We start from the raw sequence: 134,510 nt of genomic DNA, 5'->3' as shown, positions 1-134,510 counted from the left end.
TTGTGCAATAATAATAATATACTACATAAAAGACACGATTCCAATACAGAACTTGATGTTTATTTGCATGAAATGCACTTAACCACAAGCTACAACCACACTCTATGCTGTAGATACAAGGTCTACATTCACTAAAGATTACTGCTGTTACTTCAGGGGTCATAAGACTTAATTTCAATGTGTGGTCTGTGATGTGGTCTTGCTTGCTTCAAATGGATTTAAAAGGCTTGAAAACCGCGCAAGAGTCCAGACTTTGTCTCAAAGTGCAATCTGGCTGCTAAAAAAATAACACAAGTAGAAAGTGTCTCTTACAAATCAGCTGAACTCAGATGTTGTGTGTTTGTGTGTAAATGATTATCAAAGCCTCTACTACCTGGAAAGCAGCTGGACAGTCACATTACTTCCACGTCAAGATATTCTCACGTACAGCATAATTACTGAGCCTAAAGACTTTGTCATGTAAACTAGAAAGGCCTTGAGTTATGCAGCAACCAAGTGTTGTTTTCCACAATAGCTCCTCTTGGAATTTAGTAACGGGTTCAGTAAAGTGTGCATTGAAGACTGCAGAGTAGAAGAGTACCGTAGAGCTTAAGGGAAGTAATTTTCTTAATGAGAGTCACTAAAGTCAACCACAGCAAGCAGAACACTAAGCAAAGCGATGATTGATGTTAAGTGGACTCGAAGAAATAATCTGTTTATTATTTCCCTACTGGCAGAAGCTCAGAGAGCGGCCGACATGTTAACAAGGCTGTCTGGGAAAGCAGACAGGAGGATGTGGGAGGAGGGGGAGCAGAGGCAGGGGATGGGGCTTGGTGGTCGGGGGATACAAAGTTTATAAAGCCCTTACCTTCTATGAACCAAGCAAAACAATTGTTTTTTTACCTGGCTCGTTATGAAAGAGAGAGGTGCATGAAGCTGTTTGGCTTCCCATCTCATAATTTGTGAAACCTGGAACTTGTTCCAGATGCACAACCTGTAGCTGGTTCTGGTGCAGCAGCTGAAACAGGGTATTGTCACAAATACAGATTTGAGAGTAAGAAAGAAGGAGCCGTGGAATAGAGAGTGGATTAAAAAAGAGAGAGAGATTAGAGATACAATAAGACTATGCTGAATGGACCATCAGGTTGATTCAGGTGTTTTTTTGGTTGATGGCTTGAGATGGAAGTACGATCTATGGCTAAAGCGACAGGTTTGGGGTATGCTTCAAAAGCTCAATACACCTGATGTTTGACCAAATCAGTTTTCATCAATGATCCCATTGAGCCACACAGGAGTCATGCAGGTGATAAAGATGCAACCTCTCAAAGATCAAGAAACAGAGGTTTTTATAATGGATGCTGGATATTCCACCCAAAGACTTCAGAGAAAATTAAGAGGTGAAGGACCTACTAAAAAAAGTGACACTGACAAAGCAGATTTGTGTGCATGTCTAATTAAAACGAGTGAAAGCGGACTGATAAAACGGCCTTGGACGCTGAAGACAACAGGGTGTACCCTGCAGTCTGTGAGCAGGGCTGCAGGAGGAGGTAATGACAGTGGAGGGTTTTGAGGAAGCGCTCCAAGCTCCGGCTGCAGCCCAGATGTCGGAAAAGAGATGGCAAAACACATGGGCCCGTCTAATAAATACAATATAGGCACGTATAATATACGGTGCTGTGGTATGAGAGTTATCAACTGGTGAACAGAGTGCAGCATTTAGGAACTGAAGAGACAGATATTTCACTCCAAAACAGAGCACAGTAAATAAAACACCAGACTATTGGACTTAGCTGCAATTATCAGGTGGCCATACAGAAATGGCAAATAATGCTGCTAGTGTCTGCTGGATGTGTAAATAAGCAACCGTTTGCGAACAAGCTCACATCCTATATCTTTACTGCCAAACAATTAACTCCTTTTTTTAGAGCATACAAAATCTAGTTAGCTGTCCACTTGCTATATTTTAGCTGGCTAACAGTTAGCTGGTTTCTTGGATGTTCAACCACTAGCAAAACATTAGCCTCAGATTGCTAGCTAGTACAACTAATGGGTAACTAGCTAGCTGGTTTGCAGCAAAATGAAACAGCAGTAATGAAAGGAGTACTTACAGAGTGATGCTCCAACAAAAGTCTTTGGAGAGTATGTGAAAGATGCTTATGTCCTATAATTTAGCTAGCTAACAGTTTGCTAGTTTCATCACTAGATGTTGTACCACTAGCACAACATTAGCATCGGACAGCTAGCTAGTACAACTAACAGTAATGGTTAACTAGCTAACTGGTTAGCAGTAAACTGAAACTATATTCTGCTGAATCACATGTCAACAATCACAAAACAGCTGTAAAAGCAAGAGTAGGCCTACTAAATGTGCTAGTGAGGGAGTAAATAAAAGATGCTTGTCAATATTGCTTGGTTACAGATCTGACAAAATGGTGAATTTAACAATGTCAGTTAAACTGCTGTGGAGCAGTGTTGGTTGCTGTTAAGTTAAGTGTTGCGTGTTCAAGTGAAACCAGCCACTGGTGGCAGAATACGAACTGCATTCATGAGTGTTACTATCAGCTTTCACTAAATGACAGTTTACATGGCCACCGACCCCACTGTAACATGCAAACAGAAGTTCTACCAGGCCTGTAACTATCTATGATTTCTCAGCCTTTGGTCTGTTAACTTCTCAGAGCATGTGGCATTTCCCTTTTGAGAAAATCAGTGTGAATTTGGCCCCCCAGCTATGACATCCTGCACAGCGTGTAATTACACATCTAAATGGTTAAGCATATTGGGGGGTTAAAAGAGGCTGCATTCTTCCTTGGCACGTTGGGACATGGTACAGAGACAGAAGGGAAAACAAGACTTCAAGGATAATATACAGCCCTGATGAAAAAAGAGTAATATCATTGGCAGGCGGCAACAAAATAGATGCTTAGTCTTACCACTTTTACTGCTTAAAGGCAGAGTGGCAGTGATGAGTGAGGATTGGCTGATGATTATCTATTGACAATCAGACTTTATTTGCTTTGTATGTAAATCAGAAGGAAAACAGACTTTGTCACAGTCACTTTTTTCTGCATGTCGGCTGGTTTTCTGCTGCACTTATGCTCCTTCCCCAAGAGGACTGAAATCTGTTTTCAGCTGGAAGGAGTTAAATAGTTTATTATAGTACTTAAATTGTTCAAAAACAATAGTGTTTTCTATTAGTGCAATAATTAAATGCAGACTGACAAACTAGTATTGCGCTAGTTGGGATTGTAAGCAAAATGTATTAAAGGTAAAAGTACTCATTGTGCACCAATGCTCCAGTATTTATTTTAATGCTGCTGGTGGTGGAGAAAATTCAAACAACCTCATAGACTGTTGGCCATTTTCAGCGATAACAATGCATCACTTTTAAACCTGATTTTACATATTGTACGTCAAATCTGAATCTGCAAAGTAGCTAGTGACTATAGTTGTCAGGTGAATTAAAAAGTACAATATTTCCCTCTGGTTTTCATGTCACACTAATGGCAGTATGCGGTAGCTTACTTATGCCAGAGAAGGTGGGATGACAGTGAGGTGAGACAGATTCAAACTGAGAAACATAGATAGGAGAGACATGGTAGCTAGAAGAAGGATGTAGAGAGACAGAGTGACCAAATGACTGAAATGACCTGAGGCTGGCTTCTCCAAACTCTGGAGGAGTGTCACTGCAGGACCCCAGACCTGCCCTCGTACTTTGTCTGATAATTGCACAGTGAACTGACGGAGTGTGGAGAAACCCTATAAATTATGACAAGAAACGTGGCGAAATGGCATGCAATTACACACACACACACACACACACACACATACACACACACTGGTGGATGCTACAGGGTGTGCCAGTGGGCAGCGTCAGTAAATTCATGGCAGAGTGACATTCACAGACTTGTAAATCCAACAACCTGGCAAGACTTCACACAGACAGCTGAGAGACAGACAGACAGAACCGGGCGCACAGACAGAAAGATATTAGAGGTGGAAATGCAGGTCAGGGCACTGAAATGAAGGGAGGGGGAGGTGGTGGTGCCTTTTGAAGGATGGAGTTAGACAGTAATCCCCTCACCTGGCCGGAGGCTCAGCAACCAACTGTTTGTTTCAGATTCTGTCTGGGAGAGTGACCTGTAAAGTCTGGTCAAAACTCAAAGAGAAAGAAAAGCATTAGAGGCGATAGTGGAAAAGACGCTTAAACAGCAAAAGGCTGATAAATCAGGACTTTAACAAAGCTGATTGTTGGACTATATTCACAGCAGAAGCTGTGAAATGTGTGGAATTGCTCGACGGTTCCCACTGCACAGATGGTAGAGCTATCAACTCTGCAAGGTTTTCCAAAATACAGCAAAACTGTCATGTGATGGCTATATTTGCTGGTCATGTGAGGCCCTCTGTGTGATGGAGCATGATCAAGCACAACAAAAAAAGACCACATTTTAAAGAGGAAGATCCCCATTTCTTCTTCTTCTTATGATTAATAAAACTTTAAAACAAAAAAATTCACTAACCCCCTGTTACACCCAAACAAAGTACACAATTCACATTAACACTCAAACACTCAATAAATCTGTCTAAATCTCTGCACTGCTGTGGGTGAAATGTTCTCAAGGTTGGTTTTCCATTTCCCCTCACGACTGTTTTTTTCTTCCTTACCAGCACTTCGCTCTGGCATCTCCGAGAGCCTGTCAGGGCTCATTTAGCCGAGGCGTGTCCCTCCACTGCACATTGCACTTTTCAAAGACAAATTAGAGCTGTATTAATGGAGCAGTTTCTCCCACTCAAAACAATCCCCACCCCTTTTTTAATTTTCCACCTACTTTGTCTCAGTTTAGTGACCAAGATAATGTTGAGATCGCCCAAAAACAAACGTGTGCAATAGCTTGAGCTTGAAAGTGGGTCGCTTAAAAAGCCCTGGAAGTGGTTAATTTACAGTTAAAAGAAAAGGTCCGCTTTTGTAACGACCAGACAACTTGCAAAGCCTATGGCCACACTGTTATCGTCAAGTGTCTTTGAGGCTGATGTATTTTCTTGTATTCTATGAAGAAAATACATATTCTATGTATTTTCTTCTTCACTGAATTAACAAGGTGGCTGAAAATTGTCAAACCCTCTGTGAAAAGAATGCAAATTGCTCACAGACGGCGTGGCCCCGTACCGGAAACAGGTCAGCTGTCTGCCAGCCGCTCAGCTGGTAACACAGATTAAATAACTGGTGGTTTAATTTGCACATTTTTCTTTTTGCTTTTACCACTGCAGTGACCGACTGGATCGGTGACAGCTGGTGTATAAAAAGAAAGGCTTTGTGGCACACATTTGGAGCAGAAAGTGCATTGGTCGTGATTTATGATTTGTGTGTGTGTGTGTGTGTGTGTGTGTGTGTGTGTACGACAGAGTTGCATAATGTTTGGAGGTTGTGGTTTCTCTGGCAAAGTCTTTGCAGGAGTGTTATTATCAGTAAAATGTGATCATCTTCTCTGAGTCTACTGACCACAAACTTGACCTTGGAGAGCATACAAGTATGTTTTCTTAATGAGGCGTCTTATGTGCAGGTTGTATATATAGCCTTTTGATTTACACCAATAAAAACTACAGTTGTCGCAAACTCTTCCTTTTCCTGAAACTGCACGCTCCTTAAAAATGATTGAGGACTCTCTCAACATCAGCTGATGTCTGGCATCTGGTGTGAAAGCAAGTGATCAGGGTGGGAGGAGTTCACAAGATGAAAATAAGGACGGTGAGAGATGATTGGGCCGGGAGCGGGGGAAAAACGGGGAAAAAAACGTGGAGTGTCAAGAGTGAGGGGGCGGGAAGAGGAATAAAAAAACAAACTAGGTGACAGGGAGGAGGTAACAGTGAAAAGAGAAAATTCCTTCACTGATGGGGTTTCCTCCCTCCTCTAAACACAGAATGTACCATGTCACTTGCAGTGTATTGTGGATGTGTGTACCTTCTTATATGTTTTACGACACCTGGCGTTTCTACATTTTTAGAAAAGCCAATTGTTCCATTCCGCCGTCGTCTCCGTCCTCATCTTTCCCTCCGCCTGCCAGAGCGTCTCGTCGTGAGAGGAGAGTTCACGTATGCCAAGAGGAAATAGTTCTAGCAGTCGTGCATCCAAATCTACGAAGAGCTGCCACAGCGAGGCTCACTTTTTACAAAAAGAAAAGCTGAGATTGACCGTGCAGGAGGTGGTGTTATGCTAAATGGCTGTAACACTGTGGTGTTTCAGTTCTCACTGTTGACTTTCATTTGTTGGGAGCGTGTGGCTCCCAACACGCTTCCCCTGTGACCCCTTAAACGATAAGTCTGATTCTGGTCTACAGTTTTTAGCCACAGACAGGGTAGGGAAGTCAGACAGTATTTAAATCAATACATTTTATGAATAGAGAATAAAGTTGTAGTGTAGAAAACATAGAATGGCACCAGGCTTCTCTTTATCTGTATCTTTTTTTAAAAAGTTATATCTTGGGAGGCCTGCAAATCACAAGGAGTGACTTTCTTCCTTCTTTTCATGAGCAATTTTAAGACTATCTATTTATTCACAAAGCAAATATTAGCAGCCCCAGGTATGGAGCCACTGTATTATACCACCATCAGCTTATAGAGACTGGTCAGTGTCTCACAAAAACTTGTCTTTACCTCCACGTGCGCTCTCTCTCTGTCAGCACCTGTAGGTGGCGCACTCTTCCTGGCAGTAGCCATGGCTGAGCGGTGAGGCTCAGTAAGGAGACCTGTGGCTCTGGCTCGCTGTCTGCTGTCTATGAGGCCATTGTATCAATGAGGTAAAGATAGCATCTCTCAGTAGACATCACCTCCACAGACACAGAGTGCCCAGTGTTCACATCCAACCGCCCATGAATGAGAGCTCAGCGGCTGGCTGAAAACTCTGCTCTGCTCCCCCTGACAGGTCTCTTTCTTCTATTTCTGTTTTTTCTTCTCCCTCCCCCCGACCCCCTTCTCTCTCCCTGTCTCTGTCCTAATTACACCGAACACTGACCTCAGCACACTTATAGCCTCATCATCTCTCAGCTCCCCTGTAATGTGCTCACATAACCTATTGTTGAAACAACTACAGACTCTAAATAATGTAAAATAAACTCACAAAGAGAGGCCGTCCAAGTATCTCAACTCACATAAATGCTATAAAGGTGATACGATCACATATGAGTGGAGGGTTTGTTCGGTTGGAAATACCTCCCTTAATCTCAAACAATGATTAAATCAAGTGTTTGGTCTTCTGCCAGTGCCTTATGAACAGCTGACATGGATGTCCACCTGTTTCCACGGCAACTCCCTCCCCTGACATTCGACAGGGCGGCTAGCGAGCTGAAGGTCAGGCCAGGTGTGTATTAACCTGTCATCACACGAGGATGATCAGCTGATGAGGCTGCTGCGGGAGGGAGCTGACGACCGACAAGGTAATTGCGTCTGTCAGACGGGGAGATCTACTCCTCTGCCTCTCGGGTCCCCGCAGTGACGCCCAGTGAAGCACATTAAGCAGGTAGTTATCCAAATGAGCACCGCCCCATGCAGTGTGTAATTAGCAGAAAACGTAAGCTGTCACATTTAAAATTACATCTTTGTGAGATCAGCGTATATTTTCTGCAGAGCTTGGGGTCACTTTTAAGTCTATGGTGCAAAACATTTTTTAAAAAAGGAGGACTGATAAGACTATGTCTACCTACTCAAGGGTCCTTTTCTTGCCTCCTTCAAGTGAAAGTCTGAGGCTCAGGTAAGCTTTAAATGTAAAAGACCACATTTACGCAGCATATAGTCCTAATTTGAACGACAAAAATGTTCTGAAAGACAGATAATGATGTTTCTCACACCAAACGTATCTGTTAACGTTGATTAACACGTATTATCCTAATATCTGCTTGGAGCAACTACAGCTTAATTCATGTTTCTGTGGTCACGTTTAGACACTCAAAGCACTTGGTTAATATGCGAGAAAGATTGTGGCTCTTGGATAACTAATTTAAAAAGTTATCTCTGACTAGAAACACAAGTCATGATGTGTTTAGTTGTCACATATTTAGAGAAAAAATCAAGTGTTTTGGCCACCTCCCTATGACCTCTGCATGGTACTGTCCAACAACGCAGTACTTCTTTTACTGAAAAAAACGATACTGAATTTTTTTTGCACAGTTTATCTTTTCTCATCCTAGAAATTTCAGTCAGTGTCCCTAAAACCACTAAAACATGGCCTGTTGCAGTGTGCAGAATGACCTCTGTCAGCACTGGAGTGTACAACTATGTTCTGTCATTCCTCAGGTAATTCCTGGGACCCAGCCCAGCTGCACTTTCCCCCTCCTTCCCCACCACCACCAACTCAAATTACCACATTCCTTTCTCCCTAACCTGCTCTTGGGAGTCTAAAAGTGAAGGGAAAGGATGCCCAAGGAGACACAGTGCACACACTTTACACAGAAAATACCTGTGCAGAGGGGAGAGAGAGTGTTTCAGAGGAGGTTCAATGAAGTTCAAAGCTGACACAGACAATAAAGGACTGGTGATTAATTTGGTTCATGAGGTCACATCATTGTGCTGTGGACAGAGAGAGAGACAGTTTCAGAGTCAAAATGAAATAACTGCTTTACTTCATCAGATTATATAACTGCCATTTCATCAGCCTTTCTGTCAGGATGTAATGTGGCTGACTCTTATGTTGGTTAGCTTCCACTTCTGTAAGCTTTTATTGATAATTTGTAAGTTAAGGTTTTGATGAGTCCTGGGCTTTTTGTTGTTTAAAGGGCAAGTCTGTTTTTTTTTCTGCAAGTTGTGTCTTATTTTGGTCACTTTGACTGGTATCCTTGTCGTCATTGTACTCACAACGTAAAAACCTGCATTGATTTTCTGGCCACTTGGGGGTAGTGCAACAAGCTGTAAACGCAATGTTGACATATTTGCTTTCAAGCTCGTTGAAGTGAATGTGATAGCAAATGGTGGTTCATTTACACATCCAGTCAGACTTGGATTGGCAATCTGGCAATTCTGCCAAATGTCAGATGGGCCAACCCAGCTAGTCGGCCACATGGCCACCACCAGCAATGTGGGGAGAAAAAGAAATTGACCTGCCGGCCACAGTTAACTTTATGGCCTTCATCATGTCCCCCGACTCCTTCAGGTTTATCCATCCATCCATGTAATATCTGAGGTCAAGTTTGAAATAATCACATATCAAATCCAGTCAGAAAGAGCAGAGTTTGAATCAAAAATACAAATAAAATAGATAATGTACCAAAAAGTGAAAAGGTGGAGTGGAAAGGGGGAGAGGGGAAAAAGAAAAAAAAATGTGACTGATGCTGCAAAATGCTTTAACACATTAATTATTAAAAAATAATGTCAATGATTTCAGTGCCATGCAAAATCCTGCTAACTGCAGTAATATCTTTAATAGTGTGCCGATGCTAAAATGAATAGGAGGAGGAGCAGGAGGAGGAGGAGGAGGACAGGAGCCTGGACAGATGAGCAGCAGGTTGATAGGGCCTGATAAGAAGCGGAGGATGAGGATGAGCAACATGTCAACCTCCCACCAGGTGATGCTGCTAGTGTTAGATCAAGTGTCAGTGTTAACACTCTCCGTGATGATCCTCTCTACTGCCAACTTCATATCTGTTGCTTAGTCGATATGTTAGAAATAGCCTGATATTGCTGATAGTGCCTTCAGCAACTACATGCTCCACTATGTAAAACACCAGCTAGTTGCAAACTTTGTCGTTCACAGCATACATAGTTGTTTCATCCCCTGTCCACATAAAAAGATAGATAATAGCAGCTCTCATTGCTGACATATTGGAAAGCAGCAACAAACAAGCATTAAAGAGAAGCCAAAGATGGCAAGAAACACAAGTGTTCAAATGATCATACAGGTTTAAAAAAAAAACACACCGGCCAGACTTCTCCAGGAGAGAAAACTAGCACAAACTGTGGAATTATCACTGCACTTTCAACTTTATTTGTCCCCAAAGGGGAATTGTTTCTTCAGCAAGACACAGATACAGATACACCTCATAGGTGTCATCAAAGAAGGGCTGCACTGAACGTTGCAGACTCAGTCCCAGGTTGACCGTCCCAACCTTAGAATTGAAAAATAAAGTGCATCAACTGCAAGATCAACATCACCAATATGAATAAATAAATCACTAATATAGACACAATGTGCATATGAAAGTACAATTGAACCTTATGTGAACAGCATAGCTGACAATGTTGCATTGTGCATGTTGCATTCACTATTACGTTGTGCTGACTAACGCTTATCGCTGCCAGGATTATGTTCACAGTCAGTGTTTGTTTGAGTGAATGAAACACTGCATTTAAGTGCAGGACCATGACACCAGCATCCAGGGTTGGTGTTCAGCCTTTGGTCACGTTTAGGCAACAAAAGCAGTTTGGTTAAGGTTAGGGAAAGATCCTGATTGCTGCTGACTTTTTCTGCATTAAAATAGACCGTGATCTTTCCCCAAGTGCTGTTGGTGCAGGAACATAACCATAATAAACTGAATAATGCTGCACTCATGAGTGGATAGTGCAGTGCAAGACTGCCAGTTTTGGTGGAAAACAAATGAAATACATCAGTTAACATCTGTCAACATTTTTGCAAGTTGCCAGGTATGTCAATTAACAACATTTCCTCATTATATTGTAATACGTAATTCAGTAGGCATTATGTGTCCTTCAAAACATATCTGCCATTGCTAATTAGTCATATATAAACATAACTTCTAGGGCTCAAAAAGTTCAAATGAATTATCTCATTGTCTTTATAAGCACAAATTTCATATATTTACCTAATTAGTTCCTCTGGGCTGACATCTTTGATCTCGCATCCAATTCCAACACACACACTTTTTGTTAATGAAAACATCAACAGTCGTGGCCTTCAAGTTTCTCCAGCGCTGTAGGCAGCAGCCCAGGACAGACAAGGAAAGAGAGAAACATCTTCCCCTCAGGAAACAGGATGTCCCGACTCATTCCAGTGCCCGCAGCAGACTCAGATCCCCAAACAAAATAAAGTTCTTCCAAAACACAATATGGGGCAATTGGAAGCTGAGAGGCCACCCAAAGCTGTTTCAACCTTTTGATCATCCCTTCATCTGCGTCTTTATATCTTTTCAGAAGCAGAGCCGGCTCCAAGTTAAACAGGCTTTCTGCAAACTCATTCAGATGATGAAGAGGGGGATTGTGCTTTGATAAGAAATAATATGTAAATTTTAAACATCCTGCAATCAGTCTGCCGATCAGACTCGGCCGGCACCTCCTTCTTGCTCTTTCTTTTTATGTACTAATAGGAATGGAATCTTTATCCTGCGATTGTGGCAGAATATATATTAAAGTTCAATACTTCACATTAGACACACACACACACATTTGTGTCTCCCTCTATGACGTGTTTATGTGCTGCTTACAAAGGCTAATACGCAGTGTGTCTGATTCCCTCCCACCTTGTCCTCTGGACTGTGCGACCTTATTGCTTGGTGTTACCTCAAATAAAAGACTTAATTTCAAACGTACACTAAATTTAAAGGTGGATGAAATAAAGCAGTTATGCGAGCTTTACCCAGCAGCAGGCCGAGCAGGCCCACGATCCAGAACGGGTCCCACTGGCGTCCAACGCCATATGATCCCTCTGCCCACGGAGGAATAAGATCGGGCCTTTCATTTCCTCCCGGCTCTGCACTCTGTGGTGCAGATGCCTGGTTCCTTTCGCCCGTGTGGAGATCTGAGCGATCGTGGCTCACAGCACGCAGATCCCACTCCACAGCGGCGGGGACCTCTCCTCGTCTGTTGTCTTTGCAGATTTGCCCTTTGCTCTGTTTTCAGCATCAGGGGGGGAAACGTTTTCCATGACTGGGGAAAGGACATGAATGGTAGCTTTGTTGGTTGGTCTTCATGTTGGTTTGGTCAGCTCGATGAGTCCTCCCCCATGACCACCACCACCAGCACCACCACTGCACACACCCAAAACCCACTACCACAGTAACTATCCCTTTCTTACCATGTTGTCTTCATGTGTTCTCTTGATACCATAGATGTGTGAAGAGTTATATCTATTTCTCTGTTTCTCAACCCACCGCTCTCTGTCTGTCCCTCTTTGTCGATCACAGGAAGTAAGAAATACAGGGCAGGCCTGGTGGAGCTTTGATCCAGATGGGGCCGTTTGAGAGCGTGAGTAAGACCCGAGAGCCAGGGCTCAACAAAGGATGCTCAGTGCTGCAGGCCTGACCAACTTTATTTGATGAAGAGAAGGAAAGAGTCTCTGCTTTCATCTTCCATATTTCAACTTCAGCGCATTCTTAACTTTAGAAACTCATTTGATTTCACGGAGCTCGAGCTGATCTAATCACATTTTTGCAGGGATTAAACTTAAATGCAGAGTCTTTAAACAATCTCCTAAATTATCCCGAACCTCTCAGTGGCCGAAGCCTTTTCTATAGGTGTCAGCTAAATGTGCCTTATCTAATTTTTAGCCACATCGCCACTTTGGTCTAGATTGAAATATCTCAACAGCTGTTTGATGGATTGCCATTAAGTTTTCTACAGACATTCATGGTCCACAGAGGATGCATCCTATTGACTTTGGTGGCTTAGTGGTTTCTGCTAGCACCACCATGAGGTTCGCATGTGGTTTTGAGTGAAATGTCTAAACAACTGAATTGAATCGACATGAACTTTGGCGCAGTAATTCATGTCCTCGTCATTATAAATAAATAAACTTTGGGGATCATCTGGTTTTTCTACCTCCGTCATCAGGTCAAATTCCACTTTGTCCACTTTGGTTTATGACCAAATACCTGAAAACTAAGACAATGACACGATGGTGTAATTAAGTCATTTCTCCATAATGGCAAGGCAACAAGTTGGGATATTGATATTAAATCTAAACTTATTTACCCTAAAAGAGCTGTGATTGTTGTGAGAGCACAAATGGCAAATGTGCTGCCGCGCATACGGTTTCATTTTGCTCTGAGGGAGCAGGTGGAGTTCTGTCTCTTTGCAACACAACCCTTCGCAACAAAATAATGTTTGAGAGAAACTGATCAAAAAATAACATAATACAGATGGTAATATGGTAAATTGTTTTGTGAGCCTTGATGTTTCACTAACTTAGCGGTTCAGAGATTGTTGTTTCCTCGCCATTAATTTGTTTGCGTACGTATACATTTCCGTCTGCTGATTGCAACAGAAAGAAATGTCTGTCATACAATTACGATCTATCTTATCATCATTAGATTTTACAATTTTCTGTAGCACAGTATTTGAAAAACACAGAATTCAGCAATATTCTGTCTGACTTTTCTACTTTGAAGAGCAGGAATATACTGTATACTGTATAACTTGCCAACTTGCTACATAAATCAAGCAGGGGAGAAAAAATGTGAAAGACCTGGAAGGTGCTGTGGATCAAACCATATGTGCATATTACTGCACTTCTTCTGTACCATATCAGCTCGATGTGTTGTATACCTGCAACTTACTGTCTTAATTTTCCCATGTATTACCATTTATGAAGTTAGTACCATGCTGACAGACTAGCACACAGACCAGCAAACAAAACCCGTCTGACAAATTTGTTTAAACTTGCATTCATGATTATCATTATGAACCATGCCGCTAGAGAAAAAAAACAATGACTCTTCCAGTGCATCATTTAGTACTAATTAGTAATTGTTAGTAAATGTTAGCATGCTAACACACTAAGACTAAACATTATTAACATCAGCATCTTAGCAGTGGCATTATGAGCATATAAGCATGCTGATGTTGGATAGAGCTAGGCTCACAGTTTCCCCTGTTTCCAGTCTTTATGCTAAGATATGCTAAGTGGCTGCTTGCGTAGCTTCATATTTACCATACAAACATGACAGTGGTATAAGTCTTCTCACCTAACACCTGTCTAGAAAGCAAATTAACTTATTTTCCAAAATGTCAAACCATTCCTTTCAGTAGGAGAGATGAATCAGTTCCCTGTTAAAGAACAAAAAGAAAAAAAAAGCATACTGGGGGACAAAGCTTGAACTTTTTCATAAAAAGAAAAGATTGCGAGTAGCCATTGCTCTGATGCTATTGGACAAAAAAAAAGAAAAAAAAAGAAACAGATGTCTAGCAAATCATTCAATACCAGCTACACCTAAGCGGCTTTGTAACGACATCAGTGGTCAGAGAGGTCACTGAGGCCGACCTCTGTTAGTGGGAGGGCCGCTGGTATCCAGGGATATTGCTTGGAGAAGCCCGACGGATGCAGAGAGAGGTTAGAGGGAGACAAACAGAGCCGATGGTCAGTTTGTTTGGGATTCTTGAGAGGAGATAGCAGTTCACAAAGCCTTTCTAATGGGAACCAGCTGACCGCTAATAAAGCTATAGCCAGGCTAGGGCTATTTGCTTTTGTTGTGGACCTTTAGAGGGGGGCTTCTGTTTATTGTGCTTTATTCTCCCAAGCCCCTCAAACGGAGGCAAGAGAAATTTATACAGGGTTAAGTTTACTTTGAGTCCACCGGACTTTATCGAGCTACTCTATGAGTTTTCCCAGAGTGAGAGATTTGCTGATACACCATAAAGTTAAAGCAGACAGATCCTTTTGATTTGCTGACCTTGCTTTACGCTTTGAGTTTTGATTTTCTTTGGATGATTTGTTTGGGGAATGACTTTCAGGAAGTGCTTCTACAGCATATTGAATTTTTTAGTGCTGTAACTTTTGCATAGCATTTGGTCAGATAGTTTTGAAGCTGCCTTGAAGCGACAAGAGCTTAATGACCAGGCGTACAGTATGAGGAATGCATACAGACCTACAGAAATGTGGAAACTGGAGGTAGTATTTCTTGCAGGACTGTTCTATTACAATAACTTTAGCCAGGTGTACCTAGTAAAGTGGCAAATTAATGTAGGTATTTTGCCCACATCTTCGATAAAATCTGTGACAGTCAATCAAAAATAGCATTTTAGAGTATAATGAGCTATAGATGTCCATATTAGCTTTCTGATTAATGTATAAAGACTAGAGTTTATATGTTGACTTTAGCAGGACAGCTCATTGAAACTATGAGGAAATGCTATCACCCCTCGCTTGATCATGTGTAATATTCAACTGTGCACTCAGGCAAATCAGTGCTTAAGCTAAATACAAACATTTGTCAGGGTGTGTGTACTGCCCATTGTTCAGAAACCCAAATTTTTGATTGGCTAGTGTTGGTTGCTTGGTTAGGGTAAGGGGCAGGTGGTTCGTTCGATGGTTAAGGTTAGAAAAAAGGTCAGACCCAATCAGGGGCAGAGTAGGGGAGGGTCTTTGAAGAATACCCGTCAGATCGAGGGTATGGCACCCAGCATGCTAACACGTTCACAGTGACAATGTTAACATGCTATTGTTTAGCAGCTATAATGTTTTCCATGTTCACCATCTTAGTTAGCATGCTAACATTTGCTAATTAGCACTAAACACAAAACACAGTCAGTTGAGGTGGACTGACGTGAAACGACGTGAAGTGTTGCTCACATTAAAACTGAAAAGTCAGGTAAAAGTCAATAAAGTTATTGAAAAGCTTATAGAGGGATGAATGTCCAGTCTGGACCAAATGATGCACTGACCAGCACCCTGACCGGCATTACCATCTGTAGAGCCATGCTGCTAGCGTGGCTAATAAAAATAAATAGAACACTGTGAAAGTACTTAGTCCTGATTTCTGCTGTTTGCATCACAAGAAATATGAACCGAGGGTTTCTGGACTAACTGATACTGTAATAGTGGGTAGGAGAGAATATGATTATATTCGCTCCCTGTCGGCTGTGTCCCCCTCTCTGAATTATGGGATATGTCTGGTTTCCTGTGTAAGAACTGTTCTGCTGCTCATCCAGAATCAACACGGAGAGTGTGCTCAGTTTAGGCGGAGAGGCACCAGATAAAGGAGAATTTGTTTCCTCTCTCAAAGCTCCATGTCTTTCATTTTTCCTCCAAAGAGAAACAAGAGTGTTTTGTTTTGGCTGAGCTTCTGTTGTGTTGTAAAGTATGTCGCTACTCCTTTCACGACATGCTTAATTAAGCTTTGGAACTGATCCAAGATGCTGTGGGGTGTTGAACTCTAAATAAAACATATCATATGGAAAACTTTGTAAAGGCCTCTAATCACTGTCCACACAATATCACACAGATTCAAACAGACATGATTAACTTATCAACCTTCAGTTTCCCCAAAGAACAACACAGTCGAATCACAAATGATGAAGAAAAGCAACATAATACAGGTGGTAATACGGTAAATCGGTTCCACTGTTCAAATGTTTTTTTAAGTAAGTAAAAAGCCTTGATGCCATTCAGAGATTATTTTTTCTTCCCCATTCGACTGTTTGCATTCAACTGTTTGCGTAAATGTTCATTTCCGTCTGCTGATTGCAACTGCACTCAGTAATATAATGTTTATTACTCCCTCGCCCATAAGAAATGTCTCCATACAATGAGCTTTTTTTCTCATCACGGGTGGACTGGATTAGATTTTACATTTTTCTGTGGTACTCTATGTGAAAAACACAGTTAGGCAATATTCTGTTGACTTTTCTATTGTGAAGAGCAGAAATATATTGTGTAACTTGCTAGTTTGCCATATAAATCAATCAGGAGAGAAAAAAGTAAAGACCTGAAAGGTTCTCTGGTTCAAAGCATTTTACTGCACTTCTTCTTTTAAACCATATCAACTTGATATGTTCATTATTGTCCATCTTGCAACATTTTTTCTTCATCTTCTTCTTTAGTCGCTTACTATTAAAACAATAGCAGACACAGCATAAAGACCAGCAAAGAAAACTTTAATTATGAATTGATGATTCTGGGAGCCGTGCCACCGCAGTTAAGCCTCACTGAAATCAATCTAACAATAAGCTGTGACAGCAGCGTCAGGCTGTGCCATTCCTTTACATCACATATGTGACTTGAATAGAACATGTCTCGAATTGGAAAGTAGTGTAACAATTGCTTTGATTTATGAAAGAATAGTGTTGATTGCAAAAGGATGAGGCACATAAAAACAAAGAAAGAAACCAATGAAAATGAGGCCCAGATATAAGTTAATCAGGAGAGTTTTTAGTCTCATGTGCAAAGGGACAGCATGAGAAAACTGAAACGATGAGCAGAGAACATTTAAACTTTTTTTTCCCTACAAAGTGTCCATATTTATTATTATAAATTTTACCTGAGGGGTTTACTATCAGGATACTTACTGCTTTTTGTTGCATTGATACTTGCAGTGAGAGTATTTACTATATCTATACTGCCTGTGAATATTCTCATTCATCCAGGTCATTGTAAGCTTTAGGGCATTCAATCGTTCGCAACTGGACCTCGTCAGTTTGTCTTAAAAGACGTTTCGCTTCTCATCCGAGCAGGCTTCATCAGTTCGTACGCAACCAGACTAGATAGGACAGCTCTAGTCCCATCACATAGGACTAGAGGATAGGACTAGAGCTGTCCTATCTAGTCTGGTTGCGTACGAACTGATGAAGCCTGCTCGGATGAGAAGCGAAACGTCTTTTAAGACAAACTGACGAGGTCCAGTTGCGAACGATTGAATGCCCTAAAGCTATATCTATACTCTTTGTGCAATCTTGGAGAACAGGACCAACTGCTACTGTTCTGGATGTGGACTGAGAGAGTTTGCACGTGGGCTGAATACTCGCCAGCTGCCAGGAAACTTGATCTTACCCATGCCACTCTCAAACAATTTACAGATGGGCCACAAAACGCTGGCCTCCAATCAGACAATAGCTTAGAGGGAAACACTGAAGGCCAAACTGAATGCTTCTAACTGAATTTCTCCTAAATCTTTCTGTGCTTCAAAGTTCAGCCTATCTGGGGGTTACTCTTTGGCAGGCTGATAATTAAATTGATGAGCCAAGAAATGGGGGACGAAAAAAGAAAACAAAGTTTGGAATTAAACAAGCAAATTCATTTAATCGTTTCAGCAAATGTGTGGAGAGATTTGTGGATGAATGTTGTATTGTTGCACTGTGGTGGCAGCACAAAGAGCCACTCACTACAGTATACTGCACAAGCTGGGATCTCTCCTTCTCCCTCTCCTTTGGGAGCTTTTCAAAGCCGCTCTCCTCAGCGCTGGAAAATAAAAACAGAGTCATTGCTTCACATACTTTGGCCTGATTGATGTTGCAGTTATCATAAAGGGAGAAACAGACCCTTACTATTTATTATACCTGAGCTCTGATCTGCAACCCTCCTTCATTCCCGTTTGCATTTAACACCTAAGGAAATTTTGTGCAGTAACCGGCTTCTCTTTCGTTTCACTGTAAGTCATTCTTGGAAAAGTAGGCATTTCAGACTAATTCTAGTGCGTCAGACCCTTGGATAAATCAGGACCTTGTCTCACCCAGTATTGACACAGGCCTGTTCTCTGCTGCTTGAAAAGCTTTCACTGTCTGTACGAGGTGAACACTTCACAATCCAGACTTTTACCTGCCTGGGCACTGCGTAGTTCAACCTCGACGACCAAAGGATTCCACGTGCAGCACGTATAGAGGGCTCTCTGTAGAGAGGGGCAGAAAAATGTGCATGAAGTTGTTTACATAACGAAGGATTTATATTAAACATTGGATAAGCCAAACCCATTAGATATAGGGTCTAAGGTCTAAAAACCAAGTACGAAGATCAAACATTCAAAAAACAGGTAAAAGCTTCACTCGAAACATGCTGTGAAATCAAATCTAAAAAAATAAAAGATACCTGATTGCTGACCTTTACACATGACCAGAGCTATTTCAGACTTTTCAGGCTGAGCTCCCTTTAAAATTTGTAATTATGAAACACCACAATCTAGACAGCAGAAACTAATTGTCCAGACATGGAGGGTACAGAGGGCCACAGAGAGCCAAAGTCTAATTGGTATAACAACCCTCTGCCAGCTTGAGACCCAATCCAAGAAATAATGCTGTTTTCATTCTGAGCAGGCCACAAAACTAATTGATGTATTTTTGTGATTGCCTGGCAGTCACATTATGAGTATGATTAAGACAATGCTCCCAGAGCTGCATATTGCACATTTGTTAAGTGTTTAAGTGCTGCACAGCTGTCAGGCACAACTTTAGCTGTAATCTGTGTAAAATTCCTGCGCAAACCGTTTCACCTCACCTCAAATAATCAGACGTAGAGAAAGTCACTGGCTGGGGACACAGTCTATAAGACAAAGAAAATGAAACAAAACAACATTATGAGACAGATGCATACATGGGGCTGTAATAAGAGCAAGCACTATCTTTTTTTAGCCCTTCACAAACAAAATTGCAAGCAAAATACCTGCTTGAATGTAAGATCCAAGTGTTAGCATGTCCAGCTATCTTACTAGCTAGGTAACTCTGCTGACTCTTGTTAAGTATTACTTTACTCATGAGTGAACTACACTGTTTTATGGGATACACTTAAAAGCAATTAAACAGTAGAGCATAAATCTAGCCTCCTACCACTCCATGTATGCAAGCAAAGCATCCAAGCAGGGTTATGTCAATTTACATTTTTCCTCAGTAGTGCTAACAGTGCTGTTTAGGATACATGTCTTCAGGTTTGTTCGTGAGCAGGTGTGGATGCTGAAGATGTAAATTTAGCCTCATTTGGCACAAGCTCATATAGGTAGCCATCAAACACACATTTAAGACCTTTTTAATGGGTTCTTTTAAACCACATATGTCAAAGTCAAGGCCCGCGGGCCGGATGCGGCCCGCAAATGATTTATATGCGGCCCCCCGGGTGATATTTGATTAGTATTAGAACTGGCCGCAGCCGCCCGCTGGTGTTTTGCACGCACCAATACTCCATTCCCCACAATGCAACGGTAGCCCGTGAACTCACTGCAGCGCGGCAAACGGGCCTCGGCTTTATTATTCATCAGCAGCCAGAACAGATGTTAACTTTCAGTTACCCACTCCCCAAAAAGGAAAGTATTGTTTTGTCTGTGTCCTATAGATTTTTGTATTTAAATTTATTTTATTTATTTAGATTTATTTTTCAGTTGAACTCAACTTGCCTGTTGAAAATGTTTTCCCTTAATTACTGACAGAGCCATAAGAAAATATTGCTTTATTCATTTAATGCACAGGACTTTTTTTCTTTGAAGGAAGTTCGTTTTTGTGCCTGTTGAAAAATGTTTACACTTGAAATTACTGACAGAGCCATAAAAGAATATTGGATTGTTCATTTAATCATTAAATAAAATACATTGTGTTAGATCTTAGTTTAATAGGCTATGTGCAATCATTAAAATATGTTTTAATAAACATTGAACCACTCCGGCCCTCGGCTTGTAGCAAATCTGTTTCTTTGGCCCTCTGTGTATTTTGACTTTGACATCCCTGTTTTAAACTGAATAAACTATGGATGGCATTTTCAAATAACTCATGGAGCTAATGTTAGCTAAATTTTAGCCAGCTAGCTTACTTGCAGATGATAAAATGTGCTAGCATCGGTTGTCATTTCAGCTAACAAAATCTACGGTCGTAAGATAGCGATGAGAACTGATGTCAACTGAGTAACATTCACACAAAATATTGTATATTCTATTGTATATCATGAACATTTCAGCAGTTGTATATAAAACTACTCAGCAAATGCAGTATTTCTGTTTCTTTGCTTTGGCAGAATTTCCTTTATTGTGCAGCCTGTTAATTCAAATGTCAAGTAAACAGGGTCTAATGGTCTTGCTAATGGAGCAAATCTCATAAAAATGTTGTACATTTATGTGAGAGAAAGCATTGTGACTGCGGCTAAGCAGGGTTTATTTCCCTGGCTGGGGCAGAGGCTCTCATCAAACATTTGCTGTACTGAACTCATCTGTTTGGTGGAGCAAACGGAGCAACTAGGGCAAGCCACATTCAATCCCAGCCATCAGGGTTTGTGCAGTGTCAGAAAATACCTCTGCTCCAGAGCGGAGTTTACCTGCGGAAACATCATAAACAGAGGCACTTTTTAAATCCTGAAATCCTGGCCCGCTCAAAGAAAATAGAGCTGCCAGAGAGGGAATTTGACTTTCTACTCCCACAATAAACCTGCAGTTGGATAGAGTTTCCAAACTGGGGGGTAGAATCATCACAACTGGCACCCTAACAAACTTCATCAGCTTCTTTACTTTCCCTCACTGTTTGGAACCAAAACATGCAGAGGATATGTATGTCATCCCTCCACTCAAACATTCCCACCCCAATGACCCAATTGAAACCAAATACGAGTTCAGCAACACCTTCTGAGATGATAATTGTACATTTTTATTAGAAAAGCATCTGGAAAATGTCTGGAACAGCTCAAATGTCAACATCTGAAGTGGATAGAACCATACACATCCATCAACCAGGTGTTGTGATCAATCACTCGGACAAAAATTCTAATTAGTCTGCTAATCAGCAATTCATACGGCCACCCAATAAGTCAGTTAGGCAGCTACAGGAAAAGAAAACCAGTTATTTGTTCTCCAGTCTCTGGAAAAGTCAACCACTCTACCAGACACCCAGCTGCTGAGTCAGTGCTGCAGGCAACCGAGCTGAAAGATAATCAGCCAAGTTACTCGCACTGTGATTGGCTGGGCTGGTCAGCTTTCGCTGTCCACTTAGTCAACCAGGCAGTCTGTGAAATCTGTATAAGGACCAACATGTGCAGGAAGCAGTGCCCACTCCGGATCTGTTTCCTCTCGTGACAGACTGAGTGATTTATTCATTTTCCCACATTAGATCTTAGAAAGAGTCCCACAGTGAGAAAAAGATATGTGCTAAATATTCAACAATTTCATGAATCAGACATCACCGACAATCTAAACATCAAGATAGATTCCTTAATGGTTTGTTCCAGTCCATGAGTCTGTAAACTGTGAGATAACACAGGGGAAAAGATAAATGAGCAGTCTAGATCAGAGCCTTTCGCATTGCCTCATTTTGTTTTATATCCTGCTTTTCTCTTTCATTGTGAAGCATTTAGAAAAATGCCTCATATAACTAAACTTTACTTACTTGTTAAGCTTGTACAGCACTGTCTTTTGAGTATTTCATAATATTTTCACGTAACACGGCTTTGTGTAAATGAAACATCAGTGACAAAACACCTCCACCACCTCTTTCTCTCCCAGGATTACTGCCTTTTTGAGGGATTAGATAAATTCTTTCTGGCCTCTGCTTCTTAACTCCGGTGTCGTGTCAAAACTCAGCCCCCTTCCTCTAATCACTGGATGCTCTTCTCTCTGATCTCCTCAGCCTGTTTTCATGTGAGTTACTGGAAAAGGCCCCATCTGGCTGACCACAGGTGAACAGAGCAGCCATTCAACTCACTGCTAAAGTTATGTACTGGACCTCTGCCACCGGCCGATTAGAGATTGCTGGTCTACCAAGATAATCCACTGAGGGGGGTCCATGCTGGAGCTTAGAAACATACACACAAAGTGCTAAATAGATGTGGTTGTGTTGCTGCATTTTGAAGTGCATTGATGGCAGATTGACAGTGGACAGATTGACAGTTACAAGTTTTTCTCTGACCTGCTGATTAAAAACTGTCCAGGATTTTGAAATAAAGTGAATAAATGTGGTGGGACATGAAAATGCCAAGTACTGGTTTGCGCTGTTCCCTTTCTTGACATTTCTTAAGGTGTATTTTGACCACAGCTGTGCCTTCGCACTAAAGCACTGTCCATCAGACACATTACTTCAGCTCACTGAAGAAAACGAAGAAACTAAAAACAGCAGATCTCTCCATCAAGACTTAAATTCCCTTATGTGTGACTAAGTCCATTATTCTGGAATAAGCCCATTAAAAACAGATAATAATGCCAGCAGTGCCATTCTAGATACCCCTGAGTTGTTTGGCAGGAATGTTTAATTCCTGATTCATTTTGTTTAATGGTGCACTATAATCAGCTTAGAGGATTGTTGCTCTTTTGCTGAAAAGGCTGACATGCATTTCTTCCACAAGGGGGCCTTTTAATCTGAGGTTTTGCAAGGTTACACTGTACAGTACACTGAATATTGGTCCTATTTATGAATGCATGTTCCCGGGTTGAACACAAACATGCAACGTTCACCACGGTGCACATAGTTTAGGTGCCAATGAATTGCTGTCTTACACATACATACACACACAGCATAGTCATTCCCTACAGTATACCAAAATATAACAGCACGTTTCACTATTTCCAGCCCTCACACACACCTCTCTGTGTAAGAGATTCATATCCACACACATCATGAATAACTCCAACCACAGGACAAATATGCCAACATTTATTTGCTTTTCTTTTTATCGATTTAAGAGTTATCACCGCCATACGTGCAGCATATTAACTCTGGCCCATCCAGAACACTGTTCTTTTGTCCGCCCATGCAGGTAGTCCCTCTCTGTTGGCCCAGTGACCTGCTTCCTGCCTTCCCAAGCAGCCCTGATCATGGCCTAAAGTGTTTCTCCCCTCAGCTGGAGGCGGACTGGATTACAGATACCTGCAGAGCTCTGTTAAGGTGACTGTCAATCTTTGCTTGTGGCAGGAGGAACAAATACTTTGTTATCAGTATGGACTAATTCAGTATGTCGAGAGTGAGAAAACCCATAGGATGGAGGAAGGGAATGAGAAAGTCATATAGTCTGTCTGCACATCAAAGGTAACCTTTTTGTTAAAGGAAAAGCATTTGATCACTAGTAGCATAAGCAAGCAATGTTTTATAAGCAGGTTGTTTGTGTTGTGCATACGGGCGAGCAACATGACACATTCCTGCTGCCAGGGTTCACACTATTCTGTTGATTGACAGTTAGTGGCAGCAATAATGTGTCAACAAAGATAAGGAAGACATAGACTGCTAGCTAGCAAACATCAATTTATGCAATGCACAATTTAGATTTTTTTTAAGTATTTAAAGTGGGGAAAAAAATTAATTCAGCAGATTATTCAGACCTCAAGGCTATATGCATTTGTGAGAGGCACTGAACATATTTGTTTATTTAAAAAAAAAACTCCATAGGGCACCTTAAACTTCTTATAGCTTTATGAAATGATTTTCAACCACTAGGTGGCAGAAATACTCCGAAATGAAGTCACTCTTAAACTCTCTTATGACTTATGTGTTAAAAAATAAATTGGCTACTGACATGGGAGCACAACATTAGTGTGTTTTTCTGGCTGGTAATCACTGACCTTACAGTTCTTACTACATGCTTGGTGCTTTGTTCACAAGCTACTCATTTACTTTGGCTTGCCGTCGTCGCTTTAACGTGCACAGGTATGCCTGCCAGGGTTGGTGAGAGCTGGGAGACGTAACCACACAGCAAATGAGCCAAATCGCTGAGTGAAAAGAGACTAAAAGCTGCACAGAGCCACAGAGTTGGGTGTCAGTTTTCAATGGGCTCGACACAGTGAGCAAACCTTTCACATTTGATTCAAGGTTACTATCAAAATTATGGTTTGATGGAGCTTTAAGTGACAGTTTGTGTTGGCGCTCATGTGGGTATTCATTTGCACTCATTTCTGTCTATTCTTTTCTCTAATGCCATGAGAATAACTGGTTTGAGTTAGTTAATTAAGACGTTTTTCAAGGAGAAACATGAATGGGGTGGAGGAGTGATGCATCATATCTCTCTTATTGGATCTATTTAATGAAAGCAAGACCCTTGAATACATGACTGAGAACATATTATGTGGTCTGTTCCTGCTTGTCTGTCTTTTAAGCTATGCAGAAAAGGAAATATACATCACAAAAACCAAATGTGACCCACACCGCAGCCTGAAATAAAATCTGCTCCCACTTTGGTTTCAGCGTTCAGAGTTTGCCCTCATCCAATTACTTCATATTTGATCAATAAATGAAGCCAGCAGTCCACTTACACCTGTGCCTCATGCAATAAGACGCACTGTGCAGCCCTGCAGCAGTGTCGTCTGATGAACATGTGGTGGAAGCGAAGTCTCTAATCTCAACTGTTGTCAAATGTCAGAAGGACTGTAAATCCAACCCCAAAAGTAAAGATAAGGCAGTGAACATATGAAAATAAAGAGACAACCAAAACACTATTACAAATCAGTCACTGTATGATGAGTGAATTAGGATTATAAAAAATGGAAGACATTTCAAATGACTTGTATTTACATTACCTATGAGACCCTTTTGAATAGCCTTTATTTCGTGACATGTATTTCATGTAGTTACAGAATATTCCAGTATTTCCTTGTGTAAACTGGATAACATCTAAAACTAAAAACTACCCCCGAATATCAGAATTATATTTAATGTGGCTTTAATTTGTTTCTCTGTTCTAAGTCACATTTTCATCTAAACTTGCCACACAGTCAGAGTGGGTGATTTAGTCAAAATGCTCCTCTATCTGAACCATCAAAAAACACCTAAAAACTGCCCTCAGCAGGTCAGCCAACAGCAGAGTCCCGGTCTCCTTTTAGACCCCTGGAGCCTGCTCAGTGTGGGGGAGTCTGTAAACAAATCTGCCATCACCTCTCTCTGTCTCTCTCCCTCACTGTCTGTCTCTCTCTCTGTCTCTCTCTCCGCCATCACATACATGCCCTTCCTTTTCCTCCTTTTCTTCATCCTTCCTTCGCCCGTTACTTGCCCTTATCCATATTTCCTCCTTTGCTTATCACCCTCACTTTCTCCTGTTGCGCACATCATATGTTATGCACTGTTTCTTCATTTTAGCCTGCTTCTTCCTCGTTTGTCCTCTTCATCCAGCTCTTATCCATTTGTCACCATGTCTTTGCTAAATAGCTCTTCTTACATGTTTTGCATAAGGTATTCAAACAATAAGTATACATCAATGTCACAATCTAAAAATATACCAATATTAGTGAAAGCTCTGTATTTAAAGGGTTTTTGTGTGAATGAAGTGTGTTAGTTTTACCAGCAAACTGTGTTTTAAGTGTACCAGTAAAATTAGTCATTAGCCAGCAGAATGGCCCTTGTCGTTAGCTTTCCAACCAAATGTAGCACAAATTTTGACCAGATTTTGAGTAAATCTGCAAAAGAAACTGCAAAGTAATCCACATTAACTACCATTATGTGATTATTAGGAGTTGATTCATTGAAATAAACCACTGGTGGCACTAATTCTCTGGTGGGGTGCCATTAAACCACGACAAAAGAAGAGGGCACAACAAGATGATGTAATTAAATGAGCACCACTCAAACCTCAAACACTGAAAAACTGTAGAAAACATGACATTTATGTTAGTGTCATCTATAATGAGGAAGATTGCCGTCTCGTCATCACTCAACGCAGATCTGATGTTTCTGTCTGCCGCTTTTTTCCTCTCTTCAGTGGACATTAACGCCACATGCTTCATTTACATCATTTTCTATTCACTGTCTGTTTTCATTGCACCTTGTTGCATTTTGCTTTTATCCAACTTTTCCATCTAAGCCAAGCCAAGTGCATGTAAACCCACTTACTGTTAAATTATGATGCATTCTGTTGTTATAGTATTCCTACAGATGCATTACTGAGTAAGCAGATTTTTTAATAATGTGGCTAATTTAAATAGGGCTAATACTAACCCCTTTATACTGTTGGGTAGATTAATTTATCACACTGCATTCTATGTTGTCAGACAAAAGAAGAAGAGCTTCCAAGGCATTTTATGTTGATTACAGTGTATGTTTCATAAAATTTCATATGCTAAGTAGTTACTATAGCTTTCAAATAAATGCGCTGGAGTTAAAGGTGATGTACAAGTACCTTAAAACTCTACTTCTGTACAGTAAATAAATGTTCTTAATTCTGCTTCTTGTTACCTCTGTTCCTCTTCTTTCTGTCTCTCCTCCTCCTCCATTTCTAACCCTGTCACTCACCACCCCCCGCTTGACCAACCCCATCCCTGACTTTCCCTTTCTGCACTTCTGTCCTCAACCCCCTCCTCTGCCCCAGTCCTCCTTTTCTTCTTATCCTCCTAGATCTCATACCACACTCTCCACCACTTTCTGTCTCTCTCTATCCTATTTCTCTTTACTTTAGACCTCAGGCTACAAGTCTGCCTGAAACTGCTTCCTGCCCTAACCTAAACCAACCTCCATCTGCCCCCTATATCTGTTGTACTTTCCGTTACAACAACACAACTGTCTTTGTAAACAGTTCAATGAATAGAACTCATGGTACAAATAACCTTAAAAAAATAATACATCAGAGAGCAACAAAGAACAGGTTGGTTATTTGTTCATTTGTGCCAGTGAAGAGCAGATTATGGGGAACTACATCACAGTCCTGGATGGTCACATAAGAAAGTTTTGGGGAAGTGGCCGCCTTTTAAAGGATGTAACCAGCCGTGAAACCAAGACTTAGTCTCCATCTTTTCTTATATAAAACCAAAAAACTGTTTGAAAACACTTCACATCAAGCATAAATCTCACTTTTTCATCCTGCTTGATAAGATGACAGTTTGATGAATCATTCATTAGGTAATTAGATTTCAGATGTTTTCACCAGACAGGAAATATAATGTGCAGGGATGTTTCCTAATAGATGTGAATGTTGCTTTAAGTAAAAAAAAACTTTTATTTGACTGCCAGAAAGTGTTTGTGTGTTAGGGGGAAGCAAACATTTCATATTTCAGCCTCCCTCTGTGACTCTTCTTCTTCTTCTTCCTCTTTTTTTTTTTGGCCCTCAAAAGGAAAGTCAAGGTTTGCAAACACTAAAACACTTGATTCAAACACAAAAAAAACACCTAAAACTCAAAATAGTGTAGAGATTACGAGAAAGAGACACAAAGACACAAGACACAAAGGCTACAGTGGCACATGATGTTCTTCTCCTTCTTCATTGTCATGTCTCTATATTCCATATCCATTACCCATACCAAAGCCTCCCTCCCTCTCTCCCCAAACACCCCTCTTCCCCTCTCTTCTCCAAAGCCCTGCCATCTCTCAGCATTCCTCAGGTCCGCCACACAGAGTCCCATTGTGTCAGTGGGTTAGGGAGGGAGCTCACAGTCCAGCCTCTCACCATGTGCTGCCGCTGGACTCACCTTAGGAGACCAAAAACTACTGTACAGCCTTTTCACACACACACACACACACACACACACACACACACACACACACACACACACACACACTCACACACACCTTGCCTCTTTCTGTCTCCATTTCCTCCCCCGTTCCATCACCCTCCTCCATCTCCTGTTCCACCGTTCATTCCCTTTTCTTCCGCTCACACTTCCACTGCTTTTGGAACTGGTCCACCATCAACAGGCTTCACCCTCCTTTTTTAAACCAGTGTTTATAACCAAACAGCCCTGCTCAAAAAGGCTATTGATGAGACTCTGAGGTTTCAAAGCAAGACAGCAAGCAGACCCAGAGGAGGAGGAGGAGGGATGGAAGGAAGGGGGTGGTATAATTTGAGAGGGCCATGTTCTCCTGTATAAAATACCTGAGGTCCCAGAGTGAAGCCCTCCACCCCACCCTGCCACTCAATCTGGGTTGGTGGTTCTTTAAACAGCACAGAAGTGAAAACAGCCAAGTGAAGGAGGTTGAACCAGTTAAAGGCTGCATTGTAGAGAACCACAGAGACCCAGCCTGCTGCTAATCAACAGGGTTTGCATTGAGTAACTTTGATGTGAATGTTGTGAAAATAGCAGAGGCTCTATTGTCATTTGTATACCTTTGAAATAACACATCTAATCCCAGCTTCTGACACAGTTTAGCTTGGACTAAAAGCCATCTGTGGGCCTGTCAACGTCACTGTGTAAAGCAAGTCTATTCAGGCGTCACAAACTGACGGTGAAGAGCAGCTTCACCTTGAATCTTGATTAATGGTGGCACATTTTTTGTATTGAATCACTGAACCTGTCTTTACTCAAGCAAAACACTAACATGTCATCGCCTTTTAAAGTTGATAAGGTGAACATATTAGCAAGCAGCAGCTTGCTTATACATCGAGCAAAGACTGAGTAACATTAACTCTCATCTGGAGTCATTTTTCTGGCCACCCGCTAAAGTCGAATAGTCACAGTTTTTAGCTCTGTGTTGGTCTCCACCAACCCCTGAGAAAAATATCTGTTTTGATGCTAAATGCTCAACTGTGTTCACCAGCTAGTCGTTAATTTTGTCTGTCTGCTGTTCCGTGCTGAGCAGCGAGCATACAAATGACTTTTAGAGGGTTTTTTTAGCTGAAAGCAGCTGCCTGCTGTGACTGGAACCGAACAGTGAAGTTGCCTTAAAACCAAAACACTGAGCTGAAAGAGGCTGTAAAGGCCCGTAGAGCTGCAGGGAACAGCAGACTCGGGTTATAATCCTCTGTAGTTCATCAATATGAACTTCCATTTACAGGAAATAAAAATATTGATTACAGCTGCTTTAAGTACAGTACTTAAGTAAATGTACTTAGTTTATTGTCAAATATTGTCATTTCATCTAAATAACACACTTAATCCTAACCTTCAAAAAAGAACACAGATGAGCAGATTTACTAAATGTTTTGATGATGGCTGATACAATAATCATCAAGACAGTATTTACAGTATAAAGATGGCGTTACTAGAACTACGTAAACCCAAAATGTTGAGACAGGATGAAGAGGAAGCCAAACAGAGGCTAAAATGCAAAGAAAAATGGAATCAAAAAGGTGGGTTGTAATGAAATGTGCAATACAGGGTGGCTGTATTTGTGCAAGCATGAATTTCTTCTCCTTGTCTAATTTTATTTAAAGAAATATCACGCACATTCAAATCCCTTTAGGGTGACTACAAGGGAAAGCCTGTGCAAACTTTTTGTGGTGCAAGAACTGACCCATTTCACCAGCCTCCAGGTTAATGAGTTCAATTGGACCCATTTGCGAGATTATCACGTGTGAGTCCGAAGCATAATTCTGTAAGACTCTGAGGGTCCAGAAGGGTCGGCAGTCTGAACAACAATGTTGTTTTCTTGCTACTAAAAAGCTTTATATGTTATATACTCAGAGGTTTCTGTGTTGATTAAAAGAGCATTGCAGAGTCAGGCCGATATCATCGTGCTATTTCAATGAAAAGGGGCAATAATCTGCGAGATACTGTATGAAATCATAATGATGGTTCATGACCATCATATACACGCAGACAAATGCCACTGACACACACACAAGCTGAGGCACAACGTCTCACTCCGCACACATGCACACTTTGCACACTCGGTCCGAGTCTGAGAGTTCAGCATTCCTGAGAGGCTTAGATGCCGGCTGAAAAGAATGAGCAGCCACACAGAGGGATCTCCTCACGAGATAGAGAGCCATGTGGCCCGCTTTCAGCCAGATTATAGAGTCGGCCAGAGCACTCACCATGACCTGAGGAATGGAAGCAGAGAGAGAAATACACCAGTATCACCTTTCAAAACAGGCAGATTAGCGCGTGCCGTTACAGTTTGCTGTTATGATCGTTTACTTCTGCAGCGTAATGCTGTCTGTGTTTTGCGTTTGAGGATAACCTCAAGGTGATTTTATTTGATTTATTTTAGCAACATTACTAAATATCCAAACTAAAACATACAAGAAAAGGTGTTCCAGTAACACCTTTGCTTCATTTTTTTTTTTATAGAACACTTGCATAGTATTTTACTCACTGAGTTTCTTCTGTCCAAAACAATCGTCAGTTGGAGTTCTCCAAAGAAAATACAATAACTATGAACGCTTCTCATAACAGACAGGGAGCTCCAGGTTTGTTTGAAATTCTCTGGCCCTGAAGTTAAAACCTGCTCTCTGAGGACTCGTTCACAATGAACCGCAGGTTGTTTTTGTATCTAAAGACATAAGTATCAGCGTAGAAGGCATTTTGGTATTTGGATAAAGTGTAATAACTCAAACAAGTATTGTGCCATTGATTTGGAGGTGGCTTTGTTGCATGAATGACATTATAAATTCATTTATCCACTGAAATAGAACTGATACCCAACACATGTTTTCTTTAACATAAAACAAGATAAATAACAAATACAATGCATTTCTTCATAGCTGCTGACCGAATAGAAGGCAGGGCCATAAAAACGTGTCCTGTGTCCCTAAAATGCATCACAGGAATCTAAATCTGCATTAAAATGATGAAATTGTCGTTAAAATGTAAATTATGCTTTGTTTGTCCATTGCTTTCAACTTCAAATTGTGCCATATTCTATGAATATAAGCAAACAACTGTTCCATGTTGCATGCTCTATATATGACTCCAGCTAAAATGCATGCACAAAGCATTAAGTATTTGTTTGGCTTGCTGCGTCCTGCACAATTTTGCAGCCTTCATTTTAATCGCATTTTAACAGGGAAAGCAGAAAAGAAGAAATACTGTTTCCATAAATTAGGAATGATTTCACTGTTAGCAGGCAAAGACAAAGTAACAATAACCTGCTGGTGATCCCAGAGTGCAAACTCTGTCACTTAGCTACGTTTGCTCTGTTGACACGTAATAAAACTTTAGTAGCAGGAAATATGCCAAAATGTGTGCATATATGTGAGACCATGACCTCTTTCATTGTTTCTACGTACAAATATCTGTCTTTGCATTCATATGTACACTTCTGTCAGTGTCACAGCACAAAGTTTACCACTTGACCCTGTGGTGACTCTATTTTTATAGCCTCCTCCTCTGTTAGGGTCTGACTGATGACTATTGGTCGCCTGTCATTGCAAGCAATTAGTAACCATAGACGACGTGATGCAACGAGTGATACAACAACCTTAATCAACTGATGCAGCAGTGAGGGATCCTTCTGATTTAAGCAAATATTCAAAATATTAGTTGAATGTTTCAGGTGTTTATAAAATCTCTAATACACCTGTTAAAGTTATTTAAAAATCAGAGTTAGAAATCTAGTGTACAGTCCTGTCTACCTGTAAAACCTGGAAGGTGCTGGAGTCAAACATCCATCAGTAGGGTTGACAACATGATGTCAGCACTCCTCTCTGCAGAAACATAAAGTGTATAAGAGAACTGCACGGCTGGACTCACGTAACAAGAGTCCTTGTTCAAGAGGGCACGAAGCCGAGGAAAGAGCGGAGGATCTCATTCGAGTGTGAGGAATGTGCATATTTGGGAATGGTCTGGTGTCTTGTAAGTGTGAGTGTGTGTCTTTGTCTGTGTGCCACTGCCTTCCTGTATGACTAAGCGTATGTTTGTGCATGTGTGTGTGTGTGAATGTGCACGTGGATGCGTGTGAGTGGGTGGGGGTCAGCGGTGCACCATTGTGACAGTGCTGGCTTTTATTGATTCAGCTGGGCCGAGAGAGTTGCAAATGTCAGAACTGCAACAGGCAACAGCGTCCAAAGGGCCTCCACCACAAAACTTAGTGCACTACGCCATCCTGCTCAAACACCCTCTGTGACGGAGGCTTTTTGGTGAGAAATATTCATACAGTAGATTTGAACAATATCACGCTCCACTGTGAACCTGGGTGAGATGAGGATAAACAGGATTTCCTCGAGGTTGCTGTGTCTCTGTCTGTTGTCTTGTATTGGCACAGTAATGCAAGCGGCTTCATTAGAATGGCATAGATGAGTATTAAGAACAACAGTGAATTTACACACAGGTATGTACTTTTTCGGCAGAGGTGAACATCAAGCTGTTGCAAATAAAAAAAAAATAAAGCTTTTTTCTGTCCACGTCAAACATTTTGATTTTTAAACCTGAAAGTCGATTTTCTTGTGGGATCGTTTGAGGTCAAGCCTGAACCGATCTGCAAACCCGAATCAGTTGGGCAACTTTTTGCCTCTTTTTTTTTCTACCCTTTTCTGCTCTTTCTTGGTCATTTCTCTTCGGACCTGCAGGGGCACAACAGCTGTGCTGACAACAGAGCGCTTGAGCCGGAGTTTTCTCAGAGAGTGATTCCAGATGGGAGACAGGATGAGCTGAGATGGGGAGATCCTTCACAGCTTTTCAAAGGGCATGGCGGCTCAGACGTGGAGAGCTGCGAAGCTCTGACTGTCTGTCAGTTCTGCTGGGTGTGTAGAAAGTGTACAAGAAGGGAGGACAGAAACAAACAGGCAGACAAGCAGAGACGAATACTGAAAGAAAAAAGTGCCTGGGGATTGAACTTTTGTTTTGTGATCACAAAACCCTTTCAGCCAATCCAGTGCAGCAATGGTGAAGATGTCCCACAAAAGCACCACGGTAACCCACAACTCTTCTGTTTTTCATTAACACTCAAAGTTACCTTCTCTCTGTCTCTCCTACTCAGTCCAGCTCGAGGCACCGGGAATCAGTTCATCTTTCCAGCACACAGGCACAGCGCTCAATGTGTCTTTGTTTTCCAGAGGAGCGCTGTCCTCCTTTTCTTGAAATGGGGGTCTGTTTCTTTTGGACAAACTCCCGATCAAATCCACCTCAGATTCAAAGCTGGATGTAACTGTGCCAAGAGTTCATCTATTTTCCACAACAACTTAAACAGGGAGGAGAAATATCTACTAATTATTCCTTCCCACCTCTTTCCTTTCTCGCTCCCTCTCTTTCCTCCTGGATGTATGTCAAACCCGTCATTCATGGTGTTTGGCCAGGGGCTGCAGTTATATGTGGAACATTCCACTTACAGCAGCAGACGCTATTTACCCTGTGATTATGCAACCTTATTGTAGTCCACAACACAGCTGAGGGTTAAAATAATCTATATCCGCAATGCATATCAATTTGTAATGTTGCAGAGAATCACCAGCAAATAAATTCCTTTATTTGGAGATATTTTTCCCAGTATACTGTGGATAGACTTTTCATCAACTGTCTTTAAGGAATTGTTAGCTGTTTGGGAAATACACTTATCATCTTTTGCCAAGAGTTAGATGAAAGTATTGATACCACTTTCATGTCTGTGCAGTAAATATGAAGGTACAGCCAGAAGCTGGTTAACCTGGCATGAAGACCAGGAACAGCTTGCCTGGTTCTCTCCAAAGGTAATGAAATCCAACCTAGCAGCACCTCTAAAGCTCACTAATTCACACATTGCTGTCACTGAGAGGTTGGCACAGGCTCCAGAAAGTTACTGCCCCGGGACACATAACTCCTGTTGAACCGCAGCTTGTTTTTACGCTCAGGTTTCTGCAAGGATTAAACAAAACTAGATGTGATGTGTTGAGCTTCATTCCCAGCTGATTTCGAGCCTTTGTGCTAAGCTAAGCTAAGATAACTGGCTGCTGCTGGTAGCTTCATATTATCATTGTCATGCAATCAGTCTTCTCATCTAACGCTCTGTGAGAAAGCAAGTAAGTGTTTATCCCAACCATTCCTTTGAAGTCTCTTAGCTTTTTTTTACTTGACTCAGATTATTTTGGAATTCCTTTTCCTGCCAGAACTGAGTTTTTCATGTAAAATTAGCATGTACACGCTCACACCACGAGCCAGAGCCGCCACCATCCCATTTAACAGGGCACTGAATGACTGGCATCGCCTGAATGCACACCCCCCGAAACGTAAATTCAAGGATAAAAAACAGGCGCTCTTTGACTTAATGGCATGTTTTTGGTCAAATGTCTGTCATCTGAAGGGCTGGCGCGCTTTAACCCCACTATTACCCCACTAAAAAGGAGACTCTGTGATTGGTGGATTACCCGACCTACTGTAGGCTCTGCCGCATGACCCTATTATCAAAATATACAAGAATACTTGCCTCATTCAAAGCTGGTATACCAGCGGCTGTGGGGCTTTTTATAGGTCCCCTGTTCAAATAAAGTTTGGTGAACACAGAAAATAAGTATTTATATGTATACAGTACATGTGAATGAGGCAGAGACAGAAAGACAGAAGAAGAGAGAGGGCGGGAGGACTGTCTGAATCTGTGTGTACGCTTGTATACTGTATGTTCACTGCAACTTGACAGCAATTAATCTGACTGACGGCCTTATAATTATTACCAAATGTAGGTGTGGTGAGTTAAAGCCCGGGTCGCTGCGACTTCCTGTCATTTGATGGATAATTTTATGGTTAAAGAGGTGGTGGCCTGACTTTGATATTTTTCTTTTTCATCACCATAATTGATAGTTTCAGAAAGACGCACAGCACTGATATTTATCGTCTGGGGGTAAAATATGATGCAGTATCAGTACAGCAGATTGCTCCAAGAGGAGAGACACAGAGAAATCTGTCTTCAGCTCTCATGCTTCACTGTTGTACCCACGTGTTTCCTTTTTCTGGAGCTTCTTTCAGTGGCCTCGTCAAAAGTTTATCACTGCAACCTGTCAGAGTTGTGGAGGTCCACCATCGGTCAGGGGAGCCCAGCTTGCTCAGGTCCGCTTATGCAGCTGTCGCTCTGAGAATCAGGGGAGGGACCAGGCCTGGTTCTTCCGGGGGTTCCTGAGGACAAGAATGTGGTCTGGAGAAAGGGAGCACGATCATAGTGCTGAGTTCAGCGCGAGGCTGCAGCTGCTGTCTTTGATGCTTCTACCTGGACACTGAACTTCAGACAGTAACAACAAAGGCCCCATGATTCTTAAAATGAAGTGCTGAAAGCATCTGAACCCCCCTCTACACTTCATGCAGGATTTGAACACATTGAACTTCTCTCTCAAGGTCTCCGTTCTCAGTCTTCACACAACTACTGTTGCTTTTCATGTGTACAACTGAGTGCAACACCCCGAATCAGAGACTGTCAGGAAGTCACAGTAAAACAGAAGCTAAAGCGACATTTGTCTTTTTTGATTGCATGTTTTACAGAGTGAAACAGAATATACGACGGGGTGTAATTCCAAGAGGGCATTAAATGACATCCTTCAGATTCGGTTGGATCACTCAAAAAAGCGAATACAGCACAATACAGAGCTGTAGCGAGATACAGAGCTGGAGAGACCTCCACCCACACCACGCTGTTAGACCAGCAGAGGAAGAAATTAATGAATTAAAGCACAACCACAAAAAAAATTTTGAAAATATTTAACGTGTGTTGCTGTCTGCTATTGTCTGTGTTTTTTGTCTGAAACCCAAAGTCAACATTGTTCAAATGCTGCTCATCGAGGCTTTTTAAATTTGTTAGTTTCACTGAATCTCTTGACATGATAACCATAATCAACATTACCCTTAAAAATCTGTTCAATCAGCCACACAATCTCGCTTCTCACCACCTTTGAGATTTCACCACCTGCTTTCATCCACAGGACCACTCCGCTCCCATAAATAGGGCTATTCATGTGCCTAACTTGGACTGATCTCCTGCAGGAAATGAGCTCCATACGTAAAGTGCAAGGCGACCCCACAATACAGTACCCCCTCACAAATATGGCCTCCAGTGTTTTGACTGTGTCACAGCCATCAATTATAAGATGCATATCAAGCAGGACATGTTTTTGATGTGTTAAACGGTGTTTCTTGTTAGACTGCCATGGTGAAATATCATCTGAACAATGCATAATAGAGGTAGAAGGCTGGACTCTCTTGAACATGCTCTTTTCTTTAATTTATGTTGCCCTAACGTGCGTTTTTCAGGGTTTCTCAGAGAGCAACATTCATGAATGTATTTGAGCCTTAGTGTTGTATGGTGACAAAACTGTCTGGATGACACTTAAGGAAAATTTGCATCCAAATCCTAGAAAGGGCTCGTGTTGAGACAGCGGCAGTTTTTAAAGGCAGCGAATAAAGTCTTCCTCATTGGAGGGTGAGAAGTATTTGTCCCCCCGAGGAAAAACATCCATGAGGACAATAAACACACAGCCAGCATCTCTTTAAATCAGAGCAAGCGAATCAATCCCAGATGGAACGGCATAGTTCGCGAGGCAGTTTGTCACTCGCTCCTCCTCGCCGTCTCTGCTCTGATTGTTTGTTTGGCCTTTTACAATGGGAATTACACATCTTGCCACAGCAGTCATTGATTAGTCTACAAACGTATATGTTCATGCCCTCAGAGCTCCAATGAGAGGTGACATTTCCAGGACTCGACAAAAAGCTTTCTACATGAAGGTAGATTGTAGCTTTTTTTCACATGCAGCGGGTGTTCCTTTACAGGGCGTGAAAGAAATGAACACTTGAGGAAGAAAATCATCTTTGCAAGCACAGGTGGATTATGTTAGCTTGGGTAGCATGCCATCTGGTTGCATGACTATTTATTTATTTATTTATCCGATATTTATTTTTCTAGTGTTTCACCTTAAATGTGGGCACCAGTATGATCTGTAAGTGTCGATTGTCAGCCCTCTTTAAATTCCTAATAAATACTGATAAATGGAATTCAAGCAAATATGACCAAACTTCGTAGTGTTTATAACCGCGACTAATGTTTGTAGTTTAAGCCCTTTCCAGTAGGTGTTAACATTACTTTAGCTTTGTAAACCAGCTTTACTTAATAAGTCAAGTTTCCATCCGCATGTTGTGCAAATTTTAACTGAATTCTGAGAGGATCTGGAAAAGAAAATGCTAATCAACACACGTTCCAATGCACTTGCAAGGCAGCCAGATTCACAAGATCACGTGACTGAGGAATCCATCTTGCCAGGCTTCAATTTATGTCCTTTTGGCCATAAAACAGTAGTTCAGACCAATCAGCGTCCTGTGAGGACCTGTGACAGCTACAGGCAGGTGTGGTTTAGGTGTGTCGGCAGTGAGAAAAGCTGCTCTTCATTGGTTCAAAGAAGAGCAAAGAACGGCACTGAAGGCTTTTCTTGATGGAAAAGATGTTTTCGCTCTTCTCCAAACTGGCTTCAGCAAAAGTCCTGCGACATCATACGGTTGGCTGGTTGAAGTTAGCTTGTGATGGATGGTTAGAGACAGATGGTTCATCCAATCACCTGCCAAGTAGTCTCACCTGCCCTATTCCTAACAGCTTCCAAGGAAGACTTCCCTCATGGTTCTGTGTGACAAACCATTTGCCACATCAGGGTAGAAGGTGGCACATCTAATGCAGAAACTGAAGCTGTATATAAAACAGGTGGACAGACAATTACCTTTAAAAGTTTGATCAGCTGCATTTAAAGGATAAAGGACAAGCAGAAAGAGAAATGGAGCGGGCAGCAGGCAGTTTACAGTTCAGCTGAATGCCAGCTCCTCAGGTGGAAGTTGTTGGAAATCTCAAGAGGCCGTGGAGAGCAGATGTGAGGGGTCGTGCACGTGTGAGACCCTGGGTCTTCATGGACAGTTTCACTGTCAAGTAGTCTTTCAGTGAGTAGCTTTAATACTGTTCTCCACGATGGTTTCTCTCCACTAAAGGGAGTAATTGCAATTTTGTTGCTGTAGCCTTCATTATTTTCAGTGCAATACCCAAAATAAACCATTAGATATCATTCAGGTGCAAACGTTGAAAATCTGAGAATTTTACTAAGTTTTTCATTTCGTCAGTTCCCTTTGGCCTATGGTATCAATGTTGCGACAGGATACAATGTTCAGAGAGCTCGTAGATGAAAAATAGTGGACTTTTTTGGATGTGTTTGAGGTATTGAAAACAGCGAGCAGGAAACCTGACGTCCTGCAGAAAGAAAAACCTCCCCAAATCCCAAAGCTGGACCCGTTTGAGAGGTGGGAACGCTGATCACACTGATAGACAAACCAGACACATTTGAAGAATGGGAGCAAGAGAGCAAAAGGGAAAGAAAAATGAGCGGATCTGAAGAGAAAGACACTCAGAGAAGGGGAAAAAAAATCATCAAAGCTTCATGTTTCTGTCTCTGTTGAAAGTGTATTTTTCTCATACCTGAGGTGTTTCCAGCGTCTGTCAGCCTTTGCTGTCTACCAGTTACACACATCCAGACATAAGTGACACTGCAGGTGCTTTTCTTTATGAGAACTCTCCTCATTGCTCTTGGGGTCATTATTTATCCGGATATCCTACTCTTTAATGCCTCAGAAAATATTCTCTTTTCGAGGTATGTGAAGCAGTTCAATAATGTGTACGTCAGCATTCACAAATGCTCATGAAGTTTCCACTTCTTCCCCCCACCCTTCTCTCTCATCATCATCGCTCCTCTCTCTCTCTCTCTCTCTCAAAAACACATGCCCGGACCACTGAAACCAAGCTCTTCCAGAGATTTGGACTACTTCAGAGCGCTCCCCACCCCCGACTCCTTGAAGAGATTTCCACAGATGCTGCCACATTCTGCTGCTTTCCTCTTTTTTCCTCTCATTTTCTGACTCCGTCTTTCTAACTCATCCACACTGATCATATGGTCAATATCTGAAATCTGTCTCTTCTTCTTCGTCATCTCACCGTTGTGTCCTACCAAAGCTTAAACCTTTAATTAACTAACATGAAGTTATCTCTTGGTTGTCATTTCTCCATTTTTTTAAACTAGGGCTCACACTCTGGTGTCAACTGCTGCTAATTCAAATAGTGAGGGCTTTGTGCGAGACGGTCATTGACTTCTGCAAACATAAATTGGGCTGTGTTGTTGACTGATGCGCTCCAAGCCAGACAGAGGGGTGTCTCAGTCTGAATCATCAGGTACACAGAGGTGGCCACTCAAACACACACACACACGTCTGCATTCAGCCTCAGTCACACACACACACACATGCAATGCCATGAAACAGCAATAAAAGTCTAACTTCTTGCCGTCAACTCTCCAGTGGACAATTTAGTCTTTCTGAGCGCAACCCAGAGGGCATATTGTGGCCAGAATTTGCAACTTGCAACTTGCAATTCTCAATCTAAGGAAAATATTACATCCTCGGCTACATGCTAATATCCATATCAAAGCAGTGGAAGGATTTTAGCATCCCGTGCAAAACAGGAAAACACTGAGAACACAGAGCAAAACCATTGCTGCTTACAAACATAATTAACCCATTTGCTTTTAAGTCCATAACTGTGTTTGTTTAGTGGATGCAGTTTATTTAGCCAAGCTGGAACAGCATAAGACTGTTAGTTCCCAGCCTTTTTTTCTATGCTCCATCAATAAATATCTAAGTTCATGTGACAAGGCTGCAGATTTTACTGCAGCTGATTAAGGGTTGCTGGATGATTTAGACATGATGTAATTTGTGGTGCAAAAAACTAAGGGCATCAGTAGTCATTTTAAGTCCAAAATGAGTTAAAGTATAAGGGAAGAAATCCCATAAAAAAACAACAACAACAAGTGCACCATTTGCTACCAGCTGCATGATTTGATTTATAAAAATAAATCTAGCAGGTATTTTTATTATCAGTTAATGCTTTGGAGTATAAATGTTGGAAAATAGTAAAAGAAATATGCCACAATGTCCCAAGTGTCCAAGGTGATGCCTGCAAATTGTCCAATAAACAGTCCAAAGCACAAAGAAATGCAATTAAGTATGGAAACCTGGCTGGAAACAGTGAAATTTACTCATTTTTGCAGATTCCTTTTCAATCAACAAGCCAATTTCAGAATTAAACTACATATTTGTGACCTGCTTTTGAAGATTTATGCCTTCAGTATGACTGAGTGGGTTTGGGACTGAGCGCTATAGACAAGTCATGGACGTTTGAAGGTATATAGATTTGTTGACAGTAACAAGAAAAAATATTCCCAGGCTCAATGTTTAACAGGAGCAGCATGTTGGATGACTGAATGAAATTTGGTTCAGTTTATGGCAGAGCTAAACAATGTGAGCAGCGTGGGCTGTAAATTCTGGTTATACCCGTTTGGCCCCGTGTTGAAACCAGGCTACTGGAAGTAATGTTATTGTGGCTATAGGTTAGTCCGGCAGCGCCTTCTTTCTCATCCAGCCCAGCTGGTGATGTCATGGCTTTTTGGTTATTTCCGTGGCGATCTCACATGGCCTCACTTAAAGCCCTCCATACTGTGTGCACCTCTCTCGCTCCCTCCTCATCATCAATCTCCTTCCTGCTCCCAGCGTCCCACCCTCTCCTCCTCTTTCAGCTGTCCCCTCCCTCACTCCTGCATTCCATCTTTCCCACCCACCTTACCTCTCACACTCTCCCTCATTTTCTATTTTTCTGCAGCTCCCTTCTCCCCCCCAGCCCACCCCTCTCTTTCTCTCTCTCTCTCTTCTTTTTTCCCATACTCTCTGATTATCTTTCCAGACAGACTTCATTCCTTAACAACTACAGACCTATATTCACAGACTCTTCCCATAATTTTCTGCCTCTTTAAAGCTCAGGTCTTCAGTGTGAACTGTAAGAGGCACAGCCGATTGAACTTCCTGCAGCTGTAATTTGTCACCACCACCACCACCCAATTCACAGAAAAACATGTCACTTACAAATTATTGGCAGGCGATCAAAGTTTATTAAAAGAAAACTACATTTTAAACCTTCAAATGTATTCGGAAGTTGTTAAAAACAGTTAAATGATTATTTTTCCTGTCCTCATGTTGGCAGGAATAGTTCCTAATCTCTGAGACTCGGGTGCTTGGATGACATACATATGATACCTCAAGTGCCAGTGTTTATTTTCTCATCTTTTCTGAAGCATCGGGGACTCTGTCACCCTTAACCCCTCACCCTGTTGGAGGGGGACACGTCCGTCAGTTCAGCACAGACACACTTTGAGGAATCAGATTCCAGCCACAGGATGCTGCTGTCCATCTCTTTTCCAGACATAATTGAGGTTTGCAGGTCTGAAACAAAGCAAAGTCTTGTCTCGACTCATTGAAACTGAACCTTAATATTTGAACCGTCCGTGCACTCTCACAGACGTGGGCATGAGGAGCATGAAACAGCTAAAGTTTGAAGGCACAGGGTGTCATTTCCCTCTTCAAAGAGTTCTCTTCAAAGGTTTTGTGGTCTGTTTGCTGAAAGAGATCTACAGACATACAGCACAACATCTCTGCTCAACACACGCCTCACAATTGCTCCACAGACCCTGAAGCAGCACAGGCACTTCTGTCGAGCAATACTATTTCATTGGTTTCACATTACTGTTGACACATTTTCAGTCCACTGGCTGGTGTAGCCAGACTGCCACTTACTACCAGCAACAAGAAGCTATGGCTGATTTTAGGTCTGCAGCCTATGAATAGATAATTGGTGGTTAAGTGATCCAAAGTCTTTGATCCCCGGGTTGCGCAGGGTTTATGGGCCTGCCACAAGATCACAAAAGGAAAACAATTATAATTTGCTTGGAACATTGCTATACATAGTCGGACATACACTTTTCGTACATAAAATGTCTGAAACTATGCAAAATTACAAATTGCACAATTTTCATGTAAGCCTGTGGAGTAGGCATTACATGAAAAAGCAAATGTTTGAGGGACAATAATGCAAAACAAACACATTTACATGGTTTTTATAAGTTAGTGAAGAGTAAAAGGCCAAATATGACTCAGCTTCTGACCACATACGGCCCAAAGAGTTGAACTACTAGCGTATTTACGTCAAATTGCTTTAGGCCAAAAGAAAATCTGTGTTGTCCTACTGAAACTTGCAGGTTTCAGTGATTAGCATGCTTGCAGGTGTTTACAACTAGACTGATCAGCGGTCAGTCGTTACTCCACTTGAACCTGGACTCAATAAATGACCCTCACAAACAAACTAACATGCAGCACGGTTCTTTGACCCGCTGGACAACCGCAGCCCAGCGACAGAGAATAGCACAAATGCTGCACACTCAGGATGCAGCAGCTGCTCCTGTGTCCATTAAAGTGTGAGGGGTCAGAGGTCAAAGCTCACAGGTCACAACCTGCAGAGGGGTGAGAGCCCTGCATAAATGATGCAACCAAACTGTCCTTTGCCATTTATATATAGCTACAGTTGTACAAGTGGCTCTTCAAGGCATCCCCCACTCAGTTACTCGCTGTGATTTGTGACCTCAGCTACATGTGACAGGGTTAGACAGGGGACAAGAGTGTCATTCCTGCACAAACTATGGGCTCAGTCCAGAGGTCTGATGGAGGAAGATCAAGGCTGTTTGGCTTGGCCACGTGTTCCCTCTCTGAACAGGAGAGGTAGAAAATTTAGAAAAGGGTGTTGCTGCTGCAGTCACTGCATCTTAAATTTAGAGGAAGGGTTGTTTTAACAAGGTGAATAATGAGCAGTGGTGGAAAATAAAATGAATTTACCTTTGGTACTGTAAATCTGTAGTAACTGTTTTTTTTGGCCACTCAGGGCCAGTAGAAAGAAGTAGTGAACACAACATTCATATATCGCCTTGTTCAGCTTGCAAACTTGTTGATGAGCAGCTAATTTTTTGAACATCCAGCATTTATGAAGCAACACTATCATTCATGTGGAGCACCTGATGAATGTGAGTTCAATATTCACTCTCTTTTAGCTCTCTTTGGCCATGTTTGTCAGTACAATATTTAGTTTAGCTTCACCAGCGTCATAAAATCTTACCACATCTGTAATATATGAATATGAATATATGAATACGAATAATATGGAAACATATATTAATTCAACAATGACTTTGAAAGAAGATACTTTAATATATATATATATATATATATATATATATATAATGTATATATATACACACACACGAAGTGTCCTGAAGCCATCACTGTCAGTTCATTAGAAAGTTTTGTAGTTTCAAACTTACTTGTGTCCTGCTGGTCTGCAGCTGTAGTCCCTTAAAATGCACATGGCAGTATTTGAAATGACAATTTAACTAAATAAAGTCCTTCTAATAAAACTCCCTCCACCTAGTTTTACACAGTACCAATGAAACGTTGGGGCTTTTACTCCAATAAGTGTATCACACTGGATAATAAACACACCCAATAATAATAAACTGCATAACTGAGTCCTCTTTTAGTGCTTGTTTGTCCTTGGTGACCGGATTATATGATGCAGTTATTGAACTTCACCTTAAATGAGAGAACAGTTCATTTAACATGTTTTACGTGAGTGTTTTAAGCATATTATTTACCACCCATTATCATCCAGTCAGCTACAGCTACAAGGAGCAGGTTAAACATCACTGGGAGTCATTTATCTGATCGAAAATGACAGCAGAGCCATTACATAACCTGGTTGCCATAGTGACAGATGAAATACAGACTATAGGACATGCAGGTAGCATCTCTTCAAAGCAGTTTTGTCCTGAAAGTGAGATGATACTGAGAGAAAACTGGCAGTTCTAGGTGCATTCAGGACTCTCTATATCAGGGTCACCTCAACACCATGATACCACCGTATGATCACCTGATCAGTGCTGTGACAGTCTGCACGCTGCAGGCCCTCAACCTCAGCCAGAGTCATCCTTTCTCTTCCCACAGTCCTCTAAGGAAAGCCATTGCACCCACCATCAGGTCAAAGTTCTGCCCTTCACATTTAAGAGAGTGACAACACGGTGGACAAACCAGGTGGGACACCTGGCCTCGCCTTCTTTAGCATGAATCACTGCACTTCTTCAGTTTACAAGCCAGTGAAATCAGGAAGGAGAAAATAAATAAAGTCCTGTTTCAAGAAACTTAGGAGTCATACATTTTTGGCTGAAGGGTGCAGGTGTTACACAGCTGACGGAGAAAACAGTCCTCTATGAGCTTGTGCTGCAAATACAGAGTGAATATCACGCTGCTTTAATGCATTTATCCTCACAAACAACTCCTTTAGGCTGCAACTAACAAATATCTTCATTATCAACATAACTGCAGATTGTTTTTTTGATTGAACAATGAATCATTTAGTCTTTAAAACATCAAAAATGTCCAATTTCCCAGAGTCCAAAGTGACCGTTGTTCCTTGTTTTGTCCAACCATCAGTCAATATTAGATATTTTATTGACTAGCAAATACTTAATAGACACAATAGACAAGTTGGAACCAGCAAAACGCTTTCTTGAAAAATAAAAATATTAAATTGATTATCAAAGTAGGTGCAGGTTCATTTTCTTCAGTTAAATGACGAGTTGCTGCATCTCTGCACTCCATCCTGTAGGATGTCACAAACCCTTGAGGCTCATGGCTCAGTATGAGTGGATGAACTGATGTTTGCTTAGAAATGAACTGCTTGTTTATTGAGACTTTGATCACAGGTGCAGGAACCATCTCTTACAGCTTTTTTGACAGCTCGAGCACACATTAATAAATATGTAACTTAGAGTAACTTTTAGAAATTGATGGACTGTTGAGTGTGTATTGATCGCATGACTAATAATGTCCTCAGCATGAATCCCTGCTGGCTTATGGGGCTTAAAAACACATTTTACATTATAGAATGAGTTGTGCATTACTTGTGTATTACAGTGTTTGAACACTGATTTTATATTCTTATCATGCTATAAGCCACATGAATATTTTAACATCATAGGGACTGTTTGTGTCTGTAATATCGGATGGGTTTAAAGAGGTTTTCTTTTACTTTTATTTACTACCCACAGAAGTTAGAATATAGTTCTCGTCTATTTATTGCACACAGGTCACAGACTTAGATGGAAAAATGAAGAAACTCCTTCAATTAGCGTAACGAAGTGATTCCGACATCGCCATGCTTTCGATGAATAAGGGGGAGGTTGAAAGGGGGAGGGCACCAAGGCCAGGAGGGGAGAAGTTTCAGTTTTTTTGGGTTCTGTGGCAGCACGTGCAGAAAGGAGTGGTTTAAGGCTGGAATAATGGAACCTGGGAGACAGACTGGGAGGGAAGCGAAGCTCAGATTTCAGCCTGACGGGGGGCAAGGGGCCGGACTGATATTTGGGAATATACGAAGATTCATTGAAGGCAACGGGGACATAAAACTGTAGCGTCTGGCCTGAAGCGGTCGGTGCTGAGTTTCTGCTGCAGGTCCGGGTCCTGCCGCTGGATTCCCCCATCGGTTTTTGGGAAGGGTGAATTTCGAATGGTTCGACTTTTGTAACCGGGGACGCACACACTAAATACTGAGAGAAGCCTCCGCTCCCTGCGCACCCTTCTTTCTCCCTTGAGGGCCGTGCATGTCTAATATTTAGACATGTTGAGCTTTATGGATTCCAGGACTGTACTGCTACTTGTAGCAACCCAAGTCTGTCTATTAGCCATTGTGAAATGTCAGGAGGACGACCGTAAGTGACAGTTTTATTTCTCTCAGAGCTGTAATGACGAAAAACTAAAGCTGTGAAAAGGTCTATGTAGAGAGCAGGTGTTCTTCCAAGTTAGATGACTCTGAAATTATTTTATCTTTACGCACAGAGCCTTGAACTATGAAGCGTTTGCTTTGGTGCTTGGAGTGATTTGGCTCTTCCCTCGCACCTTTTACGCACACAAAGTTCATGGTTGTTTGGAGACTCCGTTGCATGAAAAGTTATCTGACTGATGATAGTTGTGGACCTTCTGTCTACCAAGAGTGCTGATCTTTGTGTGTCTGTGAGGTGTGAGGAAACTCAGTATATATCAGAGTTGTGGACGTGCGTAAAAGTGAAGCAGTGGATGGAGAGATGAGGCAAGTTTACGCAAAATAACGCGCACGGAGCAGGAGCTGTTGGCTTTTTTGCTTCTGTGGAGTTATTTGTTACTTACTCATTTTATTTTTTAGTATTTATTCATTCTTGTTGAAGTTTTACTTCTCTGTTTAGTTCGGAAAGTGAAAATCAAACAGTAAGATTCAGATTTTGATCCCCAGCAGTGGAGCCCATGCCTCCCCCTTCCCTCCTAAGTTAAGCTGCGGGACACCTGTGGGTGCTTTAGGGGCCTTGACAGGCCCTCCTTTTAACTGCAGATTCACTTAATATAGAGGGGGAGGGGGCTAGGGGATGGTCAAAAAGTGAAAGGTGGTCAGGCTCAAGGGCCTTTAGTGAAAAAGTGCTCACATTCCATTGCTGTCAGAGGGCATCCAGGCAGATCCTGGCTTGTTGAGGCATAAAAGTGCACCAATAACCAACATTTCCATTAAAACTTTAGGTGATTATTTTAAAATGCACTCTATTAAGGCTCACACTGGCCTCATATTATTCTTCATACCTGCAGACTTTCTACTGTCTCTGCAGTTTTGGGGGGGTTTTTTGAAAAAAAAGAAAATTTGAGCGGGATTATTCATCATCATTATTGATTTTAGTATCCACAAGAGACATTTGAGAGTAAAGGTACGCCAGCAGATTGGGGCCAGAAATAATGTTCCATATGATTGCAGGGTTTCCATCTGCTTAAAAGATTACCCATAAGCTGTGACAGTCAGCCCAGAGAGGGACAGAGCCAAGGTGCAAGAGAGAGGTGATTGGAAAAATATAAGACGGGCGGACTTTATTATTGTAATTCCGAGAGTCTTCTCGGTATACAATAAGTCAAGCTTACCAAGCTTTTAAAGCAAAGGTGTATTTTCCAAGAAGAAAGAGAAAAAAGGGGCATACTCACGCCAAAGTAATTTCAAGTCTCAGGTTACCTTTTCAGAGAAATAGGCCCCTGGATATAATGCAAGCCCTTCTTTCTCCAGCATTTTCTGGGACGCTGAAGTGGCAAAGAGGTCTGACTGTGACCCCAGCACAGCAGGCTCAGTGGCCCTGAGTCTCTATCGGGGGACAGGAGTCATTTCTTTAACTCTCCGTTTTAAGGCCCCTGACTGTTCATGTGGGCAAGGGGGCCATGAAGCTGATCAGACAGATAGAAGTGGGCTGCAGGCTTAAAGGTTACTAAATCCAGCGAAAACAGAGTTGACTCGACTGTCCTCCAAGTGCACCTGGGTTCACTTTGCAATTTTCATTGTTCACTTTTCTCCCCTGGAAAACAGCATGGCTGCCAACACATGGGAGAGGAGACATACAAATTATCCTCAGTGATGAAAAGCCAGCTTTCTATCAGCTCTCCAGTATACAGAAGAGCCCTTGTCCCAGAATATCTCTTGTCAGGAGAATCTCTCATATTTGAGCCAGTGAAAGGACAGGTGTAGTCTTTTGATGGCGCATCAGGGCCTGTAAAACTAAATGTAAAAAAAAAAAAAACCCACCAGGTATGTGCGTGAAAGCTGACCATTTTCTTTTCTCTGATGTGTTTGAATTGGCATCTGACACATCTATGGCTTCCAGATGGGGTTTAAAATGCGCCCCATGTTTATACAAGGCAATAGTTTGTGAATTGCCCACTCTGTCCCTTTCCAGAAAGACCTCATTCATTGGTGCTGAGGTCCGTTTGGTTACCTTGACTTAAGCAGCGCTCAGTGGTAAATATAACTACTGTACTTGCAGCTTCTCCTCTCACACTCTCAGTCCGTACCCTGAGGCCTTTCTTCTGCTGTGTCAACCACTTTCACCCCTGATCCAGGTTCAGTGGCTCCAATCAGAGCATGTCTTTGATCAACTGCTTGGCCTTCTGTCGACTTTTTTCGTAAGCTGCCAGGCTGGAAAATGAACAGGAATATGGTTAATTACTAAGGTCATTGTTATGTTTTCTTAAATCGCATAAGTACAGTACCTGCATTGAAACATGCCCCACCTCTATCAGGTTCAGCTGTGCACTCTTTGCCAAGCTGCGGTCTGAAAAAAGAGTCCAAGCATTTTTCATTTGCTGAATGCAAACTCTGTCTCCTTTGCAGTAAATTAGGGTGTCTCCCCCAATGTAAACTCGCCCTATATTTAACTTGTCGAGGAATTTAGGCACATGGTCTCCAGCTCCTGTGAAGTTATTGGAGGTTTCCTGCAGGTGTTGCTCCGCTTCCCTGTGATTCTGTGATGCTACAGAGCCCCCCTGTGGCTACTTGAGAGGTTGCATGTTGTTGTATTAATTCAATAACTGGTTCAGTTTTGATTATTGAAAAATGGAATGATGTCACAAGATGTTTTTGTGTGTTAGCATTACTTTTGGGGCAGTTTAGCCTTCATTTGATGGTGTAAAGTTGAGAGGCAGACAGAAAATGTGAGGGAAGAGAGGTGGTGATGTACGGCAGAGGTGCAACAGCTGGATTCAAACCAGAGAATTTGTGGTCAGTGCAGACTAGAGCTGCAACAATTACTCGATTAGTGGATTAGTCAGTTGGCACAAAGTTAATCCGCAGCTATTTTAGAAATCAGAACATTATTTCAGTAATTTTTCGAGCAAACCCAGCAAACATTTGCTGGGTACAACCTTTCAAATGTGAGGATTTGATGCTTTTCTCTGACATGTACAGTATGATGGTAAACTGAATGTTTTTGGGGTTTTGACTGTTAAACATGCAACCTGAATACGTCACCTTGGCCTGTGGGATGTTTTTTCTCTCTCTTATTTTCTAGACAAAATGATTGATCAGTTATTCAAGACAACAGTTGGCAGAATAATCAGCCATGAAAATTATCGTTGGTTGAAGCTGTAAGTTCGTGAGCATAGTTCGAGTTCCCGTGTTGCCATCTGTGCTGCTGAAGTGCCGCTGAACAAAGTTAATCCAAAGCAGCTCAATGAAATATCACATTAAATTCCTATTAAGAAGAGGATGTTTTGGGGTTTAAGTTTAAGCTTTCCAACATGTTTTTTCTGTACGCGCCCCATATGCCTTACTTTATAACTCAAAGCCATGTTATGATCATGATGACACAACAGCTGATGTTTATGAGTAACACATTTCATACCTGATGCATAATCTCCTTTTTCCTCCCACCACCCACCTACCACCTGGGCCTCTGTGTGTCCCTTACTATGACCACACACACAGAGGAGGATGTTTTTAGCTGTATACAAGATGGACAGCGCTATAGCGACAAGGACGTATGGAAACCAGAGCCTTGTCGCATCTGTGTGTGCGACACTGGAACCGTCCTGTGCGATGAAATTGTCTGCGAGGAGCTAAAAGACTGTCCCAAACCTGAAATCCCATTCGGAGAGTGTTGCCCCATCTGCGCAGCTGACCAGTCTCCACCCATTGGTCGTAATTTATTTATCTCACATCTTTCATAAATAAATTACTCTATGAGATCATGTTGTTTATTTTGGGGAGAAAATGACACTGTGGTATCAATCAAAGGTTGGCCAGGTGCGGTTTTTAACCTCTTTCACTTTAATGTGTTAAATCAGGCTTTTACTAAATGTCAGCCTTCGATTTGAATACAGTTTTCCGTCCCCAAAGTAAACAAATGATGAGAATTAAGCGGCAACAGTGACACCTCTGACCAGATTTCAGAGAAATGCTACCTCAACGTCTTTTTTCCATAGCTGGCTCACCTTGGCCCCATCTTGTTTGAATACTCTGTCCTTCCCTGAGTATCATGAGAACATGTGGGAGTCATTAAGGAAATACCTCAGTCAAGCAGACAAGGCCTCACATTTCTACTGTGTCCTCTCTGTGGATTTCTGCTGATCTGATGGCAGGAAAAACTGTGACGCTCCACCGAGGCTTTTCGAAGGAGCCCTTCAGCACATTTAAATCTGCTGTCGCCTCCTGATAAACAGGGAGCTTGTCGGTGAGCTTCGGAAACTCAAAGTCAGCTGAGGAGCATGAGTGAAATCAGAAGTGTCACTGTTTGCGGTGCATGCTTGTGTATTAAAATGCTTTTTAAAATGCTTATCTTCCATTCAAGGCTAAACAAGTGCTTAGTAAGAAGTGTGCAACATGTTCAGCATCATTTTAAGCTCTCAACCACCTACAAAGAGGGCTGGCTGTCGAACCACAACACTTTTTTTATACTGACTGAAATCTGACTGAACTGTCGAACACTGTCAAGTACTGAGAATTGACATTGATCTTGCCCAATTATTTTTTAATCAGTTCCAAATTCCAATCTGAAATTTGCAGATTTTAGTTTATTTTACTTTATGGAGGCAAATGCCTTGTACAGCTACTTGTATTCAGTAACTTCTCATCGATACCCAGCCCTACCTAAAAACATATGCAAACTCATAATGCATCAACATTGCTACTTACCAATGCCGATTATAATGCTCTGAAATATAAAAGTGACCTACATCACATTTAGTGTTCCTAACGAATCTTTTGCTTTCTATCATTCCCTTTTATCTGCAGCTGCTTTGCTTCTGCTTTGAACTCTTAAGATGGTGATTCAACCAACACTTTTTCAATCCTGATGGGCTCTTTGGGTACCACAAACCTGATTTGGTGGTGGTCTTCAGAGTAGTTTAGTTTAGGAAAGTGCAATTTGCACAAGGCACTGTCTGAGTTTATAGGGAGTACTGTATAACCCTCATGGATTCTTTGTGTTGCCCGCTCGCTAACTGTGGTCTGTTTCTCCCCTCTAATCGGCTTGACCACATAACAGGAGTACCTGGAGCTAAGGTGAGACGCTGTAGGATATTAAGACTCTGTGTGTGTCTGTGTGTGTGTGAAATAAAGCTCCCAAACACCTGCAATTAAATTATGCAGCTATCCAGACTGATATCAGTGCTGCAGGACCTGTACTTTATGGATTTAGATGAGACCTTGATATGAAAGACTTTTGCCAGATGGATGATCGTTATTTCCTCCTGCATGCTGTGTGCCATGTGTCCAGTGATACTGTGTCGGACACTTAATTTCAACATTTTGCTGCAAACTGGTTTCCTCAGGATTGCTAATTTTCCATCTGATGTGCTTCTGAGGTGTTTCTAAAGACAGATAACTGTAAAAATATCTGAAAATATGTCTGTCGTTTTAATCCTAATTGGTGTTTTTATGCTTTCTCTTTTCAACATCAGGGTCAGAAAGGTGAACCCGGAGACATTACCGATGTAAGTTGACACCATTGTGTCTGTGTCTGCCCTCTGATGGTATTTTCTCACTGTGCTGTGTTCTGGATGTTTCTGGGCGTCAACCTTTGGGCAGGGGGTGTGTAGCCCCCAGCCAATAACAGCGTGCATGGTGTGAGGGTGGGACTGTATAAAAAGGTAGCGACCAGGTGCCAGACCATAAACACCATCCGGGGGAAGCCGCTATATTGTTGAGCCAGGGAGAAGGGGCCAACTTTGAATGTTTACAAACCCACAAATTGTACTTATTCTGCCTTTAAGTAAAAAAAAAAAAAGAAAGAAAGAAAGAAAGAAAGAAAAAAGCAATGCATAATTACTACAATTAATAAAAAGTCCTGCTTTGAAAATGGATGTATGGGAGTGTTATCGGCAAAATGTACTTTAAAGTATGCTTAAAGCATGAAAATAGTAGGAAAATGGACCTTGTGAGTGTCATTCTATTGGATATTATACTATTACATTATTATTACTGTATCAAGTAGTCAAGTAGCATGAAATGGAAATACTCAGGTCAGTAAAAGTACTCCAAATCTGCTCTGAAGTACATTACTTGAGTAAATGTGTTTAGTTACAGTCCACCACTGTTGTTAGCATCTTACCGCTGGCTGACGTGTGTAAGAATAGTTTTTAGTAGAGTAATAACTAGAGAAATAATAATACATAATTTGAGAAATGCCAAGAATAACCTAGTATTAGTCAGTCTAAGAAGGAAAGGGGTGAGTCAGAGAGAGAGGAGGCAGGTCTGTTAGCCCAGTCATCACAACACAACCGCCATACAATCCTCCATAAAGACTCTTATAGGCCAGTGAAGAATGAGAGAGAGAGCAAACTCTCTGCTGCTGCTGCTGCTGCTGCAGAGCTGCACCTGGAAATGCTTTACCCCTCTGAGTCCGTGGCAGGAAATAAGAAGGCATTGTTTATTGTATGTTTCTTGTAATGCGTCGCCCGAAGAGATTAGCCATTAACAAGTCCGCTCTGATGGGAGAAAGATAATGTTTCCTGATTGCGAGCAGAGCTGAGCCTCAACTGCAACTACATCTGGTAGATATGAGCTGTAGTGGTGGGCCTGAATTTAAAAAGCATTCAGTTTGTGCACTTCAACATGCCTTCATTATCATGACCTTATAGATGACATTTTCTAAGAGATAACTGACATCTTCTCTGTATTTTCCCTTCTTTGCTTGAACAGGTTGTAGGACCAAGAGGACCATCTGGCCCAATGGTATGCACCAAGTTCTGTGTTTGTACATTTTTCCTTAGTAACTGCTGTTTGAAAGCTTTTACAGTTTGCTTTATGCATTGAGAACTGGACATAGAAAGAGCCTGCACCCTGATAGCATTACATTAAGTTGCCAGGCGCCGTTACAGGAAGTGGAAACTGATCTGACATAACAGTAGCAGAGTTCACGAGCTGCAGCTGTTTCTCCTGAGAAAACACCTGAAGTTACTGACTCCTTCGCTGTCTCCTGTTCACCAGGGCCCATCAGGAGAGCAAGGACCCCGCGGACCCAGAGGAGACAAGGGAGAGAAGGTCAGTTTATAACAACAATTAAACATAAATAGTCGTTTTCGTACCAAAAGCTGGACCAACACTGTGCACGGTCACAGCATGTCTTATTGAATCTGATAGCTTTATGTCTCTGAGGGGGTGAGGTGGAGGCGTGGGTGGGGTAATCTGCCATAGCATGCAGGTCTGCAGAATGCTGGCTTTCATTGAGCAGTCTAACTAGTCATGTGTCATTTCCATTAGGCTGTGTGGTCTGGGTTGTTTAACAGATGTGGGACTGTCAGAAACTCATAATGTAAACCTCCGCTTCCCTCCATGTCTCAGTCAGTCAGTCAGTCAGTCAGTGTGGGAAATCATGTGTCGCAGCATTCGCCCGCCTTTGATCACTGTCTTAATGTACCAACAGTTGGATGTGATAATGGCCGCAGGCGACGAGTTTATGTCGTGTAGTCGTCTTGTTTATGCAAATTGAAGCACACAGTGGGCTTTGGCTAGCAGAGGAGAGGCAGCCTCTTAGGTGTTCAGCACATTCTTCGCTCAGGATCCCCTTGCAGGGTAATTTGTCACTACATGCACAGGAGCATGGGAGTCTCACTTGCTCTGATAAATCATCAACGCACTTTACAACCTCAAAGGAAAAAATCTGCATTGTTTTGAATTGTATAGTTGGCCGTGGTCTGAATATTAAAGGTCTTTTTGACGTTTTTTTTACCTTTAAATGTCGAGTTTGGCACAGTTCAAAAAGATAAACTTCAGTCCTGATGGATGACTGGTAGCCACTCAGGTGTTGTAATGTCCTCTCATGTAGTCCGCAGAACAGTTTGGAGACAGTTCAACTGAGCATTAGGCTTCTGTCAACAGTATCTGACAAATGTAGTCCAGTGGTGCATCGTCTGCCAGCGGCTGTGTAATGATTTATCCAAAGTACAACTCGGCTCAAATATTGGCACAAAGGCCTGGAATTAATCAATAGTGACTTGTAGCGATTATTATTCAACGCTTTCCTGCACTCATGTATGCTTAGAAGGTCTGTGGTGTTCGGCTTAGCGCGTCTATAGTTAATGCACCCTTACAACAAAAAGATGATTTTTATTCAAGGACGTATAGTTTGCATTCGCATTACATAGAACACTGGTAAGCTTAGATGTCAAAAAGCACATTGCAGACAGAAAATATAAATATAAGCTGCATATTTGAGTATACTCACAAATCTGAATATTTTTTCGCTGTTTTCTCTTTATAAAATATATATTATGTTTTGGCTTTGAACTGCTGTTTGGACAACACAAGCCTTTTGGACATGACAACTTGGGCTTTGGGAAATTGTAAATGGCTTCTTTTTTCTTCTTTTTTTTAATTATTTTCTTACATGTTATGGACCAAGTCATACACAGATTTGAGTTATTCTTAAGATGCTGCTTCATTTGGTCATTTCAGTTTACAAGAATCAGATTGATCTAATGACAGGTACTCCTTTGATCAGGTCGTACTCTTGTACTTTCGATAGATGTAATAGAAGTTTTCATTCACTGTAATATTAATCATCGTTTTCAGGGAAGCCCTGGTCCCCGCGGCAGAGATGGTGAGCCTGGCACCCCCGGAAACCCCGGCCCCCCTGGACCTCCAGGACCTAATGGACCCCCTGGCCTTGGTGGAGTAAGTATCCCATGACAAGTAGGGGGTTCGCATTCACTGCAGACACAGGAGCTGACAGGTTGAACACTGATGCAAAGCCAAGAATGGCCTCACTTTGACTGGGTGGAATAAGCAGAGAGAAACTGGAGCAAGGAAAAGAATCCAAGAGCACAAAAGATGTGGGAAACTGCTGGCGTTGGGAGGAGGCAGAGAGACAACAGCGAGTGGATGCAGAGAGAGAGAATAGATCGAATGCCTCTCATTCTTTGCAGGAGAAAAGGAGGGAGGGGGTAGACTGAGGGGAGGGGAGGTGGAAGGGCAGGAGGTAGTATGATAGACTTGGGGAGGGGAAGGGAAGGAGCTTTTTTGCAGGGGGGGACAAGGAGACTCTTTGTGAAGGCAAGAGAGATGAAAACCGTTCACATGCCCTCCGTCTCTCCTCTGTCTGCATCAGGATTCACATAATTAGCTCTGCTGCTGATAGTCTGTTAAAAGCTGATCCTCTCCCCTACCAGAGCACCACAGCATCCTCCAAACTCTGCAAATCACTGACAACACATCTGGCCTCCAAGATCATCCTTAAATTTTACATCAGGAAACAGCCAACGCTCACTTTTAATGTGGAAGCATTTCCTCTTAGATTCTTGACCCTGCACTAAATGAGACTTTACTTTACTCTTTACTTTAAAAGCTTCATATCGCTGAGATTTTATAAAAAGGGACCTAAACTATGTTTGTGCATCCTGAATGATGCTTTCCTTTTTTCACCTTTTGCAGAACTTTGCTGCTCAGATGGCCGGCGGTTTCGACGAGAAGGCTGGTGGCGCACAGATGGGTGTGATGCAAGGACCAATGGTGAGCGAGCGATGATGAGATCTGCTGCCACTTTTTTTTTGTTTTTTGTTTTTTTTTTTACAGTTGGCTGCTTGTCAATCTGCTTGGATGCTGTCGTCTCAGAGAGATCAAGAGCTAGAAGGCATGATTAGATCTTCCCATCTGAAGACCCGGGTTAAAGACCTGTGCTGGCCCTTCCAATCCAGTTCCAGTGTTTGTGGCTCATCCTGCACCTTCACCTTTCTGGAGGGGCAAAGACTTCTTTACATGAAGAGCAGCTTCAAAACTGCAAGATGGACACAAATCGCTCATCACCAAGAGAGGAGATGATACCCATTTAGGATTTTAAATCATCAAGGATGAAAGGGAATAAGGAAGAATACCATTTCAAGATGAATCCCTGCAATATGTAGCATCACATCTGGGTTTTTTTACCCTCCTTTGTTGTTGGTTTTTGGAGAAATTTTAGACATAAAAAAGTCAGCCCCCCCTGTGGTGAAGAAAAGAAACTACAAAGTTCTGCTTCCTGATGGAAAATGAGCACCTCACATGGAGTACAGAGGGGTAATTTTATAAACTGAGGAAACAGCCATTGATCGTTATTACATCTCAGGCCTGTGAAGTCGGCTCGCTGGCATGGCAGCCTGCCTGAGATGGAGTGAGGAGCACACTGGGAGCTATTTTGGTTTAGAGAGCTTCAGAGCAGCTTGGCAGCGCCTCAGCCCAGCAGAGGTTTGAGACGCCAGGAGAGGGGGGTGGAGGAGGAGGGAGGCGGCTGGAGTCGATCAGATCCCCACAGTTAGCAGCAGTCTGTGTGGCTTCGCTCCTACTGACTGTCCTTCCACAGTTCTGCCTGAGACCTATACCAGTTCCTTTCTGAAGCCAGCAGCTTGCTGTGGCTTCTGGGGGAGAGAGCAGACTGGTCTGATGTCAAATCACAAGTCAAGCTTATAACCTCTTATACATCTACTCAGAACGCACATATACCAAACAGTCAAACAACGGCCTCACTCAAATGCATGCACACACACATGCATGTACCTGAAACACACATTCAAAGCTGAAGATATAGAGCCCCATTGATCCCCGCTGTGGTAAAGGCTTCCCTCACACACTGAAAGGGGACTTTCATTCGCATCTGAGGACCACTGTGTCGCGCTGCGATGTTTGCTTTGGCCGCTGTCCCTGATTTTTTTTTAAAGCACTAAAATGTGGGTTCATAAAAGCAGGTCTGCTGAAAGGAATATGTTTTTATGCAAGAGGAAAGCTGTCACAAGTGATCTGAATTTCACTCAAGACGTTTATTGACACCAGCTCGTACAGTCGCATCCTTGTGCAGCTGGAGCTCCTCTGCATGTGTGTGTGTGTGTGTGTGTGTGAGAGAGAGAGATAGAGAGGCAGACAGAGAGGAAAAGCGGGGGGATTTGGCTCATCACCTCCACAGAATGTGATTTTCTCCTCTTGAGCGGCGATGCATGAAGTAGAAATCACTTTGGCGTGTGACTCCAACCAGAAGCTCTCGCAGAGCAGATTAAGGTTCAGTCAGAGAGAATTTAGCTGAACAAATCTCGCCTCCCGCTCTGATGCCCGAAACGTTTAGGGATGAAACATTTCGACAAAACCAAACAGTCGGGTATTATGTTGTTGTTCATTCCGTGTCAAGGTGTAAGCAGTCACCTAGAGTTCAAACATGTAAGAGAACAGCACTACCGCTGGTGACCTTTGAACTACAGAAGCACACAGCGGCTGGGAAAAAGAGCTGAGAGAAGGAGAAGAAGAAGAAAAAGAAGAAGAAGAAGAAGAGGGGTTGGAGGTGAAAAGACAAGGATAGAGACAAGAGAAAGTCGAAATGCCACTGAGGAATTTATGGATTTATGGATTTGACAAGTACAGCTGTTGAGTTTTGTGTAGCTTCAGGGCAAAGCAGGTGATATTTTTCTTATAGCTTCTGCAGAATTCAAGTGGACCAGAACTCGCCCACTCCCCTGAACTCCTACACTCAAACCAATTGTGCATTTGTCTGTTTTATTTGTTTATGTTGTTTAAACTGTGTGCATTGGTAAAAAAAAATTTTGTCGTTAGCCTGACGTTGTGTCTCCTGTCTCTACCCCTCAGGGCCCTATGGGTCCCAGAGGACCACCTGGCCCCACCGGATCACCTGTAAGTACCTCCAGACAGCACACAAACCGGGTGCACCTGTAGACGAGATCCTGTGCTCAGTCACAGCCTGTGGGCTAAATCTCATAATTGCAATGAGCTCGATGTCGTGTGCACATACGCCGCATAGTCTGCTTCCTCCCAGTCTTTTTGATAACAGTAATGACCCCAAAAAGACCAGTGACCCTGGCAACAAGGCGGGGATGCCGCAGGCGGATAGATATCAACATTTACACACGGCTCTATTTTAACTGCGAGCTGCTTTCTGGAGGAAGGTGAAAATACTTTGGTCTCACAGCTGCGGGCTCCGGGGCTTTTTCCTATGCCACAGCCCGGACGTGCTGCAGAACACCTGTCAATTTACCGTTCACAGAGCCTATGGGCTTAGACCTCTGCAAACACGCCCCGCCCTTTTCTGCTGCTGCCCGCATCCGAGCTCCACCTGTAGCCCTTTTAGGCCTCCCAGCCTCCTGAGCAAAGCAATTAAGTTGTAGGCAATGCCAGCTGACTTGCCTCAACTTGATGGTTTTACTCACCGTGAGCCCACATTTGGAGAGATGTGTATTTTACTTTAGAGGGGATTCAAACAGGGAAGTGGAGTCATTTTGCGTTGCTGCAGTTTGAAACGTAGAATAATGTGTTACAAAGAAGTAGTTTTTAAATTGTTAGTGTAGTTTTACTCAAAACTGTTGCAACTGCTATGTGTTTTGCTAAAGTTATATATTCAACTAACTTCATAGATTAAGACCATTTAATTATCTACAGGTTACACAGATTTATTACATGACCAAGGTGTAATATAGCCAACTGTTTATGACTGCAGCAAACTCATTTATTTCCATTGTCAGTTGCTCTGATGGTTATTTTTTCAGTTGTTTGATTATTTATTGATTGTTTGGTCTATAAAATATCAGAGATTAGTAAAGGAAAAAATTCCCATCGTGAAGCCCATGCTGGCACTTTCAGATCCCTGACCAACAGTACACAATCCAAAACTTTCAATTTACTATCACAGAAGATGATGAAAAACGGCAAAAAATCTCATGTGAGAGGCTGGAACCTGTGATATTTTTTGGCATTTTTGCTTTTAAAAAATAACAGTAAAAGTAATTTGATTGTCAAAATAGTTGGAGATTAATTTTGTGATCACAGAAAGTTGCTTTTTTTGTATAAAAGACGTTTCACTCTCATCTAACGACCTCTCTCTCCTTTCTACATCCCAGGGCCCACAAGGTTTCCAAGGCAACCCAGGAGAGGCTGGAGAGCCCGGACAATCTGTAAGTATCCCACCGGGTCGCGCTGTAGTCCTTCCCTCAGTTCACACTGCAGGGTTTTTAGAAAAACCTGCTCTATTGCCCGTAAACCTCCTCTCATTTTTATTACCTTCTTTTCCTTTTCAACAGGGTACTGTCTGTTTTCAGCCACTGTACCACATTCCTGTCTAACCTTTCTTTGCTCACCACCTAACTTCTGTATCCCGGTCTCTTCGACCAGCCACCTCCTTCTGTTACGACATTTACAACCCTCTTCAGTCAGCACTTACAGTGTCTCAAACCCAGTGTACTCTCACTTTGTGGGGAGCAGAATTGCAGTTTTCACATGATTTTCTTCTCCTTTCGTCAGACAGTGTCTCACAGACAGCTTCCGAACATTCTCCTTAGATAATTCCCTGCCAGGTAGAAGACCCTACTTTTAGTTTTCTCCCTCCTTGCGGCCCCAGCTCTACCCCCTCTCCACCCTTACATACCCCTCCTGTAGTTTCCACCCTGACCTACGTCCAAGGAGGCTTCCAGAAATCTGCCAGCCCTCCCTCCCCTGTCCTTCCCGTTCCCTCAGCAGGTAGACAGGGCAGGGTCTCCCCTCTGCTGTGTTAATCTGCTCCTGTGGAGCTCAGATGTGCAGCCCCCGAGGTGCCCTCTCTTTCAAAGGTGTTCCAGTGCATCATTATGTGCGATTAAAATCAAGCCTCCTTCCAGAGAATAACTTGACAGTTGCAGAAAGGTCACGCTGTTGGCCAAGTGTTTGTGAAGGCCGGAGATCATTTTAGCCTTTGAAACCATGAGTCAAAGACGGCGTTTTTTTGCATCTGAGCATAAAATTACCAACAAGATGCCTTTAATTAGCTATTAAGATAAGGAAAAATAAAAAAAGCATTCTTGGTGTAACATCTCTTTTATTGTAGTCAGTCAGTGTTTTATTCACAGTGTCTTTTGTCTCTTGTTCTGCCAGTTTAGACAAGAGACAGACTAACACGGAGTAAAAGGGAGAGCGGCCATTTAGATGGAAACAGTGACAGAACCAATAGATATATTAACACACATGGAGAGAGAAAGCTGAAAAAGAAGCTGGCAGAGGAGAAGAAAAAAAGATGGAAACACTGAACTTTGTACAAAGGATTTTGGACGACGATGCTGAAGTATTTGTTCCATCTTTTTGGCCTCATCCTGCCCATAAATCCTGCTAAGTCTGATCTCTTCAAAACACGTGCTTCAATACAAATAGATTTACATTACTTAGAAAGCGAAGTTCACTTATAGAGCTGAGATAATGATGAAAGTCTCGTGCTGTCATGTGTCAGATCTGGCAGCTGGTTGTAAAGTGACAGAGAGTAGCAGTTAAACTGCATAACATCGCCCTCTGTTGGCTGTGAATGGGAACTGTGTCTCACCTTTGCTGGTTTTCTTTTTCATTAATAGGGCCCCATGGGTCCCCGTGGCCCCCCTGGACCCTCTGGAAAACCCGGAGACGATGTAAGTGTGTCTGTCAAAACTAAATAAAACCGTGAGCACATTTCTAATGAGCAGGAACTCTGACAAGGCTGATACATAATGAAGCTTAATTACCGTCCTCATATCAAGTATCCTGGGTGTATTCTGTAAAATATCAACATCTGTGCTGAGTGTCCTTTAAATGTCATTTATTAATATCCCATTCCAGGCCTTTCGACAAGTAATGGTTACATAAAAACACATTTTTATTTATTTGTTATTTGTTTAAGGATTCTATTATTACTATAAATCACATTGTCCCCATTATAAATTGATTTAGCTGCTATTTTTAACCTCTTGTTATCTACAGCTTGCAATATGTTTGTTTGGTATTATTACTGTTATGCTACCATAAAGAATGCAGGATATCAGTGTCATTTTACTGTCTGTACTGTTTCGATCAGTCCACAGACTTTGCTGCTCTGTGCTAAGCTAACACAGCAACTTCGACAGTGCTATGAGACATATCTTGTATTACTTCCATACGCTTATGCTTTTACAGTATTCAATAAATTCTGTACTGCCTTGTCTATTGCTTATTGTGATCAAACACAGCACTCGTGATGCACAACTGGATGAATCTTTAACATCTGTCGTGGACATTAATGTCTCTCTTTCATTCAGCATTATGCATAACGTGAATAAAATATTTCATGTTGCTTTCTTCAGCAACCTAAGTGTAATTCCTACTTTTAGCCACATGGTGGCAGCAGACATGACATATCACAGATGTCCACAAGGAGTGCTCTCTCTCTCCCACACATCACTACATTAAATTTCAGTACCGCATTTAAAAAGTAATTAAATGGAAGTCGTGGATTTAGACATTTTTAATAACATTTTGTCTCCGGCTCTCTGTTTGTGTTTTAGGGTGAAGCTGGCAAGCCTGGAAAATCAGGCGAGCGTGGACCTGCTGGACCCCAGGTGAGATTTCTGTGGCTGTTGATTCAGTTTTTGAGCTCTGAGACTCTTTTGATATGCTGTAAGGTTTTATTTTGTTTGTGCCTCCGATGGTCAGCAGCCAGCCTGGTAATAAGTTGTGAGAAATGAGTTTCTAATAGCAGCTGACACACTGAGGCAGATTCTTTGGCTGGAAGTAATCTGATTTGGGGTAACTTTGTCTAAACTTTTATGTAATGGACTTCACATTCAGTTACAGTGATGCTGTCACTTCAGAATAATCAACTCAATTTGTCATTAAACAATAGAGCAGCTTCCACCATAACTGACAGTAATGATGGATGACTGTACAGACTGAGCGCCTAAAGATTTTGATTAGAATGTTCAAATGTAAATTACTTGAGCTAAAATGATGTTCAGATGAAGTCATTTATCATGTCAAGCCAAGAATTAGAGCTTCTTTTGTTTGGTCTGAAGATCCCATGTGATCAATACTTGAGCCAAAATTGGTTTTAAGTTTTGGTTTCAATAGCTTGTTCCAACCTAATGGAAATAACTGCTTCAAATCTCATTTTAAACCTTTTAATGTCCTGATGTTACCTTTCCCACATCTGTCCCAACCTTGACAGCAACATTATTTTAGCATCTGTTTAGCATCATCTTCCTTCGCTCTACTGTATTTTAATCTCCTGCACTGTTGCATGGCAGGGAGCTCGTGGATTCCCGGGAACACCTGGCCTGCCTGGCATCAAGGGACACAGAGTGAGTGTGGTTGCTGTCCATTAATGGTTTCCAGGGAAGTTAGATTATTGGTTGCGTTCTCATGATCGGCCTCCTCACTGTGCGCAATCTCTCTTTGTAGGGTTATTCAGGTCTTGATGGTGCAAAGGGAGAGACTGGAGCTGTTGGGGCTAAGGTAAGTTTTACTCTGTGCGTGTTCAGAAGAGTAGATAATGGACTAACTTGCCTCGCCTTACTCACAGATACATATCCTGTCCTCTTCTTTAGGGTGAGGCTGGTGCTCCCGGAGAGAACGGCGCACCCGGACCGATGGTGTGTAACACCAGACATCACACCAGCAACACGTGAAAACAAAAATAGAAGTACAAACCCGCTTATAATGGCAAACTGATCATTAAGGTTTCCTCTCATCTCCCTCACCCACACAGGGACCTCGTGGTTTGCCTGGCGAGAGAGGCCGTTCTGGACCCAGTGGAGCTGCTGTGAGTGTCTTCCTGCTTTCTGAAACTCTCCACCAGTAGTTGTGTCTCATTGTTAAGGGACCAAAGGTTTTGACCCCATGTGCTGATAATATATTGTTCATTCAGGGAGCACGTGGAAACGATGGCTTGCCCGGTCCTGCTGGTCCCCCAGTAAGTTTTTTTTGTCTCATTTAATTCATTTTCATCATTCGCTTGAGTAAGAAATACATACATATGAGATTTTCATGGTACAATAGCTGTCTCAGAAAATGTCTTGGTATGATCACGCTATCGCACATTTTATTATCGTTGTTATTTTTATAATCAGTTAAAATGACCCTTAAAGAAATGAAGACAGAGGGTTTTTCTGGTTAAACAAACTCTTCATTATAATGTCACACATATTATGTCCTCACTAATTCAATAACACCATTGATGGTGTTATTGATGGTAGAATTCAGTATCGTAAACGAGTAATGTTGTGATAGCCATCAGTATGTATCATGAACCAGTCCACCACACACAGCCCGGCCTGCAGCCTGATGGGCGTCTCTGCACCTGCATGTGTCGGTGATGCTGAGCTAACAGACAGTCTTTTCCTCTCTGTAGGGCCCCGTCGGTCCTTCTGGAGCTCCAGGCTTCCCTGGCTCTCCTGGTGCAAAGGTAAGTCACAAGTTACCAAACTCGTACCCCCACTTCCTCTTCACCTTCACCTTTGTGGGTTTATTCTGTGAATAAGCGACTCTGTCTGGTGTCTGTCCCGTCTTTTCTGTGAGAAAACTAGTTGAACTTCTGTCCTACTCACTGTGGGCTTTCACTCTAAAAAAACAAGTTGTGTGTACAGCAGGTGCAAAGACGTGGGTTTTGTCACTTCTGTGTAGTTAGAATAAGACTTTCTTGAATCCAATAAAAAAGTGAATATGTAAGAAAATGGCGGCGCTCAGCTCAGGGAGGATTTTGTGAGGACAAGTTGAAATGCTTTAGTGAAATCGGAGAAGGGTGCTCTGCATTGAAAAGTGCTTTAAGCCTCCATCTGTGTGGAAAATTAGGGAGGAGGGTTTTTTTTAAAGTGTTATTCTCCCTCTCTCACTGTCTTCTTGCCTCTCTCTGCTTTACATCTGATTTATTCCTCCTGCATGGCAGACAGGCTCTGCTCTGTGCTCGAGGGCCCAGACCTGGTGGTTTGCTTTCTTCTTTGAGCCCCTTGGTAGTTTGGGAAAATCTTTTAGGAATTGCAAGTGGAGTATCTCTTTACAAAATCCAGGAGTTTCCCTTGAAGTAATCAAAGCGCACTCGGCTCAAGATGGGAAAATGTGCGTCTGTGTGTGTGTGTGTGTGTGTGTGTGTGTGTGCGTCAAATCAACATACATCAATTTACACTTTGTTTGTCTGCAGGAGAGTCTGTGGTCCTGTGTGTGAGCGTGTGTTTTTGTGTGACTTTATAATATTCCCTGAAGCGTCCCATGGTGAGGAACGTTAAAAGTCTCATATTACGTTATTGTGCTGTAGCCTGCCTGAGAGCTCATGAAATGCAGCCTCGTCTTCCTTGCTGAGCCTTATGAGCAAGGCTTTGCAGTTAAAAAGGACCCAAGACTAACACAATAAAAAAAGCTAGCTAGACAAAAACAACACAGTTATCTGAACCTCAGCTGAATAAACCGTGCTCCCGAACTGAAAAGACCTAACAGAGACAACTTCCACCCGGCTCCAACCGAGCCTCGGCGGTGTATTTTTCAGCACCAGCCAAGCTTTCGCCTCTAAAATGCTGAGAATTTTTTCCACAACTTAAAAAAAAAAAAAGAGCAGATGTTCCTCCCTTTGCCCCACTTTTCATCTTTGTTTCAGAGCCAGTGAAATACTGGCTCTGACAGCACCGGCTGAGGGAAAAGAAAAATTCAGTGCACTACATCACCATTTTTCACAAACACTTACAATCTCTATTATGTCATACTATTGAGTCTGCAAAGTCTACAAAGCTGCAGCAACAGCAGAGGAATTCCATTCACCAGCATGCTGAAAAAGCTGCATACCACCAGTGTGGTAAAATCTCTGGCTGGTGTCTGCAGTTCCTCTGAACGGTGGCCCAAGACCTATTTTTATACCAAACCACACGGCCTGCAAAACTATGCACCTGGCTTTGGAGAAAACACTTTGTAACTGCGGTCGAGATTATTTTTTTTATTTAAAGTGCAACTGCTTTATAAGCATGGAACTCTAATTGTCTTGACATTGAAATGTCTTTCTGTGCGATGGTTTGTGTTCTGTTTTTTCTCAAATTAAGACCGACAGTATGATCGCAGATTTTTTAACTCAGCTTTTCACCTGGTATTCTTATTCTCAGATAATTTAATCACTATGTAAAGTAACAGCATGACAGCTTCACAATGCGATCACCCAGCAGCAGCCAAAAGAGAAATGAGCTCAGCGACCACAAGGAGCAGATCAAATGTGATTAAATGCGAGGCTGTATAAAACACGTGCATGGTCTCCATGACGTCATGGTCTCCATGTCGTGATAGGTTTCTAAAGAGCCGTTGAAGCTCAGCGACAGTGGCTGTGGCCGACACCATCTCGGCAGCGCCTGACTCTGTTGGGTGGATCTGTGTTGGGGGCCAAATTAGCCCTGGTCGTTGAAACATAGCGGCTAGCTGTCACTCAAAGAAGCCATGCCCATAATTATGCATAATTTTAAGCCTTAATATAATTAAAATAAATAAGTTATATAAAAATTCGCCCCTGTACAGTTGAAGAAGGAAATTAGCTCCAGAGACCAGAGCTGTTTTTCGCACCAGGCTGTAAACATTCTGCTTTGAAGTTGGGTATGTTAATATGAGGGTCTATGGGGATCAACTCGCTTTTGGAGGCAGCCTCGAGTGGCCATTTGAAGAACTGCAGTTTATGCTGCTTCATTTTCCAGCCCTGGAGGATGCTGGTGGATTAGCATCTACTGTCCCTCTCACTCCCCGGTCTCCCCTCCCCTTCCCCTGAGCTGACGTAGAGCAGTAATACCAGCAGCAGCATCTGCAGCCATAAGCACACAGTTGATGAACTGCACATGTCAGCAGAAACGGTGAATACTTGAATACGCCTGTTGAGGTGGAGCACAGACCTCTGGCACCTCCATGGATGGTTGGTTAACTGATTTCAGTTGCAGCGTCCCCCAAGCTGTCAACACAGACAGGACAACTCAACCGCCTCTGGTCAAAGGGTGTGTTGGATGTGTGTTGCTGTGTGTAATTGCTGCTGTCATGTGAGATCAGCAGCGCAGCTATCTGCCTGAGCTGTCAATCATTTGTTGCCTAGCAATACTGATGCTTCGCTCCCACATTTAGATTTATACTCCATTCAAATGTCAGTTGAAGTGTTTTTCCTGGGCTGCTCTTCTCTTCTTCTTCTTTTTTATATCCGTTATCTCTTATGTTTTATTGATTTACTGTTATTTATGTCTTGTTACAGTTAAAGGAATTTCCCATTAAAAATTAGACCCCAGATCTTTTAAGAACTTTCTGGTTAAATCTTATCTCCTCTTCTCTCCTATAACACAACCTTGTTGTTTAAAATCAGCCCTGTGGCAAAAAAACAGACATTTATAACATACTAGAACATTTATAGCCACCAGCTTAACTTCTACTTTTTCTGCAGCTCGTTTTCTGTTGGATTCATCTGTTCTATTTTAGACGATCGCCAGTTATTATGTGTACTTTAACTTCCCAACATCTTTGTTTGCATGTTGATTTAATGTCACCTTTCCTCAGGGAGAAGCTGGACCTACTGGCGCTCGTGGACCTGAGGGTGCTCAGGGACCCCGTGGAGAGTCTGGCACTCCTGGATCACCTGGACCTTCTGGCGCTTCTGTAAGTGATGCCGTAAACACTCATTTAAAAGGAGAAACATAGTATATTAACTATAGCAGAGCATTATGTCATGTGTTGTACTTGTCGACATTTTTCAGGTGATAGAAACGTTTTAATGCATTAACAGAAGTGAGCTGTAGGAAGAAAATGCATGTTTTAACGCTGCAGATTAGACCAATCACTCCCAGGACAATGATTGTCTCTTTTTCTGTGCAGGGAAACCCTGGTACTGATGGTATCCCTGGATCCAAAGGATCAGCTGTAAGTATAAAACTCTTCTTGGAATAAGTCAGTTTTAGTTAAATGTGGCGCTTGTTGTGTTATGTTGCCTTCGTACTTACATCAAGCAGGGAGGAGGATTCACTGTGAACGTTACACTGACATTATTGGCTCACAGCAGAATGAATGGTAACTCATTGTGGACTTCATCTGCTCAGATGAGTGACTGACGTCTCTTCCTCTGTAGGGTGCTCCTGGTATCGCTGGTGCTCCTGGTTTCCCTGGACCTCGTGGGCCTCCCGGGCCTCAGGGAGCAACTGGACCTCTCGGGCCCAAAGGAACATCTGTATGTCCTCACTGTGTCGTTCATGGATTAATCATTCATTTCATGTTCCAGATAAAGACATGGCACAGAAAGGATGATCACGACCTGTTGCTTTCTCTCTCTTGTGTCTCTCTGGTTGTCTGTGCATCTGTCCGTTATTGTCTAGGGAGACCCAGGTATTCCAGGGTTCAAGGGAGAGGCTGGACCCAAAGGAGAAATTGTGAGTTCTATTTTCTTTGACACCAAACCCTAACCCGTAAACACAGTATCACTTTGAAGATCTATTAAATTTAAAATCAGCAGATTTGATGCTTCAAATCAAGCCATCTGAACAGACTTCTGAAGGTTTCTCATGTCCTGTGAGAAGTAATTTCTGTTGCTGAAACCAGTTTCAAGTCATCAATTTTCTACTTAACTTCTCTACTTTTCTGCGAGTCTTTCTTTCTCGCTGTGATAACATGCTCTGTTGTGGTTGTGTTCCCCAGGGACCAGCTGGTCTTCAGGGAGCTCCTGGCCCACAAGGAGAAGAAGGAAAGAGAGGACCCCGGGGCGAGCCTGGTGCTGCTGGACCACTTGGACCTCCAGGAGAGAGAGTGCGTAACATCTAATGGTTGAAGACATTTTATAGATTTATAGATCAATGGTTGTCAAATATCTTAATGTTGTAGAGCTCTTATAATGCACAGTTGATTCAGTGGGTGTACGGTATACGGGGTAATATTGGTGAAAGTAAAACTGTGTCTACATTTTTAATGAGGCTAATTTCAATCAAATTAAACTTTAATAAAATAGTTTCTTATTTTGTTTGGCACCACCTGGGAACCTGTTCAAGAACCACTACTTTGTTGTTATACTCATAACCCTGACTCTGTTTTCTGTGTAGGGAGCCCCCGGTAACCGTGGTTTCCCTGGTCAAGACGGTCTGGCTGGCCCCAAGGCGAGTATCACCAGTCAACAGTTACACTCGTTCCTGAGAAGTGGCTTTATTACTGCTGTAGGAACAGAAAATCTGCTCTGAAAGAGAAAATGAAGGTGGACGCCTTTAGAGGACGCAGATCTGGCAGAGGAAGAGGAGAGATGAAGAAATTTATGCAGGCGACGCGTCAACAGTCAGTAAATCTGTGAAACTGAATTAACGGATTCCATATGCTGCATATTGCATATGGAAATTGCTGTCAACAGCGATCAATATTCTCACTGGTTCTCTGCTTGTTTTAAAATGTAAAAAAATAGCACGAATCACATATGGCCCACACGGCTCTGCTCACTGGAGTTTACTGCAGCATCATCAGGACTTACAGACATGCCTGACGTTGTCAGTCTCTGCAGAATGACAGTAATGACAGTAGTATAAACACTAAAAGACCATATTAATTTAGCTAATATACAGTAATATTCAATATATATTGTGATTATGCAGCCATAGATATGTACATGGTGGGATAGTGCACATAAAAGCATTTCTCAAAGAGTTAGAGATGTAGAAATTATGATTTGTGCCAGTTTTAGTGATATTATCTACTGTATTCTTTGACAATACAAGAGTTACAGATCTACAAAATTGCATTGTGATGTTTTTCATAAATTAAATGAAAATCAGCATCTTACTGTAAAACCTTAAATTTCCCAACACTGTGAATTGTTTTTCTCCAAGACATAAAAAAAAAGACTTTCACAGTCATACTAATATGACCAAAAAGTTGTATTATTCTGTAGCTGTAACTTTATTTCATCTGTCGATATTTAGCATTTTAAATCTCAGGACTGAGTTGGTGATCTGTCCTATACTTGGGAATGATTCATTTAGAAATCAGAATTTGGAAAGTGACCAAAAACTCATTTCACTGAGCATTTTATTGACTGAGTCGCTCCTGATGACATCTCTAAAAGATCATTTTTCACCTCATTAACTCATAATAACTCCTGAATCAGGCTAAATTGCACAAAGCGGTGTACAGCTTTGATACAGTGTGCTCGATGAGGTGCGTAATAAGACTGAACTCAGATCAGCACCTTCACTGGTGAGTGAATGACGGACATGATACATTTCCAGTGAGGAGCAATGAGTGAAATTCATCAGCACTTCCGTTTCTTCATCACGTCACCTGGAGCTCATGTGCAGCCGGCAATGAAGCATAATCAAGCGTAACTCCACGGCGTGGCCACAAGATGGCAGCATAGCCCAGAAACTGGTCAGGCACCGATGACCTACATGTCCCTCGTCGGCAAAGCCAGCGTCTCATTTAACATTATCTCCCAGCACAATTTCATTTATCCCAAAATGAATCTGTCAGAGTTTAATCTCCTCATCTGCAGCAGGTCAATGAAGCTCCTTCACACTATTAAAAGAGAAGCTTATTTCCTCTGTGGTTTGGGAAGGAAGTCTCACCTCCTTTATGGCTGACTGAGTGACCAACCCCTGTTTTATTCTCTCTCTCTCTCCTTACACAGGGAGCCCCTGGTGAGCGTGGACCCTCTGGTGCCAGTGGTCCCAAGGGTGCCAACGGTGACCCCGGCCGCCCTGGAGAGTCTGGCCTTCCTGGTGCCAGAGTAAGCACTTCCTTTACCAATAATGACATGAATCTGGATGTGGGTGACCTGCAGAAGTATGTTGTAAAGCATGCAGAAATAAAGAAACAACCAATGGTTTTTAGATTGATTTCAATATATCTTTAAATCTACTAGATGTATTTACAATTTGTTATCTGATTGCACTTTAATATTAAAAAAGTTAATGTTATTGAAGATTCATTCTCTGCTGACCACACCGTCGCTGTCCTGTGCAAACCATGTATCTCCATTCAGTTTTTAATGGGTTAAAGGCCAGTCCAAGAAAAACAGCCCTGTCTGCTCCCTGCTTCGTGCAAAGCATTTTTAGATCCAGTGAGTTTTTCAATGATTAATTTAGTCTAAGAAGGAAGAAAATTTTCTTATCTCATAAGGGAACACTTAAAGAGGTGCTCCAGTGATTTAGTACTGCACTTCCAGAAAGTTTGGGGACTCAAAAGAGCTTCGGAGTCAGAGGCCCAAATATCCTGAGTCTCAGTCCCTTGTGTGGGTCAAGATCTAAAACCACTGGACTGACTGTGAGACTGTCACCACAATGTAACCAACTGCATTTTCCCATTAAATACTACCTGCCAGATAAACACCCTCATCTTTCAAGTTTGCAGTATTGGCTCCCTGTTAAAAGAGAAGCATTGCACCATTACATTGCTGGAGCTGCAATGGACATTTGTTTAAAAAGGATCGAAATCGATACAGCAGAACCAGAGATCTGAGCTACACACTTTTTCTTTCTACTTTTAGTACGTGCTGCCACTGCCCTTACAAAGTTCAGTACATGCACCTAGATCTTTAGCGCGAAATTTCAAGACAAAAGTATGTGATTTGGAACTTAGCTAATATGCTCTCTCTGAGGCGTGGTCAATGTGACGTTATCTTCTGCCGTGCAAAGGATTGTGGGTCAGAAGGGACAGAAAAGCATGGTGGCTTGCATACTACAAACTGGGGCTGGATACAGTGGACTCTCCTGGCATTATGGGCATACTGCATTTGATGTACTGGGTACTGAAATGCAGCCATCATCTTTTTTTATTCCCATATACTACCCACAATGCAATGCAACCATTAGCAGTCAGCCAGAGATTCAGGTGTGTGCTCCAGCGGCGACTGTAGCCTCAAGCTGCTAACCTCAAGCAGAGATGAGGAGGAGTGGGCTTTTTTTTTTTTTTTTTTCATTTTAAACTCGTAGTCTTCAGCTCTAACGGATGCTGACTCAAGTGGCACACTTTATCAGACTTTGCACAGCTTCCTCTGGAGCCACAAACGTCTTTACGCAACTTTTTTCACGCACACAGCAGTGGTACTCCCCAAGACCTGTAAACAGACTTTTATGTTTAAAATAGGTTTCCCTTTAACAATTTGAAATCTCTAAACCCAAGCTGAGATAATGCTGAGACTTGGCAAAGCCCCTCCAGGGCCACAGAAAACAAAGTGCAGCGCTCCCCATGTGGAGCACACTGACCTTTATGTGTGAAATTGGTGGAATTACCCTTTAATCCCTTGTTTTATGTGAAAAAGTCACCAGCTTTTTGGAGATACATGGTTTTCACTGGGGAGCATTTGCACCTCTGTGTGCAGTGATTTCACTTCCCAACAGCAACACAGGTGGTTAATATTTGCAATCACTACAGAGGAAGTACGCTCGTTAAAGTAGCGAGTCCATTAACATCAGTAACCTGAAGTTTGCTCTCATTCATAATTCAGGTGTTCATCATTTCCATCAGTAGGTGTTGAACTGCTTGTTGCACACGGCAACACAGTTCCCACCTCTCTGAGTACATGTGTGCATATAGATGTCTGATGACTCACCTGGCTCACGTGTGTTTCTGTTCTCCTCTGTCAGGGCCTGACTGGACGCCCCGGTGACGCCGGTCCTCAAGGCAAAGTTGGACCTTCTGTAAGTGCACTTTTTCCTGCTGTAATGTGTTTTTTGCGGCCCTGTAAATCCATAAAAACAATCACATCTATCCTCACGCAGCATGAGCGGGGTTTTTTTATATATATATACATGTGGAACAAGCAGTTAGAGACTTGTAATTTTGCTAAATGTGCTCTCTCATCACGTAATGACTCAAAAGTGGTTTCATCAAATTGAATTTCGGGAGACTCATCCACCAATTATCCACCAGGCCCATCCCCAGTGCCGTTTTTGTGTGCTTCAAACCGGCTCAGCTGTTTTTAGAGTGACAAAGTCTTCAACATTCACGTTCAGTTCATGGACAGGCTCCTCTTTCACCTCTTCATTCATTGTTTTTGGTCTAATCCATTTCTTAGCAGGCTGAAAAGTCCAATAAAAGTGTTCACCCCAAACGTCCTCACTGAGATATTTTCAATAAATCAGCTCCTCTCTTAGCTGTTGCCATTCACACATCATACAGTGCAACCGCACATCTTATGGTAAACTTGTGCTGCACTGTGATTACGCACTTCCTCATATTTGCTGCTTTTATGTCGGCAATGTGAACTTTATGTTTGCACCTTTGCAGTCCAGGGACTGTTTCATTAAAACATCGTGGTTTACTGACAGATTAAGACTGGCTGACTGAAGGACTGGCATCTGGTCGGTCTGATAATGATTGATGGACTGTTTCATAGGTTATTTCTGTGCTTGCTGGCTTTCCCAGTTTACCCCTGAGGGGCTTATTTATTTACAGCCAATTAAAATTTCTACAAATTGAGTAACTGTTGCATGTCCTTGGGTCAGGCCGGATATTTCTCTGCTCGACGCTAATCCCAAACCTCCAAACCCAATTCTGACCAGATCTTCTCAGCAATTACTGCCTTGCAGCCCCGATTTTCAGTCAAATCCACATGTGATTATATGTTTACCACTGTTGTTTACCCTCCACTGTCAGACCCAACTTTTTACTGTACTGTATATTGCTCAGATTAATAGACTTGATTTTTATTTGACTTGACCAGGGAGCTCCTGGTGAGGACGGTCGCCCAGGACCCCCAGGCCCACAGGGAGCCCGTGGACAGCCTGGTGTCATGGGATTCCCTGGACCCAAGGGAGCAACTGTGAGTAATTAACACATGAATGTGTAACCAAACTTAAAGTGTTTTCTGTATATGTTCACCTGCGTCAACATCACTTATTTTGGTCCAGCAGAACCCAACGACACACGTCCAACAACAAAAACTGGACTGCCGCTGAACAATTTCACACCATTTGATATGCACCACCTCGTGCACCCTCTCTCCTCCAGAAATAGATGCAGAACCGAGCCAATCAGCCGTGGCCCTGTGACTAACCGCCGCATTTTGTTTCTGTTGTGATTAGGGTGAGGCTGGAAAGTCTGGTGAGAAAGGACTGGGTGGAGCTCCTGGTCTGAGAGTGAGTCACTTCTCCTTTTGTGCTTTTAATAACTTCCTGCAGCCACTGAACTGGATCTTACATGTACCGTAATTAAAAAAAGGCAAAAATCATTAAGATAATATCATCACATTTTCACTGTACCGCCATCCTCTGATTGACACACTGTTTTCAACATATAAATATTCATGTAAATCACGAAAGAATCAGACATGGAACGTGTCCTGAAATACAAAACAGAAAGAAAGCACTTAAAACAAAAACAGAAAAATAGCTGCTGAAGTAGCGTAGACTGTGCTTTCATGATTATTCTCACAATAATCAAACAGGTTAAACTTTTGCCTTTTTTCAGTGGTTGTTATGTTTTCTCTAACATCTGTGACTCACCACCGATCTACTGTTATTTCTGTAGTTCAGCTTCCAGCATGCTGAAAAGCTCAATTATAGCTATCAGATGTCTATCTAGTTAAAAGCATCACCTTTGGCTTAACTGTTGATATCTATTTGTCTGCTCCCCCTCCTTCCTCCTTCTTCTCTTTAGGGTCTGCCTGGCAAAGATGGAGAAACCGGCCCTGCTGGACCCCCCGGCCCCGCCGTAAGTATCTCTGTCTCCCCCCACCCTACTCCATATAGCTTCAATAGTGATACTATCTTCCCCTTTTTCTCTGTGTGCACTTAGAAGCAGCCTTCGGTATCTCTGTTTCCCAGACTGCAACAACGAAAAGCTCTATTTTACAGAAAAAAATTGTCCTTGACACAAATGCCTGGACATTGTGGGACGGCATCACTGACTCACAGACTTTCAGCTTGTTTTGAAGTGTGTGCTTCAGTGCGCTGAACAGAATAAAGCCTGTTTAGCCGGAAATTATCCGTAAATGTCCATAAATGAACAAAAATGTGGCCGAAGCTTCAGACCATCTTAAACATCAAAGTCCTGTGTGATGTTCCTGACGTCTAGTTGACGATAGAAGTTGATCGTGTTGATGAATTATCTGTTTAGGGCCCCGCAGGAGAGAGAGGAGAGCAAGGACAGCCTGGTCCCTCAGGTTTCCAGGTGAGTCTGCTTCAACCTTCACCTGAAATCACCTGTTAAAGCTTATGAATGAAGGCAGCTGTTTTTTCCTCTTATAGCTGTAATTGTGTCGCTACATAAATATTCTGTTAAGCAACCTTGTGCTGATTTATTGCTGTTCTTATGCTTTTTGTTTTTCATTTCTGACTCTTTTTTGTGTCTCTGCTGTGCTTAGGGTCTACCTGGACCCCCTGGCCCCCCTGGTGAGGGAGGCAAGCCTGGAGACCAGGTGAGTGCGCTGTTTTCAGTGAAGTTTGTCTTATAAAGTCAGATAAAATCAGCGTTCAAAGACTGTAGAAAGCAAGTAATTTGGCTGACACAGTTATCCAAATGACTTCACTCCAGAACTGATCCTGTTTAGATAAAGGTTAGATGAAAAATAATCGTTCTTTTCTGTCAGGGTGTTCCTGGAGAGGCTGGAGCTGCTGGTGCCACCGGACCCAGAGTAAGTGGGCAGTCTGTATTAAACGTCACTCCTTGTTTGACTGACTGATTGTCAGACGCGCCGCTGATTGTCGCTGTGTCGCCGTTCAGGGAGAGCGCGGTTTCCCCGGAGAGAGAGGAGCTGCTGGCCCTCAGGGTCTGCAGGGACCTCGAGGTCTGCCCGGAACTCCTGGAACTGACGGACCCAAGGTGAGTCCAGCACCTGGTCTAAAACCAGATTACTATCACCTGAGGTGTTCTCTCACCGCTGGCAGATGTGCTTCTGTGGCAGTTTTCTGACACATTCTTATCACATGCAGCAGCAGTAACACGTTCATGTGAGCATGTGATTCAATGATTATCACCTCAGGTGTGGAGTGGAGCTCTGTTGACCTCGTTCAGTGTTTTTCCACAAATGTCATTCACTGGAGGTGATAAGTCATATCAATCATATCAATTTATGATCAATTCAGTTAGTAGATGACAGTCCATGTGGCATTTACCATATGAAACAGCGCCTCAGTCTTCCTGAAGGCAAACATCGTGTTTATAAGTGTATTATTATGGGATGCCACGGTGATTTGAGGCAGCAGCTCCTAGGATGTCACAGGATGACTCTGAGGGGTCACAGGATGACTAAAAGGAGAGAGAAGCAGAAAAATATACTTCTTTTCTTTTTCCAGAGCTCCCTCTAGTTTTCCCTCTAATCTTGATGAATTACTCGACGCTATTAGATTTTCAGGACTCAGGATATTATTAAAATCCAGCCATGTAGACCAGCAGACACTGTTTTGTTTTAGGGGTCTCAAGCTATGTATGTTGGGAAACGTCTGGCCCAGGGATGAGGGCGCCGACCATGAACTAAAACGACCTGGTTCGATTCTGGCCCGGGGATCTTTGTTGGCTGTCACTCCCCATCTCTCACCCCTCGTTTCCTGTCACCTCTCTGCTGTCAAAGCCCTGATAAAAGCAGACAAAAGCCCCCCCCCAAAAATAATTAACAGGGTTTAATTTTATTTTCTTAATTCTTTTAATGAGAAAAATACAATAAACATACATAAACCTGCGCAATCATATACATATATGCATACAAGCATACACATCTGGATATAAACATTATATCAGTATATGATGGGTAGGATACATATATGAATATAATACAGACAAAAACGGTTTAATTTATAGGGTTATTTTTATGTTTAACTGTATTTTTGATGTGATGTTATAAAGGAGACAGTCTTTATTTCTGTCGAGGAAACCCTGTATACTTATCGTTTGCATCAACGACTGCATATTTACCATTCTAAGGATCTGAACGATTCAAGACTTTTTCAGGCATTCAGATCCTACATTTAATGAATCCCTAAAATTGGAGTATTTTAAAGAGAAATCAGATCTTCTCTACATTTCTAAACAACCGGTAGCTGAGAGGGTTTTCCAGTCAAGCTGCAGCACACAGTCACTCGTTTTTCAGCCATCAACGCATTCCAGCCAGCTGCAGTAATTTGTCACAACTGCACTGTGAGTGAAGGAAGAGCTCAAAGCGGCTGCAGCTCTCACTTCTGGATTGTTATCTGGTCCGATAGAGAGGATGAGGATTAGAGAGCTGACACGAGTGTGATGGTGATGGAGGGGGGGTGAGCAGGCAGTTTGTGGAGGCTCGGTTCCGGGCGAGATGCAGAAGGATTTGCCGCGAGGAATAAATTCTACATCTGCCCCCGTCAGTAAGAACAGCGTTTGAATGTATTGACGGCCGACGTCGAGGCTGCGTGAGCCCCGTGGTTACAGCTCAATGACTGCAGATAGGCCGCAGCAGTCGGTGTCTGATCTCCCAGGCTGCAGCAGAAAGCAATGCTGATAAGCCTGAGGACTTCTGACCGGGACTGGGCCTGGTGGTCTGCATTTGCCTCCATTATCTCGGCTTTGATATGTGCAATAGAAATTTAGTCATGATAAAACTCCCATTTCTAAATCAAAAGAACACGTGGAATTTGAGATATTGGAAAGTTCACAGGACGGTTAAGTGAGTAGTTACTAAAGAACAAGTGAGGAATTAATCTTTAATTAATTAATTTATGAATAATTGTGATTTGAGGAAAATGTCGTAGATAATGATGATTCACTAGAGAACAGCCAGTGAGATACTATATTAATGGATCGTTAGGTAATAATGTGTTTTAACGTAATGAAGGATTACTTAGTTACTGCTCAGATCTATCACTTCAGCACAAAATGAGTAACTAATGATTATGTAAGGATTATGTAATCAGTAATTAATGACCCATGAAGAAAGTGGTCAGTAATTATTACCTAATGATCTGTTAACGTGGTATCTCCCAGTCTGTCCTCTAGTGAGTCGTCGTGATCTGCTAAACAGTCCTCAGATCACACTTATTCAGATATTATTCACTAATCGTTAATTCATTTACTCATTCCTCACTCGTCCCTTGGCAGTTACTCACATTTCTGTGTACTTTATTGTTGAGCTGCAACAATCAATCGATTAGTTCTCAGCCACTAAATTAAGCGATTAATTGGTTTGAGTAATATTTGAAGAAAAGACAGTTAAAATTGTGCATTCCGGCCTCTTAAATGTGAATCTTTTCTGGTTTCTTTACTCCTCTGTGGCAGTAAACTGAATATCTTTGGGTTGTGGAGAATTTTTACAATTTTCTGACATTTTTCACACCAAACAAATAATTATTTAATCAAGAAAATTATCAGCAAATTAATCGACCGTGAAAAGTTATTTGCCGCCGTACCTCATTGTAAAGTGTGACTGAGATATTTTTTTATGTCTAACGCCAATCGGCTAGTTGGTTTCTTGTTTCTTGTCCACTTTAAAGCTGGTTAAGGTTTATTCTGATCCAGCAGGGGAGCAACCTGTGTCCGGGGAATAACACTGAACTGATGGGTTTTCCTTCTCTAAACCCTGAACAGAGCGTGCAGAGACAAAGATGAGCGTGGGTCTCTTTGTAGAACCCGTCGGTGACTTTTCGCTGAGTGACAGCGCCGCTTTTTGTGTTTCTGACACGCATAGAAATAAACACAATGTCTCGGAACAAGCTCACAAAAGTCTGGGCTGTGGACGAGAACTGTTCGACACATCTGGTGCATACGCTCAGTCATTCGGTACACGATGACCCTGAAGTGCACTTCCTGCCTGTGTCTGTAGCCTCTGCGTGACATCTTCTTCATGTGTTTCTGCTCCATCACAGGGAGCCATCGGACCTGCTGGTGCTGCTGGAGCTCAGGGACCCCCCGGCCTGCAGGGCATGCCTGGAGAGAGAGGATCTGCCGGCATCCCTGGACCCAAAGGAGACAGAGTAAGCCACCGTGGGAACAAAGTGTCAACCACTGAATATTTAATCCCACACCTCTGCCAGGTGACTGACTTGTATTCTTGTCTCTTTTTAATCCTAATAGGGCGACATTGGAGAGAAAGGACCTGAAGGTGCTTCTGGCAAAGACGGTGCTCGAGTGAGTGATTGTCATCCGTTTTGATTTTCATGAGCGATAAGAAAGTTAAATTCCTTTGTTTTTACAAATAGCAGCTGATTTGAAACTTTTGCAAGTCTTAACACTGTCTTCCTGATTCCTGTCACAGGGTCTCACTGGTCCCATTGGTCCTCCTGGTCCTGCTGGTCCCAACGGCGAGAAGGTGAGTGTTACTTTATTTATTTCTAATAATTTGTTGGCAAGCTATGACTGTAAAATTTTCTACTAGAGGCTTTCATTCTCATACTGTTGAGTTGAATTTAAAGGCTGCTGTCGGTATCCAGCTGTGTTTGACTGCACATCTGTCTGAACCCACTGATCATGGCTCAGTGTGTGTTGCTGATGCTTCTCTGTTTCCTTACAGGGTGAATCTGGTCCTGCTGGTCCTTCTGGAGCTCCTGGTACCCGCGGTGCTCCTGTAAGTGTCACAGTTTTTGCTTTAGAGCCAATCACTTTGTAAGAGTAAAGGCGGCAGCTTTAACATTAGCACAACCTCAATTCCAGCGTCGCAACTTATTTTGGACTTTTGGACGTATCCAACTTATTTTGGAGTATGGGTTGTAGCTGTCTGTGTTGGAGTTTGGAAGCTTTTATCAGATCAGTCAGCACTGCAGCCTGAACTAACCTCTGTGGTTTTGTTGCCTCTCCTCTTTCAGGGTGACAGGGGTGAGACCGGACCTCCTGGGCCTGCTGGATTTGCTGGACCCCCTGTAAGTAACTCTGACCAGCTCTTAGCACTTCAACCCGAAGAGCATGACTCCAGGGTCATGGACTAGATATCAGTATTCTGTTCACCATAACTCCACTATTCACTCCACTGAAGAGGCAAATATTGTACTTTTTACTCCATTTATTCGATAATATTAGATACTTGTACAGATATAATCAACATATAATATTGCACATTAAGGTAAAACTTTATTGATCCCTGGGGGAAATTCACAATCTATGCAGCAGATAAAGTACAGAAAAAAAGTTCAAATTAGCCCCAACTTTATTAGCTTTAACATTAAAGTGATATAAACATTAATGCATCAGTAATCATAATTCAGTCATATAATTCTGTGGGCCATTCTGCATAATGAGAACTTTTGCTTTTGCGAATTTAAGTATATTTTGATGTGAATGCTTTTGTACTTTAGAGATTTTAATTTGAAACACAGTATTTGTACACTTGTGTTTCATTAGTGAAACTGTGTGAAGCTCAGAAAACACAAGATTGTACAAAATACCAACAGCTTGTCTTTCTAAAGTTGAGTTGAACATAAAAACTTGTACCTAGTAACACAAAGTTAGTTAGTAAAATCTTAAACTCAGCCTTTAGTAATTTCTCTCTATTGAAAATAAAAAAAGATCAAATGTTTCATTATTGGATTAAAGCGCAGTAGGTCTATAACAGATAACCTCAACGTCTTGATAAAAATCAAATCAAGTTTCAGGCAAAATGTGGTGATTTTACTCTCTAGATAAAAAAAAAACAGATACAAAACCTAACTGCGTGTTTTGCTGCCTGGAAAATGAGACTAAAGCTTTAATTGATTTTTGTTTCACCAAAAAGAGTCACGAGCTGAGAGATGACAGACAGCTTTTCTTATTTCAAACCTTTCTATTCCTGCTATCTGGGAACACTCTGATCTAATTGTCTTTTACCTCCGTTTTAGGCCTCTGTGAGGCATTTTTTTATCTTGACGCAGGCCTTGTTTCCTCAGTGTATTATTCTTTGGAGAAAAATTAGTGTGTCGACAGTCGGAAGTCTTCGTATCACTCATCCACTAAGTCCCCTGCAAAGACTCCGGGCAAACATCAAATAAATGTTTTTAATAAGCTGCACCCTTCCAAAAGCATTTTCATCAATATGTTTGTGACAGCACAATTTATCAAACATTTTTTTTTATGATTAATTATTGAATTTATGTCAGGATGAATCACACTACATGGTGTCTAAATCATTTTAGTTCAGGGCTCTCAGTCTGTAACATCCCACCTCATTACCGCAGAGACTGAAATACACAACGATGCTACATAAAACATCAGCTGCTCTTATGAAATATTTTTAAAGTTCACTCTTGCACACTTTTTCTTTAATTGTTGTAAAGCTGCATCTATCCAAGCATTGCTAACATTAGCCACCATAAGCTACTGCTCATACCAGACCAACTATAGTCTAATCAGCAAAATCATGAGTGTGTTAAACTGAGCTTGAGTGTGTTTTATTGCTCAGGAATTCAGTTTTTCGTCTATAGGAGGAAGAATAAATTATTTCTTCTATCAACAGTTACATAGTTCCATGTTTGTTTATATGTGACAGTTCAAATCTTCAGTGTGAACGAGTAAAGTTTAGTGGTTGTAATGTGTGTTGGCTTCTTGTTGGTCACTCGTTTGATTCAGATTTAAAGCACAATGTTATATGCATTCTTCATCTTAATGCTCCAGCAATTTAGTATTGCACTAATGTCACTAAGCAGAAATCTGCATATAAATGCAGAATCTGTAGGTAAGGGACCAGATGTTGTTATCAGAAGCGTTCTGGTTTCCGTTTGCAGTCCCTTTATAGCTCAAGTAGTACTGACCAATCATGTTTGAGCGGGCTTTGGTTGCATGCAGGTAAACAGTTTGTGCAGAGAGTAAAAGAGGCGAAATGCTTTGATTAGCTTTTTACTTCCTTTTTTTTATTCATCTGCAGATATCTGTTTATAGTGATTAGCCATTCTCTCCATTCTCACGTCACAAGCTGTTAATTGGACTGTAAACAATGCTCAGCACAGGGAAGAGGAAGTCTGGCCTGGATATCGGTTATGCACAGCCTGCACTGAAAGCCCCCTGACACTGGTTGTTGCCCCCAGAGGCTAAACGGTTGTCAGAGGTTAGCTGATGGGTTCCTAGATGGATATTGCTCTTCGGTGAATTAGGAAGGCAACAGCATCAGAGGATAAAATATTCTGAGTTTTTGTCCTTAATATAGGTCAGGCTCCAAAAACACTGGATCCTACATTTCCCATAAGGCAACTCAGTTGTACCTTTGTATTGTACTCTCTCTGCCTGCTAAATCCTCAAACCTGTAGTTTGCAACGCAGACTTTCTGCTATAAATTGTGAGTCCTCACGCATAATGCTTTTGTTTTCACAGGGTGAGCACTGCGAATCATAACTAGTAAACTGACCTTTATGTGTAAAGGCAGTGGAGTGCCCCTTTAAACCACTTTCAGTTTATGGATTCAAGAAGCATGGTCCTCCTAAACAAATCACTCAGTCACAAATCTGAACATCTTACGTTTTTCATTCATTCAGCTGCTTCTGTCTTTCTCTCTCAGGGTGCTGACGGTCAGCCTGGAATCAAGGGAGAGCAGGGAGAGTCTGGACAGAAGGGTGATGCCGGTGCCCCTGGACCCCAAGGACCCTCTGGTGCCCCTGGACCTGCAGTGGGTGTCTCTCTAGAATTAGTTACATGGTTGCTGAAGCAAACAGCTCTGCCTAAGCCCTATTTAATGAGGCATTCTGCCAAACCTTGGATGTTTACAGCCTGGTGAAATTTTTCATAATCAAAAACATTATACAACAGCGAGACCGCCACTGATTGGCAGTCTTTTTATGAGAAGAGAAAGGTGTTATCTCTGCACAAAATCTGCAGAAAATTCCTCTTTTATTCTCACATTCCAACATTTGTGTCGTAGTGAACATCAAGTCAGAATGAAAGCTGTCCTTGTCACAGATTGTGCCGCAGCAGGCGGAATAAAAACTAGCTGAGGCGGACGCAGCCGCCACTGATCCGAACAGATTAGAACATTTTGCTGTCATTCATAAAACAAAAAATACATGTCAGACAGTAATGTAACAGTACGTGCTCTGTTCCAGGGTCCTACAGGTGTTTCTGGACCTAAAGGTGCTCGTGGTGCTCAGGGACCTCCTGTAAGTGACCTCCCTTTGACATCGCCTTCAGTTCATTTATTGTTTTCTTTTTGTCTCGCAGTGGCACATGTAGAAACCGTCTTTTTGTTGGGTTGTTTTTTCAGGGTGCCACTGGTTTCCCTGGTGCCGCCGGCCGCGTTGGACCCCCTGGTCCCAATGTAAGTTCACAACTACACCCTTCATCCACATGGCCGAGCCCATAACCATAATAATAAATAGATGTAGCACACTTGTTTTGTTATATATGTTTAAATGTTAATATTTGCAGTCTACTGTTTTTTAAATAAACTTCTAGAATAAATAAAGTCAGCCTTTATTATACACTGCAGAGATACTGGCTTCATTGTTCATTCCAAGTGTGAAATTGGGTACAGGGAAGAAGAAGAAGAAAATTTTGCTTGATTTATCTTTTGAAAGCAGGTACCAGGTGCAGCAGAACAGATACAGGAATGTTTTCTGAAAGCCACCTGACTTATTGTCACCCAAAAATCCTTATTAATTTGCACCTGTATAGCATTTACCCAGCATGTCTGACACTGTGGGAGCTGTTGTAGTTTGCTGAGAATATTTTTAGAGACATGCTAAAAGAAAGTGCCACAAACAAGTCTGATCCTGTGAGGCTGCTGACACAAGATATGTGTTAATAAAAGTTATTTAAAGATGCGCAGACGTCCTGGAGCTCGACAAAATAATAGAAACTGCGATCCCACATTCTGTAAACATGATGTGTGTTTGTTTACGGGTGCTTCTACAACATAGAATTGACTGTATTATAATTTCATTTAATGGGTGTTATGTCTTCCTCCTCTAGGGTAACCCTGGACCTGCTGGTCCTGCCGGCCCTCCTGGTAAAGATGGACCCAAGGGTGTGAGGGGAGATGGTGGACCCCCAGGCAGACAGGGTGATGCTGGGCTCCGCGGTCCTGCTGGGCCTCCCGGAGAGAAGGGAGATGCCGGAGAGGACGGTCCCCCTGTGAGTTTGTCGTACTTTAATCATATTCCTCCATATAACACTCAAGGCACTGTGTAATATGGAACTTACTGACCTTGTGACGCTTGAAATACCACTCCAGCCCCTCCGGCACCCACATGTTTAGCCGTGTTCTCTCCACACTGCACATCTCCTTGAACAAGGTGAACACAGGTGTCCATTATAGAGAGAAGAAAATGATTAAATGTCTTTGTTTCCTTCATTTCTGTGGACTTTTACATAGCTCTTTCAGCCCAAAGAGCCAATTTCATCAGTAATGGACAGCCGCCGAGCTCTCTCTCCATTTAATAAATACACAGAGCTGTCGGTGTCCATCACTGACTGTAATAGCAGACCAAGACATGTGACAGCACAGGGCAGCACAGGCCCAGTGACAGGCTAATGACAGGACCCCGGGCTTTTACCTCGCCTGCACTCAGCGCTACGTACACACAGCCGTCACACATGATGACGAGTCCTGTCAAGATAATGACACATCACCGATGACTGCACACTCAAACATGAAGTTAACATCTGTGTTCGGACCCATCCCGTGTATAGATTACATACATTAAATCCTGTGCCATGCATCAACACGGTGGGGTCTCAGTCAGCTGAATGGCGTGTCTCAGGGGTCACTCTGAGTCAGGTGTTTATTGCGAGCGTGGGTTAAGGGAGCTTTCGCTGCATGCTGCGGCGGACGGAGCAGGTGATGTCGATGTTGATCTGCGTTGCTGGAATTGGGAGGTGTAAAATCCAGGGTGGAAAAATCGACATATGATATAAATCAAGTAAAGAAGCAGAATGAATGAAACAGAAATAAGAAAACCAGAACCCAAATAAAACTTTCTCAAACACAACCACGAAGACAAAACTCCAGGAGATCACAGCTCCCAGCCAAGAAATAGACATAACCCCCCTTCTGTTGTTATACAGATTAAAGAAGTGTGTTATAGCATGTTAACCAGTGAGCTTTAGAGATGCTAGTAGATGCTAGTAGATTAGATTAGCTCGATCAATGAATTGGCCATATGGATCTATCACCTGATATCATCTTATTGCACATATATTGGGTGTGGCACATTTGTCAGCAACAAGAAATTTCAGTACAGAAATACCAAAGAGATTATTAAATAATAAGAGGTCCTTTAGGAACAATGCCACTGAGTCATTGAGAGCACTGTAAAATGTTTTACTCAGTACATATCTTGGTAATAATTCTTTAAAATAAAATGAAAAATAAAAAGTGAAGGATCCTTATCAAAAATCTTGTGTCTGTAATTAACAGATTTCTGTATACATGCAAAAATGAACCATAATTAGAATGATACCACATGATTTGGCTTTTAATACTCACTGATCTCTCTTTTCCTCTCAGGGTCCTCTCGGGCCTTCAGGTCCTCAGGGTCTGGCTGGTCAGCGTGGTATCGTCGGTCTGCCTGGACAGCGTGGTGAGAGAGGCTTCCCTGGTCTGCCCGGACCCTCTGTGAGTGACACACTGCCGGCTTTATCAAATAATTTAACGCACAGCAGCTGTTTTTTTTATCGATTAATTTTTCACAATGCATTGATTATTTGTTTAGTCTAGAAATGTCCGTAAATAGTGAAAAGAGCCTGTTACAGTTTACAAGGTGGTGTCTTCAAATGGCTTGTTTTGAAGGAATGTGTAACATATTTAATTCACAATAACAGCGCTGAAACAGTTCTGTCAATAGAATGTTAACCCAACAGCCTGCATCCATCCAACTGGTGGACAGAATTTATTTTGATGATTGATTAATTCTAAGCAAAAATCACCAAGTTTCAGCCTCTTAATTTTGTGTCTCTGCTGCTTTTCTTTGTTTTTTGTGATTGTAAATTTCAATTGTGCCACTGAAGAAAACACATGAGTGTCTATCAACTTGTCTTTTCATAAACTGCCCCGCATTGCTCTTTCCACTTTGACACTTCACGGCTCAAACGATTAGCCAATTAATCGAGAGGATATTTTGCAGATTGACTGATGCTGAAAATAGTCAGTTGCAGCCCTTAACTTTGTTAAAATGGAGAAAAGCGGCCAGCAAAATAGTTATCGATTAGTGCACATGAGCAAATGTGTCAAAATAGGTTTTGGCATTGTGACTTTTACTGCAATGTTGATTGGTTGAAGGGAGGATTATTAAACATCAGATGGTCACTGCTGAGTTCTATACAATGTGAGGTGTTTCTCTTTCTGTTAACCTTAAAGATGAAAACAGGCTGTTAGCTAATACATATTCATGAATCTGCCCTTGGAGCACCATGTTCACAAGGCCTGATGTTTTGTGACTCTGCACAGGGGAACGTAGACGGCCCACAGACAGGCTGTGGACTGTCACTCCGCAGTGGCCTAATTGGATCAAAGTCAGATCACATCTCACATGAGCCGCTACTTTTCTCCTGGTGAACTGACTCCATTTGATGTTCAGCGTGACATGTGACAAGAAGGCTCCCCTGCTTACATCTCACACCATTTGATACGTGATATGAGCCATGTCCCCTACTTACAGCATCTCAGTGGGCATGTCCTTACCATTCATTATTCATCAGAGCGGATGAAATGGGGGGGCCAAGAAATGATGCTAAACCCACCCAGGAATGTTCCAAGCAGAGAATATGCAGAAGTGATGTTTGAACTGCAGAGTTGTTCTGTGACCGTCGGCTGTTTGGTCCCTTTGAAGACAGCAGCTGCTCAGAGTTTGAGCAAGTACGAACACCTGTATTACTGAAAGGAGGCAATCTTTAGTTGTGCCATGTTTCCGTCCTTGAATTTGATCATTTTTGTTGATAAGCATGAAAGGATGGAGCAAATTTTCACAAAGAATGAGGAGAAAATAGCCTCTAATCAGTTTTTCAGGTAACTGGTTGTCATCTGGTTTGGTCGTGGGTAAATTAGCATGCCAAGTGGGTTGTGCAATAATTAGATTGCAGATAATTAGTAGATAATTGACAGCTGAACCTTTCAAACATCTGAATGGACAAACACACCATTCCCAAGGCTGTGACTGGTCTTTGCTTCCAGTTTTCTAACTGAAAAACATGGCAGCCAACACAAATTTGTAAATAAATCTGAGGCGATCATGCTGCATTTTATACAGTGTTATACACATTTTATATCATCACACATCAACCTTTTGTATATGTGTGTCCATTTTTAAACATTTTCTACCTGACAATCATTTCACTGGGATCAAAATGTTTCCACTTAAATAGATTTGTGCTGTTGAGTCAGTGTGCAGCTGCTTCTCTTTTCCGTCTGGAAACTTTGCCAAAACTATTGACCAAAAGCTGTTTCTAAATAAATCTGAGGCATTAAGAGGCCAAGCAGTTGCAAAAACATCACTGCAACACATGGTAATAGCTGTAGCTTTATAGCTGTTAACAAGGTTTGGGCGTCTGTGGAAGCGGCAGTCATGTTGCCATGTAAACATTTAACGATCGATCTGGTACCTACAGAAGCTGACTGGTCTAATTCAATGCGCGAGTGGTTGTTTTTAAGCTGTCGTTTTGCAGCAAACACTGAGCTTTTGAGACGCAGACTGGCTGGCCAACAGTGAAGTGTTTTGATGTAAGTCAAACTGTTGTCATTGTGGGAAAAGCCTCTCAAATGGATTTAGTCCATCATATTTTCGAGCTGGCTGTAGTTATGAGGAGTCACCACTGATTTTGCAGAATGCTTCAATGGAAAAAGGTTTAATAAAAGCTGGTCCTCATCTCCTCATCTGAGGACCCCCCTGCACACAATACCCCATTTTGCCCTTATCAGTGTGATATATCAGCCCGTGTGCCAGGTGATCTAACCCGGCTGTTCAATGTGATGTTTCCAAAAGCAGTGATTCACTGGGATGTTATCTGAATATAAAATTACAGAAGAGCAAGTGAACGCACCAGTAGATGAATTACATGATGAGTTGTGTGTCCGGGCAATTCATGATGCCCTATAATTTGACAAATCTGGTTTAGGTGTAGTAATGATTCCTCTTCTCTCCTCTCAGGGTGAGCCTGGAAAGCAGGGAGCTCCAGGTGGTAGCGGAGACCGTGGACCCCCTGGACCTGTGGGACCACCTGGACTCACTGGACCTGCCGGAGAGCCTGGCAGAGAGGTCAGACAATGAGCAACACACAGCATACGTGTGTGTGTGTCTGTGTGTGTGTGTTTGGATCCACATCCGCCACTCTGCATTTAGTCCATGACTGAAATGACAAAACCTATGGCTGGAGGCCAAGTTGATTAAAATGCACTGCGATTTACATCATGTATACATTTGCATTGTGTTTGCACTGTATTTTTAATGCGCTTTGTTGGAGAAGGGTTCATTATTCAGCTGATCAGTATTCAATAGGACATCTGGCTTGGTATTGGTGGAAGCTGTTAACACTTAACATCGTTCTGTCATCTGATAGGGCAACCCTGGATCTGATGGACCTCCCGGTAGAGATGGTGCTACTGGAATCAAGGTGAGAAAAACACAATCATGCTGCTGAGACTCAAAACCCCTTTTAGATATGCTGCCGCTCAGAATAGAGATTATGCTCTTATTCCTCTTGGTATGTCATTAAAATATGAAATGCACAAACACAAATACTGTACCCTGATGAAAACACCATCTAAAGCAGTAAACAGCAATAATCCCACCTTAGCGTACCGCGTAGCTTTTTTCTGACATGACTGATTTTTCTGCTGTTGTGCTGCAGGGAGATCGTGGTAACACTGGTCCTGCCGGTGCTCCTGGTGCTCCAGGTGCTCCTGGTGCTTCTGGCCCAGTTGGTCCCACAGGCAAACAGGGAGACCGAGGAGAGTCTGTGAGTAGCGACTCCAACACAAGTGAAACAGCAATGTCGTCTCTTTACAGCATTGGTGTTTTCAAGGGGTGAAATTTGGATCTTACTGTGAAATAAAGAGCAGAGGTGGATTTTTCACCTACTGGAAGTTAGCATATGGTCTGATGGCACATAATTACAGAGAAGGATGTGTCAAGTGTTTTATCCTTGACTAACTGACCCTTGTTAAAGGTAATTTTTTCTCATTTATATGTTTATTCAGTGTGTGTCAGCAGAGGTTTTCTACTATTTAACATTATTTGGTCCTAAAATTCACCTTGTGGAAAAAATTGTTGTATTCCAGAAGACATGTTTGACCTTAAGGCTAAAAAGAATGCTTTTGGAAAGTTGAACAGTAGTACTGTTTAAGCGACAGAGGTAGATAATAGTACCATTAAAATATGTGTTCATGAAGTACAGTATATACACACACAACATGTTAACAGCCAGTTTAAACAAGGAAATGAGGGTCACAATCCACAAACATGTACTCATTTCATAAAAACATGTTAATATCAACAGATGATATGACAGTAAATGGAATCTGTGCTCCAATAACAACCATCTTTTATTTTTCTTTCAAAGGGTGCACAAGGACCTGCTGGACCTCCAGGACCTGCTGGAGCCAGAGGAATGCCTGTATGTATCTTTCAAAACATAAACACACACACTTACATGCTCAGTTTCAGCCTGTACCTTTTCCTAATTAGGCTGTTGTCCACTTGTTCTCAGGGACCTCAAGGACCCCGTGGTGACAAGGGTGAGGCTGGAGAGACCGGTGAGAGAGGACAGAAGGGACACAGAGGCTTCACCGGTCTGCAGGGTCTGCCTGGACCTCCGGTAAGCATCCAGACTAAATGTAAATCTATGTGTGTCCAGACCTTTGTGTTACACCTTTCATATTCATTTCTCCTCATCATCCCTTGTTTTCACTCACAAGTAGAAATAGGACATTAAGTATCAGGGTATCTGTGTTTTATGCCACTTATCCAGATCCTGCTGCATTCATTTCATTAGAAATGATTGCTGTATACTGCTGGGAAGTACTGAAAAAATGATATAATAGTAATGAATAATTCAAGGTCATATTGTCCCTACTGGGTTTCCATCATACTTTCATGCTTTGAACCATATTACTGTGAAATGGCTATTAAAATGCATCATGTATGGTATTAAAAAGGCCTTAAATAGTCTTAAAAACCCTGCAGGAACCCTAATGTGTGAATGTAATTATTATCTGTTTAGGGTCAAGCTGGAGACCAGGGTGCTACTGGACCTGCTGGACCTTCTGGACAAAGAGTAAGTACAAATGTTGCCAACATACTCAGCAGCAAGAGAAAATCAGGAACATCACTTGGAATTCAAAAACTGATGCAACGGATTTGTTCACATGCAGCCTCTTTGGTGCTCAACATCAAGAGTTTTCCTCCATCTGTGTGTATAGGGACCACCTGGACCCGTTGGCCCTGCTGGAAAGGATGGTGGAAACGGTCTGCCAGGACCCATTGGACCCCCCGGACCTCGTGGTCGCAGTGGAGAGACCGGTCCCGCTGTGAGTGCCCACGAGAACTTTCTCTGCCTGTTGTGTTGCTCTTCCCCTGAAAATGATTCCAGGCTATAAATACCTTTTTAGCCACCGTATGTGACTGGAACAATGTTTTATGTGTTACAGTTATTTACAGCCCTACATTGCGTATGTTATGTTGCACATGTGTTACATGCACTGTGCTGTTGCTGGGTATGAACTGAACCAAGTGGTATCCCAGATCAAACATCCCATATGATGTGACCTGCTGACATATAACACCAAGTCATCTTTATATTCATTGCAACCCTTTTTAATTTTTGCTCTCACCTCCTGTTTGAGTAGCAAAGGCACTGCCTATTCTTTGCTAGTGCTAAATATCTCAGTTAAAGGAGCAGTATGTAAGATTTTTAGTTTAAAACATTCAAAAATTAACTAAAATGGTCAGCAGAATGTGAAGAAATAACAGTTCTGACATTATGTCGAAGGTGTCTATGTATTGTGTTGCAGAGATATTTACTGAAGTTAGCATGCTAACCAGCTAGCTTTGGCTCATGATATCACTTTGCATCTCAAGAAGCAATAATGAGTCACAGCAGCATCCAAACTGTCCCCAGTCCAACAACAGTGAGGTGGTTTTCTTGCCAGGATTTGGCTCCTGGGACCCCGGGACCTAACCCAAACCCTTACCTCCACAAAGTCATCACATAAATCTGGGTAATTTAGCGCTAGCAGGTACAAAACTTGCTTAGTTTAAACATATGTGTAATCTTTTGAGACCACTTGAAGATTTAAGAGTAATGTAAAATGTTTCACAAACTGACAACAGCTAATATTAAACATAAGAAATATACATTTATTGATTCCCCATATGTCACCGGTGATACATTGGCAAAGGATAGTAGGACACTGAAAACAGTCAGTTCATATGCAAGCTCTCAAAATTAAGAATCACAACAACCTCTTTTTTTGTGATTTACTTATCAGCTGTGCTCAGATGTTAATTTAGGATCATTCATAATGCTTTTGCAACTCATTCTTTAATACTAAACTGTGAATTACAGGGAGGCATTACCAAAATTTATTATAAAGCAAATGCAGCAATGAATCGATATTTAAACAGTCACAAAAATCAGATGGGAAGGGAGAAATTCAGCAAAGGTCAAAATTGAAAACAACTAAATAAGATGTATCAAGGAGTCCAGTTGGCATCAGCTAGTTTATGACGAGTGCATTGTTGAAGCTAAGAGTGAAATCCTAACCAAGAAAATTAAAATGAGGCGAGAGACAGATTGCAGAACAGATGGCAGCATTTCCTGCACCCATAGAGGGAGACGAGGAGGCAGAAGGAAGAATAATCCACCACTTGTGAGCAAGAAACAAGGAGTGAAAAAGATAAATGTCTAAATGCGTGTAGTGCCTAAAATAAACCTTCAATCTTCTTTTCCTCTCAGGGACCCCCTGGAAACCCCGGACCCCCCGGTCCTCCTGGTCCCCCTGGCCCTGGCATTGACATGTCCGCTTTTGCCGGTCTGGGTCAGACTGAAAAGGGCCCTGATCCTCTCAGGTACATGAGGGCCGACCAGGCTTCTGGAAACCTCCGTCAGCATGATGCTGAGGTCGACGCCACACTCAAGTCTCTCAACAACCAGATTGAGAACATCCGCAGCCCCGAGGGATCTAAGAAGAACCCGGCTCGCACCTGCAGAGACCTGAAGCTCTGCCATCCTGACTGGAAGAGCGGTGAGTGACACCCAGAGGAATTGGTCAAATTGGGGTGAGGTGATAAAGTCGACAAGCTGACGTTAGGTGACATTTTACATTGGCAGCTCAATATTTAGGTTGAATATATTTTGTGTTCTCTGGGTGTTGTCTCAGAGTGCGGCTCATTTTGAGATATCAGAATTACACAATATTCCATAACATCATACAGTAAATTTTCAATGATTATGAGCTTTTTATGTAGCCAGAGAGGAGGTACAATATGAAAAAAGTCTCACCCCTGAAGTTGATGTGTTTTTTGATTTTCCCCTGCAGGAGAGTACTGGATTGATCCCAATCAGGGCTGCACCATTGATGCAATCAAGGTCTTCTGCAACATGGAGACAGGAGAGTCGTGTGTCCTCCCCAAGCCATCCAGCATCCCTCGCAAGAACTGGTGGTCCAGCAAGAGCAAGGACCGCAAACACGTCTGGTTCGGAGAGACCATGAATGGAGGATTCCACGTAAGTGGCGCAATGGTTTTCAATCAGTTGAGCTGAGAAACGTACCCTCCTCTACTGTTAATACTGCAACGTTATCAGAGGTTGACTCTTGACATTACCATTATACGTCAAGTCTGAGGCTCAGAAATCAGGAAATGTATTTGTTGATTATTATTATCAGCCTGTCAGTCAATGTGTGCTGGGATTGGCTCGAGCCAGTGGCAGGACATGACATCCTGTGACATGATGAGTGGGTAAAAAATGGTGAATCTGGATTTTAAAGAATCAATAACAAAAAAATCTGGTTGAAAATCTGATTCATGAAATACATTTTTTAGCACAAATAATTGAAGGGTAACTTAACTAATTTCTGAACATGCTGGTTTTGCTGCCCTCCGGTGGTTTGACTTCTCACCTTGCTGCAGTGATTTGCAGGTGTACTTACTGCTTTATAGATAAGCATACGTATGCATATCACGTCCAGCTTTTTCATATAAGATGCAATGATGAGCCCTATAAACATCACCAGAAATAAAACTAAGAGCAAAATGATGAACAGCATCCAACAGCTACAGAGGCATGCCGATAAATCACATCACCAAGAGAGACGGAGAGAAAGACAGCCTCAACAATCCTTTTTCTAAAAATAATAGAAAAGCTAGTTTTATATATATTTAATATATGTATATATATATAAAACTAACTAATATATATATACAAAAATATATATTTATACAAAAAATTGTCAACAAAATTATCTACATGATATTCAAATATGCCATTGTTTTCTATACAAACTCTGAGGTATTTATGTTCTGTAACTCAATATTGGATCCCTGTACAGTGGAAATATGACAATTTTATTACATAATAACAACATAAACATCAAACAACATAATTAACTGCTAAATGAATGTTGTTAATGGAATGTTGCGTCGCAGTGAGTTAGAAATTAAATAATATTACCAATATAAATTGTAAAAAGAAGTGGCCCTAGGAATGAACCTTGTGGAACACCCGTATTAAAACGGTGAAAACTCTGACTGCTGCTGATCAGACAGGTAAAAATGCACAAGCACTTGAAGTAAAACAACATTACTTAAAATATGTAAAAGCAAGGAATGATCAACAGTGTCAGCAAAGGACACCTCTGATCACATCCAACCACACCCATCAGTGATGTTTGCTGTGGTCAGAGTTAAATCTTTCAGCCAACGAAACACATTTCAGCCTGATGTTGTTACTCTGTAATGATACGGATCTTTTTGATTTTTTACAATACCAGAAGCAAAATTAGTGGTGTCCTCATCACAAAAACACCTTATTTACCACAAACTGTACAAAAAAAGAGAAAACCCAACAAATTCAGGATGTGCAGGAACAAAAAATCTGGATGAAAATCGATTAAAACCAATCTGGTCATTTTAAAGCCCCTGCATGCACAATTTGACTTTGGCAACTTTTAGCTGTAGTTTCAAAAAAGACACAGTGGTAGGTAATACACTGCCAATCCCCCCTTCTGGCATTGTCTCATTTTTATACAGACATCAGAATAAAACCAGTTCAAACAATCAAAAAACAATCAGCAACCATGGTAACAGAGATATTAACTATTATTCTCACTTCTTCTTTCTCACCTGCGGCCCAATGCAGTTCAACTATGGCGATGACAGCCTGGCACCCAACACTGCCGCCATTCAGATGACCTTCCTGAGGCTGCTGTCCACAGAGGCTTCTCAGAACCTCACCTACCACTGTAAGAACAGCGTGGCCTACATGGACGCCTCAACGGGCAACCTGAAGAAGGCCGTGCTGCTGCAGGGCTCCAACGATGTGGAGATCAGAGCTGAGGGCAACAGCCGCTTCACCTACAGCGTGATGGAGGATGGCTGCACGGTAAGACTGGACAGACGCAACATGTGTGCACACAATATTTCACGTAAATATACATGCATGTGCTGAATGAGGTGCACATCAGTAGATAATTTAGAGGATATTGTGCACAGTTCACTTTCCCTCCATGGCAGACTTCTTCTCTCTTATTCTCTGGTGTTCACTCACCAAACCAATCTCATCCACTGCAATTCCAGAGAAAGTCATAGGTCATTTAACATACGTTGTGTTGTTTTTTCCCGCTGCACAGAAACACACGGGACAGTGGGGCAAGACAGTGATCGAATACAGGTCGCAGAAGACCTCTCGTCTGCCCATCGTGGACATTGCTCCCATGGATATTGGTGGAGCAGACCAGGAGTTCGGCGTGGAAGTCGGAGCAGTCTGCTTCTTGTAAAGAACGAGGGATCGAAAAGGAGAGAAAGAAGTGGAAATTTGAAAATAAGTAAATAAATAAATAAAATGAAAGAGGGGCACGCTTCAGATAAAGGAGGAGAGAAAGAGTGAAAAATAAAAAATCAAGACACTTTTTTTAAATGGGACTTTTTTTCTAAGTAAAAAGTGCTTTTTCCAAGTCGAACTCCGTAGGATATCTGCACTGATTGGCACCAGCAACTGTCATCTGTGATTCATGCAGCATTGCCTCCAGTCACCTCGCCCCAACCCCAACCCCCTGCCCCCATGGACACATTCCCCAAAAAGCCCCCGCTTCACCCTGGGTGAACAGCAACCTCCCCCACCTACCCCACCCCATGAACAAGAGGGAGGAAGTACGAGGAGAGTACGGGAACATACCAGGGAACTAGAGAGAGAAAAATGTGTTGGTGTTATTTATTTATTGTTTAGGTTTGGGTCCCAGGTGTGGTAGGACTGAGTTTGTTGCTAAGTAATAAAAAGCCCACTTACACATATTTAAAGAAAACCTTATCCACCAACTTCCTCTCTTACTTCCTCCTCTTTTCTAATCACCCCATCACTCCTGTACCATATCCACTAAAGCATACATATCTCTTTGAAACCAAAAATCTAGCTACGTAGAAAGTGCAGGTGTTCCTATTTCTACCACCACAGTGTGTATCAAAAAGTTACTGTGTATTATAATAAAAGTCAATGGTGCTATTGTTGTAAAACAGTCTGTATTTTTTAACAACCAGATACTCATATGTAGTAACTTGTGTATATGTATATATATGTATATGTGTGTATACATATATATACAGTTTCTCAGAGAGCATTTCACCCTGGATTATGAATTTCAGGGTGATAAATGTCCCTGCCTCACCCCACCCTCCTGCTTCAACCCCCACATGCAAACAAACATGCCCACGATGAGTTCCCATGATCAAGGCATGCCCAATTTGGAATCAAAACTGAATTTTATTTTCTTTTTAATTTTGTTTTGATATTTTAAAGCTACCTCACACTAAAAAAAAAACGCCACAAATCAAACTTTTTCCCGCTGATTCCCATATTTTAGGTGAACATGTATAATGACCAATATGTTTGAGAAGCTTGGTCGTGAAAAGCCCAGTCTGCTGCCCCCCACCCCACTTGCTGTGACCTTTGACCTTGGATCCCGATCCCTCTCTCCCTCCCATCAGTCCCCTCACACAGGGCGCGCCCTCTGCCTCGGCGTACACACTCACACACATGCGCAGTTGGAGAGATTCAGGGTGTGTTTGACTTTGTTGCTCCAGTTCTACAGCCAGCGCAGAGGGCTCATTTGTGTGAGGTTGTGTATATTTGTTATTATTAATAATAGTATTATTATTAATAATAATAGCATTATTATATTATTATGATCATGACTTGTTTTTGTTACGTTTTAATTAATGTAAATTGGAAATAAAAGACAAAACCAAGTAACAGGCTGAAGTTGCTTTTTATTTATATCCTGTTTTGTTCTCCCCCATGTTGAAATATCTGGGGCGATGGTTTTGACTCATCTCCAAGGAGATGACAAAAAGTCACACCTAAACATTTCACTGTGCTTCCACTGCGTGTTTTTGTGGTGATATATTTCCGGGGGGAGAAACACCTCAGATTTCAAGAAAAGGCAGTGTAGAGATGGATGAAAGAGGGGTCATTTTGATTTCGTTTGGTGATTTGTGAAACAAAACAAAAAAAAAAAAGTTGAAGAAGGAGGTGGAGAAAGTTCAGATCATGTGCTTTTCCTTTTATAAAATAGCTTTTCAATCATTTCCTTCAGCTTTAACATGTGGTAGAGTAGAAATAGGAAACACTGCCAAGCATGATCAGCTCAGCTTCTGTGAATTGATAATGTCTTCCTGTACTTCCATTACTACTCTTCATCTTCTTGTCTTTTTCAACCTACAGTAGCAATAAAAGGTAGAAGCATTTCTATGAACACAGTAGAGCAACGTTTCTTTTATTTTTTTTATATATTTGTTGTTGTTTTTTTTCCCTAAAATCACTTTTTGATAGATCATTTATTGTTTGATGTAATGGTTTCCGATCCATGACTTTATCCTTGTTTGAATAATTATCGACGTACAAACAGGAGTGGAAACAAATCACAGGGACAGAAATACATCACCAATAAAAAAAAATACCTTCAGAAAAAACGACACAGACGGCATGCTTGGTTTTTGAGTTCTGGGTTATCGGCATCATTGTACCTTAAAGACTGTATTAGAAATGCATTTGGGAAACTGAACTCTGGCACAAGATTAGACGAATGACTTTTGACGGACAGACAGCATTTGGGAAATGTAAAGTTAATCCCACAGTTGATCCACGAACAGTTTTCTCTTGAAACTTACAAATATCCAGCCTCTTATTCCAATCTGTTAGCCTGTGGTGTACCAACCAAGACCATGTTTTTACATGGACCAGTCATCATAACAATATCACTCAGTTTAACTCTAGTACTAATTCACACTGTTCTCTCGAACAGCACAAGCTTAAACCAAAACACAGACACCACATTTAGCACGTTACAATACACAGAAAGTTGTCCTATCCTAGTTTTGTCTCAGCTCTTTCCAACCCAATCCTTAGATAAAAAGGGACACAGTTATGCTTCATTACATCTATGAACACTAAGGGGGTTGTAACTGTACACTTTAATCACAGATCAGTCTACGGCCTCGCTAGCGCCTCCGTGAGCGTGCACTGAGGCACAGCGGTGCTAGGAGCTAAATGCTAAAGTCAGCACGCTAACATGCTCACAATGACAGCGCTAACATGCTGATGTTTAGCAAGGGTAACATGACCGTTGACCAACTTAGTTTAGTGTTGGCGTGCTAACATTTGCTAATTAGCACTAAAAACAAATTACAGCTGATGCTGATGGGAATGCTGTTACTTTTATAGGTGTTAAATTTTAAACCCAAATGTTGGACACATACAATTTTTGACCTGATCGTGGTGTGAAAGAAAAAATGTCAGGATCACCAAAGTTATTTGGGAAACATTAATGATTGTATCAAATGTTATCCTAATCCATTCAGTAGTTTCCATGATTCACATTTCCACAGAGCCACACTACTAGCATGGCTAAAACATCCTTTTTTAACCTGTGGTTCCCAACCTATTTGGCTTCAGACCCCTTAAAATCAAGCAATGGCTGCCTCTGAGCCCCATATAATCTGTTACATAGCCAATATTTGCTCAACCAAAGATTGATTTTTTTTAAAAAAAGAGTTTTGTTTGAATAATTTTTAAGTTATCCAATAATTAGCAAGAACAAAAACAATAAACAAAAAGTATGAAAAAAGTTAACCTGATTTGTGCAGCAGAAATATGCTTTTTTTGCTTTAATATCCTGTCAATAATCTCATGACCCCTCAGATTGAATTCGAGTGCTTTTGTTGGAGTCCTGACCCCCAGGTTGGGAACCACTGACCTACACACATGAAATGTTGCTGACTATCAAACTGGGAGAGGGCTTTAACGGTTTCTATTTGTAACAATGTAGAATAACAAACACTCATACATTAACTACACAACACATCCTCCTCTCAGAGAAAAATGCTGCACAGCCAAGAGGGAATATAATTACAATGAAGTAAGACAATGTGGCTACTAATCCAGTCAGGTTTTGTTCCAATTATGCAGGACTGAGCTAGATATTCAGTGCACCTAGGGTGTACAGGAATGGCATTAATCTTAACCGTGCAGCCATAAATGTACTAACTGAGGAAAGTATGCCATTTATTTTCAAAGTGTTTTGCTTGTTTTTTTTTTACCGTGGCTTGAAAAAATAAATCAATTAAGATGGAGCCTATGTGGAAAAAGGGAGACGGAACGATTTGTACACGGCAATCAGTGCAGAGAGGACTGAAAAGCACGACTCAAGAGATTAATTAAGGCTAAACTAACAGCTCCCCTCAGGATAAATGGTCATACTAATCTAATTTATAACAATGATCCACTTCTTAATCTGGAATCTGAAATTTCTCTGTACCAATCAATGACAGCTGCATGTACACTACGCTTTCCAGATATTTTAGAGCTGATTGCTGCAGCTTGGAGATGTAATAGTTCACCTCCAGCTCTAATGGCTTCCTGAGTGTAAATTTAGATCAGCAGTTCTCCACTGGCACCGAAACAATTGGCTTAGTGACCGTGTATCAGGAAAGCATCCGCGCAAGAATCAAAGAAAAAGTGGCCATAAGAATGCACAAAAGCGGCACAAGAGCTCACATACATGTAAAAATGAAGCAAGGAGTTAGATGAGGACACACATTTGGAGTTTGCACACACTCCAGCTGATTAATGCTTTTCAAGTCTTCATTAAGGGTCAGTTGGTCAAAGACTCCTAATTAGAGCCTAATGAAAGATAAAAGACCACAGGATGAGACATGAAGGGAAAAGCAAAGAAAAGGAAAGAGGGAGCGCTGAGGGAGATAGAAGGTTACAAGTTCAAGAAATTCAAGAAAATAAGTTCAAAGAATTTTCTCCCTTTTCTTATTTCATCCTTTCATCTTCTGCACATTTTCATTTTTCAGTTTCCACTCCTTTCTTTCAGTGCACATGGTAGAATGAGTATGGAGAAAAATGCAGTAGGTAAAGAAATATCATGGACAACATGGGGGGAGGCTCAGTAGTAAATCTCAACACACAGCTGTAAAAGGTTCATTTCCTCTTTATCAGCACTGTCCACTCTCTGCCACGCAGAGTTCATCATAAAAATGGTATCGGCTTGCTATGCCATTGAAATTACAGCTGAGCAGGAGTTTAGAAACCAGTGCTTAGAGTGTCTGTCTCTGTGGGGGTCTTGCGTGGGCTGGGCAAACTCTTCAGGTACTCCAAATGCCTTCGGGCCTCTGCTTGGTTCTGCCTCACATAGTACACTACATACACAATGACCATAAAGAACCATACGAACATTGTCACCAGCATGGCCACATCAGTGGTTTTCCTCTGCAGGCTGCAGAAATTCACCCCAGAATCCAACAGCTTGACCAACGGTTGACCTGCGTGCTCGCCCTGCGACCCCGGGTCCTCCCACCTGCTCCCCTCGCCCACCCCCCGCACAGAGCTCTCACAAATGATACCATTCACCGTCTCGGGCTCCAGGTTCAAAGTCTCCATCAGCTCCTGAAGGGTGCAGTCACAGTGCCAGGGGTTGTGGTAGAGCCGCGTCTTTGCGCGAGTGGAGCCGAACTCCTCCCTGCTGGCCTGCCTCAGCTGGTTGTGAGAGAGGTCCAGCAGGCGCAGCTCGGGGCCCAGATGCCGCAGGGCTCCTGAGGCGAGTGAGTCGATGCGGTTGTGGGACAGGTACAGATCTTGCAGGTGGACCAGGTTGCTGAAGGCACTCTCAGGGATGCTCCGGATGTAGTTGCGTTCCAGGTGGAGGGAGACTGTTTCCGGTGGGATCCCCTCTGGGATCTCCAGCAGCCCGGCATCTGAGCACAGCACTGTGGCCGTGTCCCAGGCGCAGTGGCAGCTGTCTGGGCACTGGGGGGACGCTTGGCCCCACAGGGCCGAGAACAGGAGCGAGACGCACAGCCAGGGATGAAGATCCACTCCTTCACCTCTTCGTCTTCCTCCGCCGCTGCTGGTACATCTCTCCTCACACCAGCCTGTGCACATCGCCTCACCATAGCCCCCTGACACACATGAGGTCCCAATCAGACACCACACAGCGTCGCACCAGGAGAATCTGACAGATTGGGGGAAAAAGGGTCAGTCAGGCTCTCTCTCTGTCTGTCTCTCTCTTTATAAACCCTTCAAACACATGCAATCAAAAATGAACACTGACAAGGGAGATTATGAGGTTTGGGAGGAGGAGGAGAAAAAGGGTCAGTGGGTAAAGAGATTGACAATGAAATGAGCTTAAGCCAGTTTATCTGATAAATACTAGACTGAGAGACACTGTAAAGCAAAAGCACTAAAACATGTAAGAGCAGAACAATTTCTAGGCAAGAAAAACATCCCTTGTTATTGACAATAATAATTGAAATGATCTAATAATGGCTGAAACAACTCTTATATCTCTGCATTAAAAGGACATTAATCATATGTGATTATGTGAAGTCCCTCCACCCTTTTCCTGCTGTGTCCTTTGTGCAGCTCAAATTCAGGATCAGAAGAAGAGCATCAAATTACACTGATCAATACATGTTCATCTCGTTTCTCCCTCAATTTATTTTCCTTTGATGCCATAGCAACTTAATCATAATCCATGGTGGTGGAGGTAGAGGGTGCATTGAAGGGATGGAGGTTAGACGTGGAGGGTGGGATCGATAGCCCAACTATTGCCTGCTGCACTATCAGCAGCAAGAACATCAATCCTGCCCGTGTCCCACAGTGTCAATAAGTGACAGCGGGGAGAAAAAACAACAACCCAGCAGCGGTGTGGCTGTTAGCATCTGCTCACTGTTCCTGCAGGCAGGAGGCAAAAGTTAAACAAGAAAAAAAAAAAAAGAAATTTGGCAAGACTCTGCATCCCATGGGCAAAACCACTGGAGAATATGTTACATGTGTTATGTGTGTTAAGTTATTTTTGATCCACTCAGCCTCATCTGCCTGTCCGTTTGACTCTCTGTCTATGTGGGTCTGTAAATGGTGTCACTTCAGTTCATTCGAACAATTTTTTTTTTTTGCATGATTCTCCTGGTTCCAAGGCAGAAATCACAATACGCTCCTTGGATTTGATTAGAAGAGCATCCTCTTAATGTCAAGCACTTTCTGCTTTCTACCCCCGGCTCTGTATTAAACTCAAAAAACTGTCATGTGTCTCCATTCTCCTGCACAAGAGAGCGAACCCAAAAGGCTTCGACACTGAGACAGATGTGTTTGATGAGCCTGAAGGTGACTGACTGACTGACAGCCCTGTGATGTCCATCAAGTGTGTCTTTAAGAGCATAGGTGAGGATTTTCTTCACCACCAATTAACCGTCCTGCTATTAACATACTGGATGGGGATGCATGCAAATCCCCTATTAGCAAAAATAATCATCCACTGCATAATTATGAATGGAAATTAGAAAGGTTGAAAGGCGGGGATGGAGAGAGGCTCTCACACAAATACAGATGGCACTGTAGTTGCAGCTGATGATAGTTTGCCCCTGGATATTTGTGCTATTCCATGACTTAAATTAGAAAACATCGCAGAGACCCCCTGCTTTCTAAAATTAACCTCCAGGACTGATTTCATCAAAAAATAAAAAACTCATTTAGAGTAAATGACATTAATCTGGGTGAAACAGGTCAACTGGACGACCCGAAGGTACCGACTGTAGGGGATTTAAGATGCATGCAGGAAAGCAGACGCGACTGATTCATGCGTCGCTTTTGCAACTTTCCAACCATAAAAACGAAGTTTGCAACGCGATTAAAGAAAGCGTTCGCTCCGTTTAGATACTCTTAAAAAGTAAATGCAAATTAAACAGAGAAATCCACGACCATCGCGACAATATGGTCACTAATTAGTCCCCCAGGCACATTATAATAAGAATTTAATAGTTAATGATTTATAGGCTGCGGACTTACCTGTGAAATGGCTTCTTTGTGAAGTTTGAGATGCAGAAGGCGATTTAAGATGTTTTTCTAAAATCCGTTTGACGTTTTTCTTCCGATTTTTTCCGACACCTGACTGATCTTCTTCTTCTGCTGTTGCCTCAGTGTGGATGAATTCTGGGGAGAGAACTATGTGAGGAGCATCAGCGGTGGATCCGTGGTTTGTAGCCCGAAGACAGCTTCATCACTGACTGCTGTAACAGAGGGTAGTTATAGCAACAAAGATGTGGGGCAAACTCTCTCTCTCTCTCTCTGTGCGTGTGAGAGAGAGGGAGGGAGAGAGAGGACATGGGAGGTGTGCCATCGTAAGTGGTCTTGGTCAGTGAGTTTCTCAGAAGACACTGGTTGCCTCCATATTAACTTAATTACTCTTAGGTATAATTAGATTCTAATGGTCATCTCTTCCTGCAAAATGTGACTGATTCCCAGCCAGGTAGGCACACAGGTGAGGAGGCAGAGGCAGAAAAAAAGAAGAAATAAAAACACACTAAATAACCACAGCTTTTATACCTGAAATATGAAATGTCCCCTGGCAAGCAGTGGGCTTGCAATAGGTGTCAGATTATCCAGAGTAAGTATTATTTTCCATTCACAGCAGGAAGACAAACAGGACAGCTGACTGATGGAGCCAAAAGAAAACAGCATTAAAGGAAAAATGCAGCTCCTTCAATCACTCATCTTTTTTTTTCCCCTCCAGGCTCAGTATTGGTGGTCAAGTAGAAAGAGAGCTCATCTGTCACTGTGTAAACACCACAAGCAGCAGTCACTCGCTCTGTGTCAAATGAAATGTCAAGATTTATTTGCACATGTAGATAAGCTGCATCTACATCCATACTAATAAATAATAAACACAGGAGGGGTTGGACACAAGTTAACCTTGACAGTCAGGCGCTTACCAGGGTCACACATTTCCATAAAAATGATAACAGCGTGTACACACAAACATGCACAGTGACACAAATGTATGTGGAAATTGTTGTTCACGGAGGCTCACTTTTAGGACGAGTGCCCTGCTCTCGCTTTGCTTTTCTACCACAAGCAGCAAGAATATCCATCCCTCTACAGAAGAGCCCTCGGGTGGGGGAAAGGATGGGTCTGACAGGCATGATGGCACCTCACATCCCTCCTCTGCCTCCCCAGCCTGTCCTGCTCCTCAACCTGCTAAAAAGCTATGACATCCAGTCCTGACAAATATAATGCAGAATGCTGCTAGTGTAATGCATTTTTTGTGCCGCTTTACAGCTGAATTTTTGTGAACGCCGCGCCCTTGACGGCTGATTGTCTCCACAGTTGCCACAGACAGGGCTGCAGACAGACTGAGCCGTGTGGTTTTCAGATACAAAACGGGGGACAAAGCGGCGCATAATGAGAAAACACATGATTGCAGAGGGAACGATCCCCCCCGCCGGAGAAAGTATTACACATAGTCTGTTTTTCAGGTCCCCGAGCTGAGAGTGAAAGGCAAGATGATGGGTGAGAAGTTCAGTTTCCAGCAAGAAAAACAGAAATGGGGAAAATGGGTTGAGGGAGGTGGCTGTTCATGTCTGTTTGGGATGATCTCAGAGGAAGACGGCCTCGGAGCAGTTTGTTGATGACAATGTTGACAATGTGAACTCTACTGGAAAACCTGACTTCAGTGAAGTGAAGCCGTTTGGCATCATCTGTTTGGTTTGGTTGTAGTCCTCCGAGGGGAAAACTGACTGAACCGTACATAAATTTGTAAACTGATAGAGGCGGTGGAAAATATCTGACAGCCAGTGGCAGAAACCACCTCCTCTAAGACAGGGAGCGCATGCACGGTTTGATTCTGTATATTACCTGTGTCGTGAAAAGAAAGGAGGACAAGAAACCCAAAATACATGTCCTGGCTGCATGTCGACTACGCCTGATGGAGTGCGAGAAAGAGATATAAAAGCAACGAAGCATTTCTTGTAACTAGCCTGTCATTCCCTCGGGATTGAATCCACTAACAACAGGTCAGGCTGGGGGCAGGTGTTCTGCTGAGGCTCCCAGTAGCCATTTTTCCACAGCGTGGCCAACTGGGACTTGCCAGGGCTGGAGTCGTCTAAAAATGCTTACAACCCAGGACCAACACAAAGGTTTGGTCTGTTGCTGCGTCATTAGAAACCACAACGCAGACGGAAAAATCATCCCTGCTGACAAAACAAAGTATTAAAAAATGTTGCTTTGTAGGTAATTTGGGTGACAGGCGAGGACTTAGTGCTGGCAAGTTCGTCGGGGGAAAAAACCAGAGCATAGGCTAAAATACACATACAAAAACCCACAAAAAATTCAGGAAAAGGCTTTTGGGGACGCTTTGAGTTTTAAAATACAGAGTCTTGTGATTTCCTGTGCACAGCAATCAGGCGAGTGCACTTGATCGTGAATAAGCCTGAAACTGTGCGTGCAAGGGTAAAGGGGTGGCTGGAAACTCAGATCAATACATATTAGGCAACAAATCAGTTTTTTTTCCTGCTCTCAGTTCGATGTTTCTTTTCAAAGTGTCTTCAATTACGCCGCTGTGGTGAATACACCTCTGCTGTCTCCTGCTTCTCTCAGAGAGGTAGACGCTGAGAAAAAAGGGTCATCTTCTGTATCTCCCAAAACAACAGAGCGCTGGTTGGCAAAGATTACAGTATGAACCGTGTGACTGTAAAAGGCTGTCACAAATGTGTATAGATTGGATTGAGACCTTGGCTGAGGTCCAGCACAATAGAGAGCAGAGTAATAACACTAAAATGTGTGTGAGTGAGTGTGTGTGTGTGTGTGTGTGAGAGAGAGAGAGAGAGAGAGACAAAGGTAGTGTGGAAAATAATATGCAAAGGGAGAGCACCTTTCCACAGCTATTAAAAATAGCCAATGCACTCTCAGCTAAAAGGGAAACAATAACTCAGCAGTTGAAACTTGAGACTAAATATATATTAGATGATACACTAACAGCTACAACAATGTGTTATTTCTGAGCAGGATCCACTCAGAGGATAAAAAGTGTCTTTTAATGAGGGGAAAAACGAAGCACTAGAGCGATGAAGAAAGACAGTAAAAGGTCCTCATCACTGAAGAATTAACAGTCCACACCGCTGAACACCACAAGCCACAAATGAGGAGCAAAGAAAAGAGGCAGAGCAACGTTAGCTGCGAGTAACAACACATGAATTATTTGCTCACTGTTGTGGCATTTGCACAATGACAGCGGCACTGATGGAAAAAGAAAGCATGCATGAAACTGTGGAGCAATATGTGACGAAGGCGCAAGTGCAGAAGGGCAGCCTAGTGGAGAATGCAATAAAGTAGGAGTAACAGGTAGGGATGGGGTAAGAAGGGGGGAGAAAATCTGGAGTATTAATGAGAAATTCAAGGCACATCCCCTGACTTTATTAGAGGGAAATTGACTGCGAGGCTCGTCCCACTGCTGGTAACCTTGTCACGACACTGGCTGCCATAAGGAGCACCTCTTTGTGGCGTTTGAAAATTTAATTTCTCAGAATTAATCAGGCCTCATTATTGATGCTTTGATCTTGGCGCCAGGCGGAAGTGGCCTCTGCCTCCCTTTGTAGTGCTATACTTAATGTCACCATGCTGGAAATGAAAGGATGAACCACTGTCCAGGTGTCTACATAAATCGACCCTTGAAAGGTAAGACCGTGGTATTCGCAGGCTTTGAAGATGCTGGTCGGTCGGGCCGTCTGCATCATATTCCCTTGACGTTGAAAAAAGAGAGATATGAGCAGAATTTGAAAAACAATGGCTTTATTGCCGGATTTAACTGAAAGTTTTCCAGAGGCAAGAATATCATCCAAAAAGACTTTTATTGCAAATGAGCGACAAAACAGACCAATATTTATAAGAAGAGGCAGGTAGAAGAAGAATAAACATGGGTCAACATTATGATTCAGAGTGAGTCTGTGTTGGAATACAGGTATTTAGGGAAGTGGTCCAAGGTTACTTGGCTGCCATTTCCATACCGTCCCCATCCTGGCATGGCAGAACAAAACAACATTAGCCCTGGCTGGGACCAATAAGCTGCAAGCTAACACAATAATATTAGAATCCTTGCTATCCTCTCTAAAGACTGACCCCGAGAACAAAATGTGCTGCTGGCTCTCCTCTCTGACCCTTCAGCTGCTTCCGTTTGCGGGGGACTGGGCGGCAGCCTGCAGGGTCCTGCGGGCCATCTCCAGGGCTCCTTCCTGGGTCTTGTTCCCGCCAATAAAGCCTCCAGCGTGGACGAAGACGCAGCCCTTAATCCCGCTGAGCTCCGACAGTGCTTCGTCACGAACGCCGCGCCACTCCTCCAGCAGGGACAGCCTGGGACAGGAAGACAGACGGGCAAGTTGGCTTACAGATGGACACTATGCGCTCAGCTGCTCACTTCCTGCTGACACATTGCGTTTGCAAAACACAATGTGCTGTACATGTCTGCACAACCAGAAAGACAGTAATTACGAAACCAGCTCTGGACTCATGAATATTGATAACAAAACACCTGAATAAAACTAAATAGAGCTGCAACAATTAGATAGTTGACAGAAGAAGATAGCTGGTTGCCAAAATTGTGATATGCATTTGACCCAATTTCCTAATATTTTATTAATCAACTAATTGAGAAAATAAACAATAAAATAATTGTTAGTTGTTGCACTAATGGCAACATTTAAAATGACATTTTAAGCCTTTTTTTGCAATTTTAATATTATTTATTCATGCACAGCAATTACTGTGGTCTTTACTGATTTCATGACCAGAAAAACTCTGCAGTAACCATCATACGCAGCACCACAGCAATCAGCCCCTGCAAATAGACCAATAAAAGTCAGCTGTATTCTTCTCCAGAAATGTGGAAAATCAGTAGTTGGAAGGCCATACAATTGCAACCGAGTCAACGGGCAATCTCGCAAAGTGGGGGAAAGATTGGCTCTGCGAGGGTTTATGAGGGGACCTCGACAAAGTGTCCCTGGATGCAACATCCAGAGGCTGAAAATCCCTAAAAATGTAGAGCAGCTCATTTACCACCCACTGCATGTAGTATACACCTCTATCTACTGGGTGGCACATCATTTAAAACACATAACCAGTGCTCTTTGGTGTGTGTATGTGTGTGTGTGTGTGTGTGTCTGCGTGTGTGTGTGTGTGTGTGTGTGTGTGCGTGCCATTCCTGCCTTGATGGAGTCATTATCTCCATTATTTCAGACACTTCTTCTCAAAGTATTGATATATTTAGCAATGTCTCATTCTGATTCTGATTTCATTCTGATTCATCACTTCGCTGCTCACCTCTTGCCCCTCCACTGCTTCTGAAATAGACTTTAAATGCCTAAAAAACTGGCCAAATCCACTAAAAGCTTCAGATTACATAAAAAATGTCAGCCCGACCTCAGGCTCATCTTCGCCTCTGTCACATGCCTGATGAATTACAGAACTGTACAGTTTAACTTGTCAGAAATAAAGCGGCACGGTTGTCAAACAAGGCTGCAGTTTGAATTGAGTAAAGTGTTTTCTCTTGTTCTCGGTTTTGAGGGGTTTATTTCCCAGACATTCTGCTTCTCTTTGAATATTTAACGCCATTCTGTAAAATATCCTCTAAAACTGTCGTAGCCAGAGAATGAGGAGCTTCAAAAGCACAAACGTGAACCGCATTGTCAAATGGTTGACATGTGCATAGAAACTCACACTAATTCTTCTCCAAGCCTGCTCTCCATGCCATCATCTCTCCGCAATCTTATCCTTATTAAGACTGTCATAGGACAACATCCCCTAATCCCTGTTAAACGAATCAGCCGATCGATAGCTCCACAGTATGGCTGGAAAACGAGCTCGAGAGGAAAGGTCAACAGGGCTGGTAATGAGGGAAGGAGTAGGAGGGGGATGCCTTGTTGTTATGAAGCCAGGAAGCTCTGATTCTCAAGATGACCTGTCAAATAATGAGTGCACAATTAGCAAATTAACCTTTCACTCGCCTTTCGGGCCTTTACCATACCATAACGAGACAGATACTGGGAATTAGTGCTTCATTAGGGAAAAAAAAACGTTACTCAAAGTTAGATACGCTGGAGATAACGGGTCATGAAAACAGAAAATATCAGCTGCATGTGTTCAGTGATTCTGTTCAGAGCTTCAACCTTCTGTTCGTTCTTCCTCTCCAAGACGACAAGAGACACTTGTATCCATGCAGAGGTGTTGAATCCTCCTGCAGCCTGCTGACTCATAATTCATCCGTCCCTACGCCAGAGATTTTACACACTTCACACATTCTCCTTTCAACAAAGGCCATACCTGTGATTTAGCCAGCTGATATCACCAGAGGTGCCGCAGAGGAATTTTGCTCCCTTTGAAGGGAAATTACATGGAGTAATTTCTTTTCATCACTTCCTCATTACAATTTCTCCACTTCTCCGGGCTAGGAACAAGACGGCTTTTTATCCGCCAAGTCACACACGTTAGACCGGAAAGGATTAGTTTAACCGGTTGACAAAAACATAATCGACTATTTTGCAAATCAACAAATCATTTTAATCATTTTTCGAGCAGAAATGTCCAACATTCACAAGCTCCAGCGTCAAGATTTGCTTTTGCTTTTCTTTCCCTCATGTGATAGTTAGTTTTGGACTGTTTGCCAGACATTTGAAAATGCCATTAAGGGCTTTGGAAGCTGTAATTTTTCACTATTTTCTGACCTTTTATTGGCCAAAAGATTAATCGAAAAATAAATAACTGAAATAACCATTAGTTGCAGTCCTAACACAAAGGCACAGACGATAACTGTGACAGCAGCCAGTGTTGTTGTTTTTCGAGGAACAGAAGTATATGTTCTGGTTCAGCTCATATTGCTGTGAACCTATAGTATTAATCTACACAGCAAATCTCCTAGGAAGGGCTGCTTCCTCTCCTCTCTTCCTTCACCCGGCTCACATTTCCTTAGCAATGTGATGCTGATAAAAATAGACCAGTTTCCCCACAGGTGCAGTAGCAGGGACACAGGTGATAACAACACCCCTTTCTCAGAGGCGGCACATGCCCACTGGGAGGAAGCAGGCCACCCAGAGAAAGGGCCATCTGGAGCTATGTTTTTTATCCACCTCACAAGCCATTGTTCTCATGTAGCTCCACACCAACCGCCATGTTTGCATTAAATTAAATCTTTGAAGTGCTCCACGACCACAAGCAGGTGCCTGCCTTTTTAGTTGAAAGCGCTGCCGCTTGATGAGATTCTGCATCGGAGTGGAAAAAGTCTAGCGAGGGGATGAGGCGAGGGAGGGGCGGAAGGTGTGAAAGGTGAGACAGCGAGATTGGGAAGGGGGGGTTGGTGAGGAGGGGGAGAAAAAGGATTAATGGGGAAGACAGCAAGACAGATAGGAAAAAGGTGATGAAATGGAAGAGGATGATTATAGCACAGAGACAGAAATACTGTACATAAGAGAGAGAGAGACAGAGAGGGGGGGGAGAAACACTAATAGGAGAGCCAAGAGCAAAGGGACCTCATGGAAAGAGGTGAAAACAGAATGCATGTAACAGAGCAGCCCCTGGTCAGAACAGGACTGAACCACAAAGCTATTCCAGCCTCTTCCTGTGTCTTTGGGCAACCCACAGTGTATCAATAATGAGATATGTCAAACCCAAGATAACAGCATAACGGCACATACTGTCCGGGTAACAAGTCATTTAAAAACCATGGTGGCCAGGTGGACTAGAGGCTTAGAGGCCATCTGCTGTGTGGTCTCACGCCTGGCATGAGGTGTATCTGAGATAACACGTTTGTAAAGTACATTGATCTGTACATATAGACCAAAACCACAAATCTGTCTCGGAGGGTTTATAGTCTGTACTATAAATGGCACCTTCAATCTATATACCCACGATATGAAAGAGGAAAATTCCACCATAAAAAAAAAACCCAAAAGACACTCAAATGAAAAATGACGCCCAATGTCGGCAGGATTTGTGTTCCAGGACATTCAATAGATGTGTACCAAGCAGACAGAAGTAGCTGCAGTAGAATAACCATGTGGACAATCAGAATGATCATATTAGAATTAAAAAACATATTTGGTACTATTTACGTATTGAATGCATTATTTCCAGCAACAGCCATTCAATGTATTTACCTTTCTACATAGTACTTTTCATTGTTAGTGGCGGAGTCCGCCACAGGAGTCAACAGGTAACATGAATGTAATTTAGCACTATGGTTTTTGATCTAATCTCATTGATATATTTACTGTTTGCAAGGAATAGCAAATTATCACCTTCTGTTTTATCTATGTTTTGCACATCATCCCAACCTTTTGGGGGATCAGGGTTGTATACAGTATAATTTCCAGGGAGTGGTAATTATATAGAAAATGTCACAGCTTCTCAGAGGTATTGATAAAATGATCTTCTCTTGGACACTTATTAAAGAAGCTGTCTTTTATAGGAACTATTTTCTATTAAACTTTCTCTTGGGATAAATCTGCATTTAGCATGAAGGAAAATTGCTCCTTAAAATCATCCAGATGGGGGGTTGGGATAAACAGATACCTAAAATAGAAGTCGCAATAATAATTACTCACCCCCTGGAAAAAAAGTGATTGAAAGCTGCGTGATTTGTGCTCCAGGGGGAATAACTAATAGGAGTGGAAATGCCAGACAGAAAGGTGGGATTTAATTTTTTGTCAATAATTAAACAAGAATAATAACACAAACACAGCTCAGACCAACAAACATATACAGGAGGTAGTCCTAACAGGTTACAACATTTCAGATCATACGGCTGCCAGACTTTGTAGAACTGATCTGCTTTGGTATGTAGAGTACTTGGAAGATATTCCAAAGGACCCAGCTGAACTATAACTTTGGACCAGTTCTTAATAAACTGTCCCTCATGGTCAAGCCCGTCGACAGGGGGGGGCAACCAGGTATGTTGTCCCAGGCCTCAGGACCATAGGGGCCCCTGAATGACCCTTAATTTATTTTAATTTACATTCACATATTTCTTTTAATTAAATCATTGCCTGATATATATATTTTCCATTTTTTGCACAACACCCCTACCCCCCGTCTTAGCAGAGAATGGTTTGACCCCGCTCTGGCACACTTAAGGCTACGCTACATACGTGCCCTGAAGCGGGGGGCCCTATGATGGTCTCTTGTCCCCGGGCCCCAGCAAGTCTGTTGACAGCCCTGCTCATAACTTGTCCACTGTAATGATAGATGATTTCTTCTAGGAGCAAAAGAACGTGATTAGGATTTTTTAAAATAGGGTATGAGGTCTGAGATAAGACAGGACACAGCCATGAGTTCAGGTGTTGCCTCTGTAATTGGGAGATTAGATATTTCTTTGAAACTGAAGTTACGATAAAACAAGCAGTTAGGATATTTTTTCTGTAATGAGGCCCCAGCTGCACATTAACCAGAGAACATCCAAACTTTTTATTTCAGCCATTACCAAATCACCGTTAGTTATCCACAGCTGATCTAATGTGCCGCCAGTGATGTCTGTTATCTTAACCAGCGGTAATTGCATTAAACTGATAAGCCTGCTGCCTGCATGCTTTGCACTGCTCTTTGCCAAGAAAAAAAAAAATTTAAACCGGGATCAAGAATGGATCCCCTGGCAATGTTATTCATCTGTACAGCTTTGAAAAGCACTAATTACTACTAATATTCTTCCACTGGAGTCACTGTCAGTCAGTCACTTCAGCGCACATGGTGAAGACTCAGGGATCAATATCAAACAGCACAAGTTATCAAGCCCTGGAGCACGAGAAAAACCAAATCCAGCATGAAGCAACACGGCTGCTGGAGAGATGTTCTGTACCAAATGCAAAACGAGGCATTCTGTGCAACAGTCAGTATCTGCTGGAAAATTAATCTGAAAATGTGTTTTGCATGATAAGCCTGGAGCACCTATCCTTGGCCATACATCCATCAAGGTGTGCTGTGTGCTGGGATTTAAAGTAGCAGTCAAACAACACACAAACTACAGGAGTCCAGTGGGGATGCTGATGACGTTATTAGAGCAGCGTTGTGGGTCAGAGCGCGAGAGGCTCCTCAGGTAAACAATTCCCCTCCAGAGGTAGAGAACACAAGCCTGAGAGATATTATTCATCTGACAAGTTTGCACAAAGGCTCTTTGTCTTGTCATCAGTGTCATTATGTACAGAGTGACAAGACGAGAAAAACAATGTGATTAAACGAGCGTGGACGAGGCATCTTTTGCTTAAGTGCCCGACTTGAGGGTTTGAGGGACCTCATTATTGCTAAAAGATGCAGAAATGCTCCACAACGACAGCAACGTGCTTAATGGTGCATGGTGCACAAGGCAAAGAAGGTCAAGACATTTGTATGCATGGGACACAAACACAATTCAAAGTGAGATACGTTATATAAGACATAAAACATATTAAAAGTTTAAGAAGAATACGAAAAAGAAAAAAATACATATATCAAGAAATTAAAGAAAAAGCTAAGAATAAAAGTAGTAGTCAGAAATAAACAGCCTAAAAGTGTAATAAAAGGAATACCGAACCCTAAAGGCACTTAGAGTTGGTGCAGAACCAAATCTTTTTCCAGATATCTGATGTTTAGAAACTAAATGCTGCTCCACTGTGTTTTATAAGCAGAGCAGTCCCACACGAGACTTCTGAAGACTTGTGACACTGAAGCAGATAACACATCTATTTTGTTCATCATCGAAACAAGTAATAGTATAGTATCCATGCTTTGACACACCCCAAAAAAAAAAAACATGGACAGGCTTTTTATCCATGGTAGAAGTATAGGGATGGTAATGGAGCTCTATTGGCTAGATTATAATATCTCAAAAATATTGGATGCATTGCCATGAAATGTTGGAGAGAAATTCATGTTCCCTCAAGGATGAATCCTACTAACTTTGGTGAGCCCCTAATTTTTCCTTTAACATCCCCATTAGGTTGATATTTGAGGTTTTTAGTGAAATGGCTGAACTTTTAAAAAAAACTTTTTTTCTCATGAGATTTGGTGCCTACATTCATGTTCCCCCATTGTTCATTTTGTCAACAGAAGTTTTGACAATAAGCATTTGTTGTCATCCGTTTATGTCATGACTAAATTATAACAACAAAACGAATGAAAAAAGTATTGACAAGAAAAATTATGGTAAAATCTCTGGATCTCTGATGCAGTGATTCATATACCTGTGTCATGTTTGAACCCTCACTGGAATTTTTTGACAGTTTGTTTACCCCTACCTTACGCTCAATCAGGCCAAATATGAGCTTGGGAAGGCCGTTACCTGTCGAGCTAAATACATAGTACAAGGTCATATGTGTCCGGTCCTGTGCCAGCCATTGTTTGCTCTGTTTTCCTGACTCGATGCACAGTGGCAACCAGCGTCTCATGTGCTGGTCCTTGCTGCTTGATTTCAATATTGATACTGGTTATAAGAAAGACTCAGAGGATGTCATGGCTGATGCTCTGTCAGATGGGGAGGTGTTATGGCTCAGGGTCAAACTTGTTGTTCTGGTGTTACAGATGTCTCTCTCCTCCCTTGAGTGTGTGTGTGTGTGCGCATGTATTAGTGATGTTTCCTCTCTGTGGTAGCAGTTGGTGGGAGCAATAAGCCGTTTTTGTTTGTTGCTTTACACCTTCTCTCTTGCTTATGGTTAGGAGCTTCGGTATACCTTTTAAGGACTAAATGAAATGTTGATATAGCACAAAGTTCTTTGTGGATTCAGGGCATGCTAGCGATTAGCTTGCCTTTCTCCATTAATAAATTATTAAATATAACAGAGCTTACAGTTAACATCTACTCCTTCTGAAAGATCATTTATGATTTCTTATGGCTCATTAAGAGACACTAACTCATTCAACAAACACTTGACATATTCTGCGGTTTCTACATTTTCAAAACTGCTGATTTATTAAATAAGAGTTCAACTGAGTGAAACATGAGGCCAACTTTAGCAGAAGCCCTCAGTAATATATAAAAAGTCTGCTTTGTACGGTAATAAACATTATAATAAAGCAGGCTGTGACCGGTGACAGAGAGGCCCTGTAACATCACTAATGTCAGATTAGATTGCTTTGAGCACATTAACATGCAGGGGCCAGAAAGGATTGCTGTGTGTTGTATGCGCAGAAAATAAATAACAGCTGTGAAGGACATATGATTGTGCTGCAATTTTTCTAACAAACTTTAGATAGTAATTTATGATATGAAAGAAGTCAGTGACACATTCTCAGCCCAGATGACAGAGCACATTGTTCAAGGTATGTTTGCTTCTCAGGAATTTTGACAGCCAGGAAAATTATCCTCCAGCAAAATCCTTTCCAGTATTGTGAAAGTGTCTGAGAAAATCTGATGAAAATAAACCAAAAAAAACTCGAATGTGGCTTTGAACCAATTACAATATTCAGTAAGCAACAAAGACTAAATGTAATTTAAAATTACTGTCAAAATTAACACTGCGTTACATCTGTCCAGAGAAACACCTGCAAACCTAAAAACAATCCCATCAGCCTCAGCTGTGCTCGGTGCTTTGTGCTACTTAGCGCATGCTAGCATGCTAAGAAGCTAAACTAAGTTGGTGAATTCAAGATTCAAGAGATTCAAGAGTCTTTATTGTCATTGAACATGTCAATGAAATTTTCATTGCAACGAATATTGTAAACTTTATACTTGCTCAACACTAGCATGTTAGCATTGCCATTGTGAGCATTTTAGCTTGCTAATGTCAGCATTTACCTAAAAGCAGTACAGCCTCAAAGAGTTGCTAGCATGGCTTTAGACTCTGTTTCAGGACCGGAACAAGTGTGACTGTCTTGATTTGTCTGTCTTAAGCACATTGAACCACTGACTTGCCCAGCTCCATTACTTCAAAATTAAATGGGATGTAGATGTGTATTGTCTTAGTGGCCTCAACCATACTGCCTTCATAACATGAGAGGTTTGGGAGTACACAGAGCAAACATATTCATTAAAATTCACTTCCATAATATTAAATATTGGAGTATATTTAAGTAAGGAGCTGTAAATAAAAGTGTCTGTCAAACCAGAATGTTCTGTATATCTGCCAGCTTGCTGTATTTGGAGCAGCGGGTGTAATTTACCTTAAGAAAACAAAAAGAAACACCTGAGAGAGAGGGGTAGGCACAGAGAAAGGGCTCAGGTGTCTCTGGTGAGGTGTTGGGACTGTTTGTAGCCTTTTCAATTCCTCAGAGAGCAACGTGTGAACAAACCCTCTGCCTTCACTTAAAGATCACCCTCATGCATACCAACCAAGTATTTCCATCCAAGCCAGAGTTAGTCTCTCACCGGATGATGCGCCAACCCTTCGTGAGTAGTTGTCAAACGGTCCGATAAGCATGAAAGCCAAATCGTACACCACGCATCGTCTCCATCACCAGAGCTCAACTCAATTCAGCACGTCTGGGAGACCTGTGCCTGTCACTGTGTTTTCCACCAGCGTTTAAAAAAAATCCTGTCTGGGACAATTTCATGTGTGTGAGTTAGTGTCACAACATCGCTGCAAGCTCATCGTTTGATTTTTGCTGAGGTGACTCATGCAAGGTGCTCCCTCCACACATGAGAGCACCAACTGTACCCCATGAAGCAGAAATGGCATTTAAATAACCTTTAATAAAATCGAACTAAAAATAGACTGTGGGTGAAGACGCACCTGTTCTGGAAGGTGTTGAGCCCAGCGGGGACACACTGGACCCTCCACTGTCCATTCTGGTCGGCGTAAAGGACAAACTTGATAGGCGTCTCCACCTGGAGCTCCTTCTCCAGGGCAAACAGGTGCTCCTTCCAGGGACACCCACCCTGGGAGAACAACACCACCTCCCCACTAGGATCTACCTGGAAATGAGAGTAGAACCAGACAACTAGGCGTCACTTCTGTGCATATAAAGGACCGACACAAAGAATGGAGATGTTCAGAAACAACTGCAGTTCTCTGTGTAATTTAGGAGAGAAAAGAGAAAAGAATTGTAAAATAACTGCTTCATCTTTACAGCTTCATGATCAATTTGATTATAGTATAATATACAATTATTACTTTACTTCACATGAGTATTTCCATTTTATGCACCTTTATACTTCTACTCCACTACATCTCAGAAGTCAATATTGTATTTTTACTGCACTACATTTCTCTGACAACTTTAGCTACAAGTTACTTTATAGGTTGCAATTTTTCATACCCCGCCTGTCCTCAAATGTAATCTCCAAATTTGGTGATTTTGAATGTTCTTGATGAACTGAAGGATTAAATGTGCCTTAATGGATTGAGAAAACTCTCCTCCTTCTACAGCTAAATAAACTATTAAAAAAGCCCTTCTGGATTAGCTGGAATTAGCATTAGCATTGTCCCAGAGCTGAAAACAGGCTGTTTATCTGAGATCATGAAAAGGTGACACAGGGATCAAATATGGAAATCACCCCCAAAATCCCTCTTCTTCTACTGTCAAGGAAATAAACAAAAAACAAACTGCCACTGTATAAAAAAAATCAAAAATTAAAAAAAATTAATGTTACGTGGTTAAAAAGAAAAAAAAAACTTTATATATGAGTCATTCTTTATTCAAGGGGTTTTTATGCCCCATCCCGGGCCCGATTATAGACGATGCATCAACAGTTAGTATTTGGTTAGTATTTGCCATTATTTCCCTTTTTACCATACATTAATACTGTAAATTATAATACTCAATTTAAACAATATCAGTAGAATTTAATAGAGAATGGAGAGACCCACTGCTGATTAATTAGGCACCATATACAGTTATGGTGACATGAACAATGGACAGTCAATCTTGACAGCTTTAGAAATTTATTTTTTCAGGACCCATGTGCCAAATCACAATGTTTACAAGGGAAAAAAAAACGAATGCACACATTAGATTAGACAGTCTAGTACCTGATGCCTCCCCTTAACAGCTTCCTCCACCACGGCTCGAGCCGGCAGCCAGGAGGACTGGTAGTACTCCAGGCGGTCCAGGAACTCCTCTCCAACCATCTTCATAGCCTTTCTGAAACCCTCCTAACAAGAACACGTGTTCATCTTGTTAAAAATGGTGTGAGGGCAGAAAAAAGTTTTTTGATGACTGACTCGACTTTCACTGGCGTTTCGATAGAAAATTGAACTCGCTGCTCAGGCTTAAAATCCTTTTAGTTCATGATCATTCTCAAACACACTTTGATGATAAATACATTAAGTGAGACCGTGTGCTAGATAAAAGGGGGTGATACAGTCTTGTCCGACCATCTCCATACTAATCCCTGCAGCCCTGCTTCATCAGCTTCCTCTTGTGTGCTGCACAAACCTCAGTCTGACCTCACTCACTCTCCCATATTGTCACGAGCAGAAACTCAAGAAAGCACAAGAAAGAGAGGCAGGCACAGAGGCACGCTATCACAAACACTTAAACACACAGTTTGTCAGGCAGAAGTCTGATCCATATGCAGGCTGCATCTGATTGAGGGGGGTGTGGTGGCCATGAATTTTAACACTAACTTTTTCAATTATCACAAACAGCCACTGTTGAGAGTTCATCATGTCGGTCTACCATCAAGTTGTCTGTCAAACATTTCAGAAGCAAATCTTTCACACTTTCCGATCTCCCAGAGCTGTCTTGCATCGCAGTGTGAGTCGGAGGGGGGCATTGAAGGGAAGTGCCGGGACAAGAATTATCATCATGTGAACTCAAATGTGAAACAACCAAATAGACGAGCTATTCCCCCAAAAAAAGCCAAAACAAAAAAGAAGTTTCTATTATCAACATATATGTAAAGCCAGGCTGCAGGAATCTCATGAGAGTCTGCAGAAAACAGGCACTGTTCGCCTGCAGGTATTCCCCTCCTGCACTAATGAGAGGTGGAAACGTCACACTAGGTCATTTCTGGGCCTCTGTTGTTTCTGCACGGCTCTAAAAATGACCTGACTGTGCTGCACTGCACCGCTCGTGTTTACCACAACGTTCTCAACCAATCTTGTGTTTTTGTTTCACTACAGGGTGCCCATTACGTGCGATTATCATTAAACGATGCAGCCAAAAGCCTGACTGTGGAGCAGCCTCCTATTAAATATCAAGGTCGTCAGGGAGTTCAGGTCAGGCTTCCTCCATGACGCAAGGTGACGAGTTACTGAGTCATCAATTATATACTGTTTTATTGCTGTATTTTTAATTTGAGAATGATGAATTTGCTCTGATGTAATTCAGGTTTTAAAAAGACTTTTCGTTGTTGAAGTTCATCGTTTTTTTTATCGTCTGTCTGTCATGTTGAATATAAGTAAGGCTCAGCGATTAGTGATCAGAAAATGAATCAGCAACTACTTTGATAAATAAATTAATCACTACAGTTATTTTTCCAAACAAAAATTCCAAATATACACAGTTCCATCCTCTCCAATGTCAAGATTTGTTGCTTTTCTTTCTCTTGTACAACAGTAACTTACTTTCGTTGTATGTTTACCTCTGGGTGTTTGAAAAACAAATTTTTAAAGCAATTTGTAGAGAACAAATTGCAATGGCTGATTAATTGGGAACATAATTTGCATATTAATCCATTCTGAAAATAGTTGTTAGTTGCAGCCATAGAATAAGTGTTGTCGCTTTAAGATGTTATCCCTTCAAGCTGTCTCGTAGAAAGAATATCGGCAACATTACTTTTCCTCATGTTTCATCCTTGTGGAGTCATTTAGTTGCTAACATTCAAACTGCAAGACACAGAGATTATGTTTCATTTCATAAACTTGTATCACAGATACAGACCCACATGCAATCTCCTCAACCTGATATATAAGAAACATGCAGCATCAGACCAGCCTGTGTGCTCAGTGTGGGTTACATTCACACTCGTGAGTCCCTCACCTCAGTGTCTTGACTCTTGCTGTTCCAGCGTGGGTTCAGGTGGCCGACACGTGCGCTCAGCGTGGTGGAGACAGTGTAGCGGGCCTCCTCGTCACACTGTGAAATGCCGTTGTCTACGGCATCCACCTCCTCCACAAAGTTCTCGTACAGCTGCAGGGGATTGGGAGAGACACGTGACAAGAGAGGTTATGAACCTGTAACGACAAGGGAATCGGCCGTTTTGTGTTTGTGCTCATGTTGCAAATGGAAGAATTGGTCTTTTTTAAGGCAGAGAAGTTAATGGTTTCAGAAGATGGAGGAGGAGGAGATGTATTGGGATTACATTATCCTGATGAAGTCCATTTGGTCACAGTGTGCAGGCAGTTACCGAGGACATAAGTGCATGTCATTAAACCAAAAGACGAACTGCGTGCTGTTTTACAGTTCACAAAAACAAAACTCAAGAAAAGTGGAAGAGGAGCAGAGAAGTAGAGACATATTTAGCGCTGAAAAGTCCAACTTCTCGGTACATCGGAAGGTCAATCTCCAAAGGGTTGACATTTTGCAAGTGGCTTACAAGTGGAACTAAGTTTTGGGTCAAAAATAGAGGTTCACTTTGTCTGAACTGGCAGAACACAAGACACGCATCATCCTAAAATAAATAAAGCCCCAGCAGCGAGGAAAAGGATTACTTGGGGCTTTAAACAAACTGACACATCAAAAGGCCAATGATAATATGAGTTAATAGCGCTAATATTTATGGTGACCTCAGATTTGGCTTGCTTAATTTGCCTGGACATCAAAACTGCTCTGTGTGCCAAGGCCTCCTGCTGGCCCGGCTGTCTCAAATGCGTTAAATATAACTGCAGTTCTCGGTTTGAATGTGGCAGAGGAACACATCTCTCTCCTTTTATTTCTGATCTGACTCTACTGCCAACTGTCTGATGGAGGCAAAATGCCATAAAACAAATGTTAACAACAAATATTTAACATTGTCTACATAGAATAGTGCATGGATTCTGTTTTTACATTAGACTTTTCTGTTGTCAGTCTTCCAGCCTCGTGATGAAATTCAATTCGCCGGCTGCGGAGATGTCTTTGATATGAGCAAGGCGAGGGAAAACATCTGTTTCCAACAGACTGTTTGTGTTGTGAATAAAACACAATGGTTGCTAATCCACTGCCTGCTATAAATCCGTCGTCTTTCCCCTCTCACCTTGTCATAGAGCACCTCCAGCTGCCTATCATCCTCCTTCAGCTGCGTCAGCTGGGCCAGCAGCTGACGGCCGAAGTGCAGGTAGACCAGGCCGGCTGAGCTTAGCTTGGTCACCCACGGCTTCTCTGGACACAGGCTGTGGAAGCTGTCTGTGAAGGTCCTGAACAGAGGGAAGACAGTCTATCAGCTGAATGTAACAGAAACACTCAAGACAATATTCGAATCACAGAGTGACGAAAAGCTAATTATATAAAAATTGTCTATAGTTTGTATGTGCAATGTTTGGAAACCTCCCACTTCATGTATCCTTGCCCTGCGTAGGTGCCTATACTGTGTGCACTTACTGTATAATACATGAGTTTATCAGAATTAACCTAAATTAGGGCTGTAATTAACACTGTCTTCATTACAGATTAAAATCCTCACTTTGGTGAAGCTGGAACCAGAGCTTACTTTTCAGACACATTTGCTTGATGAATTGTTGCCAATTAATTTTCTGTTGATCGATTAATCGATCAATAATTCTAAACTGGATCGTGAATTGTTAAAAATAATAACAATGAAAAATGTGAAATATGTATTGCTTAATATACAGTATATTACTGATTTCAGCTTCTTAATAGTGAGCTTTTATTATATATCACTGTGAATTGAACATCTTCGCATGATGGACAGTTGGTCAGTTTGAAAACGTCACCTTGTGCTTCAGGAAACTGTGTTTTTTGTTTTTTTTACAGACCAAACGACTAATTGAGAAAACAATCGGCAGATTCATCGATAATTGAAATTTTAAATCTATTCCCACCATAACAAATTTAACAGTGAAAAATCAAATTGAATCAAATTGTGAGTGAATTCTGAATTAATGCACTTCTTTGCTGATATTTTACAGCAGAATTCTCGTATTGCAACAAGAGCCATGTAACATACAAAGGAAATGGAAAATCATCTTATATCAATGCTACAAGATGAAAAACACTTCATGGTCTATAGGCAGATGATCCAACACTCAATACTAAAGCAAAGGCTTGACATGCAAAGGCAAACACGCGTGTTCTGCTCACTATTCACATTTTTTCCAATAACTGCCCTCTTCAATAAAATGTCTGCTGCATCCAGATGTACTCATGCTGCACATTACTGGCTGTGTCTAAGACATCAATAAAAGGGACTTGCACTCAGTTTGCATTGACCGGAGAGAAAAGCACGCTCCAGCGTGTTTGTAAGCGTGAGCACATAAATAAAAGCCACCGGAGGTCTCTCCTCTGCCACGTGCTGAGATGGGAGGGCTCCAGCACCTAGCCACCGCTGGTCATTTAATTCAGGCTTAATTAGGATGCTTGGGCTGCAGCACAGCGGAAAAAAGGCCGTCAAATGAATGAGTGACATGCTAGGGAAGCGGGGGGTAATCACAGCCATTAGAAGGGCTAATTGGCCAAGCAGAGACATTTCTATGCTGATTATCAAGATATGGGAGTGAACGAGCTGGGGGAAAATGACAGAGTGAAATGGAGAAGGCTGAGAAAGATATGCTTACCAAAAGAGAAGTCATCAAAGTGTTTGTGTGAAATCAAAGGTGGTTTTATCTCAGCATAACTAGCATTTACCACACAGAACTAAAGCAAGGTGAGTCAGTGAAGCAGAATACAAAACCAAGAACTATTCTTCACAAACACACTCAACATACACTGGACGATGACACTGCACCAGCTGCACCACTTCCTTTCTCTGATGCCTCTCTGTCGATTCTCTGCGCAAAACTATGCCTCATGAATCTTTCCCCTACTCCAAGCATCACAAGAAACTCAATGACTCACGAAGGTCAAACACTTTATGAAAATAATAATACTGGACAGTCATTTCCCATTATTCTGTGGGCAGTACTCCTTTAGAATTATGTGAAATTTGTCTCACAGAGAGACAGACGCTGTGTGGGCTTTCATGAGCTTAAAATGTGGGACAAAATAGGTCATTGTCACTGTGCTGTCAATGCTTCTCTGACTACTGGGGCTGAACCACTCAACACTCCCTAGCCCTGAACCATCTGCAAACTACTTTTGAAAATAAGAAAAAGTTCAGTCTAACAAATGCATTCAGATTACAGTATTACAGTATTACGAACCCCTGTATTAATTTACTGTGCACACATGTTGAGTTAATGTTACTTTAATGGCAAATTAGGTGAGTGAATTGTAGCCGTGTTACTGTCATGTTGTGGTCATGCATTATAGATATTTAGTAAATAAATGTGTCCATGAATCCTGCTTTCCTGGTTTGCAAGCAACACACAGCTAGTGTTCCCCTTAAACTTTGTTATAATACGGATTATCTATTAGATTTCTCTACAGAATGCAGACCATCACTGCGTCACTGTTACAAAATATATTTGGTTACTTTTATTTCTTTGCTGAGTGGGAGCAGCGAGTGCATTTATCGTATGAGCAACCACAAACGTAATCCCCACCAGATCAAACCTGTGGTGCTTTATTAACCTTCAGTCAGTGTTTAGAGAACGCTTCTCATGCCTCCAACTCTTACAGCCACTTTCTTCCCTGTTTAAGAAACTTGTAAAAACTTCAAAGATAGAAGTTTTCCACTTCTGCAGCAGTCTCCCACATTAGAAAGTGTCTCAAAGTAAAAAAAAAAATCACAAATGTTCTTTTTGTCTTTAGACTACCATTTACGGGGAAATTATTTGTAATCACAGAATTTATATTGCCTATTCCTAAATTGGATCAAAAACAAGACACAAACCTCTATTAATTGCCCTTTCTCTTGTCTATATAATAGTTCAACATTTTGTCCAGCCAAGCTAACAGTTCCCCCCTGTTTCCAGTCTATATGCTAAGCTAAGCTAACTGGCTGCTGGCTCCAGCTGCATATTAAACATTCCTCTTATCCAGCCCCTGAAAAGCAAGCAAATAAGCATGTTTCCCATAATGCTGAACAACTCCTTTAATGGCTCAATTCCACAATCTAATTTTACAATTATTTCTGTGACGTATTGGCATTGCTGTCAGCTTCATCTGTACACCGTCACAGTTTTGAAAAAGTGCTTTCAAAACGAGGACTGATTGTTCTTGTCAGCTGCTTCTCCAGCTTCCCCGGGCACCCCAGCCCACTTACATCCATCCCCGCTATCACAACCGCCTTGCTCCCATCCGCGCCTGTGAGTGACAGCCGCATTCTCCTGCAGCCCCTGACAGTGTCGTGGCAGCCTCTGTGCCTCGTGAACCAACAGCAGGGGGGCGTTCAATTGAAGGAGCGCTAATTATCACTAACCACCTGCCAGGAAGAGGGCCCTGGCATATCTTTATCACCGTGGTCATAAAAAGCTATCACTGATTATCATCAGGACATTAAGCTGACAAGACATCTGGAATAGGCTGATTACTCAACGTGATGAGACTTCGAGTGAATGCAATCATTTGGAAGGAACTTTGGCAGGAAATTTAGCAGAAAACATAAAGCCTGTTCGTTCGTGATTGATGCAATTAGGGTGCCTCAGCGATGTCAGGACAGAAGCCAGACTCTTTCTCAGACTCCAGATAATGAAAATACGTTTCCTGAGCCACAAAAAAAGAGCAACAGGTCTAAACTTCAGTTTGATTTTCCAGTCTTGAGTTTAAGAAGCCATGACAGGGATGTGAACCTAATTACAATTATACAAAGACTAATGTGATTAACAATACCTCTTTACTTTAGAATGAACACAGGCCTCACAACAAACATTTACAGCTTAATAGATTCTTCTCCACCTTCCCCTTTTTCAATTATAGGGCTGCAACTAAAGACTGTATTCATTAATTTACTGTTATTTCCTCAATTGAGCGACTAATTGTTTGGTCTGAAATGTTTTTAAAAGTGAGAAAGCTCAAGGTGGCATGTTTACAACTAACTTTTTTCCCATGAACATTTAGTCTGCTGTATGACTGTATTTTGATTGACTGTTTTGTCTATAAAATGCCAGAAATTAGTGGAAAATGTGCATCGTAATTCCCAGTGTCAGACGAGATGTCATCAAATGTCTCTTTTTATATGACCAACAGCCCAAAACCCAAAGGGCACAATAATATAAAAGACGGGAAAAACAGCAAACCCTCGAATTTGGATAGCTGGAACCAACTATTTTTGCTTGGAAAGATTAGTTGATTATCAAAACAGCTGCAGATTAATTCTGTATCAATATATCGTTTCAGACGTAAAAACATATTGTTTTGTCAGACCACAAAGAAAAGAAAAGCAGATAATCTTCACTGTTGCAAAGCTGGAAATCTTCTTAAACAATTAATCATTTCTGAAATAATTGGCAATTAATTTTCTATTGATCGACTAACCTAATAAATGACCAATTGTTTCAGCTCCAACTGATGCAGATATATCTGCATGAAGCAAATATTGGCCAAAAACATCTAATGAAAAATAAGATAATTGGTCTTTTTCACAGCAGGCACTATGACAGGTTAAAGCAGCAAAAGTCCAAGTGTAATTTATTAGATAAATTATGGTGGCAGGCTTAATGACATGCCTTACCAGCACATCTAAATGGAAGAAGCCATTGTTAATAATATTAGCTACTCCTGGCTGTGTAGCTGTAACAAGCTACAAGTCAAAAATGTCAAACACGAAAGAGGCCCACTGTGTTTAGCCAGTTTATCCATCACTAAAAAAAACACATGGTGTGCATTTCTTTTACCTTCATATAAAGATCGAGTGGTTTGAGAAAAAAAAATACAGTAACAGCCTATTGAACTAAAAACTCTTTGCAGCAGCATATGGCCAAAGTTGTACCTCTGATGATGGTCATAGCGATGCCTCTTTGGGTCAAACTCTCCTCCCACGTCTACAACAATGTCACACTCTGCCAGCTGGGTCGGGTCCCTGGTCCGAATGATCTCAGCATCCTGTGCAATGAATAGAACGTTTTGTAGATATGCAATCATCCGCCATCAAGCATCTGATACATTTTCAGGAAGGAAATGACATCTGGCTTTTATTTATAGGCCTCATTAAACCTTTTCAATCCAAGAGCCAAGTGCATTTAAATCATTTCCTCCAAGACCATTAATTATAATATGAGTGTGACCCTAATTCTACCCACTGGAGGCAGCCCTGCAGCAGGTCTTGAGCTCTAATAGGCACAATCTATAATTTTTCACCACATAAATTGCATGTAAAGTCACATAGGTAATTAAAAGGAAGGTGGGGGAGTATTGTCAGCTTCTCATGTAATCATACATGAACATGTAGACCTCCTTGATACTGCATTTATAATAGGACAAACTTTATCTGTACAGCACCTTTCAAACTAAAAAGCTCAAAAAGTGCTTTACAATAAAAACAGAACACATTTAAAACACAAAGAGAATAAAACAAACTAAATAAATATAGTATATAAAAAACTACTCCTCAAATTCTTAAACACAAGGTGAGTAAAACGAACAAAAAAAATCATAAAACAAATAAAATCACTGTCAAGCTATTTTTGAAAGTGATTTAAAAGAGCAGCCTTAATCTCCACAGGCAGGTCATTGGAAAGTCTGGCAGCCCTAACTGCAAAGGCTCTGTCACCTTTGTGTTTCAATCTGGATCTTGGAACAACTAAGAACGATGCATCCGTGGATCTCAGGGAGCGGGAAGAGATGCAGAGCAATATTTTAAATAACTTGGGCAAGGCCTCTTAGGGCTTTTTAAGTAATCAGTAATAGCTTGAAACCAATACTGAACAGTTAGCCAGTGTACATTAGTGATGCTGACAAAATCATTACAATATCAGAAAAGCTATTAGTTGCTAGCTGCTTCAACCTAGTTATTATCTAGTGGTGTAGGGATAGCCAATCAGATTACATTTATTGCCACACTGTTTATAGAGTGTTTGCAGTGCTTTTAAAGTGCCATTTACTACATTAGCACAGTCATGACTAAATTCATTATGAAGTTTGAAAATGTACTGTATTAAGATACAGTTTCTATCAATATCACTATATGAAATTAAGTATTTCATGACAGCCGGTGTTCAGTTCTATAAAAATAGGAACAAGTTTATACAAAGTTTGTAGCGGTTGTAAGGTGTAAGCTCAAGTTTTTTGCTTATTTGCTCAAATGTAAAATGCATGCTAGAATTATTGTTGGCTATATATCATCTCTAGGAGCTCCTTCTATCTGTACAGCAGCGCCCCCATTTGGAACGTTAAAGCATGACATGGGAGCTGTGACAGAAGAATAAAATTAAAAGCCTCTAAAAAAATCAGCCAGTGACGACTGAAGAAACACATTTAAAAAGCGCTTTATTAACCGGGTTTAAGCAGAAATAGTAAAGACAAAGACTGGAGTTAAACGGCAGCAGTTGAGGGAACAATACAGGCGCCCACCATCCCTCCATAACACCCTATCGCTGCATGCTGGACCTACCTTGTACTCAGGTAGCTGCCGGAGGAAGAAACAGGCCAGAACTTCGTCGCAGTGGAAGGTGCCGTTGTGAGTGCCGATCTTTGTAACGGTCATGTTTCCAGTGCAGAGTCTCTTGGGTTGACTTGACATGTATCGTGGCTGTAAGCGAGTAACGTCCACTGAGAGGGAGCAGCGGCAGTTAGCTTGTGAAGTTACCAGTCGTAACACTCCTTTTGGTTTGATTAAGTTTATTTCAGATGTGACTTTTGTTAAATGAATGGCTCCCGAGCGCGCACACCACATTTAATCACAACTGCACGAGACGCGCTGCGGGCGGACAGATTTAGCAGCCGGACCGGATGTGGTACGTCTGTTTCGTGAACCGGAGAAACCCGGGGAAAGTTGTTTTTGTTTGTTTGTTTATCGTTCTTTTTAATAGATGTGTGTGTGTATGTGTCTGTTAAACAAGTGTTTTTGATAAAAATAACATAATTGAATTGAACTGACGTACGAATAGATAAACTATGACAGGGATTTCAGAAATCAGAATGCATTTTTAAATTATTTGACAGCAGGGGGCGGTCAAGGTAGTGAAACAAAACTCAAACTTACATTTTTAAATTCTTTTTAAATTTTATATTTCCATATTACAGCAGTGGTCGAATGTAGCAAACAACATTTTCTCTAGTACTGTACTGTATTGCAGTTTTGAGCTACTTGTTCTTTACTTGAGTGTTTCCATTTTATTTTATACTTTATACTTCTGTTCCCTATTTGGAGGCAAATATCATAATTTTTGCTCCATTAGTCCACTCCACAACAGTAATCAGGCTACTAGTTACTTTGCAGATTCAGATTAATAATGCAGAATATAAAACAACTATAAAATAACTTATGGTAAGCAAAGGAACTGAGTAGCACTACAGTACAGTTTAGTATTTTAATCTCTCTATAGTAAAAAAAAGAAAAACACTTTGAAGAGGAATGAATGAACGTTATAAACATCACAACAAAATCAAACTAAACTCCTGATTGTATTTTTAGAGTTGCATAGCACATATTTAAAAAAGGAAAAGAAAGAAAGAAAGAAAGAAAGAAACGATGGTTTGTGTTAAAATCATTAATAATTAATAAACAATTATTATTGGTTGGTTTAAAAAAGTGAGCATCTAATTATGGTGGTACAAGTGATTATAGTAGCCTAGGACATTCAGGATAAATTAAATTTCTATTCAGAAATTCTATCCTTTTTTATTTATTATTCATTATTTTATTGCACATTTAAATCAATTCAATTTGGCTGTAGAAGTAAATCTGAACTGCAACATTGGAACTGGGGTGGGATCATCATACTCAGCTCTCATCCCCAAATCCCGTTCTCGCGGTATCACTGTCAAGAATTATTGACAAGGTAATTAGCCAGATGGGACCCCTGTAGTAGTCACGCTGAATGGAGATATCACGGTTTTCTCTCTGTTACTTCTTTATTTACAAAATATTTACCAAGCAGTCCGGAGCGTCACCGCATTTAACACCGAGCCTGCAGAAGGTAGATATTTCTGTTAGAATTATAATCGCAGAATGTGTGTCTTGCAGGGTGTGATTCATCCCTGCGATGCTGACCACCCAGTTCAGTGTGAATGCAGGAGTATGAGGTTATGTGCACATATTGCATTAGCAATTATGCACAGTGCACGAGTTTTAGAAATGCGGTTTCTGTCATCGTGAGAGGCTTTCAAGATCCCAAGATCTGGATCAGCAAATCTGGTCGGGTAACATTTGCGGTGTAGTTTAGACTTCCCACCGGCAGGTGGCGTTGTAGAGCAATCACTGTGCAGCTGCTCGGTCTCGGTCGCATATCCCCAGCTCACCAGGCACGTTGACAACTCTTTATTTCAGCCTAATGAAATCGATAAAAATTGATTTGAAGCCGGCTTCCGTTTTCCCGAGTGGGCAGGGTGCATGGTTTGTCTTCACAAACATGCCCACGGCCCATCTACACGCTGTAATAACCCCGTATCATCTTGTCTTTGATTTGGTCCAAACGAATCTCTTCTGTGTGGTTTTAAAAAGTTTGGTGGGTTTGAGAAGATGTGTCTGAAGGCCACAGTGTCCTGCAGAAGCTGTCCAAACTCTTCGTCTTGTATTGAGCCTAAAAGCTCAAATTTCACAACAGGAAGAGAAAGGTTGTTTCACTTTCCGAAAAAAAAAAACGTTTACAGAATAGGTGTTCATCATTCAGGTGAAACTCTATCACTGCTGTCGATGCTGCCATCTTATTCACAAACATTTAATTTAGGTAATTAAAAATCCAGTTTGTTTAAATTTGTTTCAGAATAATTCGATTGTTAGATTAAAAACATGCAATTAGACAGTTTATTCCAACTTCCCACCATTTTTAACATCTTATTCCCATTCATAGCCAGAGGCTACATGAGTAAATACATCTGGTACGTTTTGCATTTCCCATCAGGGCCCTCTTGGCCCTGATCAGCACCATGGACAGCGACGGCACTGAAACAAGAGGCTGAACTCTGCGTATTGCACTGTGCATGATTCCTTTATGTTGGCTGCTTGTTTTTGAGGTACCAACAGTCTTTTTCACTCATATCCCCTGATTCTAAATGTGCCATCCACTTCCACAGTTTTGCAACACATCATAATTGGCCTCTTTACTTCAGCTGAATTAATGACTATTAATGCAGGTAAAATGTGATCCAGTCAAGTGGCTAATTAGCATAATTTAGTATAATTGGTGACTGGTATTCCTCCAGAATACAAATTTGGAAAACAATGGCACTTCCTCTTATTATTCTGAATACATTAGGCAAATGAAGAAAAGATGGTTTCATTTTTAGCGAGTTATGTGTTGACAGAACACTGCTGGACGCCTACAGCCACCTAATAGAACAGACACGTGAAAAGACAGAAGAGTCAGTTTTAGTGACTCAAGAACCCGATTGCGTAGTATGGAGTACAAGCAAAATATACAATAGATTCACAGCATAACAATGAGACCTGGTGGGAATGAGGTACAACAAAAATACCACACACAAATGTGTAAGATTCCTCAGAGAAGCACTTCAATTCCAAACAGACTTATCTGACTCTAATACCAGTATTTATTTTAAGCATTGATGGACGGTTTAAATAACACTTTAGAAAGTAATTTTCTGTTATATAGTCATCTCTGTTATGGCTGTAAAGATCCTTCAGATCAAATCATCTGAGAGGGAGAAATCACACTCAAAGCCGTAAGTTATGATGGCAAGTAGGAATTAGTGACACCACTGTCTTAAATTGACAGACAATTGAAAAGAAAATCTTAAACAAAAAAGAATCAGGAGATATCCGATTCCTTTGTTTTTTTCCTCAGGGAGCACTGTAGCTGCCCCCATTTTCCCAAAAATCGAATGAGTCATGGTCACAGGCAAACTGAAATAAACAAGCCTGAGGATAATGTTCACTGGCCAGCCTCCTACATCGCTGACCAGCCAGCACTGTATCTGTCAGCCAGCCTGGCCCCCATTGGCTCACCCCAAACCATGAGATCCAGCTGTGGGTGGTGACCGAGAGAGCGTCACACTGCTTGTGATTTTCCTTGCTGCTTCCAGTTTTACACGCAGCGATGATGGGAAATGAACCTGCCCTGGCTTTCCTTAAAAGGAAGCGCAAAGCAGCATTCCATCAAAAAGTCAATGATTTGCTGTAGGGCAAGTGTACGTCACATTCACCAGCGCTATAACACTGCAGCGTCTGCTCTGAGAGGCAGGGAGTATGTTGTCTCAGCTGTGGATGTCAAACAGTGAAGTGGAAAACAAAAATATGACAATATTGCTTCTTACATAGTCAAATCATGTCAAAAGCTTCATGTGCTCAAACGGAGCATTCACTGATTATTGATTATGTCAATGGTGACACAAGGTAGAGAAATTGTGTCCCTTTATTGTTATTAAAGTTTGATCAGCTGCCAAGTCTCCCCTAAGGTAAAAAAAAAATATAGACATGGGATGATACTTTTACTTTTACATTATGACATTAATAATTAATGACCATGAAATGAGCAAAATAATTCCAGCCTCTGTTACCTCAACACGTTCAGGTTATATCACAATATTAGTGGAAATAAAAGATTTATGTTTTTGGTTGTCTCATTCTCACCCTCAAATGTGTTGACTGTTGTAATGAATTGCTTTCGTCCAACCTGAGGCCTCACAAATCTCATATTTTTCATTGATTCATTGAAATTATCATTATTGTAAGGATTCACACGTGTGCGTTTGCTGCTTCTCTCGTCCTGCACTCTGAGAGAAAAAGTCCATTAACATGAACTGTTTCCCCACAGTGGAGCTAATGAGATACAAACTGATTCCCCTGCAGCCAAAAGAAAAAGACCCTCAGAACAACAGCCCTAAAAATCGGCTGCATAATTATTAACACTTCCCTGTAACAGCTGGTGAGCCTCTACACTCAAGGGCATTTGGGAAGTGTAGTTAATCCAATGATAATCTTGAGCACGGTTTACACATATTATCGCTTTAATTGCTACGTGTGCTATGCAATTATACCGTCACCAATTACATGGCTATAGTTTACTAGCCTGCCTTTGGTTCCCTCTAATAGATGCCCTTTATCAACCCATGCAAGTGAAGCCACCAAAATGTACACTAATGGATCTTCCATTGACATAATGAATTAATTATATGTTCTGATGCAGAGTGGTGCAGGATAGTGCTGAGCCACGCAGTAGATAAAGCGGAGAGGAATGGGAGACTCTAACAGAAGAAAGGGCCGAGGTGGATTGAGGGTTTGAGGTGTTGTACTGAAGGTGTAGAGAGAGTGTACTGGATGCGCGCGATCGAGTGTGTTTGCGCGTGTGTCCAGCCATTAGAATGCAGAGTGCGTCCTCCAGTGTGAGTCACCCCCTCCCCAAGCCACCCCCACCTCCTTCCCCACCCATCCACCCACCTCACACCACCAGCAGCATCTAACTGCAGTCACCGCCTAATATTCCGCTTCTGACTTCACACCGGCCAACTGAGGATTCTGTTTCTACGGCAACACGCTCCAGACTCCTCCCTCTGCTCCTCCAAACCCCCCTCCCCTTCCCGGCACAGACCATGTGACTTTCAGGAAGGCTTCTCCAACCTCCCCTTTATTGTTATTAACCCTCTCCTGACCGGACCGCTGCCAGAGGCTCTCCACAGCAGGCTGCCTGGCTGGCTTCTCGCCTCTCAGAGGTTTCAAAGGGAAATCAGACGCATCTCTAATCTCCTTGCAAGATCAAAGCAGTGCTTGATCTAAATGTCGGATTTGCATATTTTAAAACACGCCGAAATGAGTCAGTATGGTTCTCCAGTTGTCTGGGACCGGTCTTGTCAGCAAGAGAGTGGTCTGTCAAGTTTCGAGCTGCAGTAGTCAATATTTTCATATTAAGAATGGATCACGTCACTACTTTCATCGATGTCATTGGCAAAAAAGCCCTAACTGTAGCCTCAAACAGCAGACAGTTCATGACTGGCTGGCGAACACAGTGGAGCATTTAGCAGCTAAAAAAGACAGGTATGTCCCACAGGAGTTGGTGGAGACCAAAGCAGAGCTAAAATGAAGGTAAATATTTGACACAGGTAAATCAGGCGGCCAGAATCATGACTCTAAAATGAATGCTAATATTGTTCCTTGTTTTCTGGATGTTGTAATAGGCAACTGTTTGCTAATATGTTCAGAATCTGTTAATGTTAATACGTGCACATAAATATGCACAAACAAATGTGTTTACCTCCTATCCAACAAGTTTTCAGACAGCTTTCTATCATAACATCTTCTTTCCGCTCCTGTATCGCTTTAGTGCAAGGTCGATTGGTGAAAGGCGTCAAACACTCATCCTTTGTAGAGTTTTTAAATGGAAAGAGGAACCTTGGCATCCGGCAGTGATCTCACCTGAATATTGCCTCATTGGCTCAACTGTTTCCTCAGCGTCCCATTGGGAGACACGTTGGTCGTGTGTGTTTGTGCACGCGCCCGAACATGCGCACACGTGAACGGATGAAGTTTGTGAATGAAAACTCTTCTTCCTGAGCGGCAGACAGGAGGTGAGATCATAGGGTTGAAATGGAGAATCCCGCCACCCACCAACCCCCTCACACGCCCACCAATGCTGCTTGGCGCCAATCTTAATGAATCCCATCAGTGGGCAGCAAGGATGAAACACACAGTGGCGACCTGATTGATTGCAGTGCCTTCCAATATCAGCTTCCCCTGACAGAGACGAAGGGCTCACTCTCGTGTACCATCGTGTACATTGACACAGACATACAGAAGCACACACAGATATAGACACACACATACCTGTCATCTTTCATCAGAAATCTAAGAGAATGTCTCTGCCGTTGTTGGTTTTCGGTCAATATGATGTTGAAACAGAGTGCCAATTAGCTTTGCTTCCTTTGTTCACGTTCCTTTTCGGAACAGAGTTGAGTGGATTTGATGATTGGCCACCTATTCAGCAGTGTGCGAGTGGAAGTGACAATGACTAGCACAAGGAGCTCTCAATGAGGATCCATAAATAGGCTCTCCAAAGAGCCAGAAGCTGCCCCCCCCCCCCCCCCCCACCCCCCAATTCCCTACAGCCAACCACACATACACACACCTCTACACCACCCCCTTCCCCCTTAACCGGGCTGGGACAATCTGTGACCACTTGGCACCGGGCCTTTCACAACATACTGCGCACTCGTAGTCAAAGGCACATGCACACACATGACATTCCTCTCGACATCCTTCACTGCAGGCCTGTGTTAATTCCCTCCCACAGATTACGAGGCATGTTGCCAAACAATGCAGCATTTTACATCAGACGGTGATGGATACCTTAGAGTGTGCAGTCATTCCTTCAGTACTCAGATTAAAGCTTTGTGGTTCTAATTATGTGCCTCTTAAATAACAAGATTTGCATGTATGCAGTGTAACATGACAGCGGCAGATCGCACGTAGCTCATTCTGAATCCACAAATCAATGGGAGTCCCACTGCATATATTTTTTTAAAAAGCTGTCACTTTGTAGATTTGAAGTTTTCATCTGATTGGGAGTGGTACCCTGCGGTGTTCATTCTGTGCTTGTTTCTGCTGGAGTAACCACAACAGAAGCAGCTAGTTGTGTTGGTGGACATCAGAGGCAGCAGCGCGGACCCTCAGAGAGCTGAACATCCCCGACGAGGAGCCATCCTGCAACTACAGGCACTGATAAATAAATGATGGAGAAAGTTTTCAGAAAAAGATGATAGAAATAGAACAGAGGATGTACTGCTCCATTCAGAGCGCCTTCAGACAGACTAGGGCGAGGAATTATAGATATGGATGGCATAAAATAGCAAGAATGATTAAAGCTGCACATTTTTGCCCTTTTTTTCTATTTCATGTGATATTAAAACCAAGATTAAACATTCATAAACCGCATTTTTGGCAAGAGTCCGTTGAATATTCATTTGGGAACTGGAAGATAATTCTCCATTAGATTGTAAAATTAAAACTGAAGCATTCAAGTCTGCTGCCAAAAATAATTTTAGTCCCTAATGGTGCAAATGGTTGTCTCAAAAAAGGTAAACATTTAATTACTTGCATGAAACAGCTCCTTTATTATTTTGCTATTGCTCTCCCTTAGTGGGTCTGTGGTGCCTCTGTCTTACTCCATCACAGATAGAAACACAATGCAAAACACCCAGAGAGAAAATAATTCTTATTTTCATTTGGCAAGGCTTCAAAAGAAATGAAAACAGAGGCAGTCGTTTTTTTCCTAACCAATATCACTGCAGGTATCAAACTCAGCCTGTGCAAAGATCTTATTTTCATCAGAAATTCATAAAGCTCTGCAGAGAGAAGAGGAGGGGGAAGCTTTGAGTTGTTGTGTATTGTGCAGGTTTGTCAGTCTCACATGGTCTCACTCTGCGCACAAGTTAGGGTTTCCCCGCCGTAGACAAGCGGCACGATGAGGTCATCGTTAGGATTTAAACCCAACACGAGCTTAATCTGGGAGATAAGGGCTGGATTTGGATTTAGCACTCAAAAAGGGTCATGTGCCATTTAGACTGGCAGTAAATACACAGCTCAGACAAGGGATCCCCAGCTGTTCCACAAACTGAAGTCTTCCTCTGACTGTTGGAAGATTCTCCAGCGTTTACAGTGATTTCATGATCTCCCACGTTGGCCTGCAGAGTTACGCTGACATCCCTTCATCATGCAGGAGTCCCCTGACTGGGATGTGTCGTATACTTGCGGCTTATGAAGATTTAGTTGCCATTTCTGGTGAAATTATACAAAAACTTCGATATATTCAAAGCTTGAACAGGTTGTTCAGTTTTGATGTGTTCATGCACAAAGTTAATTTTAAAAGCCTTGAAAAGGAGTCCAAAATGAAAAGTCCAAAATTTAATTAGTATTTATTCTGATTTCTCCCGTATTATTCACTGCAGTTTTTGCCTGTAATTTATTAATGTTGTTGTTGACATAAAGGTCTGAAAATCCAGCTGTGATTTCATTATTTTTGGGACTTTTTGCAGGCTGTTTTTGTTTGTTCTTAAACATCTGCTTTATGTGACTCTGGTGTGTTGTCTTGGCCCATTGTTCATTCTTTTATGATACAGCCTCGGAAATAACACCTTGAATAATAACTATATTTAAACAGCAACCTTAGAAGATGGGGGTCTGGCGCTGTTGCATATATCAGGATCCTCAAACACACACAAATTTGTGTTGAAAGATTGTCAGTTGTTAAAATCAGTGTGATTTTTTTCATTCGGGTTAATTGAAGGCGCTGAGGGAAACAAATCACGCCTGGGGAAAGTCCCATTTAGGTCCTGCGCTGTCCCACTCTCCCTGTGTGAGAGAAATGGGTCAGTTGAGATTGGAAATGATAATAAAAAACGACCTGCCGTCCTTCCTGCGTGCCCCCTCTGTGGCAGAAGGGGGTAGCGCTCGCAGATTATGCGCCAATTCCGCTGGATGCGCAGGGCTTTAATGGGGTTTGAGGGGATTTGCGCGGCGCTGTCCAGTCAAACGCTGCATGCTTTGGGGATGACATCATTTTGATCACCTCACACACCGGCTGACCCCCCCCCCTCCCCGCCTAAGAGTAGCCTCACTCCCTCATAAACCCGTTTAC

At 42.0% G+C, this 134,510-nt stretch overlaps 3 protein-coding genes across 4 annotated transcripts; 1 reads left to right on the top strand and 2 right to left on the bottom strand.

Annotated features, from left to right (window-relative positions):
* The first annotated feature begins 45,471 nt into the window (after positions 1–45,471).
* Positions 45,472–94,749, top strand: col2a1b (collagen, type II, alpha 1b). Of its 2 annotated transcripts, XM_041947140.1 has the most exons (54): positions 45,472–45,760; positions 49,312–49,521; positions 50,870–50,886; positions 51,285–51,317; positions 52,525–52,557; positions 52,813–52,866; positions 54,397–54,498; positions 55,255–55,332; positions 57,427–57,471; positions 58,692–58,745; positions 60,165–60,218; positions 61,107–61,160; positions 61,845–61,898; positions 61,999–62,052; positions 62,145–62,189; positions 62,306–62,359; positions 62,465–62,509; positions 62,948–63,001; positions 66,094–66,192; positions 66,409–66,453; positions 66,659–66,757; positions 66,903–66,956; positions 67,222–67,329; positions 67,620–67,673; positions 69,188–69,286; positions 71,145–71,198; positions 72,224–72,322; positions 72,585–72,638; positions 73,159–73,212; positions 73,618–73,671; positions 73,865–73,918; positions 74,090–74,134; positions 74,224–74,322; positions 77,331–77,438; positions 77,539–77,592; positions 77,720–77,773; positions 77,975–78,028; positions 78,267–78,320; positions 80,921–81,028; positions 81,462–81,515; positions 81,620–81,673; positions 82,327–82,488; positions 83,864–83,971; positions 86,499–86,606; positions 86,908–86,961; positions 87,199–87,306; positions 87,910–87,963; positions 88,057–88,164; positions 88,570–88,623; positions 88,769–88,876; positions 90,304–90,592; positions 90,887–91,074; positions 92,707–92,949; positions 93,197–94,749. In XM_041947140.1, the coding sequence occupies exons 1-54, from the start codon at positions 45,670–45,672 to the stop codon at positions 93,341–93,343; spliced, it is 4,473 nt and encodes a 1,490-aa protein (XP_041803074.1). In that variant the 5' UTR covers positions 45,472–45,669; the 3' UTR covers positions 93,344–94,749. The 2 variants fall into 2 exon arrangements, with proteins under 2 accessions (XP_041803074.1, XP_041803084.1); XM_041947150.1 differs by lacking the exon at positions 49,312–49,521.
* Positions 94,750–98,148: 3,399 nt separating this feature from the next.
* On the bottom strand, positions 98,149–99,006 carry LOC121624160 (leucine-rich repeat-containing protein 3-like). Its single transcript, XM_041961796.1, has one exon. The coding sequence runs from the start codon at positions 99,004–99,006 to the stop codon at positions 98,149–98,151; it is 858 nt and encodes a 285-aa protein (XP_041817730.1).
* Positions 99,007–104,688: 5,682 nt separating this feature from the next.
* Positions 104,689–125,686, bottom strand: myg1 (myg1 exonuclease). Its single transcript, XM_041959467.1, has 7 exons — positions 125,375–125,686; positions 123,755–123,867; positions 118,964–119,123; positions 117,769–117,918; positions 115,815–115,937; positions 114,576–114,757; positions 104,689–105,243 (listed from the first exon to the last, which is right to left on the bottom strand). Exons 1-7 carry the CDS (start codon positions 125,654–125,656, stop codon positions 105,054–105,056), a joined length of 1,200 nt encoding a protein of 399 aa, XP_041815401.1. The 5' UTR covers positions 125,657–125,686; the 3' UTR covers positions 104,689–105,053.
* Positions 125,687–134,510: the final 8,824 nt, after the last annotated feature.

Source organism: Chelmon rostratus, chromosome 2 (genome assembly GCF_017976325.1).
Source record: "Chelmon rostratus isolate fCheRos1 chromosome 2, fCheRos1.pri, whole genome shotgun sequence".
In the NCBI taxonomy this organism is placed as follows: domain Eukaryota; kingdom Metazoa; phylum Chordata; class Actinopteri; order Chaetodontiformes; family Chaetodontidae; genus Chelmon; species Chelmon rostratus.
The sequence above is the reverse complement of the archived record's forward strand: the minus strand, read 5'-3'. Positions and strand labels throughout refer to the sequence as shown.

Excerpts from the sequence above, each read along its gene's own strand:
- col2a1b (XM_041947140.1), top strand. The coding sequence starts at position 45,670 with ATGTTGAGCTTTATGGATTCCAGGACTGTACTGCTACTTGTAGCAACC. Across the intron at positions 61,899-61,998 it reads CTGGCATCAAGGGACACAGA|GGTTATTCAGGTCTTGATGG; the intron begins GTGAGTGTGGTT and ends CTCTCTTTGTAG. Across the intron at positions 71,199-72,223 it reads AAGGCAAAGTTGGACCTTCT|GGAGCTCCTGGTGAGGACGG; the intron begins GTAAGTGCACTT and ends TGACTTGACCAG.
- LOC121624160 (XM_041961796.1), bottom strand. The coding sequence starts at position 99,006 with ATGTGCACAGGCTGGTGTGAGGAGAGATGTACCAGCAGCGGCGGAGGA.
- myg1 (XM_041959467.1), bottom strand. The coding sequence starts at position 125,656 with ATGTGGTGTGCGCGCTCGGGAGCCATTCATTTAACAAAAGTCACATCT. Across the intron at positions 117,919-118,963 it reads TGGAGGTGCTCTATGACAAG|CTGTACGAGAACTTTGTGGA; the intron begins GTGAGAGGGGAA and ends AATCCCCTGCAG. Across the intron at positions 114,758-115,814 it reads CTGTTAAGGGGAGGCATCAG|GTAGATCCTAGTGGGGAGGT; the intron begins GTACTAGACTGT and ends TCTCATTTCCAG.